At 36.8% G+C, this 144,179-nt stretch overlaps 7 protein-coding genes and 1 pseudogene across 15 annotated transcripts; 4 read left to right on the top strand and 4 right to left on the bottom strand.

Moving 5' to 3' along the window:
• Positions 1–37,089: 37,089 nt before the first annotated feature.
• On the top strand, positions 37,090–43,154 carry LOC127806777 (protein PHOX1-like). 4 transcript variants are annotated; one of them, XM_052344289.1, is made up of 4 exons: positions 37,090–38,863; positions 39,080–40,502; positions 40,658–40,899; positions 42,822–43,154. In XM_052344289.1, the coding sequence occupies exons 1-3, from the start codon at positions 37,919–37,921 to the stop codon at positions 40,804–40,806; spliced, it is 2,517 nt and encodes an 838-aa protein (XP_052200249.1). In that variant the 5' UTR covers positions 37,090–37,918; the 3' UTR covers positions 40,807–40,899; positions 42,822–43,154. The 4 variants fall into 4 exon arrangements, with proteins under 4 accessions (XP_052200249.1, XP_052200250.1, XP_052200247.1 ...); XM_052344290.1 differs by having other exon boundaries at positions 37,090–38,809; XM_052344287.1 differs by having other exon boundaries at positions 37,091–38,809; positions 38,864–40,502.
• A 1,365-nt stretch (positions 43,155–44,519) lies between these two features.
• LOC127806778 (uncharacterized) lies at positions 44,520–70,483 on the bottom strand. Of its 3 annotated transcripts, none has more exons than XM_052344292.1 (16): positions 70,370–70,483; positions 63,901–64,193; positions 63,685–63,813; positions 63,373–63,580; positions 61,737–61,883; positions 60,897–60,971; positions 58,965–59,036; positions 57,617–57,688; positions 56,934–57,005; positions 56,673–56,744; positions 55,569–55,640; positions 54,413–54,484; positions 50,973–51,116; positions 48,082–48,153; positions 46,288–46,434; positions 44,520–45,304 (listed from the first exon to the last, which is right to left on the bottom strand). In XM_052344292.1, exons 2-16 carry the CDS (start codon positions 64,129–64,131, stop codon positions 45,120–45,122), a joined length of 1,770 nt encoding a protein of 589 aa, XP_052200252.1. In that variant the 5' UTR covers positions 64,132–64,193; positions 70,370–70,483; the 3' UTR covers positions 44,520–45,119. The 3 variants fall into 3 exon arrangements, with proteins under 3 accessions (XP_052200252.1, XP_052200251.1, XP_052200253.1); XM_052344291.1 differs by having other exon boundaries at positions 63,901–64,197; XM_052344293.1 differs by lacking the exon at positions 70,370–70,483 and having other exon boundaries at positions 63,373–63,599; positions 63,901–64,197.
• Positions 70,484–71,894: 1,411 nt separating this feature from the next.
• Positions 71,895–91,522, bottom strand: LOC127806306 (protein S-acyltransferase 24). 2 transcript variants are annotated; one of them, XM_052343511.1, is made up of 13 exons: positions 91,013–91,522; positions 90,296–90,436; positions 77,805–77,917; positions 76,519–76,598; positions 76,213–76,376; positions 75,821–75,959; positions 75,620–75,719; positions 75,256–75,313; positions 75,047–75,124; positions 74,863–74,961; positions 74,115–74,193; positions 73,818–73,966; positions 71,895–72,598 (listed from the first exon to the last, which is right to left on the bottom strand). In XM_052343511.1, exons 1-13 carry the CDS (start codon positions 91,295–91,297, stop codon positions 72,176–72,178), a joined length of 1,908 nt encoding a protein of 635 aa, XP_052199471.1. In that variant the 5' UTR covers positions 91,298–91,522; the 3' UTR covers positions 71,895–72,175. The 2 variants fall into 2 exon arrangements, with proteins under 2 accessions (XP_052199471.1, XP_052199473.1); XM_052343513.1 differs by having other exon boundaries at positions 90,920–91,067.
• A 4,559-nt stretch (positions 91,523–96,081) lies between these two features.
• LOC127807014 (uncharacterized) lies at positions 96,082–98,965 on the top strand. 2 transcript variants are annotated; one of them, XM_052344675.1, is made up of 4 exons: positions 96,082–96,381; positions 96,493–96,651; positions 98,249–98,307; positions 98,410–98,965. In XM_052344675.1, the coding sequence occupies exons 2-4, from the start codon at positions 96,517–96,519 to the stop codon at positions 98,738–98,740; spliced, it is 525 nt and encodes a 174-aa protein (XP_052200635.1). In that variant the 5' UTR covers positions 96,082–96,381; positions 96,493–96,516; the 3' UTR covers positions 98,741–98,965. The 2 variants fall into 2 exon arrangements, with proteins under 2 accessions (XP_052200635.1, XP_052200636.1); XM_052344676.1 differs by lacking the exon at positions 96,082–96,381 and having other exon boundaries at positions 96,388–96,651.
• A 1,700-nt stretch (positions 98,966–100,665) lies between these two features.
• On the bottom strand, positions 100,666–103,309 carry LOC127806981 (triphosphate tunnel metalloenzyme 3). Of its 2 annotated transcripts, XM_052344631.1 has the most exons (2): positions 102,565–103,309; positions 100,666–100,914 (listed from the first exon to the last, which is right to left on the bottom strand). In XM_052344631.1, coding segments are annotated over exons 1-2 (603 nt in total). In that variant the 5' UTR covers positions 103,167–103,309; the 3' UTR covers positions 100,666–100,913. The 2 variants fall into 2 exon arrangements, with proteins under 2 accessions (XP_052200591.1, XP_052200592.1); XM_052344632.1 differs by lacking the exon at positions 100,666–100,914 and having other exon boundaries at positions 102,564–103,309.
• A 10,559-nt stretch (positions 103,310–113,868) lies between these two features.
• Positions 113,869–117,727, top strand: LOC127806237 (heparanase-like protein 3). Its single transcript, XM_052343388.1, has 9 exons — positions 113,869–114,314; positions 114,765–114,801; positions 114,894–115,077; positions 115,163–115,311; positions 115,478–115,708; positions 115,798–115,987; positions 116,073–116,198; positions 116,920–117,019; positions 117,195–117,727. Exons 1-9 carry the CDS (start codon positions 114,090–114,092, stop codon positions 117,561–117,563), a joined length of 1,611 nt encoding a protein of 536 aa, XP_052199348.1. The 5' UTR covers positions 113,869–114,089; the 3' UTR covers positions 117,564–117,727.
• Positions 117,728–117,820: 93 nt separating this feature from the next.
• LOC127806238 (probable anion transporter 6, chloroplastic) lies at positions 117,821–133,222 on the bottom strand. Its single transcript, XM_052343389.1, has 15 exons — positions 132,642–133,222; positions 132,008–132,153; positions 127,180–127,279; positions 126,945–126,997; positions 126,648–126,722; positions 124,655–124,735; positions 124,381–124,442; positions 123,329–123,396; positions 122,441–122,556; positions 121,053–121,089; positions 120,609–120,704; positions 119,526–119,667; positions 119,384–119,436; positions 118,308–118,394; positions 117,821–118,210 (listed from the first exon to the last, which is right to left on the bottom strand). Exons 1-15 carry the CDS (start codon positions 133,017–133,019, stop codon positions 118,109–118,111), a joined length of 1,596 nt encoding a protein of 531 aa, XP_052199349.1. The 5' UTR covers positions 133,020–133,222; the 3' UTR covers positions 117,821–118,108.
• A 2,046-nt stretch (positions 133,223–135,268) lies between these two features.
• Positions 135,269–144,179, top strand: part of LOC127806442 (protein SRG1-like) — a 48,234-nt pseudogene continuing 39,323 nt past the window's right edge.

The following is a 144,179-nucleotide window of genomic DNA, read 5'->3' on the forward strand; positions in this document are numbered from 1 at the left end:
ATGTTTATTAAACGAGTTATACGACACAACATGCATAACTCGTTTAACAAACAAGTTAAACAGATCACACACGACACGACGTGGTAACCCACTTATTAAACAAACACAACACGACACGTTAACACGAATAAAAACCTATTAACACGAATAAAACACGTTTAACTTGTTAAAATAGGAATATCCTCAACAATCAACACATAATAAAAGGCATCTAACATACAAAATAAAATACAGTCAACCAAAAAGAAAATAAAATACAATCATCCCAACAACCCTTTTAATTAAAAAATGTCATTTCGTATATAATCATGTTAACGTGTTCGGGTCAACCCGTTAACCCGTGTAATTAAACGGATTATTACGTATCTAAACGGGTTAGATGGGTTAACCCGCCTAAGACACGAAAATAATCGTGTCATAAATGAGTTGACCCGTTTATGACCTGAACCCATTAGCCCCAACCCTAACCCGCTTAACTCCGTGTCGTTTCGTGTTGTGTAATCGGGTCGTGTCAAAAATTGTCAGCCCTATTCAGCCCTGCCCACTCGGATGAAATTGTGGCCACCGAAGAGTGGCCACAACCGAGATCCACTCGGTCCTTAGACCCCGTGCTTCTTCAAACCCCTTGAGTCGAATATGTTGTGAAATATGTCAGGAATATTTCAAAAATATGATATCCAAGAAGTTCTAGATGGTTGCCACGTGTCCCCTAGGAAATTTGGGATGACTGTCACGTGTCCTTCACTCCCTCCTCTGTAAATAGGCAGTTTGTCTCTTCATTAAGGGGAATCGTTTTAGGGGATAAGAACTCTATTTTGCTCTCAAGCATTCAAATGGTCAGTTGGTTCTTCAAGGCCAATCGTTACTTAAGGGTCAGACAGTTGTTTCAATAGTACTATTCATGAAGGAGTTATTATTCACGAGCAACTATTCATCAATATAAATATGAGCATTTATGCACATATCGATAATGTCATGCATATTATTTGCAACATGCATTGGATGTATTTCTCATAACGTTGTTTGACTTGGCCGTCAGAAGGCCTATGTGGGGGACTCCCCTACGTGGCCTTCTAACTATTGTTTTGCCCCCGCAGGTTAAATCCTAGGCTGCTTACTCTTAACTTTAGAAGACTAACCTATTGAAGACCCCCTCAGGGTCCTACACTGCTTGTCATCGGAAAACCCTTCTAAACACCTCACATAAGAGATTCTAAAAACTATTTCAAACCCGTGCCTTGTTGAGTTCCAATTTCAACTCGATCCAAAACCGTTAAAAGTCTTGCTGATGATATCCTAAACCCTTGACAGTAATGGATACTTCTGCTCACGCCGATTCCTGTATAAATAAATTTTATTATTATAACTCGGCAACAACAAAAACAAATCAAACAAGAACATATGAAATTAATTGCACCAAGTGGAGTCAATTATATAAATTTTATATAGTTATAAACTTTTTTTTTTTTTTTTTTGCAAAGTAATCTTAAAATTTCAAGACTAGATGCAACCGTTCTAACATGGCACTGTCGTGATGCCTTGAAGATTCAAAATGGGTGGAGCTACCAATTGATGGAAGAGAGAGAGAGAGAGAGAGAGATTGAGATTTTACACCTTTAAGTGGGAGGCAAAAGAGAGTACTAACCCACAGAAGGGCTGCTAGTGGTAGCCACTGGGAGGAGCATCCTTCTTTGTTAGATTCAACGAGGTTGAATCTATATACCCATGGAACAGTCGGAACCACTCTGAAACGCATTGATTAAATTAAGGTTAAATTCTAAATATTTATTGATCATCGTAATAATGAGATAATAAGAAATTAATAAAGTATGAGAAAAGAATCTAGATATACATTATGCTACCAAAGCAATTATGGAAATGCAATCTTTAAGGAGACAATCAGCAACTGCCGTGTCACTAGGAAAGGCCTTTCCTTCGGGGTAGCACTCCCTAATCACCTAGAAGTCAGAAAGGCCTTCGTCTTGGCAACTAGGAAGGGCAAGGGGTGTGCTCCGTGTCCTACACCTACGGTTTCAATGGCTAAATTTATTTTTAAAAAATCAAACTTCAACTCCAAACTGCTTTTCAACGAGAGAAAAATTAAGGGGAATTATGTTCAGCCTGACTGAAACTAAACATCATGGGTCAAATGAGGGTCCTAAAAAATCATTATTCAAATTTAATTCTAAACCCATCCACATAAATTTCAGGAACTTGGTTCAAAAATTGCTATTTAACTCCTGTTGAACTAGTCTCAATTTTTTCCCAAACATATTATTAAAATTTATTTTCAATCAAAAACATATCACACACACGATAATTTAATGCCTTAAATATCACTTCCTTTGGGGCTACAAACCCTTGGTCCAAGCCCACTTCATAACACATTTTATGCCTTAAATATCACACACGCAATAATTTATTTTCAAGCAAAAAAATCTTAACCAAAAACATTATTATTTATTTAATTGCAACTAACAATTAAGGCCCACATGACATGCTCTACATCATAATGTAAATATCATCTAAGACCCATTAAACGGGTCATTACAAATATTATTTTCTCCTAATCATATTATAAAGGGTTTAAGTCTAAAAGTCATCTCTTCCATGCATTAAAAGAAAAAAAGAAATCAAGTCTTCTGTGACCACTTTGCAAATGAAATATTCATTCAATGGCCTCAAATGGGTGCTCAATCTCTTTCATTAATGTATTTCTACCCCCTATCAAATTGTTAATTATTTTCCAAACTGCTTTGTCAATGACATGTTCCTTTCATAATTAAATTCTCCATCAAATATAACTTTAGCTTTCCGACTCAGTCATGGAAAAACAAAATAGATAACAATGGAAAAAAACAAAATAGATGAAATTATTAGTATTTTTGTGCTATAGTGTTACATTCTAGAATATGAAAATCCTCTTTCATGAGTTATACAATAGATCTCCACTTATATGAAGTTGAACACATGTACAAATTTTAAAAATTTTGATAGTTATGGATATCAAATCACATTCAATTATGAACATAAATATTTATATTTAAGAAAGCGTGATTATTTTGTGTTTTTCCAATTCAAATGATTTTTATAGAAGATTAAACTTTGTTCATGTATAGTTCAAAGTGAGATTCCAACATCTTCACAAGAATGACTTAGGTGATGATAGATCATTCGTAAGAAAACATAACATTATAAGTTTGAATCTTTTCATGTTTCTTAAAATGAACATTATAGTTTTTTTTTCATGTAAAAGTAGAAGAAAATATTCTAGCAATATATATATATATATACTTAAAAGTTTTGAGTTACACTTACTAATTATATAAAAAAACACAAGTCATTCTTGTGAATCTTTTCATGTGGAACTTCTAGTATTTATGATAATGCACGTTTTTAACATAAAAATCAACCCTACCATTTCCAAATGTGTGGAATAAGTTGTAAGGCATGCCATATTTCCAAGTCAATACAAGTCTCCTCCTCTTGTCTCTTTATATAATTTTGCAAGTGTTGGTTATGTGCATCAGGATCAGCAACTCACTCTACTGTCCACGTATTATCTTTTTAATCAGTCAAGTTTATGTTCCTAGTTTATAGGATTTGGTTATTTTGTTATATCTAGTAGTGCCGTATGATTCTCGGTTATTTGTGTTAAATTTTGACTTAGTAGCTGCTGATGTGGTTTGAAGAAGTCAAAAATAAAATAGGATTATCCATAACTAATAAATTAGCAAATATCTGATATTGTTTGTTAGTTGTTTTAGATAGATATTATGTCATATTATTCTCCTCTTTATGCTCATTTCAATTTACATTTTAGTTGTATAAATTGGAGTCTACAATTGAATAAAAAATACGCCTTTCGCTTTGATATTTTTTCATTCCCTTTTCTTTTTTCTTCATAAAATACCAACAAATGGTATCAGAGCCCTTTTTCTTGAGGGACCTGTGAGTTGAGAGAAACAAAAAAACCATATTCACAAACACTCAAACTCAAGCCGACAATCTACAAAGATGGAAGCAGAATCAAGTCACGGAATGCCGGCAACACCGATATTTGGTGGCGACAACTATTAAGTATGGGTTATTAAAATGAAAATCCATCTCAAGGCACTAGATCTTTGGGAAACAATTGAGGAAGATTACATAATCGCTGATTTGCCGGCCAATCCAACTGTGAACCAAATAAAGATTCACAAGGAGAGGAATACAAGGAAGGCTAAAGCCATGGCCTACTTGTATGCTGCAGTTTCTCCTAATATTTTCACAAAAATCATGAACCTGTCTTCAGCAAAAGCCATTTGGGATCATCTCAAAGAAGAATACCAAGGCAATGAACGAGTGAAGAATATGCAAGTGTTAAACTTGATTAGAGAGTTTGAAATGCAAAGAATAAAGGAATCAGAAACTGTGAAGGAGTACACTGACATGTTGCTTAGCCTTGCTAACAAAGTGAGTTTGTTAGGTAAGGATTTTCCTGATCAAAGAATCATTAAAAAAATACTTGTTACACTTCCAGAGAGGTATGAAGTCACCATCTCTTCTTTAGAAAATGCAAAAGATCTGTCAAGCATTTCCTTGGCAGAGTTACTTAATGCTTTACAGGCTCAAGAACAAAGAAGGCTTGTGAGAATAGGAGTCGTTGAAGGAGCTTTCCAGGCACAAACAAGGCCCATCGGTGAAAAAAAGGTTTGGAATCACAACAAGAAGCTTGCAAATGCTGGAAACAACAATAGTGGAAATTATCCACCTTGCCCTTACTGCAAAAAAAACAATCATCCACAACACAAGTGTTAGTGGAGGCCCGATGTAAAGTGCAACAAATGTGATCAATTAGGTCACATCACAATTGTGTGCAGATCACAACAACAAGAAGGCGAAGCTAGAGCTGTTGCTGACCAACATGAGGAGAAGGAGGAGGAGTTATTTTAACTCTACTAAAAAAAAAACCATATCCATGCCTATGCCCAAAAAAATGCCTATACCAAAAAAAAAATGCCTATGCCCCAAAACCCATAACCATACCTATGCCTCATAACTATAAAATCATAAATCCCCCATATGCTATATCCAAGTCATACCAAAATTAAAATGCTTTGCATTTGCAGCCTCAAAGTCAAGTAGGAGTGTTGAATTTTGACTTAGTAGCTGCTGATATAGTTTGAAGAAGTCAAAAATAAAATAGGATTATCCATAACCAATAAATTAGCAAATATCTGATATTATTTGTTAGTTGTTTTGGATAGATATTATGTCATATTATTCTCCTCTTTATGCTCATTTCAATTTAATTTTAGTTGTATAAATTGGAGTCTACGATTAAATAAAAAATACGTCTTTCGCTTTGATATTTTTTCATTCCCTTTTCTTTTTTCTTCATAAAATACCAACAATTTGGTTAATTTCCCAGTCTTTATATTCTGTGCAAACTTTTACTTTTGTAGTGGTATTGAATTCCCGTATATCTCTCCCTTCTTATCAGAAGAAATCTCAGTCTACAGAATTGTTCTTTCAGCTTTTAAACTAACAATTGGTATCAAAGCTTTCTTCTTAAGGGATCTGTGTGATAGTTTTACGCATCATGGAAGCCCAAGCCAGTTTCTCCTCAATTGCTCCACTAGTATTCGACGGAGACAACTACCAGATTTGGGTTGTACGCATGGAGACATACTTGGATGCTTTGGATCTTTGGGAAGCAGTGGAAGTAGACTATGAAGTCCCTGCACTTTCGAACAATCCCACCATGGCACAGATCAAAGCTTAGAAGGAAAAGAAGACAAAGAAATCAAAGGCAAAGGCCTGCCTGTTTGCTGCCGTTTCATCCGCCATCTTTACTCGTATCATGTCTCTAAAGTCTACAAAGGAGATATGGGACTATCTCAAGACCGAATATGAAGGAGATGAAAGAATCAAAGGGATGAAAGTCCTGAACTTGATCAGGGAATTTGAACTTCAAAGAATGAAGGACTCATAAACGATTAAAGACTACTTAGATAGGCTTCTTAGCATTGCAAACAAGGTTAGGCTTCTTGGATCTGAGTTTACTGATTCAAGAATTGTAGAAAAAATTCTTGTTACAGTACCGGAAAGATATATATGAAGCTACCATCACTACCTTGGAGAATACGAAGGATTTGTCAAAAATTTCCTTAGTAGAATTGCTTAATCCATTGCAAGCACAAGAGCAAAGAAGATTAATGAGGGAGGATAAAACAATCGAGGGAGCGTTGGCAACCAAGCATCAGAACAATTTTGAAGGAAGCGGAGCAAGTACAACAAAAGGAAAGAATGTGAATCAGAAGAAATCCTATCCACCTTTCAAGCACTGTGGAAAGAAGGGTCATCCTCCATTTAGATGTTGGAGAAGACTTGATGCTAAGTGTTCAAAGTGCAACCAACTTGGACATGAAGCAGTAATTTGCAAAGAAAAGGTGCGCGCAGCAGCAGGAAGTTGATGCCCAAGTAGCAGACCAAGAGGATGAAGATCAGTTGTTTGTGGCATCTTGCTTTGCAAGCAGTAGTTCGACTAAGAGTTGGCTAATTGACAACGACTGCACCAACCACATGACCAATGACAAGGAACTCTTCAAAGATTTGAGACAAACTAACATTACTAAAGTAAGAATTGGTAATGGTGATTATATCTCTATCAAAGGGAAAGGGACAATCACCATATCCAGCAGTGCAGGCCCAAAGAAAATTTTTGATGTTCTCTATGTACCAGAAATTGACCAAAACTTGTTGAGTGTAGGTCAATTGATTAAAAAAGGTTTTAAAGTGATTTTTGAAGACAGCTTCTGTTATATTTTTTATGTCACTAGTCAGGAAATTCTCAGAGTGAAAATGAAAGGCAAAAGTTTTTCTTTTGATCCCATCAAAGAAAAACTTGTTGCATTTCCCACCGAAACCAGCAATACTAAGATATGGCACAAAAGACTTGGCCATTGTCACTTGCAAAGCATGCAGCTCTTGAAAAGAAATGAGCTCACAGCTGGGTTACCAGCCTTTGGAGATCACTTACCAAACTGTAGTGCTTGTCAATATGGTAAACAAAACAAAAAACCATTTCCAAAATCAACCTGGAGAGCCACTCAAAAGTTGCAGCTAATACACACAGACGTATCCGGTCCTCAAATAACTCTTTCATTAGCTGGAAGTAGGTATTACATTACTTTCATAGATGATTTTACAAGATTGTGCTGGATTTTTTTTCTTAAAATTCAAATCAAAAGTGGCTAGTGTATTTTGGAAGTTCAAGAAAATGGTGGAAAACCAAAGTGGCTACAGAATTCAAATTCTAAGATTAGATAATGGAAAGGAATACACCTCAGAAGAATTTAATTCGTTTTGTGAGGAAGTAGCATTGAACATCAGCTCACTGCTCCATATAGTCTGCAACAAAATGGAGTGAGTGAAAGGAGAAATAGATACATAATGGAGATGACCAGATGCATGCTTCATGACAAAGAGTTTCCAAAGAAATTTTGGGCTAAGGCGGCAAGTACTACAGTTTTCTTACAGAATAGATTGTCTACCAAGGCATTGAAAAATAAAACTCCATTTGAGGCATGGTATGGCTATAAACCTTCACTCAATTTCCTTAGAGTGTTTGGTTGTGTTTGTTTTTCTCATGTTCCACCAATCAAGAGTGAAAAACTTGACAAAAGATCAGAATCAGGTATCTTTGTGGGTTACAGTACTTCTTCTAAAGCCTACAAGGTGTATCAACCTGAAATAGGAAAGTTAATTATCAGTATAGATGTGTCCTTCAATGAGGATGAGAAGTGGAATTGGGACCAGATACAAGAGACATCCAAAATCAAGCAAAAATCAAGCTCTCATTTCCAAACAGCAAATGAGCACGCTCCTGAATAGTTGCAAGAAGAATTGGAAGAAGATCTACCAATCCGTGGCACAAGACCACTCCATGACATCTATCAAAGATTCAATGTGGCTATTTGTGAACCTGCAAGTTATGAAGAAGCCATTAAAGATCAGAAATGGAAGAAGGTAATGGAGGAAGAGTTGTCAATGATCAAAAAGCACAAGACTTGGGAGCTAATTGACAGACCAAAGGATAGAAAAATTATTGGAGTAAAATGAGTGTTTAGAACCAAGCTAAATGCTGATGGTTCCATCAATAAACACAAAGCAAGGCTTGTTGTCAAGGGGTATGCTCAAGTTTTTGGAATTGACTACTCAGATACGTTTGCTCCAGTTGCTAGATTGGACACCATTCGACTGGTACTAGATATGGCAGCCCAAAATGATTGGAAAGTGTTCCAATTAGATGTAAAATTTGCCTTCTTAAATGGTCTACTGCAAGAGGAGATCTTTGTTGAGGAACCAGAAGGATTAATTGAAGAATTCCATGAAGACAAAGTTTACCTACTAAAAGAGGCTTTCTATGGCTTAAAACAAGCACCTAGAGCCTAGTATAGTAGGATAGATGAACACTTATTGAGCTTGGGTTTTACAAGAAGTCTATCAGAAGTTACTCTTTATGTTAAGAAAAAAGAGAATGACTTCCTTATTGTGTCATTGTGTGTGGATGATTTGTTGGTAACAGATAACAATGCCAAGACTGTTGATGAATTCAAGCAAGAGAGATGCTGGTTTTTAACATGACAGATCTTGGTTTAATCACATATTTCCTTGTCATAGAGATTAAACAAGATGAAGGGGAAGTTTTCATTTGTCAAAAAAAGTATGCGAAGGAGATACTTAAAAAATTCTGCATGGGGGATTCCAAAGCAATGACTACACCAATGAGTCAGAAGGAAAGTTTGTGTAAGAAGGATGGCATTGACAAAATCGATGAAGGCTATTTTAGAAGCATGGTTGGATGTTTAATGTATCTAATTGCAACCAGGCCAGATATTCTCTTTGCTATAAGCATTCTCTCTCGTTTTATGCATTGTGCTAGTGAAATGCATCTTAAAGCAGCAAAAAGGGTCATTAGATACATCAAAGGGACTGTTAACTTTGGTATAAAATTTAAGAAGTGTCAAAACTTCAAGTTAATGGGATTTTCTGACAGTGATTAGGGTGGATCCGTGGATGATATGAAGAGTACATCTGGGTACTGCTTTAGTCTAGGATTAGGTGTGTTTTCTTGGTGTTCCAAGAAGCAAGAAACCATGGCATAGTCTACCACAGAAGCTGAATTTGTTGCTACTACAGCAGTAGTAAATCAAGCATTGTGGCTGAGGAAGCTGTTATGTGATTTACATATGAAGCAATTGAATGATACAGAGGTATTTGTGAACAATCAAGCTGCAATTGCAATATCTTATAATCTAGTTTTTCATGGAAAAACTAAACATTTTAAGATTAAGCTATATTCTTTTTAAGAGAAGTGCAGAAAGAAATGGATGTGAGTTTGGTTTATTGCAGTTCAGAAGAGCAGCTTGCGAACATTTTCACAAAGTCGTTACCAGAAAACAAATTTGAGCTTCTTAGGCAAAGACTTGGAGTTTGCAACTCCTAATGCAAGGAGGAGTGTTGGTTATGTGCATCAGGATCAACAACTCACTCTACTGTCCACGTATGATTTTTTAATCAGTCAAGTTTATGTTCCTAGTTTATAGGATTTGGTTATTTTGTTATATCTAGTAGTGCCGCATGATTCTCGGTTATTTGGTTACTTTCTCAGTCTTTATATTGTATGCAAACTTTTACTTTTGTAGTGGTATTGAATTCCCGTATATCTCTCCCTTCTTATCAGAAGAAATCTCAATCTACAGAATTGTTCTTTCAGCTTTTAAACTAACAATAAGAAATGCCATATTTCCAAGTCTTTTCTTACATGTCCCAAATGCAAGTCTCCTCCACTATAAAGCCATTTATATACAAAATTGGTCTCAATCCTCATCATATAAAGAGACAAGTGGAAGAGACTTGCATTGACTAGCATATGTGAAAAGAAAATCGAACCTTTATAAAAATTTGGTAGGTTGATTGTGCTTGATTATTGAGATTATTGCAGCTATATATTTATCAAAGAATTAAATGCTAAAGTTATTTTAAAAACAACTAATTTGATAAAAATTATTTTAAAGCTTAATTAAAGGACCCATTTTAAATTACTTTTTTGAGCAACATCTCTTTATTTATTTACTAAATGGACTACTGTTTTATTCAGTTGAACTAACTAATTCTATCTAATTCTTCAACAATGACATAACGTGTGGAATAAAGCAGCTTTAAAAGACTAATTTGAATGATGGGCAGGCTTGTTGAAGGGCAATAATAATAATCACTATTTTTAACTTTATTTAAATTCAAGTCCCTAGTTATCCTTAATAATTACTAATAATTTTTTTTATGTCTAGTTCTCTTTAAAGAGAGTGAAAGAGGGTCGTATAGTTTTTACAACAATATTGTTTTTTTGTGATCATATTATAAAGGGTTTAAGTCTAAAAGTCGAGTCTTCCATCCATTAAAAAAAAAAAAATCAAGTCTTCAGCGACCACTTTGCAAATGAAATATTCAGTCAATGGCCTCAAATGGGTGCTCAATCTCTTTCATTAATGTATTTCTACCCTATTATCAAACTGTTAATTATTTTCCAAACTGCTTTGTCAATTACATGTTCCTTTCATAATTAATTAAATTTTCCATCAAATATAACTTTAGCTTTCCAGCTCAGCCATAGAAAACCAAAATAGAAAACAATGGAAAAAAAAAAAAACATAATAGATGAAATTATTAGTATTTTTATGCTAAAGTGTTGCATTCTAGAATATGAAAAATGAAAATCCTCCTTCATGAGTTATACAATAGATCTCCACTTATGTATGAAGTTGAACACGAGCTGAAAGCGTTGTTATATTTCATCGTTATGGATATCAAATCACATTCAATTATGAACATAAATATTTATATTTAAGAAAGCGTGGTTATTTTGTGTTTTTTTCAATTCAAATGATTTTTATAGAATATTAAACTTTGTTCATGTATAGTTCAAAGTGTGGTACCATCATATTTACAACAATGACTTAGGGGATGATAGATCCCGCCTAAGAAAACAACATTATAAGTTTGAATCTTTTCATGTTTCTCAATGTGAACATTATATATATATATATATATTTTTTATATTAATTGTGACCCGAAGTTTAAATTTGTCTGTGATTGAACTTTTTAATTTTATCGTGATTAATATTTTAAATTTGACTGTAATTTGGTTAATATTTGATAAAATTATCATACTTCATGGTTTGTCTCCAAAAAATTCTAAGCTTACAGGTTAGCAGAGTTCTGACATTCTGGTGGAGTTTAAAATTGATAATAGCCACACATCTGAGTGCTTGTCTCATATTAAGTTAAGCCATAAGTCAAGCCCAAAAAAAAATATCGATCCATCATAGTATTGTATTGTAAAAGATAGACTCAAAAGAAATATCAAATAGTACTCTAAGATATGCCGAGATCCATCATAGTATTGTATTGTAAAAGATAGACTCAAAAGAAATATCAAATAGTACTCTAAGATATGCCGAGTCTGATCTTGTTAATTATGCTTTGATTGTGCCTGAATATATCCACTACAGTGAGTGTTGTGTGGATTTGATTAGTATTTATTAGGGAGATTAGTCCTCTATGATTTTGCTTGAAATTAAAAAGAATTATAAATAATTTCATATATATTTGAATTTTGTATCAAGATGGAAATTGTGATAATTATGACCCAAAATTTAAATTCATCTCTAATTGGAACTTCTAATTTGATTGTAATTAAGACTTCAAATTTGATTAGGATTAAGACATCAAATTTGACTTTGATTAGGATACATCTACAAATAAAGATTTATCTTTTTCGTGACTCATCTTTTTATTAAAATATAGATTTGCTTAAGTCTTTTTTAATATACATCAATAAATAAGTTATAGATTTATAAATGTGTTCCCAAAATGTTAGAATTATTAGCAGTCATATCATATAACTATTATGGTAGCAATATTATCTTAGTGATATTTTCTCCTTTCTACCCATAGTTTTTCCCGATTAGGTTTTTCAAATTAAAATTATGCGTTCATTTGTGTAATTGATGGTTTGATAGTGATTTGTTTTTATTCTGAATCCTAGCATTTTTTTCATATAAAAGTAGAAAAAAATATTCTAGAAATATGTATACTTAAAAGTTTTGAGTTACACTTACTAGTTATATATAAAAACACAAGTAAATAAAAAGAAAAATCCCTCCAAATTTTAATCAGGAACTTCTAGTATTTATAACGCACGTCTTTAACAGAAAAATCAACCCTACCATTATGTATGGAATAAGTTGTAAGGCATGACATATTTCCAAGTCTTCTCTTACATATCCTAGTCAATGCAAGCCTCCCACCTATCTGTTTATATAATTTTGTGAGTCATGCCATATTTCCAAGTCTTCTCTTACATATCCTAGTCAATGGAAGTCTCATCCACCTATCTCTTTATATAATTTTGTAAGGCATGCCGTATTTCCAGTCATGCCATATTTCCAATCTTCTCTTACATATCCTAGTCAATGCAAGTCTCCTCCACTTATCTCTTTATATAATTTTGTAAGGCATGCCATATTTCCTAGTCTTCCCTTAATGCAAGTCTCCAGCACTTAGTTTCTTTATATAATGAAGATTGAGACCAATTTTATATATAAATGGCTTTCCAATAGAGATACATGTAATACCCCTCTTTGTACTAGATTTTCACCTAATTTTAATAAGTTTAGAATATTAAAAAATTGAATTGATAGTAATTATATATAAGTACTGAATCAACTACAGGAAATATCTCGAAGTAAAATTATTTAAGAAAAATGATATGATCTCGATAAGCGTTCCAAGATAAGATTTATGGTATCGAAAGAAATTACATCGGGAACTATTTTTGATACAGCTAAAATACAGCTACCATTTAGACTGCAAAATCGAATCATCGTAAGGGACTCCCGAAAAATTAACGGAAACTTGAGAAGGCTCTGTTTTTTTGTAATGAGCAACCCTTCCTTGGTTTCGGGATGAAACAACAGCCCGGTGAGGATACTGGGGTGAAATTGTCCTTTTAACTAAGCTCTGAAGTTATTAATTTTGTATTTTTTGTATTAAAATACAAATTAATTTGAGGTTTAAGGGCATAGTTGCAATAAAGAAATTGCTCAAGAGAAATTAAGAAGGAAATTAGGGTTTAATGTATAAATACCCTTAGTTTAAAGTGTAATATATGATTATCTATATATATATATATGTAATTGAATGGAGTAGTGGCCAAGGCAGTGGAGGCTATAAATTGGCAACAGCTTTGGCTGATTGAGAGGCATCGAAGCAACGAGAGAGAGAAAGAGAGAGAGAAGGAGAGAGATCGTGAGGGAGAGGTGGAGGCCAATCAGTGGCTGGTCAGAGGAGGAAGCCGCAAGCTCCCAAGGTTGCAGGCAGCCATGCCCGCAGGAGCAACAAGCTGGGCGGAGCTGGGGCAGCCGCAAGGAGTTCGGTGGCAGCCCTGGCAATGGCCGACAAGGCCGATGACAGCGATGGAGGTCCGAGAGGCAGCCGAAAATGGCAAACTCGCGGCCTTGGCCGCGAGCTCACCTAGCTGGGCTCAAGGCAAGGGCGACCGGCGGTGCTGCACAAGTAGTTCCAGCAAGGCCGGATGCCGATACTCGGCCCGTGGGAGGCGCCAACAGTCAGCGAGGGCGGTGGCAAGGCCAGCTGGCGCGCAGGTGGCAGCGGGCGGTGCTGGTTCGACCTCTGGAAGAGAGAGCAGAAAGAAAAAGGAAAATGAGAAAGAAGATAAGAAAAGAAATGAAAAAAATAGAGAAAAATAGCAGAAAAATCTCAAAAAATAGGAAATTATGTTTTGGTAATATCCCATAGATTTTGGTGAGAAAAATAGTTCGGGCACGCGTTTCGAGGATATGGCACGCATACCGAGGAAGCCAGAGAGTCTAAGTTAAGAATATTATTTTATGAATTTTCGTAATGAAATATTTGAAAAAATATTTTAGAAATATTTAGTTTGAATTTATTGAGGAAAAATAGGAAGAAATATAAGGAAAAATAAAGAAAATGCAAGAAATTATAGAAAAATAGGTTTAAATGCTTATTTAAATAAATATGGTGATTAGAATACTTTGAGGGTAAAGTTGAAGTGACTTGTCCGAATTTTGAGGTTGACACACAAATTAAGGCATGGCGCGAATATCGAGGTAGCTCGATAAGCTTAAAAAGGTAAGTAGTACTTCTCAAATGGACTTAGTTTTATGGAAAATGCTTGATTTATAAGTGATTTATGTTTAAAAACCTGATTATCGAGAATATTTTCATCATATTGACATGTTTTGATATGTATCCATCACGTAGACTGCATACATGACATACTATGAAATGCATATGTACATGTTGATATCATTGATCACGCCCATTATGGTCGTAAAGAGTAAGAATTGGCACCGCTACTTTACCAAGGGTGAACTCATACACCCCGGCTTCAAAAAAGGTGGCCGCAAAAATGGTGAGTAGTATGAAAGGTGTAGTTGACCCTTACGATGAATAAGACATTGCATTCATGCATAAAATATGTTTTCTGTACCCTTAATGTATCGTATTTAAAAATCAAATACAAGATAAATCTTTATTATCAAATTTATCTAAAAATTTAAGTTTCAAAAAATAGTAGTTTAATAATTTTGCTTCTTAGGCTTTGTTCGGTTACATGTTTTTCAATGTTTGGAAGATAAAAACTAGGTAAAATATTTTTATAGCTAAAATGTTTTACATCCATATAAACAACCCCCATAGTGAAATAAAGGCTTGATATGTTATTTGTAAAAATATTTTACATCAAAAAAGTAAAAATGACTTACCAAAAGAATTTTGGTAAATCATCCTTCTTTTCCACACAAAAACTTACAAATTCTCCTCCATTCTAAAGACCACCTTTAGACAAATGTATATGTGTATAAATTAATACATAAATATGTATATATATATTATAGCTTATTTTTGAAATATATTTTCTTTACATGCAAACCAATACTATAAAACAAAATAAAAAAAAATTATGGAAAATATTTTCATGGGTGAATTACTTTTTAATGTCAAATATTTTATGCCGAAACACATGAAGCCATTGTGTAAAAGTTTAAATAATTGTATATTAAAAATTAATATTCAAGTAGAGGTGTCAAATAGGCTAACTGCTTCTAGGCCCGAGCCACGTGGCACACAGGCCACATCTTAAGCTGCTTAGGTTATTTTTGAGCAATAAACCTCTAAAAAAAACTCTAATTTTTTATCTATAAAAAAAGATTAGTTATTTATCTCACTATGCGAGTAACAACATATCAAACATTTATCATGTGGGGTTAGCTAACACTGACACTAAGTAAAGTATTTTAAATAATTTCAGAACTGAACATTAAATAAATTAACAAAATTAACAGAAAAACTAGTCATTGTTAATTCATGATCCACTAAAACCTAGCAAAGTAATGAATTGACTTCATGATCCATCAGAAAAAAACCAAGAGGAGTACTGGGTATGGTTTTGCCATATTTTTCGTCCTGTTTGTGGGGAGTGCTAGGAGATTACATGGATCGACTAGTGAATGTTAAATTACAGAAAGGTTGAGATTTTTCATTCATTAAAAATAAAAGAAGACTAGGGGAAATTGCTGAATAGGGAATAGTTCTCCCTAAGAAATAGCATCACATGGCACATGTTCAAATATAAGGGCGTCCCCAAAAAAAAAAAAAAAAAAATCGTATTTAAATGCAGTCTTTACCTTGGGTTTTGCTAATTGATTAATAATATGATAATCTGTCTATTACATTAACATGAACAGACCTAAAGTTGTGAAGAACCAGAATCTATGCTATTGATCAATTGAAATGGCCACGAATTCATGCTTCCAAATGTTTATCATTTCAAGGGCCTATAGTGTGCTCCATGGCCCATGCGATGCATGTCCTAGTCCTCGGAAGGTGATTGATGCATTATGGAATAAAAAGGAGAAAATCGAAATATTTAAGAAATGAAGGTCTATTTGTATTATTTACTTGATGATTACAAATGAGCCAAGCTAACCCTTTATATAGTGGTTGTACGTGACCCTTCAAAGAGATACAACTTGTAAATGAAAAGACAAGACTGCTGGAAATGAAAATATGCAACCATTGGCCTTGGTAGTTATTGGCAGTTATAGGTGGTTGCTGGCTTTGGGTGCCCAAGCTGACTAGCAGTGGGCGTGCTTCTGTGCCCGTGCGCCTGTCATGGGCCTTGCTGGCCCTGCACGGTGCTGCATGGCGCAGATAGCCTGTCTTCGAGTACCCCCTGCTAGCACCTGCGTCTTTGTCGTGCGGATTGCATCAAGAGAAGTGGCATTGGCCAGCCCTGCATGCGGCATTAAGGCATGGCCTGTGGCAGGCGCTTCTGGTGCTGGCTTGGCTTGGGCACCAGATTGCAGCAAGCCTCGGGCTGTGACAGTCGTTTGTGGCAAACTGTGGTCAATTACTGGCACGGTGGGAATCTTGACTATAGTGGCTGCAACTTGTGAGTTCAACACCATGGCCCATGCGATATACCAGATTTTTAGAGAATGTAATCTCCTGGTTTGCAGAATTATCCAAAAGAATTGAAATCAAAATTAATACAAGACCAATATGGATGAATCATATTATCAGATTCATGATTCCAGCATGAAAATAAAGGAACAACTATAACAAGGATTCAAATAGAAATAGTCAAATGACAAACCAGCCGCCAGTCAAATGTTCAGTTGTGCACGAGGTGAACAAGCTTATAGTTTTCAACTTTGTAATGATAACCTTGATATGTTCAAGCTGTATTAACTTCCAAAACTCTCATGAGATTATGCTTTTCCACATATGTTGGAAAAGATAATGTTTAAATCAAGCAAAGAGGGGGAATGGAGAGGAAATGAGAGAGTAGAAAAGGTGAGGAGATAAGAGCAAATAACAAAGAGAATTAAATTCTTAGGCTATGTTTGGGAGAAGAACAAAACAAATTAACAATAAGAACATATATATCAAATTAGTTGCACTAGTCGGAGTCCGATACATAAATTTTATATTTATTGAACCTCGAGATAGGAAATTAACAAAGTATGAGAAAAGAATCTGTTATGTATAAAATAAAAGCAGAGTAAATGCTGAAGAAATCGGGTTAAGAGAGCACCACGTGGCCACCCAGGGGCTGCCACCCCCGAGTGAGGTCACTCGGGGGTGGCAGGCGCGGCCCCCATGGGCAGCCGCATGCGCTGCCAGGCAGCACGCAGTTGCCTGGTGGGGGCCGCGCCCCTGTGCTGGGGGGAGCGCCCCCCTCCCCCGAGTGGGCGTCACTCGGGGGAACAGTACCCCCGAGTGACCCCACTCAGGGGAAGGCAGCCGCGCGCGCAGCTGCTCGCGCAAGGCCTCGCGCACAGCTAGTCGCGCGCGCGGCTGGTAGCACATGGCTGCCCGCGTAAGGCCGCGACCGCGCACCTGACTACCAACATGAGGCCGCCCGTGCACACCCTTGTGCGCGACCTCCCACACACGTAATCACTTCGCACCCGACCCCGTGCACCCACGCGCACGGCCCCTCGTGCTCTTTTTCCCATGCTCACAGATACCCCCGAGTAAGGGTCACCCAGGGATCCGCACTCGCCTCCGCGGGCCTCCTATTCTTGCGCCACCGCCTCCAAGAAAGTCAGCCTAAGGCTATTCCCGCGAGACTCGGTCAAAGCCTCTCCGAGATTCTTGCCACAAAACTCGGAACACGCGACACATGGATGCCCCTCTTGTTGCTATAAATAGGAGGTCACTTTCTCTCATTCGGTATGCAATCTCTGGCTCTCGCATTTACTCTCTTACTTTTGAATACTCAATTTCTACGGTGATCTAACTTAAGCATCGGAGGGTCCGCGCGGGGACTTTCGCCCGCGCTCCTAACCGATTCTTTCTCTAATAGGTCATCCATCGCTCGGAAACACCTCCGGAGACTCATCCATCGCTCGGAAACGCCTTATGAGACTTACCCATCGCTGCCACATTACCCCGGGAGACTCACTCATCGCTCAGATACGCCATACGAGGGTCATCCATCGGTGGTTTCCCATTTTATAAATTTATTGTTGTAATCGCGTAACAACAATTGGCGCCGTCTGTGGGAAACGCAAACAAAAAACTGTAACACTCTTCCCTCATCATGGCTCAAACTCGAAGCAATCGCCAGACCCTCTCCCGTGAGGCCCAATCGCCTCGACGAGAAACCCTCCCTCGAGCGGAAGATCAGCATCAGTCTACTCGCGAGGGCCCGTTACCCCTCATCCATGGGGGTCATCCGCCCCTCACCCATGAGGGACAGCTTCCCCTCACCCATGGTGGCCAACCGTCCCTCACCCATGGTGGCCAACCGTCCCTCACCCATCAATCCCCTCGTGAGGGTCACCCATCCCTCACACACCAACAGCCGCCCCTTCCAGAGCCCTCTCACCCACTGGGGGCCCAACTTCATGTGCCTCCTCTTACTGCCCCACATATTCTCTCGGGACCCTACTCAGGTATGCAGATCCCATCCGTTGTACCTTGGGCTGAGTACGAGGCCCTGCGACAGCAACACGCTGAAGGAATACAAGCTCTGAGGGAAATGGCTGGTATTTTGCAAAGTTTGGTCCCCCACGGAACAATCCCAGCTGCATTGAGAAAGTTCATCCCAGAAATAGTTCCATCTCACAGGGCTCGTCAGGAGGTACCAGGGAACGACTCCTATCGAGATGCAAGCCTTGAAACCCACGTTCAACCTGTCCCAACTCGAAACAATCAACCAAGGTCTCCTTTAAGGGAAGATCACAGCCAAACATCTCCCCATCGAGGAAATCATGGAGGAACTGACCTTCGAAAGACAGAAAGGCGAAGCCCACAACGAGGAAGATATTCGGAAACAGTAGCCAGCACTCCGATGGAAAGAGGCCGGGATGCGAAACCCATAACCAAGCAAAATGATGGGCCTGAGGATAACCCTACTACATTTAGTGCACGAGAGGCCGCCGATATGAAAAAGATGATTGAGCGGGTCCTACAACAAAATAAGTTATTACCTACTTCTGAGGAACAATCTAGAGGAAAGCTACCATTCGTGGTCGAAGTAATGGAGAAACCTTTGCCGAGGAAGTTCAAGATGCCTCAAATAAATCCTTATTCAGGAAAGGACGACCCTTACGATCACGTGCAAAACTATGAATCTTTAATGATGCTTCATGGATGGGACGACGAGATAATGTGCAGGGCATTTCCTTTAACCCTAACTGGGCATGCTCGAGCCTGGTTTAACGGCTTACCCGAGGCATCTATCTCTTCATTCGGGCAGTTAAAAACAGAATTTATCAAAGCATTCATTATTAACAGTCAGAGAAAGAAGGATGCGACATATCTGCTTAGCATTCGACAAGGGAGTAAAGAGACCCTACGACACTACGTGGATAGATTTCGAAATGCCACACTTGAGATCTGTAATTTACCGATTGAAATGGCAGTGTCTGCCATGTTCCAAGGGACACGACTAACCCCTTTGCAAGAATCATTATCCCTGGACCCTCCGAAATCTCTGGCAGACTTGTTCGTTAGGGCTAACAGGTACATACTCCATACGAAGATGATGAGAACAGTAGGGGGAAGTGAAGACGGAGAGAGAAAGAGGAAAGAGCGAGATATTGAAGAAGGATCAAACTAGCGAAAAGAACGGATCAGGAGGTCGGATACAGTGGGGCCACAATTCCATCATTACACTAGGCTCAATCAACCCTGATCAACTATATTGGCAATAGTAGAGGGGTCTAGTCTCCTCCAGCTTCCGAAAAAGGCAGATCGCCCCATGGGGAGAAATCAAAAAGAGTACTGCAGGTATCACCGAACTCGGGGACACTCTACTGATCAGTGTAGGGAGCTAAAAAATCAGATTGAAGCACTCATTCGTGAAGGACACTTGCAAAGATATGTAAGGACTGGAGGTAGAAATGACAGAGACCGTCAAAGAAGGGAAGAAAGACCCGAATGTCAAGATAGACGAAATTTATGGCAGAATGAAGGGATAAGGGATGACAGAATGGTGGCCCCCCCTGACAATGAGCCAACTCATCAAGCTATTCATGTTATCTCTGGGGGCGAGACTTTAGCTGGGAATACTTCTTCTTCTCGAAAGGCCTATACCCGTCAGGCCTTCCAAGTCAATTCCGTGATGGAGGTGAGAGAGGACGAGGAGCCAATCACGTTCAACCCTGCTGATAGAGGTGATATAATACTCTCACATGACGATCCAATGGTAATTTCTGCAGTTATCGCCAAACACCCCATCAGTAGAATTTTGGTGGATAGCGGCAGCTCTGTTAATCTAATCTATTGGAATTGTTTCGAACAAATGCACATATCCCAAGACCGGTTGAGAAAAGTGTCCTCTCCCCTGTACAGCTTCACTGGAGAAGCTGTCTCGGTGGCAGGATCTGTTCAACTACCTGTCACATTGGGCGCCGACCCTCAAAGTGTGACTCGACAGGCGAATTTCATGGTGGTCAAAGCCCCTTCTGCAGCATACAACATGATTTTAGGCCGACCGCTCCTCAATGATATGAGGGCTGTAGTGTCCTCTTGCTACTTATTAATGAAATTCCCCACGCTCTCAGGAGTAGGGCAAGTTCGTGGAGATTAAAGGAAGGCAAGGTCCTGTTATGTATCGTCCACAAAAGGAAAAAGAGCAGAAGAGACTTTATCTATCGCTGAAAAAGCCATACACAAATCCCTAGCAGAAGAGACTGCTCGCAAGCCCCAACCAGTGGAAGAGTTAGAAGCAATACGCTTAAGTGACACAGATCCCGAGAAGTTGGTGTATGTGGGCACGAAGCTTCCAAAACCAGTAAAAGAAGAAATCATGAGGTGCCTTAGAGAAAATTTGGATGTCTTTGCTTGGACACCAAGGGATATGCCAGGGATTAGTCCAGACGTGATATGTCACCATTTGAACGTGGATCCTCAGTTCAAGCCTGTTCGACAGAAAAAAAGGAATATCGCCCCTGATAGACTACCAGCGTTAGAAGAAGAAATTGATAAGTTACTAAAGGCAGGTTTCATTCGAGAGGTGTTATATCTAGAGTGGTTGGCCAATGTGGTTATGGTTAAAAAACCCAACGGAAAATGGCGCCTGTGTATAGACTTCACTGGCCTCAACAAGGCATGTCCTAAGGATTCCTACCCATTACCTCAGATTGATCGTCTGGTGGATGAAACATCTGGGTATCATCTATTGAGCTTCTTAGATGCCTTCTCAGGGTATCATCAGATAATGATGTATCCTCCAGATCAGGAGAAAACATCATGCATTACAGAAAAATGGACATATTGTTACCAAGTTATGCCATTCGGGCTCAAGAACGCAGGGGCCACTTATCAACGCATGGTGAATAAAGTCTTTAAGGAATTATTGGGTGATACAATGGAAGCATATGTCGATGATATGATCGTGAAAAGTCGGGAGAAGGAATCGCATGTTAAAAAGCTGGCACGAGTGCTTGAAGTCTTTAAGCACTACAAAATGCACCTAAACCCAAGAAAATGTGCATTTGGAGTTCAGTCTGGAAAATTCTTAGGGTATATGATCACACAAAGGGGCATCGAGGCGAACCCCGAAAAGATTCAAGCTATATTGGATATGGAACCCCCAACATCAATTAAGGAGATGCAGCGGCTGACAGGTCGAATGGCGGCTCTTGGGCGTTTCCTCTCCAAATCGGCCGAAAATGAACTCCCGTTTCTTCAGACGTTAAGGATAGGGAAAAAGTTTGAGTGAACGGAGTAATGCCAAAAGTCATTTGAGGCATTAAAAGAGTACTTGAAAGAAGTCCATTTATTGACTCGGCCTGAAACTAGGGAAATGTTATATCTGTACTTGGGCGTAAGTGACAAAGCAGTAAGTGCAGTACTGATTAAAAAGGAAGGACAGGTGGATCGACCAGTGTACTACGTCAGTAAGGTTCTACAAGGGCCGGAAACACGTTATCCCTTCACAGAAAAGGTGGCACTGGCCCTATTGAACGCCTCCAGAAAGTTGAGGCCATATTTCCAAGCTCACTCCATTAGCGTACTGACAGACCAACCATTACGGAGCATTTTGCAAAAGCCTGAGTGTTCCGGTCGTCTCACCAAATGGTCCATTGAGTTGAGTGAGTATGACATACAATATCATCCTAGGCAGGCTATAAAAGGGCAAGCATTGGCGGACTTTATTGTCGAATGTACACCCTCTAAGGAGGCCAAGGAAAAAAGCATAACATAGTGGTTACTGTTTGTTGATGGGGCTGCCAGTTCCCAAGGGAGTGGAGCGGGAATAGTGCTTATCCCACCAGAAGGAGAATCCCTTGAATACTCTCTAAGATTCGCTTTTCTAAGCTCAAATAATGTGGCCGAGTATGAGGCACTAATCGCCGGTCTGAGGTTAGCCCGAAAACTTGAGGTAGCACAATTGATAGCCCACAGTGATTCTCAACTGATCGTTCAGCAATACTACGGGCAGTACGAGACTAGAGAGCCGGCCATGGGACAGTATCTCCAGAAAGTCAGGGCACTTGCACAGTTGTTCAAAAGTTTCCAGCTAGTATAGATCAACAGATCCCTTAATGGCCATGCAGACGTTTTATCCAAATTAGCATCCACTAAAGAAACTACTGGGAGAACAGTGTATGTGGAAGTCCTTCAACGACCAAGTATAGAAGAACCTGAAGTAGCATGTATTGAGAATAGTAACGACTGGAGAACCCCTTTCTACAAATATTTGACCACGGGAGAATTACCGGCAGACCCAAAAGAGGCTAAGAAAATTAAATTTAGAGGAGCTCGTTTCACAATAATAGATGGGATGCTATACAAGCAAGCGCACACTATGCCACTCCTCAAATGCTTAGGCCCTCGGGAAACCAATTATGCTTTGACTGAGGTTCAAAATGGAGTATGCGGTGAGCATCTGGGAGGAAGGGCCCTCGTGGCCAAAATCCTAAGGGCAGGCTTTTTCTGACCCACATTACAACATGACGCTCAAGCAAAGGTCAAAGAGTGTGATAAATGTCAGAGGCACGCCCCGATTCATTCTGCTCCGATATCGCAACTACAACCCACATTCCAGCCCATTCCCTTCGCTCAATGGGGCTTGGATATTCTCGGCCCATTTCCGCAAGCTACAGGGCAAAGGAAATTCCTTTTGGTGGCAACGGATTATTTTACCAATTAGATTGAAGCCGAAGCCCTAGCCACCATCAGTGCGAGGAAAGTAGAGGCCATGGTATGGAAAGACATTGTATGTCGATTTGGAATCCCACGAATCATTAACACCGATCATGGAAAGCAGTTTGACTGTGATTCTTTCCGAAATTTTTGCAAAGGCTTGGACATTCAGCTAAGGATTTCTTCAGTAGCATATCCCCAAGCTAACGAGCAAGCAGAAGTCAGCAATAGAACAATCTTACATGGTTTGAAAACTCGGCTAGAAGGCGCAAAGGGAGCATGGGTGGATGAATTACCTACCGTCTTGTGGGCCTACCGAACAACCAGTCGGGTCTCAACGGGTGAAACACCCTTTAACCTGGTGTACGGAACAGAAGCTTTGATTCCTGTGGAAATCTCGTGCAAGTCACCCCAATTGGATGCTTTTGATAAATGTGACGGTTCGAAAAACTCTGATTCATTAAAAGAGAGTCTTGATCTCATCGAGGAACAGAGAGACAGGGAGGCGGTATGAATCGCTGCCTATCATAAAAGGGTTGCCAACTATTACAACTCTCGTGTAAGGAGCCGACCTCTCAAGGAGGGAGATTTGATCCTCAGAAAATCAGCCATCACCAATGCACTCCGAGAGGATGGAAAATTTCGAGCAAATTGGGAAGGGCCGTACCACATCCAAGAAATGATAGGCCCTAGTACCTGTATCCTCCAAACGCTCCAGGGTGAAACCATGGGTAAGACTTGGAGCACAAACCACCTGAAATTGTACTCCCCTCCAGACATATAACGCAATAATAATATGAACCCGAAGAGGGACCGTGGACGTAGGCACATTTTGTCGAACCACGTAAAATGCTTGTGTTTTCCCTTTCTTCATTATTCAAGGCAAATGAAAGAGAACGACCCGCTATGGGTCCCTTCTCGCACTAAAAAAAAAAAAAAAAAGAGAGAGAAGAAAGATAATAATAAAGCCTTTTTTGCTTCCCCGCAGAGTAGTAAGGCAAGTCTTGCCCGGAAGTGAAAAAATCAAATGGCATTAGCAAGCAAATTAATGTCCCGCTAGTAGGATACTCTACTAAGCCCGATAATAATGCAAAAGGCCCTGCCACATAATACGCTATGAGAAAAGCACGACTCAATAGGCTCGACGACTGTGATAGTTGTCCTGCCTCAAAGCCAAGTGGCCCGGTCTAGTGAAATGAAAAATATGTCCACCACAACCCGTCAACATTGAAATCAAAAGGTTATCCCGCTAGCCTACTTAATTGGCCTGGCTTGATGACAGGGACAAGGAATTGCCAAAGGACCATTACGGGCTGAAACGCCCATAGTCCACCTTGTGGCATGAAGAGTCTAAAATCCTAAGGTCGGAACCAAACTTTCGATGGGAGATAATAGTAAAAAATCAGCAAGCTGTTTAAGAAAAAAGACAAATCTTATTTAAGCAAATAAAAGCAACTACACTAAAAAAAAAAAAAAAAATCTACTGCACTAAAAGGGGGAAAAATCTCCTTCAAGTCTGCTTCCTACTGCCAGAGCTTGGAGCACTGCTACTCGGGGTGGATGGGGGCTCACCTTCCTCCAAGCCCGAAGCTGGGATAATGGTATCAGCAGGGACAACTGTATCATCAGTCAAAGAGAGGGCGTCAGTCATCTCCACTTCCGCTGAGGCAAAGGCGTACGGCTCCCATGGGCCCGACAAGTTCTCCAGATCATCAGCTAAGTTGGCATTCAAATAAGTCTTAGGGCTTGTGGGGTCAAGATCATTATATCTTCGCCAGTCGGGGACATCAGACTCCTCTACCTCATCCGTATAAACCAGCTCAGGAAACTGTTCTCCTGGGCGTTTGGATTCCAGGTGTGAACGTGCAAGATAGAATCCATACTTGGTAAAGCAACCCCCATAACGGATCTTCCTTTCTTGGCAATCCGACGATAGACGATATTCTTTCACAGCCTCCTTCTGTGCCGCTGAAATCTCTTCATTCCTTCGATCCTTGAGCGACCTATTTTGTTTCCTTTGACGAGCAAGGTTATCTACCCTCAAGGAATGCTCTTGTAGCAAATTCTCATGAGCATTCCGAGCTTCTACGAGTTCTCTCGTCAGCGATTCTTTATTCTTCCAGAGCTCCTCTAACTCCCCCTTCATGCTTGAAGACTCACCGCAAGCCTCTGCCAGCTTGGACCACATGTCTTCTCCCTCTCGAGTCAACTTTCTGATATCGGCGTGTAGCGAGCGTTCATGATCCCGCCACTTTACCATATTCTCTCTCGCCTCCGCCTTCTCTTATTCTGCCTGGTGATGACAGGCTCTCCCGATGGCGTTGGATATCACCAACCCTTGGACCCCCTAGGCGCAAACAATGCATTAGAAGACTAACAACCAAGTCACACAACAAGCACGACATGCAGGCAAAACAAAGATAACTTACCTCAATAATCTTCTGCTCAGGAGAGTTGGCAACGCTAGGCCAAATGCCGAAAAAATTTTGCTCATCCTGAGGGAGCACAGTAGCGTATATCATCCTGGCACCGACCCCTGGGTCTCTTATAGAGTCTGTATCGATTAGCCCAGGTTGCACAGTGAAGTGGTCGCCCCTCACCTGGGTGCTGTTGAGAATTGGCACAGGATTTCGCCTAGGCTCAGCAATGGGAGGAAGAATTGGTCGAAAATCTGGGAGCTCGGCTTTCAACTTCCGCCGGTCCCTGCGAAAGGGAACAAAAGGTTGACGACTCTCTTCCCTGATTCGGTCAAGCTCACCGCTAAAAGAAGAACGAGAGCTGCCAAACCCCTTTTTTCGCGAGCCAGACACGTCAGTGGGATTTGGTTCCACAAGAGCGCCTTCGAGGGACGGTGGGTCTAACATAGATACATCCGACGTGGGGGCCAAGGTCTCAAGGCAGGGAAGACTGGATGAGGTACCTGCTTCAGATCTTTTCATTTTCAAGCACCGTCGAGACGAGTTAGGAACTGGAGGAGGAAGATGGCTGGGATCAGGTACGTTAGATGAAAGCCCCTGTAGCAAGCCTGGAGGCGCTTGAGGACGAGGCTGTGGGTCTTGCTCGCCGGACTGTCGTGAATCCCTACCACGACGTCTGAGCGTCTGTTCCTTGAATATATTCATATCGTCTGCAAAACAAGGGATGAAAAGCAAGAGTCAGCCGCATAAATTAATATTTAAAAGGCAATCTCTACGATTCTGGGAGTCTACCCTCAGGGGAAGAACAACCAGGAAAGACCATACTCCATAGGGAATTCCCCCCTTCTTCTTCTTCTTCCTCGGGGCCCTCGTCCTCTTCCTCGCTGCCCTCTTCCTCCTCAACTTGCAAGGTGTCCTTGGGCATGGCCGATGAAGGCACAAAAGCAAGGGTGGAGGGCCCGGGCATGTCTTCTAGCCGAATGCCCCACCCCGCGGCGGCAATATTTTCTGAGGTAAGCAGGTCGGGCAGATTACAAGTGCCAAGGGCACATAATCTCTCAATTACTCGGCGATAGACAGCCCGGGAAATCCTGATATCATCGAGCTTTTTCAACCAAAAGTCCCACTCATTATCCCAACACCAACGAACCGGCGCTTTCCAGCTAGAAGGAGGCTCGATCACAATCCATCGGGACTCGAAGTCCACCTTATTTTGGAGCTTTTGAAAAAGAGGGGGACAGACCTACAATTCTTTGAAGCGTGAAAAAGACGCCCCTCCGTTCGACCCTTCTTAACCTATAAAAGCAACCAAACAACTCTACAGAATGAGGCACTTGGATCATATGACAGAGAATAGTGAAACCAACTAACTGAGCCCAACCGTTAGGATGAAGCTGGCCTGGGACAATACAATGGTAATCAAGCCACTCCATCCCAAAGTTGGACAAGGGAAAACGAAGACCTAATCTTAAAGAGGCCAAGTATACTCCAAAGCCACGTCCTACCATGGCAGTACTTGTCTCCTCAGGTGTAGGAAGCCTAATATGGTGGTCGATGGGAATTTGGAAACGAGATTGGATCTCGGCTAATTCTCTCCCCTTCACTGAAGATCGTCGTCCCAAAGATATATATACATTGGGAGCCGAAGGAGGAGGTGGTAAAGCATTCTTAAAGCGGCCCATGCTGAGCACTAAAACCCTAAAAAGAAGACCAAGCACATGCCCTTCAGTCAGACTAGGATTCCTATGGATGAGGGTCACGAAAATACGAAGACGAGACCCATGGATGAGGGTCACACAAACGCCAAGACGAGACCCATGGATGAGGGTCACTCAAACGCCAAGATAAGACCCATGGATGAGGGTTACGACAAGAAAGGAATGAGACCCACCAATGGTCTCACGCAAGGATGAGGCTAATGACTAGTCCCATGGGTGAGGGTCAAAGAAGGTAGCCACTGACAATAATTAGACCCATGGATGAGGGTCACTCGGGGGAGAACATGCCTAAAGGTCCCCATGGGTGAGGCTCTCTTAGGGGAGATACAAAACCATGGGTGAAGGGGTATACCGTGTCGAAGTCTGGAATGCTGAGAGAATTCTCACGGAAGAGTGGTTGAGTAATGAAGAAATGAAAAGCCAAGTCTCCCTTTTTATAACGGTCATGGGAGACATTGAGGAAAGGATAAAGCACGGGAGATCTGAAGATGAAGGAGATAGATACAGAAAAAATCCTTTCAGAATGAAAACGGCCTCAAGAAAATGGAGTTACAGCATAAACAAAATACTCTTCCTCCCGGTACTCCCGACAGAAAGAGTAGGGAGCAATTGTTATGTATAAAATAAAAGCAGAGTAAATGCTGAAGAAATCGGGTCAAGAGAGCGCCACGTGGCAGCCCCTGGGTGGCCAAAGAAGGCCACCCAGGGGGTACCACCCCCGAGTGAGGTCACTCGGGGGTGGCAGGCGCGACCCCCATGGGCAGTCGCGTGCGCTGCCAGGCAGCACACGGCTGCCTGGTGGGGGCTGCGCCCCTGTACTTGGGGGAGCGCCCCCCTCCCCCGAGTGGGCGTCACTCGGGGGAACAGTACCCCCGAGTGACCCCACTCGGGGGAAGGCAGCCACGCGCGCAGCTGCTCGCGCGCGGCTACCCGCGCAAGGCCGCGCGCGCGGCTGGCAGCACATGGCTGCCCGCGTAAGGCCGCGATCGCGCGCCTGACTGCCAACATGCGGCCGCCCGTGCACACCCTTGTGCGCGACCCCCTGCACACGCAATCACTTCGCACCCAACCCCGTGCACCCATGCGCACGGCCCCTCGTGCTCTTTTTCCCATGCTCACAGATACCCCCGAGTGAGGGTCACCCAGGGATCCGCACTCGCCTCCACGGGCCTCCTATTCTTGCGCCACCGCCTCTAAGAAAGTCGGCCTAAGGCTACTCCCACGAGACTCGGTCAAAGTCTCTCCGAGATTCTTGCCACAAAACTCGGAACACGCGACACATGGATGCCCCTCTTGTTGCTATAAATAGGAGGTCACTTTCTCTCATTCAGTATGCAATCTCTGGCTCTCGCATTTACTCTCTTACTTTCGAATACTCAATTTCTACGGTGATCTAACTTAAGCATCGGAGGGTCCGCGCGGGGACTTTCGCTCGCACTCCTAACCGATTCTTTCTCTAATAGGTCATCCATCGCTCGGAAACACCTCCAGAGACTCATCCATCGCTCAGAAACGCCTTATGAGACTCACTCATCACTGCCACATTACCCCGGGAGACTCACTCATCGCTCAGATACGCCATACGAGGGTCATCCATCGGTGGTTTCCCATTTTATAAATTTATTGTTGTAATCGCGTAACAACAGAATCAATATTTGCATTCCGTTACCAAAGCAATTATGGAAATGCAATCTTTAAGCAAACAATCATCAACTCCCGTGTCACTGAGAAAGGCCTTTCCTTTGGGACAGCAGCACTCGCTAATCACCTAGAAGTCGGAAAGGCCTTCGTTTTGGCAACTAGGAAGGGCAGGGAGTGTGTTCCCTGTCCCACGCCTGCAGTTCCAACTCCTAATTTTAATTGTTCCCTGTGCTACGCCTGCAGTCACTAAGAAATGCCTTTCCTTTGTGATCAAATATCTTAATTTTAATTGTTCCAATGATAACAATTTTACAAGAAGAATTATTTTTCATCAATATATCACCAGAAATCAGAATTTTATATGTCGAAAATCAATCCGTATTAAGAGACATGAAACGTATATGCTCAGAGTCGGCCCAAGGCATAGGCCACTAAAGCCTATGCCCCCCAAAAATTTGGGGCCCCAAACAGCCCCCCCCCCCCCCCCCCCAACACACACAGAGAATTTGGGGCCCCCAAAAAAAAAATCCCCCCCCCCACGGAGACAGAGAGAACAAACCACCTCCTCTCCTAAAAAAAAAAAAAATAAATTAGAAGCCTCCAAAAATACAATGCCCCACCCTCTCAAAAAAAAAATTATTTTCGCCTAAGGCCCCACTGGGCCTTGGGCCGGCCCTGTACATGCTATGTTGAAAATTCAATCTTCGCTTGCTTTGGTGATCTCATTAATTACCACCATAAGTTTTTCATCACTAATGTTATTTTCAACAATATTAGTTTTGTCAAAAGTTTCAAGTTGTTTCCCTTTCTGGTTAGATTTCTATCTCTTAAGTTTGTTTCGCAGTTTATAACACCCATTCTTTATGTATAATTTCTTCTTACAATAGTTATAGATTTCTTCTTTTTTTTCTAGACTTGAATCTACTTTTCTCTCTATCACCAAAATTTCTATCATCTGTTATTTCTCTAATCAATAGACTTTCCCCATGATTTTCAAAATTCTTCAATAACTGCTTATTAATTTTTTCTTTCAAAAATAAAGTATTTAAACTTCATATAGGGTAAAAGTATCATGACTACAGAATATAATGTCTCTAAAAATTGAATACAAAACCAGCAGACAACATAACAAAATTATTCTCAAATCCTCAGCATTATGCTTAATCTCCATACTTTTCAAATTATAAACAATTACTTTAAAAATTGTTAAATAGCTTTCAATCGACATATTTTCTGTCATTCGACGAAAATATAGTTTTTGCTTGAAATGCAACTTACTGGTTAAGTTTTTCGTCATATATAGCTATTACAGTTTCAGCTATAGAGTGGCAATGATTTTTTCTTTTAAAATATTTTATAAAATTTGATTGAATAAATATAAATATATTTAAGACAAGGTCTTATGATTCTTACATTATTTTTTTCTCAATACTCCAAGATTATGACATTTTCCAAAGCCCAACTATAGTGCATCATCTAAATTCATTTATATCAAAATTATATGCATCTTAATTTGTTATAACGAAAATTTAATATTCGGCTTTAATAAAGGAATATCGTACCTCAAAATATCCTAGTTTGAAAAAAAGATATCTGAATCTAGGCTGGCAGTCTGTTAGATCTAGAGTGGGTCGCGGTCCAGTAGGGTCGGGTCCAACCAGATCTGGTCCTTGGCCAAAACAATGGCTTTCTGCAATGAGGGAACCCAATCAGCGATGGAGGTGATCGACGGCGAGGGGCAAACGGCCGACGAGGAGGCTGCTACAACGACGGCCAGCGAGGATGCTGATGGCCGGTGGCGAAGAAGAAGACCAGCTGAGGCAACAACGAGTGGGGGAAGGAGCTGGCAGATCTGCTGCGAAGCAAGTCGAAGCCGTCGATGGTCAGCCTAGATGAGAAGCAGAGGCAGGCGACGGGGAAGGAGGTTGTCGGCGGCAGTGTTTGAGGCAACGGCGACATCATCTGACGATGATGAGAAGCTCACGGTCGCAATCGATTATGAAGGCAAAAACGGCTATTAATGGCGGATGGCGAGGAAGAACACTGAAACGACCGCGATTCAGTTTAAAAACGCAGACTGGGAACTGGGCTCTCGGTGGGAACGGCATAGGCAGGGGCGGTTAACAGTGGCGACAACTAGACGACGACGACGACGGTCAGTGGGCAGGCGGCTGTGGCAGAAGCTGGGCAACTTGAAAATCCAGCTGAAAGATGATGATGATGTACAAATCCAATGGTTTGAGATCTATCAAACGTTAATGGTGTAATTTAACGACTCAGATATTAGTTTGTCACAATTTTAGATCAAATACAAGACACAATCAAATCATTAGTCACACAACTGAACATAAAATTTAATGAATAAAACTTAAATTAAAAAAAAATTATGAATAAAAATAAGAAAATATCACCATGATAAAATTTATACAATAATAGTGATATAATTATAATTAATTTTAGGATATTAACCACCTATTTATAAACTTAAACTCATTTGTAGATATATTTAAAAAATTATATCATAATCAAAAAAATAATTTAAGAAAATATTTTTTTAAATGAAATAAATTTTAATTAAAATTAAATTTAATATTCTAATGATAGTTAAATTCAAAATCCTATCAAATTAAAAATTCTAATAACAATCAAATCTAAATTCTCATTCACAATTATAACACTCAAGCTACCTGGCACAAAGGCTACACCCTAGGCTACTCTCTACGTCTTGCAGCTTAGGTTATTTTTTAAAAATACACCCCAAAAAAACTCTCATTTTTTATTTATAAAAAAAAGTTAGTTATGTATCCCACTATACAGGTAAAGCAAATCAAGTATTTATCTCACTGCGTGCGTTTAGCTAACACTGACACACCAAGCAAAAATATTTTAAATAATTCCAGAATGAAACATTAAAAATTAATAAAATTAACAGAAAACCCGGAGATTCTCATCTTGAATCAAGAAGTCATGATCCACCAGATACAACAAGAAAATAAATTAATAATTGTGCTACTCAATTCAAGTTTTCCAAGCCAACTAGTCATTGTTAATTCATGGTCCACTAAAACCTAGCAAAGCAATGAATTGACTTCATTATCCATCACACAAAAAAAGAGGAATCCTGGGTATGGTTTTGCCATATTTTTCGTCTGTTTGTTGGGGGGGGGGGGGGGGGGGGGGGGGGTGGAGTGCGGGGAGATTACATGGATGGACCAGTGAACGTTAAATTACAGAAAGGTTCAGATTTTTCATTTATTTAATATAAAAATAAACTAGGAGAAATTACTTAATAAGGGATAGTTCTTCCTAAACAAAAGTATCCCATGACATGTATTCAAATACAAAGGTGTGTCAAGAAAAAATCATATCTGAACCCGAGGTGGATTTGGGGGGGGGGGGGGGGGGAGAGGGGAAGGCACCAGCTGCAGCCCTCCTCCCCCCGCGCTCAGCTTCAGCTCAAATCTGTCCTATTTGGGAGAGGAGAGTTGAAATGGTTTATGAATTTGAGGTCAGTCCTCTCCAAATCTTCTTCTAGATTCACCCTTGATCTGAACAGTCTTTACCTTACGTTTTGTTTATTGATTGGTAATATGTGCATGGTCATAATCTGTCTATTATATTAAAATGAAATAGGTTTAAAGTTGTGAAGAATCAAAATCTATATTATTCATTAGAAAAGGCCACGAATTCAAGCTTCCAAATACCAGTGTGCTCCATGGTCCATGCAAGATACCAGATTTTAAGAATCAGCCGCCAGTCAAATGTTCAAATGTGCATGAGGTCAACAAGCTTATAGTTCTCAATTTTGTAATGATACCCTAATTGACATATTCAAGTTGTAATAATTTAGAACTATATATCATGAGATTATGTTCTTTCACACATGTTGGAAAAGATCATGTTTAAATCAAGTAAGGAGAGGAAATGGACAGGAAATGAGAGAGTAAAAATGTGAGATAAGAGCAAATAAAAAAAGAATAAATTAAGGTTAAATATTAAAAAAGCAAAGAGATATACCCATGCACAGTCAGAATTAGGGTTGGCAATCGTTCAATTTAATTTTGGTTTTTATCAAAATTATCAGCAAATCAAATTTAAATTATTAAAATCAAAATCAAACTATTAATCATTGATTTTAAAAATTAAAAATCATAATCAAATCACTTGGTTTCAGTTCGATTTCAATTTTAACCATAGTTTTTTTAATTTTTTTATTTGAATTTAGTAAAATCTATAATCAAATCATATCTATTGAAACAGTATTTGATTTTTTTCCAAACCAAACTATTAACCAATCAAACAATTTTTAACCGCGTTGACCGGTTTGGTTTTGATTTTGATTTCCCACGATTTCGATTGCAATTGTTATCCTTAGTCAGAACCATCCCGAAACACATTGATTAAATTAAGGTTAAATACTAAATATTTATTGAATCTCCCTATGAGATAATAGAAAATTAACAAATTATGAGAAAATAATCAAGATGTACAAGGGCGGAGACATAATTTTTAAGTAGTAGAGAAACAAACAACAATAATAAAAAATATAAAACTTAAAATTATACAATAATTATCTATATTAATAAAAAAATATTATAATATAATATCAAAATATCATATCAAATATTTATGGTGTTTCTACATAAATTCTAACACATGTTTTTTTCAAAAATAAATTCTAGGGGTGTTCACGTTTCGATTTGATCGGTTTTTGACATTTTTAATACGCCAAACCGCTTGTGCGATTTTTTATCAAACCAAACCGCACGGTCTGGTTTGGTGAGCAAAAACCGCACCGAACCGCACCATATTTGCGGTGCGATTCAGTGCGGTTTCCGCAATTTGTTCAAAATATTCAAAATATTAATCCACTCATTTTTGTAGTGTGATGTTCATGGTTTAATAAATTATTTCATCAACTATTTAATTTATAAATTAAAATAAATAAAATAATCTTTTATTTATACAATTTGTAAACAGATTGTTTTTACAAACTGTGTGTATAAAGAATCTGTTTGTAAACAGATTGTATAAGATTGTTTGTAAAAACAGAATCTATTTGTAAACAGATTGTATAAAATTGTTTTTACAAACTGTATAAGATTATTTGTAAAAACAAACTATATAACAAATAGTTTGTAAAACAGAACAGATTGTTTACAATCTGTTTACGAGATCTATTTTTTTGGTTTTGAGAGTAAATTGTTTTATAAATTATTTTATAATTTTTTATTATTACATTATATTCGGACGGTTCGATTTTAAATTAAACCAAGAAATCCTCAAACTGAAAACTGCACGGTTTGAAGATTTCTCAAACCGTGTCGGACTGCTCATCTTAAAAAATCACGCGATGCGGTGCGGTGCGGTTCGGTCGGTTTTCACAGTTTGTCGATTTTTTTGAACACCCCTAATAAATTATTTAATTTTAAAAATAAAAATATTACACATACATTTAAATCATCACAAAATCATAATTGGGGGCAACATTTTTTTAATTAAAGATTAGTTGAGGATAAGAATGTAAACTCAAAATAAATATAATAAATCTTCAAAAAAAAAAATTATCTGCACTGCCCCCACAGTGGATCCACCACTGCTCCTGTCCTACACCTACAGTTCTGACTCCTAAAATTATTTTCAAAAAAATCAAACTTCAACTCCAAACAGCTTCTCAATGAGAGAGAAAAAATTAGGGGCAATTATGTTCAGCCTGACTGAAACTAAACATCATGGGTCAAATGAGGGTTCTAAAATTTTTAGTTTGTCTCGGACTGTCATTATTCAAAATTAATTCTAAACCCATCCAAATAAATTTCAAGAAATTGGTTCAAAAATTCCTATTTAACTCCTGTTAAACTAGTCTCAAATTTTTCCCAAACATATTATTAAAATTAAAATAAGTAAAATTATAATATCTTAATTAAGATATATAATTAAGAATAAAACATCCAACAAAAATTAAGATCACAAGAATTAAAATATTATTTTGAATATATGTTAATTCTTTACAAACTTATTAACTTATGAGTTGAAATATAAATATTAATACAACTTCATAAATCAATGTGAAATGTAATTTATTTAAAAAAAATTATAAGAAAATTAACTTGCGTTGTAAGGGAGGGAACTTGCGATAGCAATATTCTTATCTCGAGGACAGCAAATGCAATGAGGTGATGGGAAGCCCCCACATCCCTTTATTCACATCACATGCTCTCTGAGAGAGAGCTTTTTAAGGGTACCCTATCATGTGGTGGACAAAAAGGCAGTGCCCGGCAGAAGGAGAAGGATGGGTTGGCCACAAATTTTCCTTTCTTTATTTATCCTTTCACAAAGTTTGCAGTTTGCACAGTGGTAGTGGTGGTGGTGGTGGGGATTGTCGCTATTGTTGAGTACTAAGTAAGTAAGATGGGAACAACAACACTGGTCTGTCTTCTAACAATAATATTTTTAGCCTGTCTTCATTTCTACTCCAACCACATCCTTATTTTTAGGGATTATGACTGTTTTATTTTCCTAAAATTAAACATTTTGTAAAATCCATCAATATCCTTTAAGATTTTATATAAATGCAGGCAGTACTTTTCAATTTTCAAATATTACATTGAATATTTTTATTATTTAAAAGCTATGTTATGAGATTGATGTTAGGCCGCCCTTAAAATTTTATACAGTTACACTATGGACCATACCAACCCAAATCAACCCTGCCCATGACTCAATCTTGGCTACATCTTGGCCCATGACTTGACCCTATGCTAGTCTACAACAGCATATTATTGCATATTGAATACTTTTGTGTCCGTTCAAGATCTCATTCTTATTAATAGCATATCTCATACACATTAATAAGGATTTTATCGACACCATGCCATCATCAAGAAGTCCTGTCAGTCCCAGATATTTAGTTCCATCACTCTGTAAATGCACGATGCACGCATGCAGGAGGATCTATAATTCTTCTATATAAACCAGACTCTTTAAAGTCAATGTATATTCTTTCTAAATTACTTATACTCTGTCAATTTGTTCTTTTACTAATTTGAATATTGAAGTACTTGCAGGTGTTATTCACCCCCAACAGATCGATCCCCCAAACCCATTCTTTGCTGTTGCAAGCATGTCTCTAACCTTCCTTTCAGGTCGGAAGGAACACACTATTTTGTTAACAATTATAATTTTTTGACTAATGAAAAATTAGTGTAATTATATTTTTTAGAATATAAGAATTATCCATTATAATTTACTAAGGTTTCAGCAATACTAAATGTAATTTACATACAGTAACGAGTTTATTGTTGGTGACAATTAATAAAGAAATTTAACTAAGATTTGGATAATACAGATTTAGTGAATTTTATGTAAATAATTATTTATGAATAATTTCAACAGGAGTCTTCGAATACCATAACGTGCACGTTACAATCACTTCTATTAATTAATAAAATATTTTAAAATATCATATATTTATTTTTATTAAAAATATATAAAAATTAAAATAGAACACAATAAATATGCATTATTAAAGATAAGGGTACCTTAATCAACACCCATTACCATGGTGCCCTTTACCCATTATTTATATGTTTTGTTTTAAGAAATCTAAGTTATCCATCTTTGAGGACTGCGCAAAGTATAAACGGGCCTGGAAATAGACAAAGCCGACGCGACGACCGTTTGCCGTTACCCTTTCGTATCAAAAACGTCTCCCAGCATCTTGGACTGCACGAAATGCGGGACCCACCACTTTGTGTTTGTTCGGTAGGCATTTTTTATTTTATACCTATAATAAATGATAAACCCGAAATTATTTATTTTATTTATTTACAATTATTTCATATTTAAATATAGACAAAATAAAATTAATTTATATATTATTATTTTTGGGGGGGATAATAATTAATACAAGTAAAATGAAGATTCTTTATCTTCAGAGAGTTTCTTTTGTTTTGGCGTTTGCGTTAAGCTGAAAAATTGCGTCTTTTTTTGTTTTTGGGTTTTCGTTTTTGTTTATTGGAGAAACTAAAAAAAGAAATCACACCAACAAACAAAACGAAGATTGGTTGGCTTTCCTTCCATTTCTGCAACACCCAAGCCATACATGCGATATACATACGTGTATCTAATTCCCATAAAAGCAACCATTTTCCTCTTCATTTTCCCGGAAAATCTCCTGCAGATTTGAAGGTTATCGAAGACCACTTCGCCAACCAGATAAGTTCATTCTGTTTTCCTCCCACGCTCTCTTGTTTGTGTTCGTTCTGTTATCCTGTCAAGACACAGATATTGAATCTTGGGTCTATAGATTAGGTCTTTGTAGCTGAATAGTCAGAGCCAGTTTCTCTCTTTCTTCTCTCTCTCCATCTCTCCCTCTCTGAATTGGGGTTTGTGCAGAATTATCAGCAACGAATCCTAATTTGGAGGGAGGATTTTTTTTTTTTTTGGGTCATTTCTAGTTTTCTGGTGTTTTTTGTGCATATTGATGCAATACTGTGAGAACCCAATTTGAGTTTGGACCAAAATTGGGGGTTTCTGTTCTCTTTCATCATTGTTGGGCCAGATTTGAGGCTTTATACATCTTTACTAAGACCTTGGCTTGGGAAAGCAAGTTTTAAGGGAAATTTGTCTGTGAGGAGAAGAAAAGGTTTAGAGGTATAAATTTATGAGACTTGTTTGTTGAAGCCTTGATTTACAGTTATTCCAGGGTCTTCTGCTGCATTCGTATTTGAGTTATGGTGTTTTTAGATTTAAGATCTTTGTTCGAGTTTGCAGCTTTTCCATGATGTTATTATAGTTGGACTCATTGGGGTTTCAATTTGTAATGAAGTTATTATAGTTGGGTGAATCTGGGTCTATAGTTTCTGAGATTTGATTGTGGGGTTCATGATGGGGAAGCAAAATGGGAATAAGAAGAAGCAGGTGGGAGAAAAATCGGGTGTTTCAGGTGTGAAGGAAAGTAAGTTTAGGGCTAACAGCTCGAAAGCCTATGATGAAGATACAGCAGTGTTTGTTTTGATGGCACAGGAATTGAAAGATGATGGGAATAAGTTTTTCCAGAAGAGGGACTATGAAGGAGCCATGCTAAAATATGAGAAAGCTATCAAGTTGCTTCCCAGAAACCACATAGACGTCTCCTATCTGAGGAGTAACATGGCAGCCTGCTATATGCAGATGGGTCTCAGTGAGTATCCGAGGGCAATTCATGAATGTAATTTGGCTCTTGAAGTCACACCTAAGTATAGTAAAGCACTCTTAAAGAGAGCTAGATGTTACGAGGCTTTGAATAGGCTGGATTTGGCACTGAGAGATGTAAAAATAGTGCTGGGTATGGAACCAAATAATATCATGGCTACAGAGATTGAAGAAAGAGTGAGAACAACAATTGAGAAAAAGTGCATTACAGCTAATGAAATACCGATTGATTTGGTTCCAGAATATGTTGACCCAGTTCTTCCTAAATTATCAAAAGACAAAACACGAAAGAAGAAGAGCAAGAAATTGGAGGGGATGGCAACTGATGGTGAAACTGTGGACAAGGTTGAGGACAAAGCTGAAGAGAAGACTGATGGTGAAATTGTGGACAAGGTTGAGGACAAAGTTAAAGAGAAGAAGGCAGAAGAAAAGACTAATAATCATAGGGTTAAGGATGAATTTGAAGAGAAGAAGGCAGAAGAAAATACTAACAAGAAGGTGGTTAAGGATGAATTTGAAGAGCAGGCGGCAGAAGAAAAGGCTAACAAGGAGGTGGTTAAGGATGAATTTGAAGAGAAGAAGGCAGAAGAAAAGACTAATAAGAATGTGGTTAAGGATGAATTTGAAGAGAAGAAGGCAGAAGAAAAGACTAATAAGAATGTGGTTAAGGATGAATTTGAAGAGAAGAAGGCAGAAGAAACGACTAACAGGAAGACGGTTAAGGATGAATTTGAAGAGAAGAAGGCAGAAGGAACGACTAACAGGAAGACGGTTAAGGATGAACTTGAAGAGAAGAAGGCAACGGAAAAGACTAATAAAAAGAAGGTAAAGGATGAATTTGAAGAGACGAAGACAAAAGAAAAAACTAGTAAAAAGAAAGCTGAGAAAACCGTTGAGGGGATGAGGGTAGAAGTTGAGAAGAATGCTGAAGATAAAGCTGAGAAAACCGTTGAGGGGATGAGGGCAGAAGTTGAGGAGAAGAAGGCTGAAGATAAATTGGTTGTGGAGGAAAAAATAAGTAATGTTGTAGAAGAAGAGCCTAAAAGGAATATTAAACTGGTGTTTGGGGATGATATACGATGGGCTCAGCTGCCTTTCAATTGCAGTATTTTAATACTGAGGGAGGTTATACGTGACCGCTTTCCAGCCTCAAAAGCTGTTCTCATAAAATACAGGGACCAAGAAGGTGATTTGGTCACAATCACCAGTAATGAAGAACTGAGGTGGGCTGAAGCATCTGCTGATCAAGGTTCTTTGAGGCTCCATATATTTGAAGTTAAACCGGAGCAAGACCCATTCTATGGTAAAGTTAAAAGGGAGGAGGAGCTCCACAAGCCTAATTCCAAACACAGTAACTCTAGCAAGAATGGAAGTTTGGGGAAAGGTTATAAAACAGAGATGGGACCATCTTGCATCGATGACTGGATTGTCCAGTTTGCGCAGCTTTTCAAGAACTATGTTGGATTTAATTCTGATGCATATTTGGATCTTCACGAGCTTGGAATGAAGCTCTATTCTGAGGCTATGGAAGAAACGGTTACAAGTGAAGAAGCCCAAGACCTTTTCAACATAGCAGCAGAGAAGTTCCAGGAGATGGCAGCTTTGGCCTTGTTCAATTGGGGAAATGTTCACATGTCCAGGGCAAGGAGGAGAGTGTACTTTACAGAAGATGCTTCAAAAGAATCTGTACTCACACAAATTCAAACTGGATATGATTGGGCACAGAAGGAATACTTGAAAGCTGGAGAGAGATATGAAGAAGCTGTGAGAATTAAACCAGATTTCTATGAAGGCATTCTAGCTCTGGGCCAACAGAAGTTTGAGCAGGCAAAACTCTCATGGTATTATGCAGTTAGTACCAATGTTGATTTGGAAACTTGGCCATCTACAGAGGTTCTTCAGCTGTACAATGTTGCCGAGGACAATATGGAAAAGGGTATGCAGATGTGGGAGGAAGCAGAAGAGCAGCGTCTGAATGAACTGTCTAAGCCAAACAAAGTTAAAAACCTGATGCAACAGATGGGTATAGATGGATTATATAAAGACATATCTGCAGAAGAAGCTGCTGACCAGGGTGCAAACATGAGGTCGCAGATTAACCTTTTGTGGGGAACCATGCTCTATGAACGATCAATTATGGAATTCAAGCTAGAGCTTCCTGTCTGGCACGAATGTTTGGAGGTTGCAATTGAAAAGTTCGAACTTGCTGGAGCCTCTGCCACAGATATAGCTGTTATGATGAAGAACCACTGTTCCAACGATACTGCACTTGATGGTAACATATAAATGATATTCCTGAACAGCTTGCAGCATTTTTCTTTGTTTTTCTTTCCTTCCCATTTTTCCTTCCTTTCCTTCTATGTTTTCTTTTTTTATTCTTCCCTTTATCATTTGAATGCTAATGTCTCTGACCATGTGATATGGTTCCAGGCTTAGGATTCAATATTGATGAGATAATACAGGCATGGAATGAGATGTATGAAGCTAAAAGGTGGCAGAGTGATGTTCCTTCTTTCCGGTTGGAACCAGTGCTTCGGCGACGAGTTTCAAAACTTTATCATGTCCTGGAGCATGCATGAGTTTATTTTGATCATTCCAACTTCTGAAGAAGCTGGAAGATCGCTTATTGGTAGTGTGCATTGGCTTTTATCTGCATCCCACATACTACATAGGTAAGACCTCCTATAGTTCATTCAATCCAATTCATTTTGTGTACTTAGGTCCTCTAACTTCCATGTTTGTGATGCTGAAAGTTTTAGTATAAGAGTCCTCACCAGATGCGGAAATAATGTTCATGCAATACTTGAAAAATGTCATCCTAGAACTGTTGAGCACCTTGCTTTAGGAGAGTGCAATCACCAGCTAATGAGCCACTTTTGATTAAATGGTGCTTTACGACCTGTTACCTTGTGACCTTGAATAATATGTCATCACTCTATCAAGTCGGCTAGGTTGTTTCTCAATCATTTTAGGTGGGGAGCATAAATTTTAGTCCAGTATCCTAAAAAGTGATAAAAGCATGTGTGGATCCTCTCATGGTATTGGTTTCTCCAATTTGTTTAGCATAGCTGTTAAATGCAAAAGTCATCATCTTGAGGTATTCAGAAATTGGAATGGTGACCACATAAGATGATAATCATTCTTTGAAAACATTACACAAGTAATACCAAGTCATTCATCTAGGGGGAAAAAAAAAAAGAAAAAGAAAAAACAAGTCATTCATGAAACAGCAGTAAGGATATTACTTTCATACCAAATACATTTTAACTTGCCCTTGGCTAGTGTTACTTTCTTTAGTTTGTTTTTATATGGTGTCATATTTGCTTATATAATGTTTCATTTATGTCATTTTTCCTTTCACTTTAAGAGCTTGAGTTCTCACATGACCAACAACTATTATGATACTATAACTGGCCATTTGCACCATAATTTCTAGCATTAGTTAGACATTTTGCAGTTTCACTTATTTCTATTCATAAATGTAGCACATGCTCCAGTGAGTAATTGCTTTGGTAGAGCATAGAATGTGATAGGTGCTAGCAACTGAAAATGGGGAAAAGTATGCTAAATTTGAGGATTGTCTAACATATCATTGGATGCTAAGCGCAACGCTCTGTAGTGTCTTGTGATATTTGTTTGTGGAAGCATCCTTGACCATTATGATCATAATAAAGCTGAAGTCCTTGAAGAATGAATGTCTCATCGACAATCATACTAAGTGCTGGAATAAGTTCAATAGAGTGGCAAAATCAGTAACTGAAAGATTTTGGCTGAAATAAAGTTATGTGAACTGTATTGAGTTACTGGAAGAGGGTGAGCCTTGGTAGCTACGCTAAGGGTTCTCCTTTTTGACTGGAGGGTGATGTGTTCAAGTTGTGAAAAAGTAAGGGAAAGGCTTTGTACAAATTCAACCCTTCCCCAGCCCTCAAAAAGCAGGGAGCAGGGAACAGGGAAAGGCTTTTTACAAATTCAACCCTCCCCCTGCCCTCAGAAAGCAGGGAGCCTTGTGCACAACAAAGGATGGCCTTTTTGTACAGAGTTGGTTGAAGTGCTATCTTCTGATGGTAATAAATCTGAGAGGCATCACTGCATTCTTAATGATCATTTGCTCTAGAATTTCATGGGATTTCTGATGTTTTATATGAGAACTTCTGTGGCTCTCTTAACATCTGTTTATAGCCTGCATTAGCGCATAAGTATTACTGATATTTCTTTTGATTTTCTTAATTAGCACAATTACAGCACTGTTTCCTGAGGTGTCAAGTTTTCAAATGTTAAATGCAGTTGTCAAATTACAACTTGCACTTCTGTTTCATTCTTCTAGTCCTACTCAATCTATTTATTCTTTGGAGTTTACAGTACCCTTCCGTTCCAATTATTGTGCTGGCACCAGATAAACTCATCAGCTCCATAACATTCAACTGTTGAATCAGTAGTCCAGTTATAGAACATTAGACCGGATTATGGACTCAAGTTCATGTTGATTATCTTGCTCGGAGCTGCTTGATCTTGTGATATTTGATATATCCTGTTAGAAGTATCAATTCCAATTCTGTGTTTATAGCTAGTTGAGATGACTGCTTATCTGATGCAGGTTTTCATCCTACACAAGCACAAAGGTCTGGCTTCAACTTTGATCTTGTAGAAGGAAAAATCAATTCAACAGTTTCGTTGTTGTTTTTTTGTCAGTAAACAGCTTACCGACACCTCTTCTGAAGTAGCAGAAATTTCTTTTTCCTGGTTTCTGCCTTCCCCTGCATCGGTCTGCATTTATCTATGTCAGAGAACATGCAGAAGATTGCTTTTGTAGTCTGATTTCTTATTTATTTTTTGTTACGTGCTTTTGTAAACAGCCTTAGCATCTCATGCAGTTATTTTGTATTGAACCATCGAACTTAAATAAACTCCTTGCATATTATGGTCTTCACTCTTCCCTTGAATCTTCTTGTTGGAGATTTGTATATTTAATGCGGATATCCCTGAATGCAACCTCCGTTTCAATTTAAATCTTTTGGTGGCTAATTTAGCAATCCATTTTGGGTTCTGAAAAACCATGTTGGCACAATCATTCAAAGGCACACTGGCATCAGACACATGGGGTTATGATGCAACTAAGCTGTTTAGTGACCTTTACTTTTCCAGAATGGCTACGGAACTGCTTGGTTTAGGCATAGTAGGTGTAAAGCCTGTTGTGGTGCTTATTATCATTGCTAGAAAATCACAGTGACAGGTCTGCATTATTTCAAAGATACTTACGTTTCACCCCTATAGTTTGAATAGAATACACACGATTCACCACAATCATATAGTAGCAGTAGTTAGTAGTTTAGTTTAGTTTAGTAGGAGGAGGGTTGGGAGGCATGGTTTGATTCTTAACCTAACTAATTAGTTTCTTGTCTCTTTTTATTTAAAAAAAAGGGGAGAAAATATAAATTCGCATGGAAGCCACATTAATTTATTATCTATACAAGTAGATAAAATTGTGTATTCTAGAGTTAAAATAAAAGATCTAAGATTATTGTTCCAGTGAATGACAAAATTTTTTATTTAACTAACATTGTAAAAAGTCATAACTGTATAATTGAGAGAACCTAAGGAATAAAAATAGACAAAAATAATCTGTTACTCAACGCTGATGTAGCACTATCATGTTAGGGCAACAATAAGGAAGTGGGCTACACCACTGCCATGTCTTGTTGTTGCCCTAACATGACAGCGTCATGTCAGCGTCGACCAAGAGATCATTTCTCTAAGATTAGATTCAAATATTCTTGAATTAGTAACTCTTATGAAATGATTCTAAAAATTCCAAACAACTTGAATTTCAAAACACAATAGCATGATATGTTCCGAATATGAGAAATTCATTTGAATAGAAAAATAAACATTTCAAAAAATACAAAAGAAAGAAAGAAAGAAACAAGATCATAATAAAGTAACAGTGAAACCTAATATGGATAAAAGTGAAACCTAGTATACATAAATTCTCATTTCATATTAAGATGGTTAAAAATGTGAAAAAACAAAGACTGATAAAAATACATTCCCACGAATCCCATGAATAAAATGAAAGAAAGCTTGTAAACATAACATAATATAATAAACTTATAAAATATATAACCATAGGAAAAAAAAAACATAACCATGAACAAAAATAGGCGCAAGCAACTCAGCTTAGTGAAATTGAGATTTGTGATTATTACTGTGTTGCAAAAGTAAGGATTCTTGAATTTTCATTTCATTGTGTTTGAATCCAATAACAGAAAGATTGTAAGAAAACAGGCCCCAAGCCTTCACAAATTCCAGCTTTTCCACAAACTTAATAAATTCTCGAGGAAGCAGTGAAACATGTTTTCGAGATATTCTAATCCATTACTATAGTTCATGCATGAAGAAGGCTGCATTAACATACAGAAACCACACCTGAAAGATTATACTCACAGAAATTCCTGTTGCTCTAGAACACATGAAACGACAAAATAGAACACCAATACAGAGACTCGCTCATTGTTCCAGACTAGAGAAATGCGAATTCACTTTATGCAATCAAATCCAACAGTATAATTTCTTTCTGTTTTGTGACACTTTGTAATCAAAATGCTGCTAGACAAATTTATTTATTTTACGTAAATGTTAGCGCTTCCACCCGTCGTTCCAAAGTGGTAGCAACCGGCTGCGGACAGTATTTACATGAAGCCATACTTGGGCCATGCAGATTCACATGTATGATATGTACCAGTTTTGTGGTTTCCCATTTTTTCGTCCTCTTTCATACTGGGAGGAACGAGGTAGAAACTTCTAAGTTCGATACACATTGAAAGTTGAAACTGTACACCAAGACGTAGCATAATGAAGCAGGCTATTTACAGAATATCCAGAAGATCCTTCGAGACTATTCAGGCCGAAAGGTCACAAGATTTGGAAGAGCAGTTGACTGGAGCTTCCTGATCTCAGATGGGGTCACCTTGCAAGACTCTAGTGATAGCGAGCATAGATTCTTTAGAGGCTTCAGATATTGCAAACCATCATTTGTAATGCGGGAGTTGGAAACATTCAGAGACACCAGCAGTGTCAACCCTACATTTTGATGATCATAATTCAACAATGTGAAAATACTAACGAGAGAAAGAGCATGAGACGAAAGAGCTGAGTATAGATCAGACACATAAATTTGTCAAGGTCAGGACCCCCAAGATCACTCATCCAACTGAAAGTCCATTTGGGACCAATTTTCTTCCAAATAATCCGACTTAAACAAGCAGTAAAACAAGGATTATTCAAGGAAAAAAAAATACTACAATAGTATTATTTGTAACTTCTTCATTTTGTAGTAATATTTAGAAATGGATAATAGTACTATTACAATAAGGTGAATATTGCATTTTATTAAAAGTTCTTGAAGATTGTGAAAAATTTTCTCCTGTCTATCACTAGTGGGAAAAAAAAATCCAAGATCATGTTTTTTTGCTTTTAGAGATTTCAGCACTTTTTGTTCCAACGACCTTTCTTTTTAAACCAAAAGGCTAGGTTCCAATCCAAGCACATTTAGTTTCTATTTTTTAAGCCAATAAACTGCTCCGATTTCAAACAGAGATACAGAAGAATGATACGGATTACACTAGTGTTTTCTTAATGCCACTCATAATAATCTTCACCTGAAAGGTGAGCAAGAACCCAAGTAATCAACCCCACTTAGTAGGATTAAGGCTTGGTGGTATAGTAGGGGGTGGGGGTGCAGTGTTGGTACAACATGAAAGGAAGGAGAACAACAATAAAAATGAAATTCTAGTCACAAATAAAATGATATCCCAAAATCCAATGAGGATCAAATCAGATGACCCTCTAAAATCCAAAGATGTGACAGATCTGAACATCCTAGCTGAGCTATGGTGTGAAGGGCCTCTAAGTTGAAGCACAGAATAGGTAGTCCCAGTGCTGCAAATTAATTTTTTGGGAGCTAAAATGCTATATTAACAATTCAAATACTACTAAATTTATCATCCCGAGTTATAGAAGAAAGACAAAAGAGGAACACAATCCATTAAGGGGGTTAGAGATACCAGAAATCAATTCCAAAGTTCTATCTGTGAGACTCAGGTTTTGTGACAAGTTCAGCAATGTCAGAGAAGCAAGATCTTTGATATGCTTCACACCGGCATCTGTCAATCCTCCACCACATATTTCAAGGGATCGGAGTTTTTTGAAGTCTGGTTCACCACAGAACAAAACTTGTAAGAGCAATATTACTTCGTAACTAGAGTTTCCAGAAGTGTAAGTGCAGTTAAATCAAAAATATTGACACTTTCTGTTGCCCATTTCTTTCTCTTGTTGGTATTTAAACAAACACTACCAATAGATGGAATTGTGATTAAACCAAAAATGAGACATGTCATTTTAAGGTGGTGCTGTGTAGTGCGGGAAACTGAAATTCATTCGAGTCCTGCAAATACATGTCAGATATTCATTTAAACCAGTCTTTTATTATTACTATTACTTTCTTTTTTCATAACCAAATATAAGTGTCCAACACTTAAAAAATAAAATAAACCTCGTAAAACTTTAAAAGATTAAGCTGAAAATAAAATACAACAGCTGCAAACACCAATTACAAGCCTTAATTGTGGTTGGAAAAGTTTTCTAAATAGGTATCATGAATATCTGTTTAAATTTCCTCAATATGTACATGTGAAATGAGAATTTTAGCAATCTGATAAATGCTCTGATATGATAGACAATAAGGTATAAATACATCTGCACTGAAGGAATAGATTATTAAGTACAATTATAAAATGTATACTGATTTATTGACGTATTAACACAGCATCATGTCCTATTTCTTTTTCCGAAATTACTGTATTGACAAGTACTTCTCCTGTCATGCCATCTAAGTCTCATATCTGTACCAGTGCTTCTTAGATTCAACGAGTAATGCATTAGTCATCTATAGTTGGAGGTGTATGACATGAGTCACCACAGTCACAGCAAATGAAATGTAAAACTTTGGAATTTCATTTCCTGGAACATGATTCCCCTGAATTTTATACAAGTATACACAAGTGTCCAGCATATAAGAGGGATCACTACAAGCACCGAGCAACCCATGCAGATAATAGTTAATACTTTGAAATAGTGGAAAATATGCACTTTCAAATTCAACCAGTATTAGAAAAGCTCCAGCTTCATTTCCTTCAACATTGCATTCTTCACGAAAAATTTAGTAAGTTAATATGCAATATAGAAGAAGATATAACTGTTCACTTTTACGAGTTAACAAAGATGCCCCTCCATTCTCAACATATTGCAAACACACAAGTATCGTACCATGAGCATGTGTAAACACATGCACCACCATAAGTAAATAAAGAACCAAAGCATTTACAATGATGACATAAAAAGAGAAAACACTAAAATGAAGTGAAATTTTGAACACTTATCAAGCAAACATTAAACATTGATATTTTATGGTTACACAATCTGAGTAGGAATTTGCAGGAAAAAGAATGAAGCTCATGAACGCTGATTATATTTTAGTGCTTGTAATGACAGACAGAATCCAGTTCAAATCAAATGATTAGAAATGGAAATTTTACAGATGAATGTAGATGTCATCACTAATCCTTGAATGATGTAACTACAGGAATAAAGATCAACCTCATTCATGAACATCTGAGCATATAGCAAAATTTTCCTTAATAGATAGTAGCATAAACATTGGCCAAAGGGGTCTAAAGCAAAAGTACTAAAGGGATAAAATTCCCATCATTTTGTGCAGCCATATGTTCAGAAGTACATTATCAGACAGGAAAGCTGGTACTGTAAAATGCTTGATCAATAGGGAGAATACAATCACATACATTGCATACAGTTCATCCCAGAGTCTGTAATACGAGCTCCAAAAAGATCCAAATGAGTCAATCCAGACAAATCTGCACCAAGAAAAGAAGAGGGTAAATAATTTGATCAATCTCTTAATAAACATAAAAAGAAGAATGCCGTAACAAGCAAAAAAAAAAGAGAAGAATCTTCTTGTGGAAACAATGATGAAAGAAGAATCCAGTTACTACACATGCCATTATAAACCACCATGTATTCTTCTAAGCTGGCCAAAAAATAAGTACAAGTAACATATCTGCAGTAACATTTAAGTGGCAAAGTAAAGCATATAGAACAGGTGGGACCCAAGACACAAGCAACAAGCTTAATATCTTGAACAGATTCTTGAAGAACTACTTGAGATTCTATAAGTAATCCATTATTCAATTAGAAACAACTGAAGCACACAACTTTTTGTTGGTCATGCTTATTAAAAAAATATATATAAAAAATCCTTTTAGTTAGTCACTGGTATAGAAGAGAGAACCACAAAACACTATAATAGAATCATTTGGAAAACCGAAAATTAGGGTGGCTCTATAGCTTGTCTAGAGCTTCTTTGTGTACGATATACCCTAATGTCGAGGAAATATTCATGATAACAGTAATACCACATCATTTTTCCGACATGGTATCACCAACTAATGTATCATGCCACTCCCTGCCATTGTTTAAATTATTCATATAAAATATGACCTGTCTCTAATATTTATAAACAAAATAAATCTAGGACAACATTTTTGGAGTTAAAGTTAGACATTACAGACTCCAATTGGATTGTTATACATTATCACTTATCATTGTTACAACGAATATTTTCTCCACCTCAAGCCTTAAATTTGGGATCACTTCATAACAGAGCCAACTTTGAGCAGAGATTCAATTTCAAACTGTAAAGCTTGCAAACAAGGGCAGTGGCTGAAATCAGAATAGCAAGGAAATTCTTATCCCTACTTATGCCATATCAGCTGTACACTGTGGTTCTGGATGTATATGAGAATACACGGTTCATGTTAGGTATTACCATGTCACTAGCTCAGTTTAATTTTTATAATATTTTTTGAATATTTAACACTCTAAAAGCCACATGTCAAGAGGATACTCAGAAATGTTTGAAATGTTTAGAAATTCTTATCAAGTCAATTAGCAACTCTAATGAGTTAGAGAAATAGCTACTGATCTAAGCTTGGGAGAGATTCTCTGGCTTGCTTCAACCTTGAGCTATCTCATATTATAACAAGATGAGCTAAAATACGTCAAGGCTTTGCTGAGCCCAACTAATATACTAGTAAATAATGAGAAAATAGAAGCATACAGCTTCCTTCATAAGTAGAAGCTAGTCAATTTTTGGTTGGTACTGTTGAAAGAGATTACACATGCATTACAATAAAAACATTTTTCTTGCATCGAACCACAATATCCTGCAAACTTGTTTTTTTTTTCCTTGAAGACAGATCAACTCTTATTCCTACTCATGGAACTGAGATTAAGTTTACATTATCTTGCAAGCTTAGCAACGCAAACAGATATTGAAGTTTAAATCTCCTTCAAAGAGAACGAAGAATGTTGAGCTTTCTACCCTCTGCCTTACACCAAAAGTTGAGGAAAATCATCTTTTTTATTTTAATTTATGGTCTTCCAGATCAATAGATATGCCTTCTCCAAGTGGTTTAAAGATTGGACTTAAATGTAAACTCATATTAACTTGGAATTTTATATAATTATATCTCTAAATTAGATTCATCTTTGTAAGGGAAATTCACATCTTTAACTTAAATGAGATAGCATACACATTTGTAATCCATAGAGGCATTATTGTGCACTATTATGCTCCACACATGCATGTATCAACAGAAATGTGATTACCTTTACCGAATCTATACAACAACATATCCAGCCTTTATCCCACTATGTGGGGTCGGCTACATGAATTCTAGACTTTCATGTATTTCTGTCTTTTGTCATATTTTCATTTAAATCTATATATTTCATATCAAACTTTAATGTCTCTCTCAAAGTCTTCTTGGGTCTACCTCTACCCCTTTTTTTGACTAATTATTCCATTTCATCCTTTACTGAATCTATAAGCTGATTTTTTTTTTTTTTTTTTTTTGGTATAAGCCAATAAGCAAGGCATTCGACAACAGGAGGGTGCAAACTTCAGTATGGTGGATGTTCAGGAGACCTTTGACAGACTCTCCATAAAACAAACAAATCCAGGGTAGAACACCATGAAGTCATTTTTGAACACAATAAAAAGCAACTAAAAGGAATATAATTCAAGAAGGCTGGAAAGAATAATCCCATTTGTTGTCCAAAGTCAAAGACAGTTCTAACACTGTAAATGGCTGGCCAATGCAACCGTGACATTAAGAGCTTAGCACCTTGACAGAGAAGGAAAAAGTACAAATATATTGTCAGATACTAAACAATATTCAAAAGTTTAACCAGAATCAGGTGTCATACTAAAGAACTGGAAGACAGACACAGTACTATACTTAAAGGTAGCAAACGCCTAAACCAAGAAATAAACTCAGGAATGAACTTAAAAAGAGCCATCAAGCATATTGATATAATTAGTACAATACATGCTGCACACATATAGCTTAGACAAAAGAAGTATGAATATGATAAACATACTCTCACATTAATAAAGCTAAGAATTAGCACCCAAATTACTAAAGGATCCATGGAGATATAGGATCCATGTAGCCGACCCCACCTATGTAATTGTTATTATTGCAATTAGAAAATATAAAGGAAAGGTAATACAGAACATAATTAAGTACAAAAGGATTCAATATATAACATGCACCCAAGAAAAACAAATACGTCACAAGCCTAGTAGCAGGTAAGAACTAGAAATGCTTACTTGTAAGAAGTGAAAGTCCAGTATCAGTAATTTGGCGAGCATCCAGATTAAGAGACTTCAGAGACGTCAATCCAGATAATTTTCTTAAACCATGGTCAGTTACTAAGGTGAATGACAGATTTATGTCCTCCAGACTGGTCAAACCTATTGAGGGTGAGACAGAGGAATACAATTAGGCCATTCAAAAATGTGTAAATAGAAAATTTCTAACCGTAATACATAAGAATATTACATATAAAGAATACAAACACAAACACATCTCATTTTTATATCTGCAGAATCAGCAATAGAAATTGCCAAAATAATTTGACAGAATATCACTAAGTCACACAACTGTGCAATTAAAGAAGAATGAAGCAACAGGAATCGAGAAAAAGAGCAAGTAGATAAGTATAACTCATATAGAAGAACATTTCTCTAATATTTTTGAACAGTATAATAATAATCTACCACTTGCATGAAATGATCAGAAATTGCTCCAGCAGCAAATAAATGGTCTTATCCTCACAGATGTAAATTCATTGAATCTAAAGCCAATTCTAAGGAATTCAAGCTAAAACTCAAGAACTAGAACATACTTCAGTTTATATTCCTGAAGTATAAAGAATGCAAACTGAAACTCAAGAAGATGAAGAATAAAACTAATAGGAATCTCTTTTACAACTTTTTTAATAAGTAATTGGGATCACCCATATACTATCATAAGCACATAGGAAACAAACTTCTAACCATTTTGACTATAAATTTATTATATTGACCAAAAATCTCTTAATACTGATCATTAAACATCCACTAAGCTTCCAAACAGTGTTCAGCAAATTTCTTGCTATTAATCCACTTCTTTGGAAATTTTCATGGTTACCCAAAATGTTTTTACATTCAACGAAATAAGACATGGAAAAGCATCTCTTATGAGCATCCAAAGTGTTTCCTAAGGATTTCAGAAAAATACTTTGTTGGTGTTCCATTGTAACTATGCTTAAGTAGAGGAGTAATGTGCATAGAATGTAGAAATCATTTAAGCATCGCTTTCTAATAGTAACCTTAATTGTGTGCAGAGATTGTAAAAATCATTTAAGCATCACTTGCTAACAGTAACCCTAATTGTTAGCACCAGCTTAGGCATGATTCCTCTATGCTCATAAAAGCAAGCACGTGGCCACTGGCCATCTGCATCTTTTACCCTTACAATTATATTCCTCATTTAGGGTTAAAGCATGGTTAGTTAAACATAAGCATGTAACACATTAGAGTAGCAATAATGCTCTAACTTGGAAAGTGATGCATATTAAATTGGGCACTTTCAGCTTTGAAGCTAATCAAAATTATCTATTCCTCATTTTAGATAAGATACAAGATATCCATGAGACTTTGCAGATACATCATTGTTTAATTCTTACATATATGCATGTATTGCCACATCTTCATGCTTGTGTCCTACTGCCAGGATTAAATTTTGCATAATGACCATTTTCCATGTCTGTGCATATGTCATGTCATGGTTGTTACCAAAATTCAAGATGCTAGAAATAATGACTTTTAGGGAAATATAATAAAAATCACGAAGTTTTCCAAATTTATAACATCAACATGGCATGTAGGTATAAAGACATCCATATAGATGGGACTTTTTTCATATAGGACTGTCCAGCACGCATGAGTTCAACCAACTTTTCTTTTTTACTTTTTGGTGAGTGTGGGAGGGGGAGGGAGATGATAGAGATTGTACAAAGTACAGGAATGCTAAAATACACACCTGAGCCCTAACATGGACCTATGGGCTCATACTTAGAAATTGATTGCTTGCATAAATATATAAAAGGGAAGAAAATTTCCAATGTCTCTTGTTAATATTTTCATATTTCCCATTTAGTGCTTTAATATTTTTTCCATCCCTGCTATAATAATTGTCTGGTTTGCTGGAATAGGAGTAGAGGAAAAGGAATAGGAATTGAATGGAATGACCATTCCATTCTATTGTCATGTTTGGTATGATCAATAAGAGAATAACCATTCCATTCCATTGTTATATTTGATATGATCTATAATAGAATAATCATTCCATTCTATTGTTATATTTGATACGTTAGAAACCTAGATGAAATAGAAAGAAACAATAGCTCTATGACAAAAATGCCCTCAGACTAAGAAATAATAAAATATTATATTTATGTTTTTGGGGTGTTAATAATTTTTTGGATGATAATAAAATATTTATTTTTGGGTATTAATAAAATATTCTTTTCATTTTGTCGGGCAATAATAAAATATTATTCTTATTTTTGGTTGTTAATAAAATATTATTTTTATTTATTGGTGCTGATAAGATATTATGTTTAGTTTTTGGGTGCTAATAAAATATTAATTTTATTTTTGGATGTTAATAAAATATTTTTTTTATTTTTTTTGTCTTAAGGATATTTCATAATTTTCAAAACAAGGAAGGGTAAAAATGTAATTACAACAATCTTTGATGGAATAAAATGAGGATTCTATCCACATTTGGGGGAAATGCCCATTGCCATGTATGACAGAATGGGCATTCCCTGGGGAATGGTCATTTCCTTTCCAAAGTTGCAACCTACTTTTTTTCTTATTCCCATTACCATTCCTGCCACCCCATTCCATTTCTGGTGAACCAAACATTACCTTAATACTGAAACATGTAAAGTATAAATTAACCATCAATCTTTACAGGACTCAAATAGCTAAAAGAATCCACTTTTCTAGAATCATTGAATTTTCTGCATTAACAACAAACTTAAAAGTTCCATATACCAATATCCTCCTAGGAAAATTCAATGAAGGCACTTCGATCAGAAATAAGAAAAATGCTGAGTTCTTTTATCTGAAGAAGCATGTACTCGCTACATACACTGGTTAGATGTAAACCCCTTAAAATTGGGAAAAGTAAACCATACAAATGGCTGGTCATGAACAGAGCACGGGACAACAGCTTAGGTTGACCAACAGAAAGTACAATAAAACCATTTTTTCTTTTTCTTCTTTTCAATTTTCCCTGGGAGTGGCTAGAGGGCAGAATAAGAAAGAGTACAAATTAGATGCCACACATAGAACAGAATCTGTACCATTAGCACCCCAGAAAATCAGGAAGAGTAAACTATACCAATTACTAACCATGAACAGAGCAATAGGATTGACTTAGGTTAACTGACAGAGAGTAAAATAAAACCATTTTTCCTTTTTCCATCTTCCCTTGGGAGGGAGGAACAAGCAATAGTAGAAATTAGATGCCAGTGCCACACACACAACTAAAACTGTACATGAACCACCCCAGCATTGGTTATAATTTTCCCAAAAAGCAGTAAAATTCAGAATAATGCACTACATCATTGGCTTGCGGTCCATACAGACAGGATTTTTTCTGTTCGTTTTTCTTTTTCTTGTTTTTTGGGGGTAAATAGAGGTAAAAGCCTAACCAGAGAGATGACGAAGCCCATTGCTCCCAACTTCAGTGTCAGATAACTCCAAAGTTTTCAAGTGAGGAAGGCCTGCACACAAAAACCAAAACAGTTACAAAACATCATGATTATCTCAGTGCAGAAAACTCACAAGCTAAACTTGATGATTCATTACTCCTCCATTTGGCACTTACATTGTAGGCAGTTCCTAGGTCATCCAAGACAAGACAAATAAAGTACATTATGCAGACTTCCAAAGGCCATTTTTTATAATGCTAAAGTTATCTAAGATTTCTGATCAAAAGATGACATCATGACTAATAAACCTTGATAAGAATAAAAAATGAAAGCCATTTTCTCATCCCAAGCTGCCATATGAATCCTGCCATTGCCATCCTTCTTCCCTTCTTTTTGTCCATAAAAGTAGGATTTCTATTAACATGATGAGGGCCAGGATCAAAGGAAATCTCCTTATCAGTAAGAGAGATGAGAAAATGAAAATAAGAGATGAGGAAAGCCTGTCCAAGGCCAAAAACATGATCTTCTAAAAACTGAGAGGACAAGATAGAAGAATATTCTTCCTCTCGTTCAAAAAATGACCACTCACTGTTTCACATCTCAATGCCTGTTTACTATATCATTAAAAAAAGTAAAGTTGTAAAATAATATCCTACATATTCTTGTTCTCCACCTTTCTCCTCCACCCACCCAACGAAACTTTTTTAACAGATCCAATAATCTGTTCCTACTTTCTCCCCCATCTTCCTTCATTCTCTCTTCCCCCCAGCCACCAAACATAGCATTACATAATTCAGAGCTTGTCTTCACTTATAACTAGCCAGCGCCATTTCATTTTTTACTGCATTTCATAAGCTAAAAAGACCAGTATCAAGAGAGAAAGCGATGGAAGAAGAAAGGAAAGGGTAATAAGATTCAGAAATTGACTATGATGCTTAGTCTTCCCCATTTCCATTTACTTCTTGAAGATAGAAAACATCCAGACCCTGAACCAAATAACCAATGCATGAATGGGGAATTCTTATTGCATGGTTAAGATTGTAAAAGATAGTTATTCTCATTTCTAAATTTACACAAGCAGATCACATATAATTTATATTGTGCATATCCAATATGATAAAAACAAGTGCTGAACTGGAAATCTGGAATTGTGAACCTGTCAAGTTAGCTAGCCCTTCATCACCAATCTTACAGGAGTCCAAGTTCAAGCTCTCCAAAGTTGTTAAACCTGCAAGGTAGCTCAACCCAAACACAGTTACTACTTCATTTGAATAGGATCCATCTAGATCTATACCTTCCCAAGATTCTTTGAAGTCAATAAAACAACAGTACATTTGGGCCTGAGAAATACAACACTCATAATGATTGATCATTTTTTCCCAAAAGGGTAATATGTGGTTTGATCAACAATTATTTGATAGCATATGAAGGTCCAAGGGTAAAAATGAGGGAGACATTCAACTTATATATTCTATTCTAAGACTGAAAAGTTTGCAGCTATTACATAATCAACAATAAGAATACAAGCGTGGCATTTTAAAGAAAAATCAAAATATTTATAAACACTGAAACAACTAAACTCAGCAGAAGTTAGATGGGCAGTATTTCAGTTTGAACAAAGTATCTAGAAAGTGCCTAATTTCTTCACATTTGAAAGTTACAAACACCAAATCATCTCAGGAATCTTTAATAAATTTACCAGTAAATGCTTTTACGTTAGAAAAAACATGAAATGTCTAAAACATTTTGTCCCAGGCCGACAATTAATCCATCACAAAAGACCAAGAACAACAGAAAACAAACTTGTAAGCCATCTGGAAAGGATTAATGAAAGTATATAAGGACCGTGACTGAATACAGTGAATACCTATAAACTTTTATTATTCTATAATAACTATTTCTAACATATAGCAGTTGACACAGAGAGCAAACAAGATCTCCTTTTAGGATAGCCTTTAACACAGAAGTCTGAATGCCACTCCAAAACCCCTGCTTAATCGAAGGGAGTTTTATGTCTTAAATGTTTTACAGAAAAGAGCACTGCATTTTTAAGGTGTCATTTGTACTAATTTACAAATGGAAAGCCACTAAGCCAGAAGTATTTTTGATATGTTACAAAAGAAACACAAAATAGAAAGATGAACATACTGTGATTACATTTATAAGAACATCTCAGGCACAATATGCATATGGTAATGCATGCACAACACAATAATATGTATGCTATAGCACACACAGACACAGAAAGGGGAGAGAGCACCTTTTAAATGCAATAAGCATGCATCTGTAATATAATTGAACCCCAAGTTCAAGACCTTTAAATTTTTTAGCCCTGCAGAATTGTGAATGATGCAGTAAGCCCCAAAATACCAAGATTCTTGTACTTGAACAGATAAAAAGAATAATAGTCTGCCATCAGAATGATTGAATTATATTGCACAGGTTCATGGCTGTGTGTGTGTGTGTGTGGTGTCAAGGATCAAACCACATTAAATGTTGTCAACAATTTGGTGTCACTTACCAGAAAACTTATCCCATCCATCATCAGATAGACTGCATCTGTTAAGATTTAAATATGACAATGCAACAAGAGCTGCAAAAATATAACTCAATCAAAAATCAGTTGCAGAAGCAGATCTGGATGTTAAAGTTTGATAGCAATCTGATCAAATATTCCCGCCCACCATGAAGCAACCGTTGATGAGTACACCACTATTTGTTGCTTCAATAGTATCAATTTCTGATAAAATCAAACATACTATTTCCAACTGCTATTCCAAAGATCCCAATAAAACTGACAGAATCTCCAAATTTTAATTTTTTAAAGATAAGGAACTAGACATTGACTATATTACAAAGGCAATACTCCAGAATAAGTTGTCCAAACAATTGGTCATTTACATAAATTTAGTACTCTGCACAGTTTCAACAAGAGAAAGAAAAATACCTTTACATTTCAATTACAAGTTCCAAAAGGCAACAATTTATATAAGGCTTCTTATAGCCTCTATTTCAATTTATCAAATCTTTCTGTCCAACCACGTAAGTAGAGAAACAAAGATTTAAGAGAAAAATGTATGGCATGACTAAAACTAGAACAGCTAAAATTACCATGTACTGCTGGAGAAACTAGAATACCTGTTGCTATTGTAGCATACAACAGATTTTAAGGATTCCAAGAAAATTCAAGCACTTAAAACAAACCTGAAATAGAATCAAGACATGCAGCAGTAACAAGGCAACCCTCCATGTTCAACAAAATAAGCTTGTGCAAACCTGTAAGAACAAAGTATAAGTGCAACATAATGGGAAAAATGTATGACATGACTAGCAGAAAAATATCACGAAACAATGAGGCAAAGCATCTTAACATTATGTTAGAAGTTCCTGAACTAAAATGGATAAGAGCATAAATAGGAAGTTAGATAACCAAATGCAAGTGCATTAAATAACCACTAACTATTGAGATGCTACAACAACGGAAAATATTACTATTTTTTTGTTTATATCGTAGGAATCAAAGGAAGCCCCAGTACATAAGCCTTTGACAGAGACCGTCACCTTCTCCCCTATAACCTACGGGTTCCGACCGACCGAGCAACAGCCAGAGACCAGGTAAGCCTGGGTCAAAGACCCATGCCCGTGGCCCCTGTGTAGCAGCAGCTGATACGAACCGCACTGCCCAAAATTCGAACACATAACCTTGGCATATCTAGCATCTGAATCCTGTGCGCTCGACCACTTGAACTACCCCAAGGGGTTTGAAAATATTACTATTGTAGTATGAAGAAACAAAATGTACCCCCAGAGACTTAAATATTTAAGTCAACATACTCAAAACAATAGTAAAATCACAAGGACATATTGAGAAGTCTTAATGCATGCATCATATTTCTTTTCCTTTATGAGCATCCAAATCCTTCACACCATTCAACTCAAAATCCTAATGTTGTTTTATGTAACCATCCACCTCAAAATACTAACATTGCTTCATGCACACATGCACCTCAAAAAGACAAATAATCCATGAAATAATTGGGATTTAATTCATGGGATGAATACACATCATCCAGATGAACAGAAAGTGAATGGTTGAAAATCAACAAGACATGATGTAAGCTAACAGTTGTGATCAAATGTAAGCCCTATAGTTGCCATAGCCCACTATGGATATAGGCATTCTCAAAAGTCAGAATACCATCAATCCATTGCAATAAACAGCATGATTGGTTCACATACAAATAATGAAAATTCTTATGTTTTTAACCAAACGACCCAGGGTGGATCACTTCTCTTAAAATATCCTGATTCAGTAACTCCAGGTAAGATTTCTGCCTAAGCAACAGATTACCATGCTGTTTGAACATGTGGGTTTCAGTGTATGTCTCAGAGAGAGAAAGAAAGGGGAGGGAGCACATTTAGGAACAAGTATCAAGAATAAAGTTCAAGATCATTTAACAACTATATGGTAAAATTAGCAAAGTATATAATATTGTAATATTTGTCAATATTGCAGATAAATTTTGCAACAAAAAACAAACACAAGCAACACCTTTCAAGTATGAGATTCCAATATCTGTGATGTTACAGCAGGAAATTTGTAATTCCTTCAAGTTAGTAAGCCCTGGAACATAAAAAAGCAGAATTAGCATGACCACAAACCAAAATTCAGGATCATTGGAAAGATCAAAACAAATTTCATGAAATAAAGATTCAACATAGCCTCAGTGACATACCCAAATCTAACAAGATGAGTAAGAGCCAAACAAATATAGCCAACAAAAACTGATCAATGTTCAAAGGTCCAAAAATCATAGACTTTTATCAGAGGAGATTGCACAACGATAACTAATATACAAAAATCATAGCCTTTAATCACAGGAGATTGCACATTTGTAACTAATATTTCAAGTTTAATGGAAAACAACAATAAAACATAAGAAAACTGAAAAGAAATTTCATGTAAATAATAAGCAGAAATTGTGCATGACGAAAGAGAAAATATGACCAAGGGGGAAAAGGTAGCACTTCCAATCACGAGGCTTACAGGAAGAAATTATATGATTGCGCCACACGTGAACTAGACGTCATTAGATAAAAATTAAAAGTTTAAGACATGAGAAATATGAAAATATGACATAACTTAACAAGATCAAATAGAAGTAGATGACATTGCGCTACATGATGAGTGTATTTGTGGTAGCATAATTGAAGATGTCATAATTATGAGACTAAATACTAAAGAAGTATATCAAAATTTGAGCAAACTGACTCCTGTGTGAGAGAAGAGCCAAAAATTTGGACTCCAGGGCAAAATCATAGTGATCAAGAAGTGGTCAACTAAATGTGCCAGTTAATGTTTAACAGCGCATACATAATATAGATAGTTCCAACTTTACATGGATTTTGTGTTAGACCTGGATATGACAATGGTAAGGGTATGGAATATATATCAAACTCCTCTACTCTTAATTGGAGACTTGGAACCTCCATAAGTCTTCATTTTTAATAATGCCAGAGGAAAAGAAGTTTGCATTTGAAATCAAGGAATATTTTGAATCCTTGCACGTGGATTGGAAGAGAGAACTAGAAATTTTGTTAAAATTTTACCTAAAAAATAATACTTTATTTTGCACATTTGAATAATCACTTATCCACATCTGTATTCACCTTCTTGGAGATGTATATTAATATTCCTAAGGTCAAAATTTTTAGAAGGTCCACCTACCAATACTCATACCAGATATCATGCTGCACAAAATATATCAAAGCAATATGGAGGATGAATGATGACCAGAAACAGTCACTGTGTAACCAAGACACCAGCCTCAGAGCTTTTGGTACCAAGCCCGGCAGGCTTACAGCCAACACACAATCTACAGACAATTTGATATTGAGACCTCAATGTGGCTGAGTAAAAGACCTGTACCAGCCATAGCAATTACCAGTGTTGTCTTCATAGAATAAATACCACCATAATTGGCCCATTACTACCTCATAATTCTATACCAAGAAACTTCCTTTAGTGAATTAGATAAATAGTGTCCATTCACTCTTCACACGGCAAACATATTGTATCTTTTAATGTTATGCTTTCAGCAAGAGTAGGATTGCAGCATAAAGATATTAATATGCTGATAATGGCACATTAAGTGGACAGATACCCAGTACATGTGCCATGTCTGCAGGGCTACAGCAAATCCAGGCTGGACATGGTTTATCATACCTATTGTTTCCAACCAAAATCCAATAAAATCAGAAACAAAAAAAGTGATGAGCATTGAGCACCACAGAATTGCAGACCTTCAGAGTCATGAACTCTATTGGATTTAGTAATAACAAAACTAGCATTTTAAGTTAAATATGTAGAAGAAAAATACTAGCAGAATTTTGACATTTTTATTGACAGCCAGCATCCCCAACCATTCTTTAGCAGGTAAATAAATAGCCTAGCACTCAGTACAGCATGAGCAAGAAAAATTACCTTCAAGAGACTTTAAGTCTGAATCTGTGACGCATTTACAACATCTGATATTAAGAGACTCGAGTTTTATCAAACCTGTAAGCAGAAAAAAATTATTACAATGCACAAGTCCAAACAAAGAATGAGAGGAAATAAATAGGAGTATGATATCCTAACAGCATTATATTAACAGCTAATATAGCAGCTATGAGGAAAAGTAGAGCATAAAATAGAAAGAGGTCTGCCTCCTAGTCCTTCTCACTCGACAATGAATTCATGGTTTAAAGTTAAATTTAGAGGCCTCAGGCATGTGCTCATCCACATACCACAACCAGAGACTGCTGTGGTTTCAAAAATGATAAGGGATGCTAATTCAGAAAGGTGCATATGCAATGCCATCCATGCCCACTTACAGTGGTGCAGACAACAGGGTGCAGTTTAGATTCCCTCATAAAGCCATATTTTTTCCCAGAAGCAAAGAAAACCATTTGCCAGGTTAAAAGGATCAAAAGAGGAAGGGGAAAAAAAATAAAACTGATGGATTTATATCACTAAGAAAGAACCAAGATGTCAGATAAGAAAACTTTAATTTGCAAGCAAGAGTTCAATTACACAGTTTGAAGATCCCTCTTGGGGAAGGACGCTTCTTTTTCTTGTGTTCCTTCATGCAGTGCTTAGTCATCTCTTTAATACTTCTAGACATATGAGAACCACTGGTTTCTTGTCTATTCCTTTTTGTATAGGACACCCTGCCTCTAAGTCAGTTCTAGTTATTGGCTTTTTTATCGAAAAACTTAAAACAAAGGCGGGTGCGCATGTGTGTGTGTGTGAGAGAGAGAGAGAGAGATGAAAAGAATAAACCTTTCAGATGAACAAGGCCCCCATGAATTCCTGAACACCTTTCCAGATCCAAGTTTACCAAGTTAACTAAGCTAGAAATGGCACGAATTCCTTCAGGAGTCACAGTATCACTCCTTTTTAAGCTCAAAGATGTCAAATTCAAAAGTCCTGTGGGGTACAATAAAAATTATCAACCATAGGACTTTTAGTTTTAGAACAAATATAATACAGAGAATGAGCGAGATTAAATGTATGAATCATAATACACGCATCGTTTCTAAATCAGGTATCAGACAACTGAATCAAATCATAACCAAATTATGGCAGCATTTATTATCCATAAAAATACTTCCATCACATCATGAAGGTTCTTAAGAGGGTGACCCTTAGTAACAACAGTAGGATTTATCCTATATGGCTGAAGTTCACAAGTTAGATTGAAGTTGTGGAGCCTGCCCCTTTGCAAAGAAAGAGTAAGGTTGTGTACAAAAATAACCCTCCCCAACCCTCGCAAGGTGGGGAGTCTTGTGATCTAGGAACACCCTTTTATATCATGGAGATTCTTATACGACACAGGTCTACAGCATGAACTAATTGTTGCATCTAAAAATTAGCTTCCATACTTCTAATGTATGGTTGTCTGGCTAAAGACATAACATCATCAACTCTCTTCCAGATGCAAAATTGTGATTGACTCCTTAATAAGCCCTTGTACCCTATAATGTAATGCAATTGTCACTAAAGAAAATTGTTATTTTGGGAGCACTGGAAACAGATTCTTTAGACGGATATGATACCTCTCTATCACACTCACTCACAGATCAATTGGAAATTAAAGAATAAATTTAAATGCAGTAGAATAGAATTGAAAGATTGACAGAAACATAAACCAAACCACAAGAATAACACGGGAATTATCCTGGTTTAGATTGCCTCTTAGGACAACCCTACATCCAGCCTTAGAACCCTCCAAGAGCAGCCTTCTTTGATTGATTAGAACGAGATCAGTACAGCCTTAGCGCCCCATGATTACAAGCATACAAGGTTACAAAGAGCTATCGTTCACAGACTTTTCTCTTAAGCTTTCTCGTGAATATCATGCATACTAAACGCCTAGCACTCTGCCCTATTCATAGAAATTAGGGCGTTAACTCATAGGCAATTACATAACCGGGTATTGACATTACCAGTTTACCCCCCAACTTAAATTCTAATTACAGTTGGCCACCGCCTATCTATACCCTCTGAGATAATGATACAGACTCACTACCAAAGCCAACATCATCCTTACTCGAGACAAAAACTCTTAACAAAAATATATAATCTTCAAATCTTGTTTGCTGAGACTCTCAAAGAAAAAACCGATTTTTTTTAGGAAAAGTACGCCAGGTCAGAAAGCATTCATTGTTGTTTAAGTCAATTATGTCCATCCTAATGAAGAAACAATGAAAACAGGAAAATTTTAACAATATCACTAAACAATCCTGATAAAAGTTACTAGCCAAACCTAACTACAATCGAAAGCAAAGCTGAGAGGCAAGAATCTTATACCCTCAAATCCAGTTCTCCCTGGAAACCTAAATCTGGAAGATAGCAAAGTATTGGACAAATATGTTTAGCAGGAACATAGCCAACATAAATAAGTAGGAAGGATTACCACTAATGCGTTTTAACCCAAGATCTGAAATTTGGGAGCAATAATTTAATGATAAGGCTTGGAGGCTTAAGCAATCTTTCAAGAGACTTAATCCAGAATCAGTGACATCAGAACTAGAAAGGTCAACTGAAAGTAGAGATGACCCCTGAGAGGAGATGGCATCCATCCAATCATCTGTTACTCCATGATATTCTCCTAAATGGATATCCTGCCAACATGAGGACAACCTTGAAATAGGAATCTGTTACTAAGAATTAATAGTGAAAGAAAAAATATCTGCTCCATCTATTTTTTGAATCACCTATAAATTACCTGAAGAGCACAATCTCGAAAAGCATTAAGAGAAACATCATTTAGACACTGGGAGAAAACCAGTTCATTAAATATCTGTTGACTTATGTCCCTTGGAAGCATACTAAATGAACTATATTTGTCAATCTCCTGTTGCATTCAAGAAACTTAATGTCACTCAAATGTCGGGTCACAAAACCATGAAAGTAAAGCAAATATGCAGTTTGGAGAAAATACCTGCCGTATTTTATTAATGCATAGTTCCATAAGAGATGAGTAGCTGGCTTCTCCAGGACAATTTTCTGTAGGACGGGAAAATGATGTTCCAAGCCATTTTGAACTCCCAATTTTACAGTACCTCCGAGAGACTGTCCTGCAGACACCATCCTCAGTATCCTGTCGGCCTCTTCTCCTTGAGCAGATTCCACCCATAGAGGAATGACCTCGGTAGTAATCACTTGGTATCATGGAAGGCACTATCAAACATCATCATCACTGAACTCCTTTGTGGAATAGTCTGTCTAAGCACTCTACCTGGCCCCAAATTTAAAACACACACAAAAACATGCAAAAAGAAGGGAAAACAGAAAGTGAGATAATTGGAATTAATTCATAATACCTGTGTCCTTGGTCCAGCAATTTCAAAAATGCTGCCCGCTTCTATTGTCCCTTCCCCCAACCCGCCAAAAAATAAAAATAAAAGAAAGGAAAAAACATACACACACAACAATTTAAAGAATACATATAGAACATATCATCATGACACAACCACTTGCACTTGGCATCTTCCCCTATCAAAGAAAATGAAATAAAAAAAAAAAATACAAGACTATTACCAAATACAAAGAAATTAGAGCTACAAACAAGCACACACAAAATAGAAAAAAATAAAAAAAGAATAATCTGGATAAAATTGCATTTATACACAGGCAATAAAAGCTAGCAGCAAGAAAAATAACACAGCAGGAAAATTAGAATTAAAGATAGAAGTTCAAGTGAAATGCTAAAAAATAGAGTGGACAATCATCATCTTGCTACTTACTATGTTGAATGTAAACATCAACAAATTGCTGTTACCATATCTATGTCGCGGCTTGGCCTAACAATACGCCTTCTCCCAATTCCAATGTGAATTAGAAGAGCTTGATACACGAACAAGAAGCAGTAACAACGAGAGGAGAGAGTGGTAGCAATCCAGAAAGAAGAACAGAAAGAGAGTAAGAAAGAGAGAGAGGGAGAGAATTTTAGAGAAGGGAACAATAAGAATTCTTATTTTCCATTCATGCCTTCCTCTCGTTGAGGGTGGGCAGATATATTCTAGCACCTGGCAGGCCCGAACCTATAGTGTGGCCCAAGAGACGGTTGTCTCAGGGCCCAAAAATTCTATCAATTTAGGGCCCATAAATTTGGGGATAAATTGATCATTTTGCCCCTATTTTAAAATGATAGTTTTGCCCATGTATAAAGTCTCTTCTTCTCCAAAATTTGCAGAATGCCTAACATTTCTCTCTTTCTCTCTCTCTTGCAATCTCCCTCTCTCTCTCTCAAAAACACCTATGTAAATCACTACTTTTTCTTATTATAGTTAAGGCTGAATAATTATTTTTTATTTTAACACTTTTATAATGCCACAACCAATTGGATTTGGTTCCTGCTCAACCCTAAACTCGTTATATATATATATATATATATATGGATATGTATGTGTGTGTGTGTGTGTGTGTATATATATATTTGCTGATGTTATTGATTTAGTGTTTACTAAAAGTTAAGATTAATTACAATACATAAATAAATTAAAATGTAGTATTAGTTGATCAGACAATAGGCTAAGACATGCGCGTAATAGCTGACCCTTTGGGGTATACTATGTGATAAGACATATTGAATGAATAGACTATGTCATCTATTAAAAAAAAAATTATCGAACAATTTGATTATGTTAATTTGATTGATATTTTTACCTTCAAAATTGTAAAAAGAGTAGTTTTTAATTGATCATTGTGAAAAAAATTTATTTCATTCTTTGATATGGTATGAATATTTATTTATTTTTTTGATATTTTATTATAAAAAAATAAATTTTGAATGTACACTACGATTTAGGGGCCCACTTTTATATTTCTAACTCAGGGCTCCAAAATCTCAGGTACGACACTGGCACCTAGGGGGAAGATTCCCTGCCAGGTGGGGCCTACTCTCATAACAAACTTGAGATTCTCTACCCCTTTCTACACATGGCAAAACCGACTCCTAGAATACATAACAGAAAATAAAGGCTATTCTACATAAGGAATTACAGCAATAAGTAGTAACTAGCAACAATAATAGCAAAGCAGAAAATTTAAATTTTAGGCTCGAAAGCTTCTTCTCGTGACATTTCCCCCGCCTTAACAATTTTCTTGTCCTCAAGAAATACTAAAGAGATTAGTTGCTCTTGGAAATTGCTTGAGAAGATCCGGTAGGTACTCCAGGTGTTGTCTTGCAAGGGTCTTCCCTGCCACCTGACCAACACCTGCATAAGGGGAACGCCATGTTTGTACATCACTCTTCGCTCCAGAATAACCTCGGGTTCCACTGCTTGCCTAGCCTCCATGGGAATTGTGGGTAGAGCCGCACTTACGAGCTGCTCTCCCACTGCCTTCTTAAGAAGAGACACATGGAATACAGGGTGAATGAGCGACCCTGCCGGTAACTTTAGTCGGTATACCACCTTTCCCACCATGGCTTCTATAGGAAATGGCCCGTAGTACTTAGGACTAAGCTTGGTCACCTTTCCCCGAGTGATGGACTTGAGGTGAGGATACTTCAACCTCAAGTATACTTCGTTTCCCACTTCGAACTCTCATTCGCTCCTTTTCCTGTCCGCGAACTGCTTCATGCGGTTTTGAGCTGAAGCCAATTCCTGCTCCAGCTGCTGTGTCACCTCTTTTCTCTTTCGCAAGTAGTCATCTACCGAAGCTACCCTGGATTCTTCTCCCGTTGCAAGTAGAACTGGCGGTTGGTATCCAAACAAGGCCTCAAATAGGGTCATCTTAATGGAGGAATGGTGGGAAGTATTGTACCACCATTAAGCCAAGGCCAGCCACTTGTGCCATTCCTTAGGCTGCATTAGGCAGATGCACCTCAAATAGGTCTCAAGACTTTGGTTCAACCTCTCGGTTTGGCCATCCGTTTGAGGGTGATGAGCAGTCAACATGCTCAGCTTCGTTCCCAGTGATCTCATTAATTCCTGCCACATTGTGCTAGTGAAAATTCAATCTCTATCTGAAATTATGGTCTTAGAAGTTCCATGCAATTTAACCACCCTATCTAAGAAGGCTCTAGCCACCTCTTGAGTTGTGTAGGGGTGGGTTAATCCGATGAAGTGTGCAAACTTGGTCAACCTATCCACCACTACTAGGATGTTGTCCTTACCTTCCGACTTTGGCAACCCCTCCACAAAGTCCATTGATGCACTTGACCAAGCCTACTCGGGAATAGGCAAGGGCTGTAGTAACCCCGGGTAGGCTACTGTCTCTGATTTGCATCTTTTACAAGTATCACAGGCTTGCACCAATCCCTTAATCTCTGACTTCATTCTTGGCCAATAAAAAACCCGCTTCACCCTTAAATACGTGTTTTGTTCTCCTATGTGACCCCCCATGGGTGATTCATGTAAGGCCTAAAATATCTTCTTCTTCAAATCTAATTTATCTCCGATTACTACCTTTCCTTGATATCTCAGCATTCCCTTGTTTAAGGTATACCCCTTTCCCACGTCGGCCCCCAACATTAACCCTTCCAACAAAAGCTTAAGCTTTGCATCCCCTTCATAACTGTCAATCACCTCGTGGTACCACTGGGGAACCACCTCGGTCATGGCTGTCGAACTACCTTCTTCATGGAACCTTGAAAGTGCATCAGCCGCAATGTTTTCTTTCCCTTTTTGGTACTGGATAAGATAGTCTAGCCCCATGAGCTTGGTCATTCATTTCCTCTGCAGCTGTGTTTTAACTCTTTGTTGCAACAAAAACTTCAAACTCTCATGATCAGTCTTGATTATAAATCTTCCTCCCTCTAAGTAGTGCCTCCATTTTTCAACAGCCATCAAAATTGCTAGGAACTCCTTCTCATATATGTTGAGTCCCGAGTGTTTAGGACCTAGCACTTGGCTTAGGAACGCTAGAGGTCTTCCCTCCTTCTCATACTATAGAATCGATTCAAGTAGGCATTGGGGTCCTTCCTCGGATTTCTTACTTACAAGAAGCTAAGGAACATCCTGAATTGGATGCCAAGAAAGGAGTGGCAGTTGCAGAAAAAATCACTACAACACCATTGGAAGAGATATCGGTTGAAGATGGACCCTTGGGGTACATCAGCAAGCAGGCAGCAAAAGATGTTGTGCCATTGGAGAAGGTTATGATTACATCAACTCCGAATCTTGAAGATTTTAAGCCTGCTATTCTTGACATTTGCTATAAGAGCAGTGGTTTCTTGGCTGTGATTTAGGGTTCCTACTAGTTGATTTCAATTAGAACAAGGTGGTTATTACATCAGTGATATGCAGTCAATTTTGAAGAATTTCGATTGACAGATGGCCGAAGGAACTCTTGAGAGACTACAGTCGCTGGAGGAAGTACTCAAGGAAGAAATCAATAAAGAGTTGGACGAACTCATGATCTTGATAGCCAAAAGGTAACAGGGTTAGTCTTCCAGCGGAATTACTTTCTAGCGAGTATTCTGATTTTAATTTTCAGCAAAATAGTCCAGTTCCTGTCATTATTGGGGAACACTACTGCCAGGAAATGACTTGATTCCTAGAACTCCAAAAGTCAACTTGCAGGAGGATTCTCTGTTAGAGGAGAAGGATGAACAAATTCTAGAAGGCAATGAGTGTCCATTGGAAGAGGATGAACAACCAGCCAAAGCAGTACAAGAAAGCTGGAAATCAGCAGGGTACAGGGCATGTGTAGGCTGCAACACTGAGATAGGCTATGAAAGCTTGAATCGCTTGGGAGCAGTTGGGCATCGAGAATGTTTCAGATGCTATGCCTGCAATCAACCAATTTTCAAGGAGGAGTTTTCTATGCTGGGGACTGATTCCTATCATAAGATCTGCTATATGGAGCTCTATCACCCAAAATATGATGTCTGCAAGCATTTCTTACCAACAAATGCTGCAGGGTTAATTGAATATAGAGAGCATCCTATTAGGGTCCAGAAGTATTGCCCTTTTCATGAATTCGATGGGAAACCCCGTTGTTGCAGCTGTGAGCAAATGGAACCTTGTTTTCCTAGAAGATGATCGGAAGTTCTGCTTAGAGTGTATTGACTTGGCCATAATGGAAACTCATGAAAGTAAGCCCCTTCATTCTGATTTGCAAGAAATTCATGAAGAAATTGAAGTGGCAGAAAGGATCCTAGGAGAAAAAGATGCTGCAGGTTGGATGAAGGTGTAGCCAATGATCATGATTTCTTGGGGACAATAAATCTTTTAAGGGGGACAGAATGTCATGACCAGCTTGCTATTTTTATTTCTATTTTTACTTATTTTGCTGAAGTAGTGAGTTATTGCTTTTATTATTTGATTATTCTTAGTTATGGAATAGTGGGAAGGTAGTGGAGTAATTAAAGGAGTAGTTACTAGTAGTGGAGGAGTGGTAACTGTTCCATAGAATTGTGGGCTGCTTATATATAACAGCCATAACCCTCATGGCTGGATGTCAATGTTACGAGTTATGAAGAATTTATTGAATTCTCTCATTTTCCCCTATTATTCTCTCTGATTTCCCCCTTAATTCTGACAGATTTCTCCCCCATTTCTCCAGGTTTCCCCCCTACTTTCTATCAGTCTCCCTCACTTCCGTCTGTTCTCTGTGATATGCTGTTTGTTCGCTCTCAATTCTTGCTATTTCTCCCTCAATTTCCAGTTCTATCTCCAAAGAAAACATCAGTTAGGACTAGGGACTTGACACATGATTACCAGCTAGTCACTCCACTAGGATGCCCTGTAACAAAACAACTAAACTACTCAAAACAAAAGCTAAGTTGAGAATCGTAGCAGTATATATCAATAGTAAGTAGGCATGCTGCCACCCATCATAATAGTGTAGCAGATGCCCAAAGAGTCAAAGAGATATTGAACACAGTATTATCTCGTGATTATAACGCACTAAATATGAAAAAATTAGTTTGAACAACAGGCAGGGGCCAGAACATATCTTCATTCAATTTAAAAATGAAACCATCTTCTCTTAACCGCCAATGGTAATACTACACCAACACAACATTGTACATACTTTTTAATAAGAATGATATGTGGCGCACTTGGACTAAATAATTCATCAAGTTCATTTATATCCTCAAAAATGCCATGGCCACACCATTATTCTGTATAACTCTTAAAGAATAGCACTTTCCAGTTAATAATTCATTTGGAACTAGTAAGGGAAGTCTCACAGGCGAATAATAAAAAATAAAAAGAACAAACACATATACATAACGACAAACGGACATGGAGAACATGAAACATACGAGTCCAGCCACTTATCAATCCACGGAAATTGCAGACCATCAGTGTTAAACATTCAACAAAACCTAAGAAAAGCCTCATAAAGAAAGAGCTAACTACAAAGGACATAGAGAAACCATGAAGACACGAGCACACAACAGTAAACATATTTATACAAAAATATAATACATGGGTAGATACACAAACACGGACCTGAAGCAGGATTAAGCACAGAAGATCATCATCCGATCGGAGAATGATTTAGATAATTCATCAGTTCGAACTGAAAATCGAAGAGAGAGAGAGAGAGAGAGAGGGGGGGGGGGAGGGGGGGAGAGAAACCGGAAAGAGCACGAAAGCGGGGGGTATGGAGTAGAGGGAGAGAGAAAGGTGTAGAAGGAGCAGGTGGGACCGAGCAGAGTCCCAGACCGTTGATCCTCGCCACGTGGCGCTAAGGAGTTGGTATGCGGCGATGAGATAAGAGGGCTTGGCCCAACTCGGTGGTCGTTCGGTTCCGTGGGCCCGGCGGGAAAAGCGATACTTTTGTACCCGATAATGCTAAACTTACACATCAAACAACGCCGTTTTGACCCTTTGGTACCTGAAATACGATGCCGTTTTAACCTCCACTGCTGAGGCGTGGCCCAATTCGGTCCGCTAGGCCGGTATTCATTACATGCTTAGACCATGTTGAAATTCTTGACCAAACAGGACCTTATTAGAATGCCCTAAGTAAAAATTTGTTGATTTCTAGTGAGATAACTTCACAATGGCGAGGGAACAAATTTAAAATTGAGTAAATTTACCTAGTACCCTAAAGTTTTATTAAATTGTAACAAAATGTCCATTTTATAAAAATTATGTTGGCCCCCGCTATCATACAAATACTAACAAATTCAAGTAAGTATATATAATATCACAAATACTCCTAATAACATAAATCTTACAATATGATATAATTTTTAAATACTAAACATAATTGATGTAATTTTTAAAATGTAAAAATTACTCTGTTAAGTGTACCAAATCTCAAGGGGATCAAAATTTACCCTTAAAAAGTTTGTTTCAACGAGAACAGTTTAAACAAGAGGCTAAACACACAAAATCCAAACCCAAAGTTATTCTATTTTCCATAAGTGAGAATCATCATACTTTAAATAAAACATATCTCCAAGTGGGGGGGGGGTGAATCCTATAATATTTAAGGATATCAAAATTTTACACAACATAAAAGGGTGAAATTTACCTTAATATATAATGTGAAAAGTATTTTATTTATTACCATTTCTATTGTATTGTGTATTATCATGAAACACTTTCCATATTGTATAATAAAATACTTTTTCGCATGGTATAAAATTCCAACAACCTTGGATATCATATCACAACATATTCCTTTCTTTTGGCCATTTCTTGGAAGACTAATGATTTTTTAGCCAAGTTTGGGCACCGAATTTTGTGCCCATAGGGGTAAATTTTCAGTTTCCTCTATTGAATTTTCACTCATTAAAAACAGTGATAAAATTAAAATTTCAGCCTTATCGGCACAAAAGTCAACCCCCAAACTCGACCGCATGATCAGCGTCCAATGTCCATTCTCTAAATTAGAGGTTCAGCCACTAAAAAGCAAAGTAATTCATGTAGAACTTTCAGCCAATCCAGATGAATCCATCCATAAGCATTTTAAGTCATTTACACAGTTCTACCTCAATGATCGCTTCAAATATGATAGAAATACTTTACCAATAAAAATTGAACATGTATTTCTACACCGAGTACCACGTTGGTCAACTTCCCACACAATATGAAAGCGAGTTCTACATTCACAGTCCTTGAACTTTCTTCTCATTCCATGGGGAACAACATACAGTCTCTTTGGCCACAAAATTTGACAATCTCCTCCACTATCATCTAAATAAGTGGCATCCGAAAGGCCAAAAAAGCCCCAGATTAATTGAATTTGACTATAAACAGCAACAGCACATGACAAATTTTAACTACAATGGCGCGGTCCTTTTATCATGAAGCTACTACAGATCGAGCATTGTTTCGTCCCAAGCCAATGCCCAGACCTACTGGAACGGATTCACTTGTGTTGGGGTTACTATGACTACAGTGGGAAGAATGAACGTGGCCTTGATGGGATTTCGAGTTCTTATTCACATTTATAACATGGTGGCTATTTCCGTTGGCTTGATGATGAGAATGGCTGACCCCGTTTTGAAGGGTTGAATTCCGAGACATTTGCACCATTCCGATTCCCTCAGATTGTCCTGACTCTTCAGTGTTCTCAATGTCTTCGTTGTAGCCATTGATTAAGAAATCCGAACAGTTTTTCTTGCATCCATGATCATATGGGTTCCTAAAGTGGCCACCTGGTCCTCGAAGGTAGCTGTAGCGCATTGAATTTAAAACTTCATTTGTTGTAATATTGCGCGATATCTGCAGAAAGGGGTGATTGAAAGGTGAAAAATAAATTTACAGAAAACAGAAAGGTGAAAAACAAAACAAAACCAAACCTTCAAAAGAAAGGAGCAGAAAAGGCGGGGAAACAGAACATTTGATCCCTTTACCAACGAGACATGATGCGCTACAATCCATGTTGCCAATCTTGGTGATATTAAAACTATCAGGCTTATGATAGAAAATATAGACATGGATAGATGATTGACAAGCGAAGTACAAGCAAAAGATTATGGTTGGAGAATCAGGTTCCTCAAAATTAAAAATAGGTAGTTGGTGGCAAAATTCAATCAAAGGCTTCTGGATTAGTGATCTAGGGTTCCTGCATGGTGGCTATAATGCATTACAGAGAGAGAGAGAGCAATGCAACATTATGTTTCTGACTTAAGGATAGGCACACCCACAACAATTATGTTTCTGAGTCAAGGATAGGAACATAGCCACACAATTTTGCTCTTGACAAGCAGGAAGATGTTCACTGTTTTTCGTTTAATAATTGCATTCTGTAGAAAGGCACAAAGTAGGGGCCAATTGGATGATTTTCATTATTTTCAAGACATTACAACAATCAGTTTTTTATTTCAAATGGGTCCCGTCCATTATGGAAAAGTAGAATTCTTTAACCATTTCCTCTCGTCTCCAAAAGGTAAATTTTAATTGCACCACTTGTAGAATTCACTCACAGCTGCAGAACGAAGCTCTAAAGTTCATATGCTGTAGCATTCCAAAATTCAAGAAGGGTCCATTAAAATGGAGATAATGATGTAGAGAAGGGAAGCAAAAAACAAAAAAGAGGACAACTTCAAGTTTCACAAGAAGTAGGTGTTAGGCACTAAAAGCACTTATTCTCAGGGTTGATCTAAATTCAAACTTTGTGATGCTTGTAAGTTAGGAAACCAGTGACCCAGTTTAATGTGCTTCATTAGGCTTTAGGTGTTATAGTTATCACAATGTCATAGTCCTATTTGCAAGTACAGTAAAATTATGAGTCTGGAAACCATGTAAGCACATAAGAGCGCTCCTACCAAACTTAATTAGCAAATGTGCAAATAGCTCTGCCTTGCTTCTGAACTAACAGGTGAAACTTGGTAAATAAGAATAAAACAAAAAGAAATGAAGAGCAAATAGAAGTAGAAGAAGAGAAAAAGAAAAAAAGAAATAAAATTAGAAGATGAAAAAGAAGAAACCATTGGCATACCTGAGAAGCTTGCATAACAGTTAAGGTTGCCACACCAGAGAAGAGGAAAAAATCCATCATCAGAAAGGAAACAGCACCAGTATGCTCAATACTAGCATGTTTTACCCATGCACCAAAAGAAGATGGCGCCACTGGATCAGTCAAAACTCCTGGCATCATACACAAAAGAAGAAAAAAATTCAAAATAATTCTTTCCAGCTGGAAAGTGACCTACTTATATGAGTCAGAAAAAATAGAAAAAAAATAAAAATGACCTCAAAGAATGGGCTGGACATCACAAGCAGAAAGGACACTTACTTATAAGAGAGACTGCACCAGTAATCAGCATTGCAGAAACTTCTAGAACAAGAAACAAGAAGAAATCCCTTTTGTTCTTCTGTATCACAAGTTAATAAACAAAACCACAGTGAGAAGGCAATTATTTTCTTTTAGAAATAAGAAACGTATAACTAATACTCTCATAGAACTAAGGGTTACAAAAGCAAAAATAACATGTGAAAAATCCAATTAATTAGTGAGATAGATGCATCATGAAAAATCTGAAAAACCAGCTGGGGCAAGGGACTAATTACTAAAACCAACAGATATTTAGTTAATCTATTAAGGTGTAAAATCTCACTAGAGCATAAGTGTGAGAGAGGCTTCAATATGTAAGAATGAGGAAAGAAATGTAACACTCTCATAGATATATCTTGAAAAGTAGGAAAGTAAGCTAGGGCTACGGAGAGTTTATTAAAGCACCAAGTAGACATTCTCTGACTTTCAGTATTGAGCCCATAACTAAGTACTGCTCATAAGAGTGTTACTGTCTGCCCATACACGCAGATGTTTAACAAATATATGCAGTTTTGTAGCCATTGACTTTTGTCTTAATGCATCTAGGTACAGATTCATCAAATCCGCAAACAAAGTTTTCAGAGGGATGTGTAAGATCATATAATCCTGTCTCATAATTCTTGATGCCCAGTAATTTAACATTTCTTTTTACATAAATTAAGGTGAAAAATGAATCATCCCAAGATGCAACTCATCAATATGAAAGCACCTTGCCAACGCAGTTGGATACCCAAGGACAATGATGGTCAAATTGTTCAACACAACGTTCACAAGTCGAGCAGTGCTTTGCTCGAAGTGGCCTGACAATCTGCAAGGAAAAGGGAGGTGATAACAGATTAGAAAGCAGTCCAAAAAACAATATAACATAAGAAACAAACAAAAGCTCAATGCACCTTGCATGTTGCACAGAGCTGAGACCAATTGCCAGCAAGCAAGACAGGATTGTTTATCTCAATCTTCAATAAAGGCTCCTACCAAGATAGAAATATATACAGATTTGAAATCATTTCTGAAGAAAAAATGTAGGGAAAGAAAATGAAGAAAGAATTAAGAAAGCTTGAAAAATGCATAGCCGATGAAACAAGTGGTAGGAAAAACTTACATCATCTTTCATATCATGCACATCATGCCCATTCATTCTGATGAAACCTGGATCATTGCTACAAACAGAAAGCAGGGAAAACTTCAGACAGTAAGGAAAGCAAGTATAGTCAGGCTTCTTTTTTCTTTTTGACAAGTCTCAAACATTCAAATATATTTGGTTATGAATTATAATAATGCAGGACAAGTTCAAAAAGAATCACTTTCTTTCATTAACCATGTCCGTCTTAGTTGCCACAAAAATATTAACATGAAGTGCCATAACCGCTATTATTAGACTAAGCATGACAAATATGACCAACAACAAGCCTTAACCCCACTATTTTAAAAAAGTTCTGCATTGCCCAAAGGTTCATAGCACACACCTGCTACACCTATAAAACATAACAAGTCCAATAGTAGCTAGTATAACACCCAACCAAGCAAGAAGGGCAAAGCCGGCCGGTAATTTCGGCAGATTTGAAGCTGCAAAGAAATTGGATTTAAAAAAAAAAAAAAGGAGCTTCAGTAAGTATTACAACAAAGTACTGGAATTTCAGATTGCATGAACAGATAACAGCAGATACCCATGATGACCGAATGAATATAGGTCACAAGTAGCAGAAAGATTATACACCAAAGAAGTGGTGCAAGTCCCAATTTTGAAAGGCGTCCAAGGCGGCTGTTACCATCACAGCGTTTATCAAGCAACCTCCTAGCATTTCCCTACAACATCAAATTTGTACAATACATCAAAAATTCTAAAAGATTAATCTCAGAAAATTGCACAAAAACAGACCATAATTTCTAAGCAAAGTAATAGCAATGATGATAGTGCACTAAGACATCTCCTTGAATTTCTTATCCAAGAATCAAAAAAACAAAATGGTATGGTGTTTGAAATCTGAATCCAGTATGAAAGCAGTTTAAACTCAAGAAGAAAAAGAAAATACATTACAACAGTTGAACGGATACCTACAAGGAAAAAAGCAACTTGTCTGTGATTTTTATCAGCAGCAAGCTGTGCTGGTGTAAGACCAGTGTTCTCAGTCACCATCAGGTCCTCCTTCTTCCCAGCCTGCACCAAAATAGTGCATGCTTCTAGATTCCCCTTGATAGCAGCCCAATGGAGTGGGGTACAACCTAAAATTATAAAGTGGAAATAAATGTAAAAAAAAATTATTGGGCAAGTTCATACACTACATCACCATAACCAGCTATTTCCACAATTCTAAAAATAAATATCTAAAATAGGATTAGTTTGAAACCAAGAATCAAAAGTTACCCTCTTTGTCCTGCCGTCCTCTATAAGCGTCCAGAAATAGCAGAAGTCGTATGCAATCGGCAAATCCCTTGTAAGCAGCCCTGCATTCTCCAAATATAACTATCATTTTCATTCAAGTACTAGATAAGCCAACAAATTAGAAAATTAATTTATCAAGCAGTTCTTTTTAATAACAATCAGAGTCAAACTAATTCTTCCAGACATTACTAGAATCGCCATTAAGATTCTGATGACAGGACCACAAGGATAGCAGGATAAATCTCCAAGAATATGTTCCATAGCAAAGAGAAACATGTAAGCAAATAAGAGAGCTAGTTATCACTAGCTCAAACTTGGAAATTTAAGGAAACTGATTTCTTTTATAAATGTGGAACATATTCTCCCTTTTACCTGATCTCTTCAGTGAAAGCATTTGATTTTTCATTAGTGCAATAAGTTAGTGGATAGCATTACTGAAAATGGCCCAGAGTTAGGTCTTTTTTCTTGCATGTAAAGCAAATTTGTGAAAATTTTGCCAGGGGACCACCATCAAAATAGAAAATAAAAATAAAATAGGAGAATCTCAACAACAGCTCACACTTTCAATGTTGATGAAATCAAATAAGGAACCAAAAGATCTTTTTGTCAACCTCAAACTCAGTTAGGTAACTTAGGTTTAGAGAAAGGATTATTTGATAGAGAATGAATTCCACATCAAGTATATGAAATTTTGCATTAAAGAAAAAGTCAGCAGAAAAAGTTGAAAATGGGAAATGCATTGTTTAGTATCACAACATCATCAGGAACTCCTCCCCGAAATCAGCGTTTGAAGCAAAACCAACAGATGTTAACCAAATGACTAGCATTTTTCCCATGTAATTTCAAGACAATATAATCCATAATTTACTGCTGACAAAATTACAAGTTACTTATATAGAAATTCCCCGAATTTAAGTAAATTGATGAAATTGAAAACATAAACTTATTCTTGTAATTAGTCCTGAAAAGAGTGAAATTGCATTTTTGTCTACATGAAAAATGTGGCTTTCACATGGACAAATAAAAGAAACTCATCACACAGTTAACTGATAAACGTAATTATGCAAACAAAAGACTCAAGTAAACTGATCTTCTTTAGAATAAACAAGAATGGCCATGTAAAGGGCCAATCAATATATAAACAGATTGTTTATCATAAGCATTAAAGAATAATGAATTTAGAATCAATTTCTACAAACCTGTACATAAACTAACATTCATTTCTTAATTATTAAAAACAATAAAAATAGAGCTAATTTCTCTGATACCAGTGCAAGGGGCTTCTTCCATCATTATCAGGAACATCGGGATCAGCATTCCATTTTGTGACAACATGGTACAGGAAGGCCGTCTGACCATATTGTGCTGCAACATGTGTTGTCTGCAACCAAACCAAATCAAATTGCACTACCAACATTAAACTTTCAAGGTTTAGCTAGCAGAATTCAGTGGAGTCAGAAATAAGTTACTTGTAAAAAGGGGCAGCCACCAAAACTCATGAATAGCACAGGGTTCAAGGCACAAGACAGATTAATTCACCCAAAATATGATGTAGAAGGTAGTAAAATTTCACAAGTGTTAGTTTTATTGTGTCGTACATAGTTATGCGTTTTCCTTAGTTGTATCTAATTATGTTTACTTTAGTTGGACCTTGTAGAACTGTGCATATATACCAGTTGTGAATAAAATATTCAATACTTTCTTTTCCTCAAAAACGTGGTATCAGAGCCATAATAACCCTAAACAGCAACTAAAACTTAACCCTAAACAGTAACTGCCACTACCAGTCACCTTCACCACTTTGTTGGCATTGCCACTGTCACAACCCTAGGGTTAGTTAAGGTTGTGACAGGAATTGGGGGGAAGAAATCAGAATTGTAGGAGGGGAAAAATCAGCAGAAAGAGGGAGAGATATTGAGAGAAAAGGGGGAGAACTTGAGGGAGATTGGAGAGAGAGACTTAGAGAGAAAATAGAGATTCCATATCAATTTCAGCATACCATCCCCTCCATTTACATCAGCCTTATATAGGCATATTTGTCCCCTAACAGCCTTGCACATGCAGCCATGTGCATCTAACTAATTGCTAGAATATCCCTAACAAACTATTCTACCCTATTACAATAATACCCTTTTATTACTCATAGGGTCATGACAATTTCCCCCTCCATAAGAGAGTTCTTGTCCCCAAGAACTTGCCGCAAGTAACCATTGCTCTTCATCCAATTCCAACCTTCTCTATGCGGATAATCCTCCTTTCTTTCTCTCTACTTCTAGGTCTCTTCTTCTTCATTCTTAGGTTTTCAAGATCAATTCCAAGTATGAATTGACCCAGAATTTCAATAGGAAAAACTTCATTACCATCCAAAACAAGTAAAAAGGGAAAATCTTCAGCCATTGTTGCTGTTACTCTATCCCCATTCAACCCACAGCCATGTTTTGCTGCAGAAATATCAACAGCAGCCTCAAAATGCAGCAATGGAGGTTTGTATTCTTTCCTTGAATACTCATACCAAGGCTGTTTGTGAGCATTAACATTAGGAGCTGTTGCAACTTCACTTCCAGCCAACGATTGCTCAATAATTGACACCTGGCCAAGTGTTTCAGCACTAGTAAGAGTGCTTGAGAGGCTGTCAATTGATTGAGTGTCATCCTCCAATCCCTTTTCCTCACTTTTTTCTTCCTCCTCCTCTTCCCCTTCTTCCTTAAAGTTGGACTGCTCTTGTTGTAGAATCCCAAAAACATCACCATCGAGAGCTTCTTTTCCAAAGGAATCGGTGTGTTCCTTTAATTCTCCTTTTGCCCACACACCTTGTACCGAACCCCTGCAAAATCTGCTATGGCTGCCAGCATTGTCATTATCGTCACCTTTCTTGTCCATTCCACCTAGACCAATATACTTCTTCCACTCCGTATTGGAGGTAGGCAGTGAATTTGCTTCTCGCCTCCTAAATTTCTCCTTCGGCTGCTGCATTTTAAGGAATTCATCTTTGTTAAAACTTCCGTGATAATCATTAAAGTATTCCACCGGAAAGTTGTAATGATACTTCTTAATTAGTATCATTGCAAACTCTTGCAGCTTCTCGCGGAACATTCGACCGAATTCCTTGCACTTTTCTTGTATTACACTTCTTGTTTCCTTGTCAACTTGGCTAATCTCGTTCTTCTTTTCCTTGTTGCTGCCCACTGAAATTGCAGCCTTCTTTGGCTGCCATTGAGACTCCATTCCAGCTGAAAATGAAGCTTTCTTCTGCTGCAATTGAAGGCTCATCTGCTCCATGTATGCACTGCCTCCCCTAGCTTCACGAGTAGGACACCCTACTGAAAATGCAGCACTGTTCCACTGCAATTGAGGCTGCTCTCTTGCATGAAAATTAACCATTGAACATGCAGCATCATTCAACTGCAATTGAGACCCCATTTCAACTGAAAATGAAGAATTTTTCTGCTGCAATTGAGGCTCCCAGGGTCTCCTACATGCACTGCGCCCCTTAGCTTACTAGCAGCCTAGGATTTGATTAGAATTACCACCTGAAATTACTGCTTCGTTAATGAAGTCGGACCGCAAAAGAGCGCTGGAATTCACAGCCCAGAATCACCCATCCAAATTCGCCTTCCACAATCCACTCCCAGTTGCTCCAAACTTTGCTGGAATCAGATACCAAAATTGCTGGGCTTCTTAGTCGAGATCCAAGACCTATTCCGCCACCTTCAGAACCATCAAGAACTGGTCAGAGGACTTGCCTAACCTACTTCACCTCCCAACGATAAACAAGAATTTTCAAACTTCCGTCGAGCCGGCTTGGATAACCCTCGAAGCCAATCGGACAGTGCCACTATGGGTTCTCTATCGCTGAATCGCTCCTGGGAGCGGTCGAGAATCACCGACTCTAAATCTTCAACCAAGATTGCTTAATCTTGGACAATTGCGATCGCTTTGGGTCTGCCCGCATCGCCTCGGACTTGGTCCACTTCACGCCTGTCACTTCTGGCCAGCTTCGTCCTCAATTCCGTCCCAAAATTGTCGGAAATTTGTTTGGATGTTAAATGCAACTAACACCCAAGAGTGCTGGAATTCAATTGCAACCAAAAAATCCCTCGTCTCAGCTATCAGCAGCGAAACAGCCTCTGGGTATTGCTGCTATCTATTTCAACAGCCGAAATTCCAGCTTCAAAGCTACCACCTACTTCCCTCTCAATATTCGAACAGGAGGGCCCAGATTCAAGGCGACAATCGCCTCACCTTAGCCGCCCAGGGAAGTCGCCAACCCAATCACCGTCCCCCCCTACTGGCCATGACTCCTATTTCCATGTCTGACCCAATCTCTATCACCTACCAATTTCGAGTCCGACAGTGCCTTTCTTGAGCGATTGTGCTGCAACTAGCGAAATTCTACAAAATCGAGAATCGATGGCTGCAGTTTCTTCAAAATTCTCCTGCAAACAGCTCTGAGGATGGGAAGGCCTTGCTCGTCTGGGAATTCCAATAAACTGCAACTCCCCTAGGAGTCGTCGTATCACGCCTACTCCAACTGCCCAATTGCGCCTCCAAAATATGAGCCCAACCGTTAAGAATTTGTCGGAGTCACAATCGGATCTATCTGGCCAAGTCGCCTACCAATTCTAACTCGTTCGGCCTGTTCGTTTGCAATTTCTAACCAATGCTCATTGAATTCACAACTGAGGGACACTGCCGGCTTAGCCTTCAAGACTCGATCGAGAATTGCTTGCTCACACGTATCTACCGGAATCGCCGAATTCTGCAACTCATCCGCTTCTACTAAGAGTCGCTTGAATTCGCTTTTAATGACCGTCTTGCTCCGCTTCAAATTTGGCTTGCTTACTTCAAATCTAATCGGACACTATTGATTTTCCAAAACCACAGCCAAGGAATGATTGCTCTGATAGCAATTTGTCACAACCCTAGGGTTAGTTAAGGTTGTGATAGGAATTGGGGGGAAGAAATCAGAATTGTAGGAGGGGAAAAATCAGCAGAAAGAGGGAGAGATATTGAGAGAAAAGGGGGAGAACTTGAGGGAGATTGGAGAGAGAGACTTAGAAAGAAAATAGAGATTTCATATCAATTTCAGCATACCATCCCCTCCATTTACATCAGCCTTATATAGGCATATTTGTCCCCTAACAGCCTTGCACATGCAGCCATGTACATCTAACTAATTGCTAGAATATCCCTAACAAACTATTATACCCTATTACAATAATACCCTTTTATTACTCATAGAGTCATGACAGCCACCTCCATCACCGTTAGGCCAGATCTCCAGATCCAGAGACATCTCAAGTGATTCTTCAGATCTGATGCCAGATCAGGACAAGTGATGCCTCCAGATCCAGCAACATTTCCTTGTGACACCTTCACATCTGATTTATCTGGTTCGCAACATCTCCTTGCTATTGCTGGTTTGGGTTTGGGTTTGATTCACGATTTAGGTGACATTCGGTGCCTTCCCAGCCTTTATTTTATCAGAAATCACATTCAAGGGAAAGTAAGACTCTTGTGTTTGATATGCATGGGAAAGTATGGATTAAAATCCTAGGAAAGTAACATTGTTGTATTTGGTGTTTTCAACACTTTACTTGGGAAGTACTTAAAAATCCAAGAAATACCCCTATGACTTAAAATGAAACCTTATGTTCTTGAGAGATATTTGTTAAGTATTGATAATCCAAAATAAGGCCAGATAAAATATATATTATATATTTTATTTTTGTAATCTATAATATACAATATCTTAAATATAATGATATAATATATCATATATGTGATTTAATTCCTATATTATAAACTTCTACATATAATATAATGTTATAGTATAATAACATATTAAATGTTTTGTATAAATAAAATATGATATATAATATAAGGAAATATATAAACTTATAAATCTAATATATCTTATAACACAATAATATATTATCTGTTATTTATAAATAAAATAAATAATATATGATATACTATAAATAAGATATGATATATAACTTATGTTACTTATCATATACACATTATGTTAAATACAGTAATAATAATATATTATATTATGTATGTATAATTATATATTTTATGCATTTTTATTTATTTTATATATAGATAATAAAATAATATATTCTATTCTATTATTCATATAAAATATACCCAGGAATGCCAAATGCCACCTTAGTTTGTGAGATATGACATCATCCAATCTTGGTGCGTCATATCCTAGAGTGGTGAGTTTGTCTTCTAGAGTGGTGAGTTTGTCTTCTCCTGTGAGTGTACCTATGACCATGCCATCCCCATTACGACTGAAAAATAGAATGGCAAGAATTATTTATCATGGTCAACCTATGTTTGCAAATAACTCCGTCTAAAGATGTTATCCACTACCGGTTCCAAATCCGGATAAAGGAGGAGAGTTGTGGTGGTAGTCGACAGCCAACGTAAAACTTAGTCGGATCCAAAACATGAACTCTAGACAAATTATGAAAAATCTTTGGGGCGTGGGCGTAACCCTTCATAGCGATGCGCTACACTCAAGGTTGTTAAAATCGGGATTTTAAGTGGGATCGACAAAGGGTCCATAAAATCGTATCGTAAAATCGAATCGTAAAATCGTAAGATTTTAGAGATAATTAAAAATACCCTTTAATTTTTGTAAATATATGTTTATAATAACATAATTTTGTAGAAAATGAATTAATATCATTTAATAACCTAATTATTCCTTATTATAATTCAAAAGATGATATTTCCAAAATATAGCTCAAAAACTAGCAGGTTGGTATAGGCAATTTAAAGGCAAAATATAGGTAATTTAGAGGTAAAATATAGCTTAAAATTCTTTAGAGGATGCTTCCAACGTCTTCCATTAGATTTAGATTGCAATTTTTTCTTGATTTAACATTGATTAAATCAAGTAATATCCCGATGTGGAGTTGGGTGGTCCATTAATTAATTACTTGTTTGTCTTGATTTACTTATGTAATCAATGTTAAATCAAGTAAAAATTATAATTTAAATCAAGTAAATTGGAACTTATGCAATTAATGTTAGATGCTATGTGACATTAGAACTTATGCAATCAATGTTAAATCAAGTTCCAATTTAGAGGCAAAATATAACAATTCATTGCATAAGTTCCAATGTCAGATGCTATGTGACATTGAGACGTTGGAAGCATCCTCTAAATTACAACTTAAATCAATGGAGGTCTTTGAATCGTAAAATCGTTTGGGGATCTCTGAAGCGTAAAATCGTAAAATCGTACATGTAAAATCGAGATTTTATAGGATTTTATTCCAAATTGGATTTTACATGGGATTTGAATCGTTTGGGGGTCTTCGAATCGTAAAATCGTAAAATCGTACGCATAAAATCGGGATTTTAACAACAATGGCTACACTGCCTGCGTGTAGTGTCAAGTGAGCTAGGGCCGCTGCATTGGCGCCCGGATGTAGTGACAAATGAGCAAGGGTCCCCGCATTTGCTTGAACGGATGTGGGTAAAGAAGTTAGTCCAAAATCAAAAACAAAATCAAATTCAAAGTCAAGGCCAAAAACAAAATCATAGATTAAGAATTGGGTCATGGAACATAGAAACATTAACAAACAAAGCTATAGAAGTGGTAGATGTGATGATTAGGAGAAAGATTAATATTATGTGCCTTCAAGAGACGAGATGGGTAGAGAAAAAAGCAAAAACTTTATCAGAAACTAGATATAAAAATATGGAAGAAATATTTCACAAAATTATTAAATGATGGTGGCGACACAAGAGTTAGGTTGGGACATCTTAGTAACTCCGAAGGAAACATGAGCTATACATTTTATCGATGCATAAGTTCAAATGAAATAAGGCAAGCATTAAAAAAGATGAAAAATCATAAGGCGATGGGACCGGATAATATACCAATAGAAACATGGAAATACATGGGAGAAGAGGGCATAACCTGGCTAACGAAATTATTTAACGCGATCCTTAAATCAAAAAAGATGCCAGATGAGTGGAGGAAGAGTACTTTGGTTCCTATATACAAGAACAAAGGAGATCTTCAAAATTGTGAAAATTACAGAAGAATTAAGTTAATGAGTCATACGATGAAACTCTGGGAGAGAGTAATAGAGCAGATGCTCAAAAAAGAAACAGAGGTCTCGGAAAATTAGTTTGGTTTCATGCCTGACAGGTCAACAATGAAAGCTTTATATCTACTGAGGCGCCTAATGGAAAGGTATCGGGATCATCAGAAGGACCTGCATATAGTATTTATAGATCTAAAAAATGCCCATGATAGGGTCTCTAGAGAAGTATTACGGAGGGTTTTAGAGAAGAAAAGAGTCTGAATAGCCTATATACAAGCCCTTAAGAACATGTATCACGGTGCAGAGACAAGGGTCAGGACATGCGGAAGGGATACTGAACCGTTTAAAATTACAATAGGATTGCACCAAGGTTCTACACTAAGTCCATATTTATTTGCTCTAGTAATGGATGAACTCACTAAAGATATTCAGACAGATGTGCCATGGTGTATGCTATTTGCAGACGACATAGTGTTGGTGGATGAAACAAAAGAATGAGTGAACACTAAGCTTGAGTTGTGGAGAAACAATTTAGAATCTAAGGGATTTAAATTAAGTAGAAAGAAAACAAAATATATGAAATGCAAATTTAGTAAGAATCCAAGAGTTGATGATGTTATAATAAAATTGGAAGACCAAATCTTACAAAGAAAAGACCATTTTCGATATTTGGGATCAGTGATTCAAAAAGATGGAGAAATTCACGAGGATGTCACACAGAATTAAGTGAGGTTGGCTAAAATGGAGAAATGCATCAAGGGTGTTATGTGATGGTAAAATCTCATTAAAACTGAAAAGAAAATTCTATAGGACAACTATAAGACCAGTCTTGTTGTATAGCTCAGAATGTTGGGCAGTCAAATATCAGTATGAGCAAAAGATGAGCGTAGCGAAGATGAGCATGTTAAGATAGATGTGTGGCCATACAAGAAAAGATAAAATTAGAAATGAAGTTATTCGTAATAAGGTAGGAGTAGTGCCCATCGAGGAGAAAATGAGAGAGACTAGACTAAGATGGTTTGGTCATGTGATAAGGAGACCAAGAGACGCTCCTGTGAGGAGAGTTGATGAAATGGAACAATTAGTCAAAAAAAAAGGTAGAGGCAGACCCAAGAAGACTTTGGGAGAGACATTAAAGTTTGATATGAAATATATAGACCCAAATGAAAATATGACAAAAGACAAAAATACATGGAAGTCTAGAATTCATGTAGCCAACCCTACATAGTGGAATAAAGGCTGGATATGTTGTTGTAACCTCTGTTTGCAAGTGATTTTCGAGGACACGGTATTAATGACCATTTGAGTATGAAGCTCTCTTAACATTCCTAGATATGATAAGACTGTATGGGATCGCATGGATGCACAGTTGGTTACATTATTGTGGCAATTGAAAGATACTGATACAATCCCTTTATTTCGTGTCTATGAAAACTATTTTGATATTTGGTCTCCTGCTCAGCAGTTGTATATTAATGATATTGTGCATTTATACAATATCATTAGTAATTTGTTCTATTTTCAAAAGAGAAATTTGGGTGTGGCTATTTGGGTCATATTCAGTCTGTTATGGCAAATTTTAATGCAACACTCCCTATTATAACCAATCTTACAAAAACAAAATAAACAAAGAGGCAAACTATTTATGGTGTTTACCCTAGCAAGTCTTGGGTGATATGGAGGGCGTTAGTACCCAAATTTTGAGTACTCCAGCTCTACCTACTGTGCGCCATGAGCCTAAGGGCATAATTGTAATAGCCGACAATAACGATAGCCTATGTGCTTGCATACTTAGCGATTACCGCTTATACCGATTGTACTTAGTCAATTACACTGAATAAGCTAGTGGTGATAGATAGCCTATAAAAGGCATTGTAACAGAGGATGGGAACTATCCATGAAAGCATTTAATTCTTTCCCTCTCAATATTCTTTTCCCTCTCTCTCTCTCTCTCTCTCTCTCTCTCTCTCTCTCAAATTCTCCCTCCAAATTCTCTCTGATCTATGGCCTTACTAGAATTGTCCAAGCCTCCGATCCAAGGCTTGACATTTTGATATCAGAGTCACTGTTCCTCGGCAACGTTTCTGTGACCGAAAGCGAGGTGAATTATGAGTGGACGATGGCAGAAGGAATGAGACTCAAGCAATTGGAGTCTAGGATGGACGCACTGGAATTTGGTATGACGCAAACACTCAAAGTTATCACTCAAAGCAAGGAGGACGTAGCTGCAATTAGAGATGGAATGCGGGAGGAATTGGCAACATCTCGAGAGGATATGCAACGAGAGTTGGAGAGACAAAGAGATGCAATGGATCAATTTGGGCAAAGGATCAACAGCATGTTCAACATATTGTCGTCCCTCCCATAATTCCGCCTACCTCCAAAATTCCCTCCTCAATCCGGGGTTGATCCGAATTCAGCCGGATCTGGCATACTTCCGAGACCTCTAGGGCGAATTGAGTCGGAGAAAGTGCAAGGATTTGGACCGAATGTCTAGGTAAGGGGTCTCAATCCTCAATCAGGTAACCATACACCAATGCAAGGCTAGAGATATCGTTGTTTGATGGATCAAGGCCAAGGTGGTGGATCCGGTGTTGTGAGCATTTCTTTCAATGCTACTGTGAAGTCATTTGTTTTTTAGATTAGTTTTTGTTCTTAGTATTTCCTTTGGGAAGTCTATTAGTATATTTTTTCATTTGTAATATGTATTAGTTAGTTTGTTTCCAAGCTGTCCGGAAATTGGTTAAATCCAGTCAGGATAAGGGCAGTTAGTTGTAACTGCCTTGCCCGCTTCTATGCTTTATAAATAGGGGCTGGGAAGGCTCGGTTGTGTGTGTGAGATCTCAGGATTATCTTGTAAGGGTTGTGCAGGTGAGCTAGGCTAAAAGATTCTATATTTCTCTTGGGATTTCTTCTCTTGGTAGTCTAGGGTTTTAGACTAAGGGAAAAGAGAAAGTTTCCTAGTTCATATAATTGCTGTAAAGTTGTCAAGATAGTGGAGATTTCATGGGCCTAAGGCAGTCTGGATGTAGGTCTCTTTTATGAGACTAAACCAGGATAAAATCTTGTGTCTCTTACTGTGTTTTATTGCTGTGTTCTATTCCTATTCTTGTTCTTCCTATCGAGTGATTGTGTGTATAGTATTTGGGGTATAATCAGTGAGTCTTAAAGGGATAGTTGCTGTGAGTGTGTGGCGGTCTTAAGGACTACAACTACAATGCGGCCGAGCCACAACGAATTATTTTGGCAACAGCCTATCTCAATGATACACTTGATTCTTGGTTATAGGGGTGGTCTAGATCCAGAGGGATCAGGGTAAGGTGGATTGACTTTGCTGAAGAGGTGTGCAAGAGATTTGGAGAGAAGAACATGGTGCATGTGATAGAAGAGTTCAATAAACTCAAACATGAGGGGACTGTCACGAAGTACCTAGAGAAGTTTGAAGAATTAGGGGCCTTAATGTGAAATGTTCAGCCAACACCCACTAAGTAATACTTCGCGTCTGGAGGTGGTCGTGGTAGGGGTGTTGGGTGTGATTGGGGTTGGGGTGGTAAGCAACCCTATTGTAACTACTGTCGTCGCCTTGCTCATTATAAGGATACTTGTTATGCACTCCATAGTCGGCCTTTAAAGGCCAATGTTACTATTCCTGAGGGTATAAAAGCACAGACAATGGTACCTAATGCTTCTTCTCACACTGACAGACCAACTCCTACATAAACAATCTCTACTGAGGAGTTAGCAGAGTATCGTTAGTTGTAGGCAACTCAACAGGCATCTTCTCCTATAGCTTCTGTTGCTCGGGCACTTTTTCCTTTTGCTCAATCGTCTACTGGTAATCCTCATATATACCTTTTCCTTTTGCTCAATCGTCTACTAGTAATCCTCATATATACCTTACCCATGCTCCCGTCAGTCCTTGGATTCTTGATTCTGCTACTTCAAAACATATTTCTAGTAACAAATCTTTATTTTTCTCATTTTGATTCATCTGCCTCTCTTCACTCCTATCATTGTTGTTGATGGTTCCAAAAGCATTCCCACAGGTATAGGTAGGGTTGATCCACTTCCATGTATTTCTCTTAACTTGTTTTACATGTTCCTAGTTGTTTGTATACTCTCATTTCCATTAGTCATCTCACTTAATCTTTGAATTGTCATGAAATCTTTGATTCTGGTTTTGATCTTGTGCAAGACCAGGGTACAAAATTGATGATTGGCACTGAACGTGAATTTGAGTGACTTTATCATCTTGCTTTGCCATCATCTATGGTTGGCTTATGCTACTACAGGGGCCACTCCTCTCCAAATTCATTCTTTGTTTGGTCATCCTCACGTCTCCATGTTTAGCAATATGGTTCATTCATTGTCCTCCTTGACCATTCTAGAACTCGAGTTTTATCAATTAGGCAAACATGTCCGTTCCTCCTATTCTAGCGCCCTAATAAACGAGTTGATGAATTACTATAAGCACACATACTTTTGTCTAGATATGTTTATCGAGTTCATGAATTGCCATGGCAAATAGGTAAGAGCTTAATGCAAATCCTTGATGTAATCTAATTAAAATTATAAAAGTCTCAATATCTCTTATTCCATGATACATGTCTTTAGTAACATGGATATAAGAATTCAAACTCCTTTCTTCTCTAAAACCACCCAAAACACTTCCTAGAACTTTGTTAAATGCTTTTTAGATCTACAATCACCATATGTAAATCTTTTTGTTCATCTGTATGTTTTTCTATTAGATGCCTCAGCAAATATATAGCTTTCATTATTGACCAACCAAGCATGAACCCAAATTGATGTGGCTCATTAGCTCAAAGCCTTTATAATTTCCACAATGTTGAGCATCTCATTTATTCTTGAAAATAGGGGCATTAAAGAATCCATTAAATCAAGCATTTTTATGTAATTAAAGTCGCATGTATCCTGGACTTGATTATTTTGGTTGATTGAACATAATAGGTTGGAATTCACATTTCAAAATGCTACAAAGATAGTCAACTATGCTCTGTAAAATAAGTTGCCTCAAGAAAAGAGAATTTAAAGCCCAGACATACAGAAAAACAGTTAAGAGAGTATAAATGGGATTGACATAAAGGGATTTATACAAATCCACAATGTGGTTGTATGCCAAAGTCACAATATGTACCAAATTGAATTCCACATAATCACTTATAAATCACTGCCAGTAGGCTACTAAAGCAAGTGGTGCACCAATAATTATAAGGTGTGAACTAGTGAATAAACACTCAATAAAACACATACCGTGATGCATTTATCTTATTGGTTGATTAAATATATCAAAACATGATGCATTTATCACAAACCAATATGATTTTTTGGAAATTGAAAAAAAAAAAAGTGTAATTTCACCTTGTCTGAAAACACTGTGCACCTATTACAACGTAACCATTGCCCTGACAAAATGCACTTAGCAGCAATCATGTTTAAATTTTATAACCATTTACCAAGAGACCACGTGTTTGAAAGCAATATCATTGCACTTAGCATGAATCATGTTCACATTTTTATAACCATTTACCAAGAGACCACGTGTTTGAAAACAAAATCATATAGGTGGTTAGTAGCTTTCAAAATGTAAGCCTAGAAACTTGCCATCCTTTCATAAAACTATTAGTAGAATATTGCAAAGATTGACCAAGTTGACTACTAACCTGAAACCCATGCAAATCCACAGCATTCACCCGAGCACCTTCTTGGAGTAAAAGTTCAGCAACCTGGATTGCACCCCGTACTGCACTCCAGTGTAATGCTGTTTGCCCAATATGATCTGCAGCATTCACATCACCGCCATGCTGCCAAATGTATAGCATCCAGTGAAAATCAGAAAATAGGAGTAATTATTTTCCGCTGATTAAAGCCAATTGCTTTCAATCAACATTAGGCAAGAAAAGAGAGATAAGAAGGCAGAAAGGGAAAATCTAATCCTAGCCATGCCAAACCTACAACTGAAAATACATATTTCATAGATTTTTTGTTTTCTTTATATGGCAGCCATTTTGTTTTTTGGTTGAGAGAGGCCATGTTTCTACATCCACGGAATCTGTTGGCTTATTTGAATGTCCTGATCAAACACAATTTCTCAAAACAGATTTTTCTTTGTGTCCCTGAAGTACTTAACTAGCAAGTTTACTCATTAAATACACATGCATGTAGCTCATACGACTAAATTCATAAGCAGTAGAATCCCAGGTACCTAACTAAATAGAAACAGCAGAATACTCCAAAACAAAAGGTAAACGCGTACAGCTTAAAAGCAATCTCAGAGACCTACTCGCCTGGGGAAATGAAAATCTGGCAACAAGTGCATTGAGACCGAGAAATTTCATATATATATACACATATAGCGAGAGAGACATAATTCAGGGAACCTCGAGGATGTACTGAGCAGCAGCAGTGCGATTATTAAGAGCAGCCCACTGCAAGGCGTAGTAGCCAAGGCCATCGGGCTCGGACACTGAGCAGCCCTCGCTCTCCACCAATCTCTGCAGCTTGTCCAAATCCCCATACGCCGCCGCCGTGTACACGTCGTTCCGCAGGCTCTCATCCTCCCCTCCGACAGCCGCCTCTACTCCACCGTCTCCGCCGCCAGCCGTCGACGCCGATTCCCGATCTCTCGACTCGACCTCCTCAACGACCTCGATCTCCGACGCCATCCGACAAATCAATCCACCGCAACCTCACCGATTCGCGTGCGACGTGATTGAAAATGGGAGGGCTTTTCCAGGAAGGAGGTGCAGAGAGAGAGAGGGAGAGAGAGACGTGTTGACTGGAATTTGGAAGAGACGCTTAGGAGGATCCGAAGAAACGATCAGACAGGAGAGAAGAGGAGACTTTGAGAGAGGATATGGAGAATTGAGGGTTGGGCTGGGGAAGAGAAGGGTATGGTGTCCCCATTTGGGAGATTTTTATATAATTAATTTTTGTGGGGTCAAGTCAATTAACTCTATTATTATGAGTGGCTAATTCAAATGAATTTTTTTCATGCGATCAAGGGTAGTGGGAACTGGATTCCGGATTCGGCAAAACAGTTGACTGCCCGAAACGATGCCGTTTCCAAGTTGAAATGAAATATCAAAAATCAAAATAATTTGGCTTTTATTATTCACTAAACATTACTTTCGTGAATTTATACACTTTACTTAATTTTATACGTGATTTTTTTGTGATCAAAGAAATACATGAATTTGCCATTATATAACATAAACTCATTTCATTATTAATATCTCGTTATAAAAGTACAAAAACGTTTATGATTGGCTAATGAAAAAATTATTTATGAGTAAATTTGTACAAAAAGTTTTTGTAACTTCATATATATGTAAAAAGAAAGAAGAAGAATAAGGGACGTAATATATGAATTTCAAAAGAGTGGTGAGAAAATAAGGGAGTTGAAAAGGTGTGTGTGATTTGTAATTAATTAAAGTTAAAAAAGAAAGAAGAAAAGTTAATGAAAAGTTAATGTAAATAAGATCGCAAATGAGTTGAGCAATTCGTGGGTGGTTTAGTGTTCGACTTGACAAAAGATCGTTCGAGTTTATTCGTTAAGGTAAACGAGTCAAATTTGAATTTAATTTTGAAACCTAATTTGTAAACAAATAGAAATTGAGGTCAACAAATCTCGACTCGTTAAAATTCATTAATACGTTCAATTAGAGATTTGTGAATACTAATAATCTTGATTATAAGTTCGTAAATATACTCAATTAGAAGTTTGCAAATAATTTGCTGACAAACTTGTTTATAAATACATTAATATATTTATTTATAAATTTATAAATATATATTTAATATAAAGTTATCAAACTTTAAATTATTACAATAATATAATTAAATTGAATATATTTAATTATTATGTATATTAATTTAATAATTTCACATAATATATTTTTTGTATATCTAATAAAACAAAATAGCAAATTAGGTTTAGACAAACTCCATATAAATAGTTATTTAAATTACAAATTTTAAAAAGTAAAAAAAATTAAAAACTAAATAAAAAAGAAACAAGAGTGAGAGGCAAGCTCGGACATTATCCACAACCTACCAATGTTGCAAGCCTTCATCTAAGAACCACCACCAAGTGCTGCCTTGCACCTTTATTGCATGCCATTGCACACCATTTTTTGCTACTCTATTGTCACTTAGAGTGTGTTTGATTGCACATATTTTCTATAGAAAACAATCAAACACTCTTAATTTTTTTATGAAAAAATATGTATGGTACAACCATTTAAAGATTTTTTCCATGGAATTTATTTTTCAAATGGGTGAGATGGTTTTTGTTTTCTAAGTAATATTATATAAAATTAAATTATAGGTAATGCAATCAAACATATATTTACTATTCGTTGTTTTCATTTAAGGTGTGTTTGATAGCATGAAAAATGCATAGAAAATATCTCATCTAAAAAATTGAATTCCATCTTTGATGTTTGACACATTATATTTTATATAAAATTCAATTCCATAGTACAATCATTAAAGTATATTTTTAACTATTTTTCATGAAAAAATATATCTAGGGGGAGATGGTTTTTATTTTTCATGTAAGTTGAAAAATATTTTTTTTTCACCTAAATGCTATCAAACACACCCTTATTGTCATTGCACACGCCTATGGTGTGTTGCTATTGCTAACTAGTGCACCCCTCTCCCCATTTGCTATCATTGCTTACCTCCGTACACCATCTATTTTTGCTCTTCATCTCATGCTTTTTTTTTTTTCAACCATGGTCATCACATAATCTCCTTGTTGTGGAGCTCGAGTTTGCAAATAGTCACTTGAACTCGATTCGATTGCAACCCTATATGCAAATAAAGGCTCACACATTTATTTATTTGTTTTATATATTTTTTTGGTTATCTTTCTCTATAATTTTGCTCATTCAAAAGAACAAATTATTTTAGAATAATGGTTTACGTGTAATAAATATAATTTATTTTTAGTATATATTTATTACATATTATTTTTAAATATAAAATAATTTATTAATTTATGATAATTGATTTGTGTTTTGTAATATTTTATAACTACAAAAATATATAACAAATACATCTTATTTAAAAATAATGTACATTAATTACAATTTACCCTCAAGGAATATATGAAAAAGTTTGCTAGGCCGAAAGGTTGGCCCATACTTGTGCTTGGTTTGCACTCGATTCAACATAAGACATTTCTATCTTAAAATATTTTTTATATATGTTTTAATTTAGAAGAATGATATTTATTTTTATAAATTAATTTAAATTAAAAATCTTATTATATAAGATGTCTAATATATTATTACATTCATTAATTAATGAATTTATAAAGTTTTAATAATAGCTTGTGTAATATCAATTTGAGTCATACTTGTCAATGTAATTAGGTTCGCTAAAATAACTTAATTTTTCATCAAAATTAGATCACGTAACACTTTAGACTTTGAAAAATAATTAATTAGTGAGTTTAATATGATTTGTGTGTGATTATCGGTTAATTGTGAGGTTGGAATGAATTATTTGAGATTTATTAAAGAATTGTGAATGTGAGGATTTAATTATGATTTATCGAAAAGTTGTGGAGCGGAATTTTTTTATATAAAGAATGTGTATTTTGGTAGAGGAAGGCAAGGGTTGCTTTAAAACTTAATTTGGGCACTTTGATTGTTAGAGAGGGTGGCCAGCCTAGCTGGTCGCGCGATTGAATGACCAGCTGGGAGGCCAGGGATCGAGTAGGAGGGAGAGCACGCAAGGAAAGAAAAGCTAGTTGGAATTTTTCCCAACCACCTGGGCGCCGTTTTGGGGGGGCGCCCATCCGCGCGGCCATGCGGGCCAGCCGTGCCGCGTGGGTGGCGCATGGCAGCGTGTGGGAGGCCCCTGGCAGCCAATTTCTTCACCCCTCGGATGATTTCTCCCCCCTCTCTATCGTTGTAGTTTTTAACGCGCAGAAACTCTGTACGTTTGTATATGTGAAATATAAAATATTTTTAAATTTATTTAATAATATTATTTATAAATTAGTGGTATGTTTAGCTAAATTAATTAGCCATGTAACATCAATAATTAAAATTAACTATACATTTAATTGAATTATATTTATTTTATAATTGTATAAAAAATTGAAACATGAAGCCGACACAAAGTAAGTGGTTAGCGCGTGGTAAAGTTTATTATGATTTGCGAGTAAATTTATTTTGGCATAGCTTGTATTAGACTGTGGGATAAGTGTCTAGATATGAGGCTATAGATTTGGATCATGTGAGTCTCGAGATGGGAGCCTAAATAAAATCAGTGGGGCCACTAAAATCTGGGTCAGGGTGAGGTAGACGGGCTTGCATGCATGATACACTTCACATTAATCCATAATTGTCATACATCTTAATTTACTGCAACTCATATTGCCCTTACTGAGTCTTCGGATCACCCTTATATTTTCCCACTGACCCAACAGGTGGCTCGGGATCCGAGAAAGGAAAGGCGGTGCTGATAGATGAGTCGCCAGTTGGCAGCGATCGTTAACTGTGGGGATGTGGATTGACCCCAAATATTAATAATGTAATATATTTATTGTGTGTTAATCACGAGTCGTGGTTATGGTTTAACCCGAAGTAAACTGGAATCAAGTTATGGTTCCCAGTATGAGTAAACCCAGTAGGTGTAGGGAACTTGTACCGGTCGGCTACGGCCGAAATTTGGGATATGTTTAAATATGTTTGGTGATTAGAATAATTTATTGTGCATATTGCTATTTGTTTATTGAAAATTGGATTTATACTCCAATGGCCTAATTAGGTATGGGATTCAGGCTGAGTTTTCGTTGCCTAAGCATTTTATTCCCGAGGTCTCGATCGGTAGAAGGTGGCGAAGCCTGGACCCCACTCAGGGCGCCTATATTATTCTAATACTATATATTAATAGGGGCATAACCATCATTCATAACAAGCCGGGATTAAATTGTGTGTTATGGTGGCACTCGGTAGTGGGGTCGGGGCGTCACAGATCATGCATGCTTTTGTTTTACATTGACCAAAATTTTAGTCATTTTTTTTATTTACCTAAAGTATTTGAGTTTTGCTTGATTAATTTTCAAGAGCGAGTGATCTTTTTCCCTGATGTGTCATTCAGGTAAATTTAGATGCGAATATAATATATATATATATTCAGAATTAAATATTCAATATAGTCCATGCAAAATTTATCTTTCAACATTACTGTTACCTTTTAGTTAAATACTGTTTTTTAGTAATAAATATACCTTTTAAGTTACAACACTGATTCAAAACTCGATAATTTATGTAAAACTCTTAAGTGCTTTTATGATTGCACCATGTTTATGGAGGCACCAAATCTCGGCCATTTTGATTCATGCTAGATGAAATAGGCTGACGAAAATTCTAATCGAGATACTTGTTTCTCTTCGGATTGCCGGAACAGCAATGACAACCTTGATTCAAGTGGATGGCGAAGAGGTCAGGCTCGACTCTTGAACTGAAAAAATGAAAACTGAAAAAAGCACAGTGCTGGACTCGGAGCTAATTCAAACCCGGCCCGATCACACGGAGTGTTGGTAAAGCAAAGATCCCACAAAGAAGTGGAAATTGCAATTCATACCCAAAAACCCTAGAAACTGTTCAAACAAAAACCCTATTTCACCTTTTTTTATCCATTTTCGTCTGTCAACCGACCACCGTCCGGACACCGAGACAACCCCAACCAGAAAACTCCTCTCTTCTGTACTCTCACTCTGTCTCTGGTACTGGGCTTTCTTTTCTTCCTTTTCTGCTGGCTTAATTTTCTTCATACCTCTGCGTCTCTCTCTCTTGCTTCTCTCTCCCTCTCTCTATATATCTCTGTACTTTTACAGGGTGTTTGGGCACTCTTTGTTGCGATGGAGGTGGGTGAGTTCAGCTTGAACTCCGATGTGGTTGCTTTGGAGAGGCTGATGCTGTGCTCTATTCTGGAGGCCCTGGTTGCGGAGACGCTCTTCGCTGCTCAGAAGTCTCTTGCTTGGCTTCTCGTGACGGTATAATTTCCATTCCCTTTCGTTTCCAGCAAAAAGCTGATGTTTTATGATGCGAGTCTTGGATTTTCGGCTTCGTTTTCTGGCTTTGTAGAGCTAATTTTGATAATTGGGTCTTTGTTTTATGCCCCCCTTTTTCTGCTTTCGGGATTTCGCTTCTAGGGTTTTGAACCTTTTTTTGTCTTGTCTCCTTTCTTTCAGATACTTCACGCGAAGTTAAAGGAATTATCTTTGTTCCCTGGTCAGCTCAATTGTGTGTGTATAACGAGAATCTAGGGTTATGGTTTCACTGTGAGTTCACTTAAAGAGTTGAAGTCAGATTATGATGCTTTCTGACATTAATTTGAGAATTGGGGAGTCGGCCCTTTTGGGGTCTTCGGATCAAGTCAGGGAAGATTAGTGCGGTCCTTGTCCCAATGTGACAAACACAGATAGAGAAATGGTCAAAAGTTTTGTACTTGAAAAAACCAAAAACAAAAGAAAGAAGAATTGATGGAATCTAGGTTTAGATTCTGGGTCTTTCCCGAATTGGTTGTATACGGGACCTTGGGGTTGCCGAAGCTCTTTGTCTTTGCACCTCTCTGATAAGGTAGGTTTCCTTTTGAAGACAGAATACGATTCTGCTGTTTTTATTTTCAATTAAACAAACCCTTTCTGCCTTTATAATATGAACGGTGTTTGTGGCAGCCCTACTTTCTTTTGGTTCCCCAATTCGGTTTAGCTTAAAATAGGTCAATCTCCAGATGTCAATGCTTATTGATGTATATTCAGTGATTGTTCTCCAACTATTTGGCCTCCTTTCTGTTAATGGTTTCATTATCTTGCATGCTTCACTGGTATTGTCAATCTAGTATTTATTTTCAGGTTGTGCCTGGAGTAAATGAATTTGGATATATAATTTGTGGAAAATAGTTTTGAGGACCTTAGTTGGGGAAGTGGAATTTGGTTGTTTTTCTTTTATGGTCCTTGGATCTGCCACGCTACAAGAATAACCCTTCCGTTCCTGATATCTCATTCACCATTTTACTTCCAAATAGGTTTCGTCAATATTTAGTCATATATTTTTTTTTCTCTTATCAAACCCTCTTCTGGCAATTGCATTGGCCTTGAGTCTTGAGTTGATATTACATAACGTTGAGCCAATAAGATACGTGACATTCTGCATCAAATTTACTACTATCGAGAAAATTTATCAAGATTTGAACATCTTTGATCCGTGGTCATTGAAATATTTCACATTTTAGTTCTGAGAATTTTGGTCCTTTGTCTACAAAAAATTCTGAAGTTTGGGGTTCTGTTTTGCAATCTGTAAGGCCTGAAAATGGTTATGCCGTTATGTGACATCGAACTAGATTTTGACCCACTGAGACACTTAATTTAGACTTCTTGCTGTTGCCAGAGAGTCCTGGGGAATGTAGAGTGTCGATCCTGATTTTGTGTGTATCCTAGACTGTTTTTATACTATTTTTGTGTCCGATGCTTTTCTGACTACGTACTTGATTAACTGGAAAGAAAAAGATGGAATTGACCTTATCATTGCAAATTTAAATATCGCTACAGCACTTGTTTCAACTCCTAACCAATGTCTGGTGGGTGTCAGACTGGATCTTTGCTGAAGGATATTAATGTATTTCCAACGTTGATGGGGACTGATGGAAGGTGATTTATTTTCCCCTTCTATTTCCTCATAATTGTTGCCTACTTCATCTGGTTAAAAGGCAAAAGTTTGTACTAAGCATGGAGTTGTAATTTCATTTCCAGGTTTCCCATAGATGAGCTCCACAGAAGGAAACATACTGGTCCCGAAAACAAAGATGCTAGTGATACAGATGATGGTGACGAAGATGAAGATGATGGCGATGATGAAGACCGGGATGATGATGCAGGCGATGAAGATTTCTCTGGTGAGGAAGGTGGGGATGATGAAGATGACGGAGATCCTGAGGAGGATCCAGAGGCCAATGGTAATGGTGGCAGTGATGACGAGGACGGTGATGATGATGATGGCGACGAGGAGGATGAGGATGAGGAGGACGAGGAGGAGGAAGATGAGGACGATGAGGACCAACCACCTGCTAAGAAGAGGAAGTGAAAGTAGTTCTATCTTTTGTCAATCTCTCTGTGTCTCTTCTTGGTTGGGAGTATGTAGTAGGCAGTAGAAGGCCGAGGTTGTCCGGCTTCATAGAGTAGGAAAGTGGACATCTTTGTTTACAGTAACACCCCCCTCCACCCCGTCTGAAACTGCCGTGTTTATGATGTTCAAGATTTCGATAGATGTTTCATTTGGTGGAATTAAATGCCTATTCTGGATTATTTATTTGCGACTTCCTGTGGCATTATGGTTTTAAAGGATGTTCTTGGTTGCAATTTCCATTGCAAGGTTATTCTTTGATTGCTGTTTTCTGGAGAAGATCTTTAGCTCTGTACAGTAACACTCCATTCTTGTCCTTATCGCCTTTTTCTGCTTATCTACTCCCACTTAAGAAAGTTGTGCTGTGCAGTTGAATATGATGTGATTATAAAGATTATAAAGGATATAATTGTAAATAGAAATAATGGTGGGCTTGAGAGATAAAGCTTTTGACATGGTGTTATTATTGTTTAGCTGAACGCGATGTAGATTTCATGATTAAGATTTTGTATTTTAGCTGAAAATGATGTAATTTTGTTTGATAATGCAGTTCCCTGAAGGAAAAAGCAGGATATAAAGTTGATGTGTATGCATTTGGACTGGGGTAAAGGTAATGAAAGTTGAGTTATCGATTGCATGCAGACAATTATGACACCTGTTTCGATATGTTTATTACCCGTAATAATATATATGATAATGCCACATATATGTATTATTACAAAAAGACTTTATAAAAAAAATTTAAAGAATGTTTAAGTGTTGGAATATTGTAACCATTGATGAGTGGATAGAGGCAGAGGGTCAGAGACTGCTTAAAAATCAAGCAATCGGTGCACTTCTGAGATTCCCAGAACAGAAGCGCCTTACGAAAGTTTTTCTGATGCACCTGGCAATTCTTTGCACGTCTGAAAGCATAATTGTTTTGATTCTGGCCATCCGTTTTGTTTTTATTTTATTAAAAAACTAAATATTATATTTGATAGTGTAGTTATTTTAAAATAAGTAAAAACTAAAGATGACGTTTGATAAAAACACCATATATTTTATATATTTTATTAGATAATGAAATATATGTCAATTTTTTTTTTTTACATTCACAAAAATACCCATTCAAACCAACATATTTTTGGATTTTATTGTTCTTATTCCTGTCTTGGTCACCGATTGGGAAATTATTTCATAATTACAAAAATACCCATCCTCGGTGTCTGCAAGAAGGGGTAGTGATGTGGCCAAAAATTGTATACAACTAATATCCCAATAGGAGAAAGAAAAAGGACTACACCTCTAATATAGTCTCTGCAGATTATTGTCCTGTTACACTCATTGTATACTTCATATTTCAATAAATCTTTGGTGTTAAAGCATCTGAGAGCCTGTCCAGACACCTCTCATGATACTTTCTATTATGGTGGCTGCAAGTTTGACGACTGCCAGCGTGTTTCACTTCTAGAAAATGAACTACTTGTTAGGAGTCCCACGATCTAAATATAGCTATACCAAGGAGCAATATAGATGAACAGTTACCTATTCACTACATGCAGGAGTTTCTGTGGTAAAAACGGTTAAGACGTCAGAAAAAAACACTACAAGAAACGGCAATATAGAAGATATGAGTGGGAAATGATGATCATGTTTGAAGTAATAAAACCCAGCAGCTGGGTTCCTAAAGTCATCTAGTTCAGATTCAAATACAGGTATATGTAATTGCAGGTTAGCATGATGTATCTCAAGAAATCAGAAACTTGACACTATTTTGGTTAACGGATGACTTTCGATGGAGTGACTTCAATCGACTATGAAGAAATGTTTCTATGAAGGAAATGTGATCAGCCAGCGAATCCTGAATACCAATTAAGTAGCAAGTAGTTGTAAAACACGCTATAAGATATCCAATTCTTCACTTCATTAATAGAAAAATAGAATAGATGTGCAATGGTAGCAAGAAAATATAGTAAATTTGGCCTGTCAAGCCCACACAATGGAGAGAAACATCACACAATGTTGCAATCAGCTGTAGATGCATGCCTGGGACGGGAGCATCTGGGTCAAGCAACAAGCTGTGCTTTGATAATAGAAGACTCTCTTCCACTCTAGAGTCTTGAATGGCTGTTATATAATTTTTAGCAGGAAACCTACATATAACAATAGAACACCTTAATTAATGTAAGTTTGACATTATAGTAGAGAACTATAGGCTTGTTATATCAGGCAGGAAAAACATCAAGTTTTCCGATCTCATTTGCATGAACTTAAGTAAATAATAAAAAATTTGTCTACTTTCTATCCTGCTTATCACCTTCCAAACACATATTAACAAGGCAATGAGAAATCTAAGCCAACAATATAGCAGGTATTGCCTTTTCCCAAGAGAAGTAAATCCACTGATAAGTAAGCACATCATCTAAAGGAAAGCATGGAAAGAAAGAAGAATCTGAAATCAAACTGAAGCCAAGAGCCAGTACGTGGTCTTCACATATAAAAGCAAGTGATGCCCTTGCTTAAAGAGGATAAATACTTAGTAGATGACTCTAATTTGGTCACAAAATTGGAAGGTCATAAGGATGTTGGAGACGTTGGAGTTGTTAGTACTGAAAACTGGATGAGATATTGCTATTAAGCCAAAGTAAAAATTGGCAGCTTGGGAAATACTTAAATATTTCTCAGTAATTAACATTATTTATTGGTAAGAACTAGAGGGAAAATTTATAAATTTCAGGGATGTCTTACACAAAGGTTTACTGCATCTAACACTGCACAGGTCACGGTACTTGGAAAAACAGCTGTCAAATTGGTATCATGCCAACTCTATCAGCCACTATATATAATGTTATTCATGTGAGCAAGCACTAAGACAGGAGATTGCATCTGTTGGTGGAAGTAATTTATAGATACAGTTACTGGTAAGGGCAAGAATGCTTGCTCAAGTTGGGTAATTTTTTACCTGAAGCAGACGTGCAAATGCATAGAAGTTAAGGCATTGTAGAAAATTTGCATTCATATGGCTGGTGGTAGTTGAATGCTTTATAGCTTGAGACAATAGTGAGTTAAGACAAGTCACCCATTAGGCCATTACCAATTGCTGTAATGAGTTAACTGTACTATGCAGTCGACAGAGCAAGCAATTCAGACTAAAATGGCAATTCCATCCTTACTCCTTAGTTTTTCATCTAACCACCACAAATTCTAGCTCAATTAAATCCTCCTCTCACCTATTGCCTACCATATTGCAGCCTCAACATGATGACAAAGGATTTCTAAAATTTAGTTTCAGTAATTAGATACAAATGTCAACATCCATAAAGGCACCTTATTGTTGTAATTTGTCATACAAAAATGTGGACTCAACCAGAAAATTAAATAGCTTGCTGCGGATTCCACCAGATACACATAACAGTGAATTCAAAACATTCTATAACGGCACCAAACACCTAGATCTAATGCACCTACACTGAAAAGAAATTAACACAAACATAATAAACACATTATCATGATGATCCATCAGTTTGAATACCATATGAAAGATCAAACAATCCCAGAAATCCCAACTAATCCAAAAGAACAAAACCAGGACAACCATAATTTGATCCCATGACCACAAATTCCCCAACTCAAACAAGAACAACACTGAATAAATGGTTAAAAACCCACAATAGTACCTTCTGGACAGAAAATATCCAAATTTGACTCAATAACAAAATTAAATAAGAATGAACATTAAAGCATACGATCAAAAACCCCAATATAATTTCAGCAAAAAGAAAAGCCCCAATACGATCACTTACTATGGCAACTTCCCGGATCGGAAAATTGCAAACTTTGAAGCTTCCGAGTAAGAATAAGCAATCCCGTTCTCCTTGAGAAACGTCTCAATCAAGTTCTTCGCCTTCTCCGGCTCCGCAGTTTCGCATTCGATCTCGTAGCAAGTACCAAAATCATACATTGTCTCGTCCACCTCCAACTTCAATCCATTCCAATCATGCAATGCCCTCACATTCTTGAACCCACCCAAACACACAAACCCTCCATCACCGATCTCGAACTCGTTCTTAACCCTAGCCATAATCCTCGAGTCGACTGAGCCGAGCCGCGAGGGGTTCGCGACGCAGTCCCGGCCGACAAGGGGATCGATCTCCTCCTCGTCCTCCTCGACGCGGCTCACGCCGTCGACGAGCACAGCCTTGGCTTTGAGAGAGACGACGCACCTCGCGTCGTCGTCGTAGAAGCGGAGGCGGAGGACGGCACGTCGGGAGGAGAGCTCGGCGGCGGCGCCATCGAAGAAGGTGTTGTGTTGGCGGTGGGTGAGACGGTGGAAGGGGGCCAGGACGGAGAGCAGCTTCTGGTGGGCGGCGTTGTCCGGTAAACGGAGCTTCACTTCGACCTCCATTGAAAAATTAGGGATTTTAGTGGTGAAGGCCCGGAGACAACGTCGTGTAGAGGTGGGTTTGCTAGGAGGAGAGGCCGATGCGTTGGGACTTTGAGGAGGGATCTTTGGAGGAATGGTCGAAATGGTGGAGGAGAGAGGCGGCGCCCGTGGAGGCGGAGGTCACAGAGGCGGAGGCGGCGGCGGCGCGCTTGCGGGCTTCTTCGAGTTCTTCTTTGTCCTCGACCTTGACCTCGATTTTGCTGGGCTTCCTTCTCAGCATCTCTCCTCAACTCTCTGCTCTCTCCACATTTCTTCTTCAGTGCAAAGATGCCCTCTTCAAATATATATATATATATATATAATATAATTGTTGCAAATTATCCAAATAACATTTTTAAAAAAAATATTAATTTGTAATGCAACATAAATTTATTAATGGAAGATTAATTTGACTCAATTCTTAAATAACAGGAGTAATTGCTAATTAGTTCTGAAACAGAAAAAAGGTTACTTACTTGCATTTATATCAAACATCAATGATTTATCATATTATTATCAATATTTTTAAATTATTAATTGGTGTAATTAAATTTTTAGTATAAAGTTTTCAGATAAAAATTATAGAATTTATTTTTATTATTATGAGTGTCTATATATTCATTTCAACAAATGCATTTTTAGAATTACGGCTGTATTGGATATATTTTCCCCAATTAGCAGCCCATTTCATGAATCCGGGTGGGTTGCTAGGCTGCTGGGCCTTCAATTGTTCGAAGGCCCACCCCAATGGGAATGAAGCCCAGGTCTCCTAAAGCCGAAATTACCAAATAGACCTCGAGCGTTTCTCTAATATTTATTTATTTCTCCAAAGATCAATTACTAGTTCTAATTAAAGCAACAGTTTCAACTTTAACAATTCTCTCCCACTATTAAAAGACCAAACCCTTCGTCGAACACCTCGTCTGCAACATCCACCAAGAAGAACAGAACCAGTAAAACCAAGCAAAGCAAATCCAAAAATGTCGCCGGCCAAAGCCTTACATTCAGCCGCACTTCTCCTAGCCTGCCTTTCCCTAATGGCGTCTGGGCCCGCTCTCGCCGCCTTCTGGGGCGGCATAGGAGGCGGCTTCACCACCGGGCTCGGCGGCATCTGGGGGGGAGGATGGGGCGGGATACAGAACGACGACTGCTTCGCCGGCCCCCGAGGCGTCGACGGCTGCCTGTCGCAGATCCAGGATTCGTACCTGAGATCGCAGAGCCGCAATGTTAAAGTTTTCCACACGTTCAAGCATTCATGCTGCAGGGCGATCCTCCGGGTTGAAGATGAGAGTTGCTGGCAGAGGCTGTTCCCGTCCAGCCCTTCGTTTTCGGGGAGGATCAGGGGTCAGTGCAGGCTCCAAGAGGATCAGGATGAGGACTAGACTATTATATACTGGGGCTTTCATGTGGAATGGAAATGCCAAGAAAATTTTAATGGAAATTGGTGTCTTAACACGTTACCTAAGAAAAGATCAATAAAATGATGTGCCAATGGATTTCCTTTCTGATGCATGGGCAGCCCACGTCATTCTGTACATTAATGTTAATTTTATATCTTATTTTCTAAAATATATAACATATACTACCATTAAAGAGTGAGTGAAATTAATTAACAGAAATAATATATCATTTGTCTGACGTAAGCAAATTGTGGAAGTAGATGTGGGACTCAAATCATTTTTACAGGTCCCGTCAAGAAATATACTGTTGTAAGATACGGGCAACATATCAAGTTTGTAAGAGTGAGTACGCATAGAAAGTATTGTAATTTTGTACCTATTTAATTAGTTAATTGGGTCAGTTAATAGGTGCAAAATTATATTTTGGGAAATTCTATTGGTAGCCCAATAAATTGCTCTTCATAGTCCGGAATCCCATCAAATCTTACAATATTTTTAAAATATCTACTTTACCCCTGAGTTAATCGCCCAACTTCTCTTTCTCTCTTTCTCTCTCGCACTCTCTTTCTCTCTCTCTCTCTGTGCGAGGTGGGTCAGTAATGGCAGCCAACCCACATTCTCTCTCTCTCTCCCAAATACACAAACACACACAAATATATATATATATGTTGAGAAATCACATGTGTAAACCAACACACAATCATACGGCCAAGACCAAGAAAAGTACCAAGATTCACAAGTCGAAACAGAAAATAAAGAATATCTACAACATACACAGAGAACACTGCGTATACATGTTTGGATCGAAAGATTCTACTCACGGTAGGAATTTCGCCCCTAGTCAATCCACTATACGAATATACGATAGGTTTACAATTGATTACAATCAATTATAGAGGATTACACAGCTATCTACAAAAATCAGAAAAAATCATTTGCAGTATCAATAATCAGCGAATAACCGAGTACAAGAGCTTCAAAGACACAAGTCATTCACAGCACTCACAATATTCGTATTCCTCTCTCACACAACACAGTGACATCACAATGAAAGAGGCGATACAAGAAACTAGGATTATCTCTTACTAGATTGTTTCCTCTCACGCAATTATCTTATTTCTGTTGTGTATATTGTGAAGCAGAGCATCCCAATCTCTCAACCTCTCAAACTCTCCCCATTACAATGATACCCACAAGGAAAGAATCAAACTTGGGGTTTCAAGATTAAAGAATGCCTCTGCTCGTGAATCATCTGCACCATGATTTTCCCCAAATGCAACTTTATATATATGAGTGCCAAAGGACACAGCTGAGATTAATACAAAAGAACAATAAAACAAACACACACACACATGGCAACCGTGACCTATATATACACACACACACACAAACACACACACACACACATATATATATATATATATATTTACACACACACATCGCATGGCCGCGACCATGGATGTTCCCCGACTGTCGGGAGACTCTTGAGTTCCTTGACTGCGACTACCAGCAGTCGGGGAACGTTTATTTATTTATTTTTTAAATTTTAATTAAAATTTTTATTATAATAAATAAAAAATAAAAAAATAATATAAATAAATATTTTTTTAAATATATACATTTTAAGTAATTATAAATTAACTAATTTTAAATTTTAAATCAAGGTATTTGTAATATCCTCAAATTTTGAAAATACTAATAAAAGAATAAATTAAATTAATTTAAATTAATTAAATTAATATTTTAATTTGAGGCGGTGTGCGTGTGTTGTAGATAAAAAAAAAAAAAGAGAGAGATATTTCTCTCACATGGAAGGTTCTGGCCGAATAGAGAAATCAGAGGAGAGAAGCAGAGAGTGAGACACAGAGGGAGCGAGCAGAGAGAGAGCTCGCTAGAGATTGCGAAGGAGAGAGTTGATGCGAGAGAGGGAGAGAGAGACGAGGTGCAAGGCGGCCATGGAAGCTGCCGAGTGAATGGCAGTCGAGTGAACCAGTAGCAGCGGCAAGCTTCTTCCCCTTCTCCTCTACCTTGAATTGCTGTTATAGTGGGTAAGTAGGGTCCAAAGTGAGTGTCAATTACTGTTGCACAATGAAGCTAACTGTAACTATATATAATATATATATATATATATATATTGAGCACAGTGAGCACACAGTAGGTGGGTGTATTTGGCTTTTGGGCTGTGAGTGTAGCGTTGTATGCGTGTGTTCAGTGTGTTCAGAGCCAAAGCAGAGGTTCTTGGCCGAGAGTGAGCAGGTCCCTTTTTCCTTTTTTTATTGCTACTCCAATGTTTGTGAGTATATATATATATATATATTTATATATACATATATATATATATGTGCAGTGGGCGGCATCGATTTCATGGGTGAAAGAATTTATTGGTGAGCAGGTGTGTGATTACCCAAGTGTTTGAGGTTTGAGGTAGTGTAGCCATGTGTGTAAGGAGCTTTGTAAGTGTGTAAATGTGTAGGGGCAGAGAGTAGGAGCTTTGGTTGGGGGTAGAAGATGCTCCACCGTGAAGGTGTGTGAGTGTAATACCATGTGTGTTCACTGGGTGTGTTTTGTTTTATATTAATATTGTTATTGTTAAAGTTATTGTTATTGTTATTGTAAAGATAAGATTAATAGTAGTAAATAATAATTTTTATTGCTAGCTCCTGGTGATGCTCTCGCTGGAGATGGAAGGTAACCCATGTATAATTATTAGTGTATATTAAGTGTTTATATATAGATATAAACAATAGTAAATAATATATATGTTTGTATATTAAGTGAGCTTGTAGTGAATTCGTTGTGAGCTAATTAAGTGAGCTTGCTGTGTCAGTGTGTGTTTAGAACACTAATGGAAATGACCTTGGATCATGTGTGCAAGGGAAAAATAATAGAATTTTGAGAGTTTTCGACAAAGAAAGTGATCAGAAAATGATTTAATTTGCACTGGGAGTACCAGAGAGGCTAAAAGCAGCTAATTTCAGGTAAGCTCTTAATTTTCTCCTTGTGTTCTTCAATTCCCGTAAAAGATCCCGTGATTTCCTGTATTTTATCACCTTCCTTACTTTAATTCAACACCTAGCCTTATTTGTTGAATTATTATTCATTGGGTTTAATTTAAATTAAATCCAGGACTTATAGAGTTTTATTTGTTGTGAGTTTACGGGGGTTGTATCGCCCCCATTCCTTTGGGAATGATGCCGAACCAGCCTGAGAATTAGATTCCTAGACGGGCGGGTTTATTTATGATTTTATCGGGTTTATTTACAGTTTTTCTCGGATTTATTTATGATTCGGTTAGAGTTATCGAGCAGTAGGGTAGGGGTCGATTGTTGGTGACATTGGGGTAGACTATTGTACGGCCCTGATGTGGACCGTCGGGTGGACACCCCTAGTCACTGGCTGTTGACCGGTGCCACGCATTACTGACAAGCTCTGCCGGTATATGATTTACTGCATGATTAAATACATTATATTACTGTTCATGATTTGATATGCACATGGGTACGGGATGCATGTTGGGATATTCATCTATTGAGAATGCTTGGACACGGACATTCTAGCTTGGTTAGGTTGCATCCAGCGCGGCATATGCATGGCGTGTGGTTTACTATGTGGGCGGAGCATGGCCTGATACCTGGATGTATGGGCGCCTTGTATCACGTTGATGCTCACTACGCCATTGCATTTATGTGCATTGCATGGCTACTGGTAGTATTTAGTTCTCGGACGGGAGTACCGTTCTGAGGGAGCCTATGGCTCGGCTGTCGGGAGTACCGACAGGGATACGGGTGGCGGGAGTACCGACCCGGGATGGCGCGCGCAAGATGCTGGAGGTATTTGTTACCGTCCAGGGCAGCGACAGGTTGGTATGGGACCTGGGTGCCAAGTGTCTTATGTGGGCCCCAAGGACCGGTATGTGCTTTTATTTTGTTATGCTTTGAGCTATTGTGTTGTAGCGTCTCATGGCTTGTGTGTACTTGGGGGTTTATTCTGGGTAGAGATTTCTGGTTTCGTGTAGCCTGCAGCCTTTCTTTCCTTACGCTTGCTGAGTCTCTCGACTCACCTTACTTTCCATCATTCCAGGTAGTCACAGCGTGGGCCATAGCAAGGGAGTCAGCTTCTAGCGGCAGAATCGGTATGGTGTACAGGCAGTCTCGTCAGTCCCGGTCAACTCTGATAATTCAATAGGATTTACTTTATGATTTTTGACTGTGCCAGGTCATCCCTCGAGTCTCGTGTATGTTGGTACAGGAGTTTGTTTTATTTATTGATCTTATGACCGCTGTGCTAGCGGTGTTCCCGTAGTGCATGCTTGTGTTTAGCTTCGTTTTCGCTATTTTTATTTTTGTGTATGCATGCCAGGGTGGTTTTTGGTCGTGTGTTTCATTCTTTTTCTCTTCCGTAGGCGCTCCCGTTCGATATGTCCGGGCGGTTGGGGATATCCGGACGGGGGTGCTTACAGTATTAAATTAGTTAATGCGAAAATTTAAAATTAGTATTAATTATATACACACAAACACACCTATATATATAACTAGTTAATTTATATACACACCTAATTTTATACACACAAACACCTAATTTTTTATTTTAATTTTATATACACACCTAATTTTATACACACAAACACCTAATTTTAATTAATACTAATTTTAAATTTTCTTAAGCATTAACTAATTTAATACAATGATTTAAAATTTAAAATTAGTTAATTTATAATGACTTAAAATGTATAAATTTTAAAAAAATATTTATTTATATTATTTTTTATTTATTATAATAAAAAATTTTAATTAAAATTTATAAAAAAATAAAAAAATAAACATTCCCAGACTACCAGCAGTCAGGGGTTCCCCGATTGCTGGCAGTCGCAGTCAAGGAAGCCAACACTCCCCAATTGCTGGTAGTCGGGGAAACCAGCTTTCCTCGATTGCTAGTAGTCGGGGAAACCAACGTTTCCTGACTGTCAGTAGTCGGGGAGCGCCCATGGCCGCGATCATGCGATGTGTGTGTAAATATATATATATATATGTGTAAATAAATATATATATATATATATGGCGGTGTGTGTGTGCGTAAATATATATATAGCGGGCATCGCATAGAGAGCGAGTGTGTGTGCGAGAGAGAAAGAGGGAGATAAAGAGAGAATGGGCGATTAGCTTAGGGTAAAATAGATATTTTAAAAATATTGTAAGATTTGATGAGACTCCGGGCTATGAAGAGTAATTTATTGGGCTGCCAATAGAATTTCCCTTATATTTTTGTTTCTGATATAAAATGTCTAAAATACCATTGTTTTGAAGTAAGGCCAGAGTTACATAATTTTGCCTCTCTTGTTGAATACATTAGGTTTATGAAGCTTAATTAAGAAGCCCAATGGAAGAAATATACATGAGTCGCTCGAGGCCTCAGCCATAACCCATTTGTAGATCACTTGCTTTACATTAAACAAAAGCTTTTGGGCTGGACCTCAAAGCCATTGGAAGAGAAATTAACCATATTGAAAATTTAGGACTGAAGCCCTGAAACCCTGACAACATTTTTGTACAAAAGATGATAGTCTATAGAACAATTTAGTTGTTATGTTTTCAAATATACTTATAAACGATTCAAGATGAATATTTTTTATTTTTTCATAGATGTATGGTTAACAAAGTCGTATTATTTTAACTTGTATTTTTCATATCTTTTCAAGAGTCAAAAGTGTATTATTCGCTAAATTATTTTAGACATAAACTCATCAATATTGACTGATTTAGTTGGTATGCCTAATCTACCGATTATTGCATAAAGATAAACACACATTAAGGACAACAATGAAAGCAACAAGGATTACAATATTATGCAAGGATTCACCTGTCACGGGGGTCAAATTATTAAGAAGCCGATTGGCATCCAGTTATAGAAGCCCCAATTTGTCTTTCCCAGCGTCCATTTCTCATCGATCGGAAGACAAAATTAAGAAGGGGACTTGCAGCTAATGAATGGTACATTTCAACTGCTGCCATCACTTAAGACAAATTAAGGAAGGGAAGTCTGCCACCTTCTTTCTTACATGAAGAAAGATACCATAATGCCATGCAAACTGCTTTTATCTCTAAACCTTTGAAGACCTATATATCTAGATATGTTTGCAAATTACTCATATATATATACGTGAAAAATTATATACACATAACATATAAATTATATACATATATATGTATATATAGAATATAGTACCATCCTAAGGAAGTTGTGAAACCTAAAGTTTTGTTTGTGAGAGATGGGGTTAATTTGTGGGAAGGAACAAACTAAAATCGAATAAACCCTATATATATATGTACATATAAAAAAGTATATCAATAAGTAATTTAATTTTTGTTGTTTCTGTGTAGAGCCCACAAGCAAAAAAAAGAAAAAGAAAAGGTTTATTTTCTTTCAATTTTCGGGATTTCTATTGAAAAACTCTAGCTACAGGCATAATCTAAAAGATTTAATAGACTGGCAGTCTTATCTGTCCAGCTGTTTTATTTTTTATGTTGCTCTAGTCAATTATGTTCTGAAGGTTTATTTTTATCTTTAATATTTTAATAGGGGTTTTGTTTTAGAAAGCATTTTGATGAATATATTGTCCTCTTTTTTAGCTTGAGCCCTTGGATATGAAGCAAATTAGAAGACGACTGCTTGAAAGATTATATATGGCAGTACATCATGTAATTGAGACGGTACCATTGAAAACACCAAATTACCTAACAATTATTAGGATATATAAAAAAAAAAACCCCAAAGCATATATAGAACCCCCCCCCCCCCCCCCTATCTCTCACTCTCTCCCTATATATATAATATATGGTACATAATACATATTATGAAAATTTATTGCTAAATGTTGTTTACAGTTACATGAGTATTATTATTATTATTGATAATAAATTAACTGGTCAACATATATATTAATTTCTTATCATTTAGATTAATCAGATTGGGACTGGGTAAACTACAAGCCATTATTCTGCACATGAGATGTTAGGTTGGATAGAGCTGAACTCCACCAAAAAACACTGCCTGGTGAGCATTAATGGATATATATATATATATATGGTACATGTTATGAAAATTTGTTGCTAAATGTTGTTTATAATTAAATGAGTTCTCTTGGTTACTTTATAATAATAATAATAATAATAATAATAATAATAATAAATTAACTAGTCAACGTATATATTAATTTCTTATCATTTACATTAATTAGATTAAGACTAGGGCAAGGGTAGAGCTAAAATTTTGATTTAATGGGAGACGAACTTAAATATAAAAAATATAATTTTAAAATTAAGATAATAATGATGATATTAAAATATATATATATATTTTTATAATTGTTCCTTACTACTTTTTATATTTTGATAACACTGCATAATGATCTCATTATCAATTTTATTAAATATACCATTTTTAACGTACATAGTTAAACTATCATTCATCTATTAGTCTCCAATCTTATTACGTAATTGATTCTTTATAATATTTATTACAGAAAAAACTCTTTCAGCTATAGCAATAATAACTAAAAAAATTAATGCCAAAATTACAAGTTTGTAAATTAATAAGTATATTATATTTTTTTTCGTCACAATCAACTTCTAGGCAAGTTTATTGAGTTTCGTAATTCTTTAAATTTTTTTTAAAAAGACAATTTATGAAAAGTTATTTGAACGTTTGATTTATTAATTAAAATATTATTTTTTTAAATGCTTAAAAACCCAAAAAAAATTCTGGCCAGTGGAGGCAAGCAGTTGCCCCACTAGGCCTCATGTGCCTCCGCCCCTTGACTAGGGGTAATTAAACTACTAGAAGAAGCCATTATTCTGCACATGAGATGTTAGGTTGGATAGAGCTGAACTCCACCAAAAAACACTGCCTGGTGAGCATTAATGGATTAGGTTTGGTGGGTTCTCTTTCTGGTGAGTAGGCTCAACTGATCCCCTTCCATCAAGGCGAGGGAGATTGCTTGAAGTGTCAAACTAATGTACAAAATCTCTTGACCAAACCAAGTTATGTCAAGAGATTCTTATTTCACACTCAAGAACATGAAAGCCTGGACACAAAAGACACACGAATAGCCTTTTTATATATATATAGTAGCTAGCATGCAAAACAAAAATTTAGTGGGCTCCTGATGATTAATGTATATATAATTGACGATCTAAAAATAAAATGTCTATGCACAGTAACAGACTTCATCCGTTCAAAATGATATATTTAATTTCAAGCTAAGGTTTATTCGTTTCACCTTTCCTCGAGGTTGTTTGTTTCTTTGGGCCACTTGGTTGTGTTCTCAAAGGGGTTTGTGAGTATTTGGCAGCACATTTATTTCATTATTGCCATGTTTGTCTGGTGATTATACATGTAGTTTAATTTATCTAATTTATTTATTTTAGATCTTAGTTTATCTATTTCTCCTAATATAGTTACATTTTAAATTTTTTTCTTACTTTCTCTTTTTAATTTTCTCATATTCTAGAAATTCGAAATAATATTAACAACAAAACCATCATCATTTTTATATTATTTTTAGTCTTTGAAAACAAGTCTTGAACTAAAAGAGAAAGCAATTGAGGGGGCCCCGCGACCTGGGAATGGGGATGTAAATGGGTTCTGATTAATTTTATTTATATGTTTATTTTAATAAAATTTTAAATAAGTTTTATATTCATTTTTATTTTAAATGAGGTTAATTATAAGACATTGAAGAATGAAGACCCATTTATATCTATCTCTAACTGTAAGCCTTGGAGAGATATAACCTCCAAGAATAATGATTTAACCAAAGACAATATGGCTGATTAACATATTTCTTATATAAATTATTACGAGTACTTTTCTAAATCAATCTAATAAATATATTCATTTGAACCTTTTTATTTTATAAAACAATAATAAAGTTCCAAATAACTTCTGATTTCATTTTTTTTCACATATAATGCATAAACCTAATATTATCTAAACAATGAAATTCTATACAGGAGGAACTAGGAAGTGTTTTGTTGATATCTATGTAACAGCAAGGAAAATAATTGCTAGAATAGTTTGTTATTTTCATAACAATATCAAATTCTCAACATTATTTTGAAAAGTTTGTGTGAAAATAAAATTGCAAGGCATTTCTTGAGTTCTCAAGCTGGAGGACCCACTGAACATGACACTCATCCTTTTCCCCCTCTGTTCAGCAATCTTTTTTCAGTTCCTCGAAGCAAAGCACAATAATGGCCCACTGACAACAAACTTTGCAGTTTGCGCTGTTTAACATCTTTCTAATTTTCCTTTTTCAAGGCAAATTTCTCTTTACTTCCCAAGATCACAAATATATTCTATTCCCCCTCTTTCTCAAACCGTATGCATTCTCTTTAAAATAAAGTCCCTCTCTTTTTAGCTCCATGCCCTCCAATGGCCAATCCCGAAGCAACCCGTTTCCTATTTGAAGGGATAGCCACAGATCTTGAGCGTTAGTCTGGTTTTGCTAATGGGTTTTTGTATCTGGGCTTGTTTCTTCACTTTGAGCTTCATTTCTGTGAGCTCAGGGAGTGGGGGAAGGGCTGAAGCTGCTGAAGGCACTGTTTATATTGATGGGAACAGTCTCATTGGAAGAACAGACAGCGATTTCATCTGTGCCACCTTGGATTGGTGGCCTAGTGATAAGTGTGACTATGGGCATTGCAGCTGGGGCCATGCTTCCCTGCTCAATCTGGTAAAGCTTATTTCTGAAAACCCATTTTCCAGGAAAAACTGTGTTTGTTTCCCAGGAATTGCCGGGTTGTTTGCTGGTTCCAGCTTGTAAAGTAGGTGGTTTAAAGCCACCTACGAGCTGTGTTGCTTGGATTGTGTTTGCTGTTTTGCTTTCCCTTCTTGTTTCTTGATGCAAGGGTCATTGTTGGCTTGAGCTCTGCTCTGTTTCTGGGTGTGTCGTTTTTCTACTTATGCACTTGAGATTCATGTATGCATTTGCACGTGCAAATTCAGATCTGGGATTAAACCATTTTTCCATCTAAGATTTCAGGCTATTAAACCATTTGACCTATTTTTTCTAGCTCAAGTTCTGCCTGAATAGTTCATGTTAAAGAGAAAAAAAAAGGGCACTTCCTAGTTTTTTCCTTTTTGGTTAGTTGCTGATGTTTTGTTTGGTCTTTCTTTTGTGCAGGATCTCAGTAACAATATTTTGTTAAATGCTGTAAAAGGTTTGAATTGCTTTACAAAACATGTGAATAGCTTCACAGATGTCAGAATTTTTCTCGTCATAATAAATTCTTCTGTTCTAAAAATGGCACAGCTTTTTCACCATTGAAGATTAGATTGGGCGGTACTTTGCAAGATAAGGTCATCTATCAAACTGGGGATCATAAGCAACCATGCATTCCATTTTCTAAGAATACCTCCGCATTGTTTGGTTTCAGCGGAGGGTGCCTGCCCTTGTCGAGATGGGATGAACTCAACACCTTCTTCAATGAATCTGGGTAATTCAAATTCCAGCCATGTTCCATGTTTATCTTGAAATTTGAACATTCCATAGTTGATTAATGAATGGTTATGCATATCCAGGGCTCTAGTTATTTTTGGGCTAAATGCTCTCAATGGAAGAACCATAAAATCTGACAGTTCGGCTATAGGAGCTTGGGATCTTACAAATGCAAAATCTTTTATGGATTATACCGTCAAGAAGGGTTACACAATCTACGGATGGGAGCTTGGTGAGAATGCTCTTCCTTGTAATATAGGGTGCCTATAATGTTTTAGATACTCTTTTGAGAACGATTTGAAAATTTCGACTATTAACCAACTAGAAGCGATATGTGAAGTCATATGAATCAAGGTTTCTTCTTTTTCACGAGCTACTCGATTCTCCTTGTGTGACAGGAAACGAATTGAGTGGAAGCGGAGTTGGGGTCAGAGTGGCGGCAGATCAATATGCCTTTGACACTATAGCTCTCCAAAACATAGTGCAAGACATTTACAAGGACATTGAACCTAAGCCGAGAGTCATAGCACCGGGAGGGTTCTTTGATGCAACCTGGTTCAAAGAATTCATCAACAAAACAACCAACACTTTGGATGTTGTCACTCACCACATATATAATCTTGGCCCGGGTATTTTGCTTCTGCAAAGTATGATCCATTTCGGTTTCTGAAATTAAAACCGATTAGGTTTCTAACTGACTTGCCTTTTCCGTTTCTAGGAGTGGATGAGCACCTTGTTGAGAAGATTCTCGATCCATCCTATCTCGATGGAGAGGCCAACACATTTAGCCAACTTCAGAGCACCCTCAAGAGTTCTCCAACTTCAGCAGTTGCATGGGTAGGCGAGTCAGGAGGGGCTTATAACAGTGGCCGTGATACTGTAACCAACGCCTTTGTGTTCAGTTTCTGGTAATACGGCCTTCTCTTGTGATCAACTTCTCTCCTTTCATTTGTGTTCTTTTGCATTAGATGTAATCTTTGGCCTAACCAACAGGTATTTGGATCAACTTGGAATGGCATCGGCTTATGACACAAAAACATACTGCAGACAGACTTTGATTGGTGGAAACTATGGTCTACTCAATACTACCACCTTCGTGCCAAATCCCGATTATTACAGGTAACTCAAAATTTAAAGATGTTAAATGTTTATATAATGGGACTCAAGCTCATGGAAAATTCTGAAACAAATTTGCAATTACATGCACACAACTGCATGAATATATCTTCTTTCCCCCTTTTTCTTTTCATTGTAATATTTTCCGGGTAGAAAACTTGGCTGCGTTCTCTTTGCTTTTTAATTTTCAGTTTTGAGTTTTGAATTCATTTTCAGTTTTCTGTTTTGGTAGTCTGTTTTTAGAAAATTGAAAACGTGTTCTCTTTCTTATTTTGAAAAATTATTTCTCAAAACAGAAAATTAAAAAACGCGTTCTCTTTCAAATTTTGAAAATAATTTTTTAATAATATTTTATTTAATAAATTTGATTATTCAGTAAATTAAAAATATTTAATGTTTATAAATTATTAAAAAAATATCTACATTTTAAAGTTTGTGAATTTTATAATATTTTTTCCATTATACTAATAAATATATAAATAAATAAATAAATAAATGTGTTTTGAGTTTTGAATTTGTTTTGAACGAAAACACTCAAAATAACTTTTTGTTGTTTTGAGTTTTCTTTACAATTTATTTTTTTTTGTATTGAGAACGCGTTTTCATTATTTAAAAAAATTAAAAACTAAAAATGACTTAAAAACAACAAAGAGAACGCAACCTTCATGTTTCACGGCTATTAAGTCCTGTTAAGCCATTTTCCATACTGCTTTCTTGCTCGCAGTGCTCTTCTTTGGCACCGGTTAATGGGAAGGAAGGTTCTATCGACTAGCTTTTCCGGGACAAAGAAGATACGCGCATATGCTCATTGCGCTAAGTATTCTGTAAGTTAGAAAAAATCTAACTACTTGATTGTGCAAAACTAGCGACATTAGGTATTAAATTAGTTATAAAGGCATAGAAAGAAATGAATAATGAACTCTAGAATTCATGTATCTGATCTGACGTAACGGGATAAAGGCTTGTTATGTTATATCTGATTAGATCTTCACATTGCAGCCAGGAATTTCATTGCTGTTGATCAACCTGGACAACTCGACGACTGTTCAGGCTAAGGTTTCCTTTAATGGTACCCTGGCATTGCAGCACAGACACAAGTCTCATGGTCACCGGAAAAGGATGGCCCGGCTACCTCGAGTGAGTAAGAGAGGTGAAAGGACAAGAGAGGAATACCATCTCACAGCAAAGGATGGCAATTTGCACAGCCAGGTTATGCTGCTTAATGGGAACATTTTAAGTGTAAATTCATCTGGGCATATACCTCCATTGGAGCCTGCAAGTGTAAATTCAACAGAGCCCATAACCATTGCACCATTTTCCATAGTATTTGCTCACATTCCATATGTTGTTCTCCCTGCTTGTAGATAGGAGGGGATAGACGGGGCCAAAGTTGGCTCTGTTTAGTGATTGATTAAATAAGGAAATAGGATACCGTGCAATTTTCTTTTTTACTTTCTGGGTGAAACAATAAAATGCAATTTTTTAAGGGCCTCCATGCATATATGTGAATTTTAATGTTCTTTGATTTTCCATTTTGCCGTTTGATTTATACTTTCATGCTAAGGAAACAGAATAATGCCATGGCAATAGAAACAAAAGTTGCTATATATATATGTATGTCAAAAAGATTTAAGCTTTAAATGGGGCCAGAATAGGCTATTTAAATAGGTCTTGCATAGCTTTGGTGTCCAGACTAAATAAACAAGATATACAACTAATATAGATTTTTCTACAAATATACAACACAATTTTCCATGAAAATGCTTCAAAAACAAAACTGTGGTTAGTGGAAGAGACAGCTGCAGCTTGACAATTGTTGCAAGAAATCCAAGTTAGTGGTGCAGTTGATGAAATCTCCCCTTATATGATGCTTCAATCAGGATAATCAATGTAAATCTAGGCTACAAGGTCAATCAATCTTCCTCGGTAAAGTTTTGAGGCTTGCTGCTAGCGAATGCCAACCATACGATGGTGCCAGTAAGGTAGAAGACGATTGATGGTGCAAATAGCGACAACTACAGGAAGGGTAAATAATTAATAGCAAGAACTGTTGGGATAAGAATACCCAATAAGGCAACGGTGGTCCTTGGAGAGGCAACAGAGGGAACTTACACTCCAAGAATTAGTTGAATCAAGAAGATAGCCTGTAAGAGCAACACCTACAATTCCAGGTACAGCCCCCACAGTATTTGTTATACCCTGAGAAAAATTCAAGAAAATATCATAGGATCCACCCACTTTACAACAGTGAAGTGACACTTATTTCCCATAAGCAGCAACTTATTTCCATACTTTCAACACAAATATCATGTCTTAATTATATTATAAGCGAGATCGACTATATAAATTTTAGTTAGTTATCGACTGTCTAATGCAACCCACCTTTATTTATACCGCCTTAGGACTGGCTTTAAAGATACATGGTTCAATATTAAAACAAATGAGCCACTCCTAATCCTATTTATATACCAACATACAAAGCCTTTGTCCTAATATGTGAGGTTGATTATATACATTTTTTTGGTATTTTTATTTATGATTTTACCTTATGTAAGACTTGTATAATTAATATCCATTTTATTTTTTTCTTTTGAGGGCTATTCCCGAGGTCCAATGGCCTAGAAAGGAAGAGGCGCCAATGTAATCATGCAGTTGTGGCAGTTATTCTCATCCATACCACTGCAGGGTAGTCCGCCACTCTGCATTTAATAAATGCATGATGTAACGCACCTAAAGCTAGTAATAGCAAAACTAAAACCGAAACAGAAAATTAAAGCAAAATTGAAAATGCAAAAGCTTGACAGTTGACACTGTCTATCATGGTCCAAGTACCACAGACGACAGGCCATCCAGAAAACTGAAACTACACTGATGCAGAATATGGTTGCATTTAGAGACGAGCTTTAAATGTTGATGACAATATTTCCGGCTAAAGACCCAGTGGTTTGGATTTTTCTTTCTTTTTATCTTCATGGATATCTACGGGGCAAGTCTCTAACAATAACTTTAAAGTGTTGCAATTGGAGGATTACGATTTTGAGTTGTGGAGACAGTCTTTTAGCAAAATAGAGAAGAAAAGACTATATACAAATACAATCCTCTCTTGACTCACACAATATAGAGTCTCGTACACTTCTAACATCTTTTTTCTATGTAAAGAAATATTTGAATTTTTGAAGTTTACATACCAAAAGTATGCTTGCATATTCAGGTGAAATATCTTGATGAGTGCAGTATAGTCCTGCATCACCATTGGTGAGATTAGCAGCATTCGGAAGATGGAGAAAATATAAAATGTGTATTTGCACCAAAATTTCATTGGCTCAATACCTGACAAGGCAAAGCTTGATAGTGCTAAGCCACTAGTGAGGATCGCCACAACTTCCCATGGAGGCAATCCCAAATCCAAAGAGGAAAGGATCATGCAAGTTGCAGGAGACAAAAAGGCAACTGTCTGGCAAAGTTTCCTCACCTAAGAAGTTATCAATGAGAAAAATCATTAAATGGAAATGCAGGTCTCTTCCTAAAAGTTCATGCAGATTATTATTTAATGCTTAACTGGGAGAAGCTATGGAAGTTGACAGAATAAACTTGTTCTAGAAACGCAATGAAGATAGATGGTGTAACCATTTAAGGTACCCATGATTATCTTGCTAGTTTAACAAAGCTTATAACTAAATGAAACATTTGACCTTTCCGGATAGCAGTCATAATTATATGATCTTAGTTTTCACCAACTGGATTGCCCTCTGGCTTCCTTTAGATTATAAATTTTTTGTCGTGATAACAACGGCGATTACTAGTTTTAAATTAGGGTAGATTCACCCAGACATCTTGTGATTTGAGTTATTTTTACAAACACTCCTTGTAGTTTAATTTTCATATTTCGTGTCCTCATGGTTTGTTTCTTTCAACAAGTGTCGTAAGATAAACATATTTTTTACTTAATTGAAAGGGTTCTTTTAAAAAGACTTGTAAAAAAACCTGAAATACTTAAAAAAGCCATGCAATGTTTGTAAAAATGACTAAACCAAATGAGGTTGGAGTAAAATTTACCTTTTAAGTTATAATGTGAAATTCTAAACCTACATCCAGTAACAAGGTATGCCATATTTCATCAATCAGAAGACCTCAACATCAGCTTCTTTATTTTCTTTCTATTCAAGATTTCATCAATCTACACGGTTTGTTATATCAGAAGAGTGAAAGAAAAGAAAAGAAAAGAAAACAGTTGTCATCAAAGAGATAATTCATTCTTGTATTGACATTTAGATTTGACATAGAAACCAACATTTTGTTGAGAAGTCATCATTCTTTTAATATAAGAATCATATTTCAGGAAACAATGAGAGTAGCTTTCTTAATGTTTTTTTTTCTCTTCCTTTCCGCATTTAGAATACTCATCCTCCTTACCACAGTTGTTTCAACTCCTCTGGCAATCAAATTGTCTGCTAACTGTGATGCAATGCCGGTAACGAAAATAGAAGCCAATGGAGGAAGCACAGAGACCTAAAAACAATATGAAATAAATCAAAATAATTGATTAGATCACATCATGCTTTATATTGGAGCAATCTACTCAAACATCGGCAGTCAAAAGTTGAGGAATTCAAAGCAAAGAACACAAGCACACTACAATGGTGATCCCTTTTCCTTTCCCCCAATAAGAAAAGGTGCTTGGACATTGGAATTCCTTCATTTTTCTTTTTTTTACAGATTTTCCAAAAATACTAGCCTAGCGATCATTGTGATTTGTGAGCTCTTTATTCAAGTCAAAAGATGAGCCATGGAAGATTCATTCTTCCTCCGAATAAAGAATGAGATAAAGGATCAGAAAACGAGATATTATAAACTTACCCATGCAGCTTCCGTCAAATTAAGGTTCAGCTCCTCACTGTATGAGTAAATTGAAAAATCAATATTTTCCACTGTAAAAATATATAAGAAACATAGGGATGCAGACACTATGCTTAATTTTGTAAATTGAAAATCAAGGTGAGAAAAAAACAGAAAAGAGAAAACGCAAAGTAAACATTGGTTTGTCCAGGTAAGAGAGTATTTTTGGAATATATTAATTGGCAAATAGCCACCTGACTCTGACCGTGTTCAAGTGATAAGACATTGCAGAAATATATGCAGGTGCAGTCACAACCTTTTTGGACTCTGCTGCCTGCTTGCATTAACTCCATAAACACGAAATCATGTGAGAATTTTTGTTGATATCATCATCACAACCCTTAATAGGTGAGGTCAGCTATAGAGATAATAGCTCTTCAATTATCCATATCCATGACCATATCTTTTATAAGGGCATTCTATCCCCTATCATAACTATGAGTTTCCCACTAAGCTTGGTCTTCCTCTACCTTGTTGCTCTAATCTTGTTCCATTCCATCCACCCTCAGGTGTAATTTGGTCTTTTTCTCGTATATTTAAATCATGCTAATCATATGTAGTGAATATTAACTTTAATAAGAGCCACTACAGCCTTATTACATATAGGCACCACAAGCTGCTTGTCTGTTCTGTTGATATGAAATAAAAATTTTCAAAAGATTTTTCACTCCATTTAACTTGACTATGACTTGCAGCAGAACTAAGAGACCTTTGAAGTAAGATAATTTTGGGCCATTTTCACTACGGTTTTGGAAGATGACATACTTTACCTTTTAGTTCTTGATTATTGCATCTATTGTCTAGATCATCTAAATTTGGCAAGCATTTTAGAAGTAAGTTAATCTTTTCCTTCATCTTGTTTGACTATTAACTCAGACATATGCATTTTTTGTATTTGTTTCATATATAATTCATTTCTACAGAATAAAACTCACTGCCTCTCTTTAAATTATCTGAATGCTACGGGAAAGTAGCCAGCACATTCTGAACTCTATCAATTAATCCAAATATATGAGTTATAAACAATTCTAACATTAGATTAGAGAACTTGATAAATATAAATACCAAGTAGATTATCTCATGAAAACGTGAATAGAAACATAATATTAAGAAAAAGAACTAACATAAAATAATCTAAAAAAGATCAAAAGAAGTCCATGCATTATAAATGCGTAATTTAGTAGTGTCTTACGGAAGAGAAAGGAACTAATTCATTTACTATACAGCATTAAGACTTTCTGAAAGTGCTAACCTACAGTTGAATTACCAACTGGAAAAACTTAAATAGCTAATAGTGCAAAAGATACCTGAAATTGAATGTCCTTAGCCAAAAAAAATGAAAAAGATACCTAAAATAAGTAGGAAGCCAAGACAGACAAGTATAGTGACCCCAACTACCACAAAAATGAGTATATATCATCGCCCATACAGCTTCACTTTTGAAAAAAGCCTTCCACGGTACATCCTATGAATAAAAATAAGAGAGAACAAGAAGCGTCAATAAACTAAAACTTATCTCAATAATTTTTTATAACTTTCTAATTATGCAGCCAAATCTCACAAATTTTAGCACAAAGAAATCATTCAAGGACAAAGAAAAGAAACCCAACAGAAAGGGGGAAAAAAAAAAAAACAACTATCAATTGATGAACCATGTAAGATGATGGCAATGAAAAATGAAACAGAAACGTACTTCCATGATGAGGCAAAATAGATGGTTCGCTTGTTTCAGAACTAGTTTTCATCCATGTTAGATAAATTATCGTTCTCATATGTGAAGAATTTGTTTCAGGAAAACTTTCTGATCAAGTGCATGAGTCAGATAGATTTTCAATGTCCCCAGTTAAACAAGAAAGCTTACATAAGCAACAAAGTAAAAATAATAATAACAACAACCATGCATACAAGATATAACCACCTTGCACAGTTATCCAGTCTTTGCTTTATGATATTAAAATTACTTATGGAATTCTGTGTCAATTTTGGAAAGTATACTTTGGCCGTATCAAGACCTGCGTGTCATTCCAACTTTGCAGCTATGTTTCTACCAGACAGATTTTACACTGCTAGTTATTTGAGGCACTGCACAACTGTAGTCATTACTTCTGATGAATCATGCTGACTAGTCAAAAATTTGATTCTCTTTCAAAATCTGTCTAAACTGTTTGAGAAATAGATAATTGATAAACTATACTGTATATGAGAGATAAGAGATAAAATTAAAACAGGCAACATACATTGATTGAGACAGCCAACTCCTGAAAAGAAGTCTTCACTGGTTTCTTCCCAGAGATAGACTGAAACGCTGTGAAATTTGGAAATACATCTATGACTTTATGATAAAGAAGATCTAGTTCTACACTCCAGCTATTAAGTAATACCATGTAATGAAAATCATTTAGACACATGCCTGGGAAAGTTGATACATATAGCATAATATCTGTCATTTAATGCAGCAGCCTGATAAACGTTAACATGACAGTCTCAATTAAGGCTTCTACTAACATAAAAAATGTGCAAAAGAATTGACTTTTACATTCAATGAAAAATAGAAGCACTGCCCTTGCCAAGACAATGACATCAAATGATACATAACAAATTAGCTGCAATTCCCTTCTTGAATCACAATTAGCTGCTTTCAGATGGGAAATTAACAGTTTTTTCTAGTTCGCCATCAGATTACTGATGTTTGCATAACAATCTTAGCCATTAAATACTACAGAAAAATGCCGGGCCCAAATGAAAAAGTAAAGGTAGGAGCTAGCTGTCACCAGGCAAGATGTGCTTCAACAGAGATGTAAAATGATCTCTAAGAGTTATTCATAGCATCTCAAAGTACTTACTGGTTAAATTACATTAGAAGCAGGGTCTGAGCATCATGGTTAATAAAAAGAGTTAGATGCAGCAAAAAAGGGGTGATAACACTCCTTTCAGAAGGCTTCCACTCTACAAAGTGCATCATGGTTCATGATGCAGACTTAACATGCAGTAGATATTGAATAAACTCCTACATAAGTAATCAATGGGGCTGTGGGTTGTTCTGGTAGCTTTGTCTTAAAACAAAGAATGCTTAAAAAATGTGTCCATGGTGCAAGAGACTCCCTTCTTAGCAAGGGCTGGGGGAGGGTCATCCCTGTACACAACCTTACTGTTATTTTGCAGAGAGGCAGTTTCTACAACTTGAACCTGTGACCTTCTAGTAACAAAGGAGGTACTTTACTATTGCTATAAGGCCACCCTCAGACAAAGAATGCATAAATGAAAAAGAAAAATGAAAATGTGAGCTTACAGGACACAGGTGCTGCACCAAAGGAAGATCGCCCTTCTTTAACAAACTGAAATCCTGAAAACCTTCAAGATTTTCGGACAAGGGCATGAGTAAATAAGTCACAGAACAGTCAAACTTTCATATTGGCAATTCTAAGCTACTAGGTTTCAAATTGACAAGAATAATATAAGAAGAGGAAAAAACATATCAGTTTGAGGGATATCTGAAAGCAAGTTAAAATCTCAATTTGAAAAAGAATGTGCTGTGCTAAACATTTCTAGTAACAGCAACTCACCAGGTGATCCCCAAAAGTCCAAAAAAGTAGAATACAGATTCCCAACCAAAATTTTGGATGAGGGGTGGAGCCAAAAGAAGCCTGAAAATTTTGGAAGTTGTAAATGGTTAAAGAACAAATAAAGAGGCCACAAACAAATCTGTGATTAAATTTGCCAGGCATTACAAAGTCATAAAACTGCTGGTTACGTACATATCGGGATCAAAGAGAACAATTTTAGAGTGGAGTCCACAGATTAAATCAATTAAACAACAACAACATATCCAGCCTTTATCCCACTATGTGGGGTCGGCTACATGAATTCTAGACTTCCATGTATTTTTGTCTTTTGTCATATCCTCATTTAGATCCATATATTTCATATCAAATTTTAATGTCTCTCTCAAAGTCTTCTTGGGTCTACCTCTACCTCTTTTTGTGACTAATTGTTCCATTTTATCAACTCTCCTCACAGGAGCGTCTCTTAGTCTCCTTCTCACATGACCAAACCATCTTAGTCTAGTTTCTCTCAGCTTCTCCTCGATTAGCACTACTCCTACTTTATTACGAATAACTTCATTTCTAATTTTATCCTTTCTTGTATGTCCGCACATCCATCTTAACATCCTCATCTCCGCTACACTCGTCTTTTGCTCATGCTGGTATTTGACTGCCCAATATTCTGAACCATACAGCAAGATTGGTCTTATAGCTGTCCTATAAAATTTTCCTTTCAATTTTAATGGGATTTTACCATCACATAACACCCCCGATGCATTTCTCCATTTTAGCCAACCTGCCTTAATTCTATGTGCGACATCCTCGTGGATTTCTCCATCTTTTTGAATCACTGATCCCAAATATCGAAAATGGTCTTTTCTTTGTAAGATTTGGTCTTCTAATTTTATTATAACATCATCCACTCTTGCATTTTTACTAAATTTGCATTCCATATATTCTGTTTTCTTTCTACTTAATTTAAATCCCTTAGATTCTAAATTGTTTCTCCACAACTCAACCTTAGTGTTCACTCATTCTTTTGTTTCATCCACCAATACTATGTCGTCTGCAAATAGCATACACCATGGCACATCTGTCTGAATATCTTTAGTGAGTTCATCCATTACTAGGGCAAATAAGTATGGACTTAGTGCAGAACCTTGATGCAGTCCTATTGTAGTTGTAAATGGTTCAGTATCCCCTTCGCATGTTCTGACCCTTGTCTCTACACCATGATACATGTCCTTAAGGGCTTGTATATAGGCTATTTTGACTCCTTTCTTCTCTAAAACCCTCCATAATACTTCTCTAGGGACCCTATCATAGGCCTTTTCTAGATCTATAAACACCATATGTAGGTCCTTCTGATGATCTCGATACCTTTCCATTAGACGCCTCAGTAAATATATAGCTTCCATTGTTGACCTACCAGGCATGAAACCAAACTGATTTTCTGACACCTTTGTTTCCTTTCTGAGCCTCTGCTCTATTACTCTCTCCCAGAGTTTCATGGTATGACTCATTAACTTAATTCCTCTATAATTTTCACAGTTTTGAACATCTCATTTGTTCTTGTGTATAGGAACCAAAGTACTCTTCCTCCACTCATCTGGCATCTTTTTTGATTTAAGGATGACGTTAAATAGTTGCGTTAGCCAGGAGATGCCCTCTTCTCCCATGCATTTCCATGCTTCTATTGGTATATTATCTGGTCCCACAGCCTTATGATTTTTCATTTTTTTTAAAGCTTGCCTTATTTCATTTGAACTTATGCGCTGATAGAATGTGTAGCTCACATTCCCTTCGGAGTTACTAAGATGTCCCAACCTAACTCTTGTGTCACCACCATCATTGAATAATTTTGTGAAATACTCCTTCCATCTCTCCTTAATCGCTCCCTCATTTACTAAAACATTTTGATTGTCATCTTTTATGCATTTCACTTGATTAAATCAATTATAATGAAAAATTGGTCTGTTAGAAAAGAGGTTCCTTGTATTATGATAAAACATACCCTGTGACACTTCCAACGCTTAAACCACCAAAAACAAAGGACACTGCTCTTGATCGCTCGTTCAATGGTATTGACCTGCATACATGGTAGGCAACTCAAAACCATGATTTAAAAGCAATGGATAATAAAGGAATAAAAAAATGACCCCACTATAGTTCTAAAAACACATTTTACCATCAATTGATGATATGTAACTGAACCATATTATGCTAAGAATTAATTGATCATAACCAAATACAATTGAGCAGTATTGATAAAGAGATATGCTTCTGAAATAATTTTCAATGCCAAACATGCCTGGCAATCAAATCAGTTGCTGCTGATGGGGAAACACCTTCTCCAATTCCAACCTAAATTTAAAATACAAAATATTAAATAAGATGATTGGATTAACAACATATGATTTAGAGAGAGAGAGAGAGTTAAAAAAGCACTCAAATATACACATTTATGTGCAATAATATTAGTGCACAAGGTACATAGAACCAGAATACAGGTTGTTGATGAAAAGGGAATTTAAGAACCAAGATACCAATATCCTTGACAAAATTAGGCCAGGCAAAAATCCAGCAAGAACAGGAACAAGTGCTGTAGCCAGTGACCAAGTCAAGACACCAATCTCAAGAACTTTTCTGCAAGAAGAAGATACCAGTCAGCATAATGCCGGAATCATGCTAAAAGCTAATCCCAAACAAAGACCAAACACCTCAGATATGTTGCACCTGTAATGTTATCACAGTCTTTTTTGGCTCTAGACAAAATAGCATATATGAAGATCCTAAGTAATATCTCCCCCGCCCCACTAATCCCACACTAATATTTTGAAATTCAAAATTAATATAACTTGATTATCTTTCCAGTAACAGTTAAAACAATGTCTTGAGATTTCCCAGCGAACACAATATGGATGCCCCTGGATAGCAAAGTATACCCAATGCTATATGATAAAGACTTGTTGAGAGATAAGACCAGAATAAATATTTATGTATTCCTCGTCTTCATATCTAATATGATTATTATTTTCATCATTTTTTCTCACTAATTATCTTACTTTTTCACAATAAGTATATAACGGCAACGCATATACAGCATAATACAATTCATAAATACATATATCAGTTATTGATTTAGAAAAAGCTTATGAAAAAATCCCTAGAGAAATCTTATGAAGGGTCTTAGAGAAGAAAGGAGTATGAATAGCTTATACACAGGTTATTAATTATATGTATCATGGAGCAGAAACATGTCTCAAATTATTTGGAGGAGATACTAAGACTTTTCCAATTAAAATTTGGACATCAAGCATTTGCATTAAGCCCTTATCTCTTTTCCTTGTAATAGATGAATGCACTAAATATATCCAAGCAAAGGTGCCTTTGTGTTATGAGATAGTTAGATTCCATAAAATCTAAAGTAAAATTTTATAAGATGGCTAGTCCATCTTTGTTGTATGGCACAAAATGTAGAATAAAGCACCAACATGCACAAAATATGTGTGTAAAAGAGATGAGGAGACAATGGATGTGTGACCATATAAGGAAAAACAAGAATTAGAAATGATGTTATAATTTATAATAAAGTCCAAGTGGCCCCTATTGAATATAAGATGCTCGAGACACGATAAGATGGGTTGTTCATGTGAGAAGAAGCTCAATAGAGGCCCACATTGGGAGAGTGGATGTAATTAAACAATTCTTTAGTAAAAGTGGTAAACGAAGGCCAAGAAAATTTTGGTAGAGAACTCTTAGATATGATATAAACTAAAAGGATTTTATAGAAGATATAGAATGGATTGGCAAGTTAGAATTCATGTACCCCCCCACCTAGTGGGATTAAGGTTTGATAATATGTTGTATATCTACTTCTATGATGTTGCTTTTGGGCACAAACTAAAGAACTGCACATCAGGCACTCAACCATCAAGATTGACAACAACGATGATCATGCAATTAATGGAATCGAGAGATGGGAAGTGAATGTTAGACAATAGACTACTAGGTGAACAAGCATTCAATGTGCAATAAGAAAAAGTACCAGCACATAGGCATCAGATTTGTAAACAAGAAGACTTGAAGATTTTGACAGAGGTGATACAAAAGAGACTTTAGGTTAAAAAAAGGTCAAAATGCATGACATCAACAGCTATAAGTGATGGGTAGACTAAAAGACTCAAACACTATAAAACTCTTTTAAGGATAAAAAATTATCTTAGGTGTAAGACCCAAAAATTTCTAAAGGACTCAAGAGTAAAGTATTCTGGGGTAAAAATGGAATTTACAGATAAATTGAGGTTATAAGGTAATTTCTTACCGTTATGAATGACCGAATCGACTGCAGGGAGTGCCTTGGAGCCGAGATGTCCAAGGAAATCAATATGGTATTGACGAGCATTTCGAGGCATGATTTATGGTATTGAAAGAAATCAGATCAGAAACAGTTTTTAGGTACAACTAAAATATAGCTATGATTTAGGCTGAAAAACCGAATGATTGTAGGGGACTTCTGGGAAGTCAACGGAACCTTGAGGGGGCTCTGATTTTTCATAAGGAACAACCCTTAAGCGGTTTTGGGAGGAAACAAAAGGGTTTATGGTCAAAATAAACATTCGGGCCTAAGTGCAATTTCTCGAATTTGCCAGAGGGAAGTCAAAAGGACGTTATTCCCGAATCTTCAAGGATGAAATGGAAGGTTTAGGACTTGAGGGTCGTAATGGAACTATTGGGACGCTTAGAGGCTTCAAGGAAAGGACCAAAGTGCAAAATGGAAAAAAATAAGGGTCAAAGTACAATTTTGCAAACTTGAGGAGGGAGCAAGCCTGCCATGGTCGACCAGCCACTCCTGGTCGCCGACCACCGCCTTCCAACCATTGGGGTCTCGAGGAAACGGGTCAAGGATGCTCCAGGGTCAGGTCTGGGCCAACATTGACCACGAGAATGGTCTAATTTTGAAGATTTTCAACCAAGTTTCTTGGCCGAATTTTGGAAGCTATGCAACTGTGTTTTGTGGTCGGTTGTTGACGTGTTTAGGTTGATTCAAGGGAGGTAGAAGTCTCAGAGACGTCTGATTGAGCAGCCATAAGCATTTGGAAGTTCGGGGTTGCCTATAAATAGAGATGGCCGAAAGCTTTAAAAAATTAAACTCTCAGATCTGAGAGTTTGAGGAAAAATTGAGGGCAATGTATAAGGGGTTTTTGTTCCCCATGTCCAGAGGGTCATTTCTGGAGAGTTTGAGCCATTTTCGTCAAGAGTTGAGGGAGATACGAAGTTTCGTCGAAAAATTGGGCTTTGCCAGAAAATGGGTTTGAGTAGTCAAAAAATGGCTCAAATCGAGTGATTTGAAGCTATAATCTTGTAAAGGATGAAGAGATGAAGGCATAGGTTCAAACGGGAGGTGAAACGGAGCTCAAATGAAAGAGAAAAGTCGAAAAAACCAAAGTGGGTCGCAGCTGCCGGTGAGTTGGAGGAAGAAGACGACTGGCGCGTGTAAGACACGCGCCAACCAGTAGTGCGCATGGGAGGCGCATGGGCAGCCTTGCAACGGCGCGTGCGGGGCTAGAAAATTCGGGAAAAAATGTCAAAAAAATCCAGAAAAATAAAAGGAAGGGGTTGTGCAAAAAGATTTGGTGTTTACCTTTCGGGTTTCTTGGATTCCGCAACGACTAGCCTCATTATGCGTGCAAACAAAGCATCGGGGTAAGTTCTGGAATTTTCTTTTGAAGTTCTTAGAATATTATGAATTGCTGTGGAAAAATATTTGGAAAATTAGTCAAGAAAGTATTTATTTGGAATATTAGAGAGGAAAATGGAGGAAAATATGAAGAAATTGAGGTATTTATGCATTCCTTGTATAATCATGATGTATAGGATTGTTGTGCTCGAGATTAAGTGATTTGTGCAATTTTTGAGGCTTAGCACGAAAATCGAGGCGATGCATGTTTTTTGAGGTATTTTGAATTTAGTGCAAAAAGTGAGTGGTGTTTCCGCAAAAGCTTATATGTGACATGATTGGTTATATTATGCATGATATTTATGAAAGTTATGATTATTTTATCATATTTGTTCATATACTATTGCATGGAAAGTTGTAATTTTTACATGGCATGATATTATTGGCATATTGATACTCGTGCATGAGATTGGGATGTTGCCCTCATAGTGTAGACATAATTCCCCAAAGGTAATGATGGAACAACGTTTGGGAGTATCCCGAAAGTATGTCGGGGTTACTACCGAGGGTTCTATATCGGACAAGAGGGCCAGGGAAGTTACACTAGGGCATATGTTGTTCATATATTTGTATCATGCATTTATGTATCTGTTTTTAGACCCTCACTAGAAGATTCAGCTTCTAATTGGATTATGTCCCTGGAACATTCAACATTCCAGTTGAGACTTGCAGCTTAGGCAAGGAAGTGGTTGAGATATGACGGCATGGCGTAACGTGTCCGATGGATTTAACATGTTGTTCCAGTATTTTGTTTGTTCATGAAGATCTGGATATGTTTTAGTTGAGTTGAGTAATGACAATGTATAGTTGAGGTATCATTTGATTATACCTGAGGTCTTTAGTTGCTATCTCGAGCAATGAGTCTCCATGTATTTAAGTATTGAAGATATGATGTTAAACTATGATATGGATTCTTATGTTATGATTAAAGTGAATTTGATTACGTACCATATTAGGTTTCGATTATTGTTTCTGCATTTATAATGATATGTTGGGAGTTTCTCTTTGAAATACAGTACTTGAGGTTTAAGAAATGTATTTTGGAAAGAGAATGTGCATTTATATGTTGAGCCCCAGTATAGTGACACGCTTGAGAAAAGCGGGGTGTTACATTAGGCACTTTCAACAACTAAGTTACTAAGCCTTGTCCAATCAACTGGGATCCACTGCATGAAGCCCATTGGATGCTGAGAGCTTTCAGTTATTTATTTTTTATCTGCAAGTTCTATGTTTAAGACCAAACATTGGATGCTGAGAGCTTTCAGTTATTTATTTTTTATCTGCAAGTTCTATGTTTAAGACCAAACATTGTCAAAAACTGGCTCAGGGAAGTAGTTAGGGATTAATATTTACATGTGACCATGAACACCCATCTGTTAAAATAACTACAGGTCATATAGATTTAGAAAATTGCTGTGGTTTCTTAGCTGAACACTGCAAAAGTAAGAGAATCTGTCTTTGATTCCTGTTAGTAATTTGCATTTCACTGCATAGCATCCTGAGCTCTATTGAGTTACACCCAAATTGTGTAATATCAAGAACTAGGCCCTTGGCAAACAAAACTCACCCATGGTAGAGCTAGACATAAGTATATGTAATAAAATTGCCATTAACTTGGATCATGAAGAACTAACCTCCCGCCAAATACCTTTGCAAGCCATCCCCCGGGCAATTGACTTAATGCATAACCCCAAAAGAAAGATGACTGCACTAGCCCAGCCATTGATGGATTCCAACCGAACTGGTGTGACATTGGAATTATTGCAACACTCAAATTCACCTATTCAATAAAAACCAAATTATCTCAAGCTGCAATGCAAAAGATTTTATCTAACAAGCAATTCCAACCAAAACTAATCACTTTTGCCTTCAACTTTGAGACAGAATATCAATCACCCCATATTCAACCATCAGTAATACAGAGACCCTTTACAATTTACAGGAGCCTTCATCTTTCCATTACCTTTACCTTTTCCACTTCATTTTTTTTATATATTTCCCAAATACACCAACCTTTATAGCAATCCAATCAAAAAAGGAGAAATTTTTGAGAACCCAATTGTCCAAAGACTACAAACTGTTCAAATAAATGTCCAAGAGACACGAACAAATTACCTAATCCATGTTGCAAACAACATAGACAAGGGAAAGTTATACCAGTTGGCATATAATCAATCAAGGAAAGAGAAACTTTTCACAAGCTGTCCAACAGTGTCTAAAGACAACAAACTGTTCGAAGAAATTCCCAACAGAAATGAAAGGAATTACCTTATCCATGTTGCAAATAACAAAGGCCAGAGAGGTTGTGCCAATGAGTCTGTATCTTTCAGGAAGATTCTTCCATGGGGGCCAAGTCCAATTAGAACCCACTTCACCAGAGCTAGTTCCAGTTCCCAGTCGACCCTCGGATTTCTCCAATTCACCGGCCCGCAGCCGGGGAAGCACTGGCCTGGCGTCTCGATCCCTTTCTGCAACATTCTCCTTCTCTTTGATGCTGCTAGAAACCACGAATTTCAGACGTGAACTAGAAGGGAACGCGGGTAAACAACGGCGTTTGAGCAAAGAGTTGAAACTCGAGCTTTTAGAAGGCGGGTCGTGTGAAAGACAGGAGAAGTTGAGATCAGCTCTGAAGGTGAATTTGGCCATTCTTGTGCTGGTTTGCTCAGTTGTTGGGTTGAAGAAGACAAACGAGAAAACTGTCAGTGATCAATTGCGGCCATGTTTGCGTTTGGTTCCGGCAGTTTCCGTGCGAGAGAAGAGATGAAGAAGTAACGAGCAGAGAAGAAGAAAAGATGGAAAGAGGATCTGAGGGTGCCACGAAGGAAGGGAGTTCGTGGCTCCCATTCAACGGCGTTTGAGCAGAGAGTTAAAAAATTTAAAGGTCGAAAAACTAAGTATAATTAATAAATATATTTTATTTACAAAATATGTATATATTTTATCATGTGCCCAGCCCCAGCCCCAGCCCAGTGTTATAAAAAAAAAAAAAAAACTCCTTTGTTATTCTAAAATAGAACTTTTTAAAACAGTTTTAAGGATCAATTTACATGCCCTGTGAAAGTAAGATGATGACGAAGTGGGGAATTTTGATAAAAATTGAATTTTTTATGATATAATGATAAGAAAATATTAAAAAAATTGTTAAAAAATGGGGCAAATTAAGAAAATAATTCAAGTGTTTTGTGAATTTATAATTTTATCGAATTCTTTTAATTTTGATAATTTAATTTTGATAATTTGGTCCAAATTGACTTAATTGTGTAAAATCTTATCAACATGTAAAATTAATTTACTCAAAGTGTATTCAAAGCTAACTGTCAGATATTATGTACTAATAATATTCGTAAGATTTATATATGCACAAATAAAAAAAAAAAGAATAACAAAGATGAAACTATTCGTTATCGATGGTGGCTATGGCAAAGGGAAATTGATGGTAAAAAGGTGTCGATAGTGGCGGAGGGCAAAGAGGCAAAATAGTCATTGGTCGGGAAAAACGAATTGGTTGAACGGATGGTCAGTTTCAGTGATTGAAGAAGAAGATGGATGGTTAGAGGCACTGCCAACTAGGAAGACTATTATCGAAGAAGATGAAGCAAAAAGTCTCGATGATAGGAGAAGACTGATGATCAATTGCAATGATCAAAGAAGATACAAAAACAACCGTGATGATCAGAAATGGTGACTAATGTAATCAACAAGGACTACGAAGGGTTGACAATGACGACAACTGTGAAAGGGTTGATGATGACTGCAACGGCAACTATGAAGGGCTAACGACAATCAATGATGTTCAAGGATCGTAGAGAATGAAAGGATAATTTGAGAATTCAAGTTATATATATATTTTTTTTATACTTAAGTGTACATGTAAATTTTATAAATATTATTATTATATAACATTTGACATGTCAAGCCAACACAAACATATCTCATTTAAATTAATTTTATATGTTAAATAAAATTACATTTAATTGAGTCAGGATTTAATTATCAAAATTAAAAAAATTGAATAAAATTATAAATTCACAAAAATATTTGAATTATTTTCATAATTTGCCCTTACAAATATGACTTCATTTTTTATAAATTGCAATTAGTAGAGCAGTACCGCACATATATATATATATATATATATATACATTTGGTTCTACAAAGAAGTATTTATAATTTTTTAAATGGATAAAAATGCATATAAATTTTGTATACAAATATGAGAATATTAGACCAAACATCAAGGATGTGACTTTAATTTACTAAAAAATTTAGTGAATGATTCTTGGCCATAATTCAAGATAAAAAAATCATTGTTTTAAAAATCGGATCGGACCGGCTGATCGAACCGGTTTAACCGAGAATTGGTGGCCTATCTAGTCCGATTTGATTTAAAAAATTAAATTTCTTTCAACTCGATCAAAATTGATCAAAATTCGGACTAGTGAACCGGGAATCGGGTTGACCCTGATTTTTTTCACCATCTCACTTATTTTTAAATCTTTAATTATTAATTAATTCTTTAATAACATATATAACAATTATATATAAAATATTAATTATATATTAATTAATAATAACATTTCTCACAATAATATATAGAATATTAGTATATTAAATATATATTTAATATATATTATTTAATTATAAAATATATATATGACATTATACGATCGGACCATTTCGCTCTAACCGGTCAGACCAATTGACTTATGACTCAATTAATAGACCAATTTTTAAAATATTGATAAAAATGATGAATACGTTTTGATCACCTAATTTGGTATTAAAAAAAGGTAAAGGATATAAAACATATCTAATTTTGGCACATGTTGGCAGTACCTACAGCAGCTCCAACCAAGACGATAGCATGTCGACTACTGTAATGGCATTCCATCGGCACCGCGCCCTTAACCCGTGCCATTATACCAACGATGAGCTATGGGTTCGACAAGGAAAGGAAAAATGTTCGCACAAAATTGTGCTTATTTTAGTCTCTTTCTTTTGTGTATAAAGTTGGATGAAAGTAACTCCTTAGTCTCAACCCATCGTCTTCTTTCGAGTGACGACCAGCAGCATGGAAGGCAATGGAGTTCCCGGCCACAATCCGGCGATGGAGCCCGCTCCTCCAAAGAGTGTTCAAGAGATGTCCGCAGCCGGTGTTGAACCGCCGAAGGAATACATCGTTAGAGACAACAAGTTTGGCCAATTGGACAGTTCCCCGCCTTTGGCCCCAATTCCTGTGATTGATCTCAGTCTCTTCTCATCTGGTGGGGAAGAAGAAGGTGAGTTGGAAAAGCTGAGGTCGGCTCTGAGCTCTTGGGGCTGCTTCCAGGGTCGGATGATTGATTAATTGCTTTCATCTGGTCTTCTGTACTCTTTTTCCCTTTTTTCTCATTAGCTAGGGTTTACAATTGCTTTGAATCACAGGCGACGGACCACGGCATGCCTTCACAATTTCTGGACGAGGTGAGGGAAGTCATACAAGAATTCTTCAAGCTGCCAGGGGAAGAAAAGAGCAAGTACTCTCGGGCCGCCGGCGAGTCTGAAGGCTATGGACCGGACAAAGTCGTCTCGGAGAAGCAGGTTCTCGACTGGTGTGACCGGTTATCCCTCAGGATCTATCCGGAAGATAAGAGAAAACCAAAGCTCTGGCCGGAAAAACCAGAGGATTTCAGGTACTTCTATCTTCAATCGCATTTGATTTCTCTTTCGTAAAGGTCGAGAATGTGTTTTTGACAGCCACATAACAGTCTTAGAAGCATGGGCCAGTTATAGGGAGCAGTGATAGTTTCTAGTTTTGTTTGTGTCAAAACTGTACCGTGGGAAGGTTTTATACCAAAATTACGAATTTTGTGGATTATCCAATTGCTGCGGATTCGTGGACGTAGAGATTGAGATCTGACCACTTTAAAATTTTCGTGTTCTCTTTTCCTCTTGTTTTGCGTCTGATGTGTGCGATCCAAGTCCCAGATCAGATATTTGTATAATCAGTCATCTAAAGTAGTGAAGTGATGGATGATTTCAAATTTTGTGCTTGGAACAACTGTGCTGTGGGGGTCTTTTGTAGTTTCTCCACGAAAGTACAAATTTAGTGGGTTTTACTGTTTTGCAGGGAGAAAATTGTGGAATTCGCAGCAAATATCAAGTCTGTAATGGGTGTTATATTCAAAGCCATGGCAAGGTCACTGAAATTGGAGGTGGATAGCTTCTCAAAGCAGTTTGGGGAAAGAGCAATCATGCAAGGAAGGTTTATCCTCTACCCACCATGTCCAACACCGGACCAAGTATTTGGGCTTAAAGCTCATTCGGACAGATCAGGGATGACCATTCTGTTGCAAGACAGGGAAGTTCAAGGCCTGCAAGTTCTGAAAGATGATAAATGGCTCACTGTCCCCATAATTTCTTATGCCCTTTTCGTCAACCTTGGCGATCAAATGCAGGTACTCTCTTGCCCTCTGTTTGGTGAAGATTTTTGTTTTCAAGTGCCTTTCTCTGTTCTGCAGAATTATCATTCAGAAAGTGAAATTGTTATGACCCAATCCCTTGTGGGTAGTCTAGAGGAGAGGTGTTAGTTATATGAATTGATTTATGAACCCAATATAGTTAACTATAGCTCAATTCTTTTGGGTGAGCATTCATCATGTTATAAGTGGCATTAGAGTTACCCAGGATTGCTACTAAATGGGAGCCATGAAATTGTGTTTAAAACTGATTTGGGTTGCATTGAGAAATAGATTTATAGCCTAACAAGGATGTTGGTGGAATTTAAATGAAAGAGTTTGCTACTACCCAATCCCACATTAGTAATCTATTCTGAAAGTCTTTAGGACATATTATTTTTCTATGAATCCATAATTTGCCTTCAACTAACTCTTAGGATATTAAACAAGGTATTATAAGTGATATCAGAGCTAACCTAATCTACTAAAAGGACACCATGAATTATGAAAAGGGGAGTTTGTCATGACCAAATTCTATATGGATAGTCTAGAGGGCATGCCTTGAGTATATTATTTGATCCTATGAATCTAATAGTTACCAACAATAATATTTTTGGGTAAAAACCATGGTGGTATGATATGCCACTAACAAGAAAGGGGAAATGCATTTCAATGAACCATGTTCAGGGATCATTAAGATCTCTTTCAATTTGAACAAAACAAGATGTTACATTTGGTGGTTAAGAATGCATTTTTACTATTAAAATTGTTTGTTGAATGCATGCAGATAATGAGTAATGGAATATTCAAGAGCCCAATGCACAGGGTGGTGAATCGATAACAGAACAAATCAGACCTCATCAAGCCGCCTACAAAATTTGTCTTCATCTCCAATCAGATGTTGGCTTCTTCTACACAAAAACTAGTAGTACTTTGGACCTCATCAAGGATGTATGTTTCACTATTTTTCAACAAATTTGTTACCTTCCCTCACTTCATGCGTAAGTGATTGCGTTCACTTCATCGATCTTTGCCTATACATGTATATATACACAAATATATGAACTGATTTCTAATAATATTTTACTGATTTGTTGATTACGTAAGCAAATATGTATATAACTATACACACACACACACATATACATATATATATATCAACCAAATTGCTTGTTTTGTTTTGTTGGGTTAGCAAACCAATGCGAGGTTACAATTTGTGGGTCTATATAGCCTCAGTCTTGGGCTCTAATTTCCAATTTTAACCTTTATCCCCTCTAAGTTCATGTAAATTAACCCAATTTTGTGTTATTCATTCACAAAGAACAAAAATTGACTAGTCTCATGTTAACAGAAAATCATTCACTTGAATAATTACTAAAATAGAGGGGGGGGGGGGGGGGGGGGGGGGGGGGGGGGTTAGTAATTGTGCAATATAGAGGGTTTTTTTATTATTATTATAACAATGAGAATAAGCAATCATCTTCTATAAACACCAAGATAATAAATGTACATTAGTATTCATAGACACATACAAAAATTTACACTAGAAAGATTTTAATTTTAACTAACAAAGGCATCTATAACCGAAGCCAACACTTAGAAAGAGGATGGGTTATGATAATTTTATAATTCTTAATTACCTTATGATTAGTTACAAATTCAAGTTGTAAAAATATTTTAAGATGGATTAAAGTTTTATATACCCTTGCGTTGACTCCATCCGCTTAGGGCATAACAGTACTACTCTGGACCAGAAGATAGTATTGGTATTTGAAGTAATTTGAAAGTTGCTCTCAACCAAGGATTATATAATTTTTATCAAATTTTATTTTTAACTATAATATTTTGGATAATGAAATTGAAGGCTGTACAAGTACTGGGTGCAAAATGAATAACCCATCAAGCATTTGATATTCTAATAAAAACTCTAATTACTTTATCATTTTTATCATATTTTCTTTATAAAAGTTTTGACAAAATAATATTTGTTATAAAAAGAAGTAAATTTTTGTAAAAGTATGTGTAGATTAAATTTGAATATGTGTAGCTAGCTTAGATCCTTATTGTACTTTTTTTCTCCCAATTAGCTTAAAAATTTGAATATGAATGGAAATTGAGCAGGACAAGAGCGGATTTTGCTCACTTTTATCTCCAACTCTTTGTATCTGCTCTCATGTTTCAGTGGGAACAAATTTTTAACCATATTTTTTTTTCAAGGTAAAACAATAATTCTCAATCCACTTCTGATCAGTATTCTCAATCCACTTCAGATCAATTAAGAAAGAATAATAGACTGACCAGAAACTAACTGGTTTTTAGTTAAATTGGGGAATCAAATCATAAATAAAATGATTTGTTTTAGCTTAAACAACTGGGTGACTTGTTCTTTGAAGGCGTTTGGGTTAGATTAAATTATAGAAACTTGTAAACTCTAAAAACTTATTTAGTAATAAGCTATTTGAATAAAATATGTTTTGACATGTGAATTATTTACTTACATGGTAAAACAAAAGTTTATAAACTATCAAGACAGCTAAAATGACCAAATATATAAAAAAAAAAAACAACACAAATCATATAATTTAGCAATAAACCAATCTTAGAGCAATTTTTAGGTCAGAAAAGATTTCTTCAAGTATAATTCACCATTATCACCAGGTAGAAGAGAAAATAACAAGAGAAAGAGAATGAAAAAAACAAAAAATAAAAATTAATTATAAAAAATATATTTTCTAATCCTTATATATAAATTATATATATATTTTTCGTAGCTTTAGTATGTACTTCTAAAATTTATTTGATAATTCCAATTTTAGATTACCGTTTTGTTATAGTCATATTTTATCATAATTAAGTATTGATATTACAAACTATCTTAGATGATTTGACAAACCAATATTAACAAAATAGTACTCTCTTCTCCCCCTCCAGCTTTTTTCTTTCTCCTGCTCTTAATTTCCTTAAGGAGGCCCATTAGTTTTTATTTCAAATGCTCCACCTCTCATTCCTCATTTTTCCCTCAAAATCTGGGACTTCTTTGATTTTGAAACTCCAAATTTGGCACCAATATTGTTCTTTATCATCAACAATCCCACTGTACATCCTAAACGTGGAATAGTATGGCAATAACAAATCAACACTTCTTTAATTTTGATAATTTTATTAGGGCCTATTTCATACTCATGCAAAACAACAAAGTGCATTGATAACATTATTATAACAACAAACTCCTTAAGAAAGAAGTTTAGTAGGATATACATATAACAACATTAATTATTACTTCACTGGGGTGATTATCAATATCTACGAAGAAAACCGATTTTGATTCTCCACATATTATCCACAACAAAGTAGTAGCTATAAGTGATGAAAACCTCAATAACATGGAACCATGCTCGTCTCCAATGTGGATTTATATACAAAATTCCCGCAATAGCTAGTAAAATAGCTATGTAAGACCCCGCAAAGCTCATATAAAAAGTGTCCACATCAATAAAGTTGGATACCGCACTTGCATTATTATTGGCTGATGGAACTGATAGAGGTGAATCTATGCAATTATTTCGTAATGGTTCTCCACAAAGAAATGGATTCTCAATATAACTACTTGAGTCGAAAGTTCCAAATTGGTTTGTTGCTTGAGGTATCCTTCCACTCAAGTTGTTATAAGACACATTGAATATCACCAGTGAGCACAGCTCAGTAAGTTGAGAGGGGATATTTCCATTCAAGTAGTTGTGAGAAAGATCCAAACTCTCTATATTCTGTAACTTGGAAAATGTTGTGGGGATTCCTCCAATCAAGTTGTTGTGGGAGAGGTTCAGTGCTTTGATTTTGCTAAGGTTGCCAATTTCAGGTGGTATGTGGCCAACCAATTTGTTATTGGAGAAATCAATTGCTGAAAAAAGTAACATAGGCTCTCCTGTGTAGGGCAAGGTCATTCCTTTGGTTGTGAACTCCATTAATTGTGATGAGAAAAGTCCTCTCCCTATGAGCATGAGATCGTAGATGATATAAGTTGAGTAACCACGATGACTATAAATCTTTAAGTCAGGCTTTAGGGGTACTTCAATATACTCTGAACTATAAAAATAACTATTTTCTAGCTCAAATGTGAGGTTATTCAAGCAACGAGGAATGCTGCCCGACAACTTATTAAAAGAAAGATCAATCAAGGTTAATCTAGACAAGTGGCACATTTGATATGGGATATTACTTTCAAAGTGGTTATTTTTCAAGATAAGAATGTTTAACCAGGAAAGACTGTTGATCCAATTTGGAATGCTGCCATTAAAATGGTTATTTGAAAGATCTATCATGTTTATCCCACACGTTAATTGATGGAACACTTCCGGAAATGGTCCATTTAGCCTATTATTGGATAGTTGAATTTGATTTAGGTTTTTCACATTGAAGCAAGATGGTATTATCCCAGTGAAATTATTGTTAGAAAGATCTAATAGTCTTAGACTATCAAATTGACAAAACTCAATAGGAAACTCACCTTCAAGATGATTATGGCTAAGATTCAATAGTCCCAAGGCACTACTATTGGATAAGTTATGTGGGATTTTTGTGAACTTATTATCACCCAAATACAAGGCCTTTAAGTTTGGCAAGTTATTTTGAGGGGGTAGTATAGGGCCCGTCAAGCTGTTGCTTGATAGTTTTAGCACATTCAAGAAGCCACAACCCATTGCCAAATGTATAGGAATTTTACCGAATAATTGGTTATTTGACAAGTCTAGCATATATAGAGAGGTTAAGTCACCGAATGAAGATGGAATCTCGCCTTCAAAGTTATTTCTAGACATGTTTAGCAATTTTAACTTGGGGAAAGAACTACCAATCTTGTATGGGATGGCACCATAGAAATTATTGTTGGAGATATCTAATATTACAAGTTCTATCATTGGAGATGAGGGCAATTGGAAAGGTTCATAAAATGAATTATTTGTCAGGGTAAGTGTTAGTAGTCCGGTATTGTTCTCCAACAACGACCTTGGGGATGTTCCTCCAAAATCAAATCCAGAAAACTCAACAATTTTGAGTTGATTTTGATATAATAAAAAGTTGGGTAGAGACATGGGAGTGTTTCTCCCATGTTTAGAAGTAGAAAGATGGATTTGAAGCAATTGGAAATTTGGGATTGAGCCAAGAATGTCCTCTTCTTCCAAAAATTCGTTGTTGACACTTTCGAGTACTGTAAGTTTGGAGTGGTTGTAATATGATTTGAATGAGATTGGGACTAGAAAATTGTTATTTGAAAGCATAAGATATTCTAAGGATATGATATTGGCAAGAGGAGACAATGCAATATTCCCAATAAATTGGTTGTCAGAGATATCCAGAAACCTAAGAGATGTCAAGTTTCCCAAGCACCTAGGCAACTGACCCCCTAGTCCATTAGAGCTCAAATCAATCTCTTGAAGAGTCTTCAATTCACACAAACCTTGAAAAAAAAAGAAAAGCGAGTTAGATAGTTATCAAGAACAATATATAAACATCTCTCTCTATCTTTGAATTAAAATATAAAACTATATATTTATATCAAATTACTAATTTGTTAAGTAAAAAAAAATTATATTTTGTTTTCTTTACCTTGATGATTGGGCAGGGTCCCCGTGAGTCTTGAATTAGTCAATGACAAAACTTGAAGTGATGTCATGGCACCAATGCTTGAAAGAAAATCATTAGGTACGGTAGCACCGAGCAAGTACAATTCTTCCAAGTGGCTTACATTTTCTAAGTCTGTACAATGAGGAGGAAAACGTTGAACAAATGCGTGACTAGAATTTGATAAGAAAGATTTTATGTTTTAGCTAAAAGAGCTAAAACATGTGAAAAACACTGTTCAAAATTTTTAGTAATTAAAATTTTTGATTATTTTTATTAATGTATCAAATGTATGCTCATTTGTTTTGATCCCTATAATTGCGCCCAACAATTGTTGAAGGACAGTTTAACCAAGAGATGAATAGGAAAGTACTTTTATCATAAGCTCATTAAATAATGAAATTGAGAATAGTACACATTAGGTTTGGAGCATAACACATTGCAGGTGTAATTGCATTTTCATTATTTTAGCCACATGATATACAATAATAATGATTTTATTGTTAAATTTTAATAGAAAGTGTTTCATACCTTGAGTAGAAATACTTTCGTTCATGTAATTCTCAGATAAATCCAATATTTTCAACGAAGAAAATTCTTTTAAAGAAGACCATAGGATGTTGGTTATCGAATTACCAGATAAATCAAGAACTTCTAGATTCGTCAACTTTGATTCCTGATTCAAACCTGTTCAATTAATTATCAACTTTGAAATTAAAGTACAGAAATAACCTTAAAATCTTCGACTAAGAGGAAAGATGAAAATATAGTTTTAAACAATGCTAATTTCAAATAAACATATATATGTTTAGAAATCTTGTACATCATAGGCATAATTTATAAATTTAAAATTATTATGCATAAAAATTATAATTTGTAAAGCCTTATTTCACAAAAAAATATATATATTTTTGTGATATATTAATTAAATACAACAAAACATCTTTCTTTGCATAGTACACACATATATATGCACAGTTATACTTAGAGAAAGGAATATATGCCCCATCGAGTGGTTATATAGTGAAAAAATAGTTATTTTATACACTTTTTACTCAATATTTTATATTTATAACTCATAATATTTATCCTATTGTATATGTATTACAAAATATTTATATTTATTTTAAAATTAAATTATATTTTGTTGTGTTATAGGAAAAAGTTCATTAAAAAGCCTAAAAATCCAGAATAATTTTTTGAGCTAAAAGACATAAATTTTCCAAATGTGAGGATCCCACTTAAACGAGCAAACTAAATAATTTCGATATCCGAAAATCTTTTTAAATATAGCAAGTAATTATCTATAAAGAATTCTAATTTTAAAATAATTTCAGAATATTAGGATAATCATTATGTATAAGAAATTTTATCTCTGAAAAAAGCAAGATAAACATCATGCAAAAGCAAGATAAACATCATGCATAACAGTTCTAATCACAATCAGACTAGAAATAATCAAGATAGGCGCTATCTACACAGAATCTTAATTTTAGATTGATTAAGATTACTCTATATTCTTCTATAAATAAGTAGATATTCATTCGTAAAAATATAAATTTTTTATACTAGTTTCAATATATTTTTTATTACATTCAGTATTTAACTTAAATATTGGAGTACGCCATCTAATTGTTACTTTTTATAAATTTAGATGATTTGACAATAATATTTTTAATTAAATAAATATATTATTATATCTATGAAACATCAATTGGCGTTATTAGTAAAAAAACGCCCAAAAAAATCTAAG

The sequence above is a fragment of the Diospyros lotus genome, chromosome 7, assembly GCF_014633365.1.
Source record: "Diospyros lotus cultivar Yz01 chromosome 7, ASM1463336v1, whole genome shotgun sequence".
NCBI classification, from domain to species: Eukaryota; Viridiplantae; Streptophyta; class Magnoliopsida; order Ericales; family Ebenaceae; genus Diospyros; species Diospyros lotus.

Bases quoted from the DNA above. Each gene is read 5' to 3' on its own strand.
- LOC127806777 (XM_052344286.1), top strand. From the start codon at position 37,919: ATGATGGGGAAGCAAAATGGGAATAAGAAGAAGCAGGTGGGAGAAAAA. The intron at 40,503-40,657 runs GTAACATATAAA...ATATGGTTCCAG, and splicing joins CAACGATACTGCACTTGATG to GCTTAGGATTCAATATTGAT.
- LOC127806778 (XM_052344292.1), bottom strand. From the start codon at position 64,131: ATGATACCAAGTGATTACTACCGAGGTCATTCCTCTATGGGTGGAATC. The intron at 63,581-63,684 runs GTAATTTATAGG...TCATGTTGGCAG, and splicing joins TTCGAGATTGTGCTCTTCAG to GATATCCATTTAGGAGAATA. The intron at 48,154-50,972 runs GTAAGCATTTCT...TTCTTGGTGCAG, and splicing joins TGGACTTTCACTTCTTACAA to ATTTGTCTGGATTGACTCAT.
- LOC127806306 (XM_052343511.1), bottom strand. From the start codon at position 91,297: ATGGCGTCGGAGATCGAGGTCGTTGAGGAGGTCGAGTCGAGAGATCGG. The intron at 90,437-91,012 runs GTTCCCTGAATT...TACATTTGGCAG, and splicing joins CTGCTCAGTACATCCTCGAG to CATGGCGGTGATGTGAATGC. The intron at 76,599-77,804 runs GTATCAGAGAAA...TGGAGAATGCAG, and splicing joins GGAAGAAGCCCCTTGCACTG to GGCTGCTTACAAGGGATTTG.
- LOC127807014 (XM_052344675.1), top strand. From the start codon at position 96,517: ATGGAGGTGGGTGAGTTCAGCTTGAACTCCGATGTGGTTGCTTTGGAG. The intron at 96,652-98,248 runs GTATAATTTCCA...GGTGGGTGTCAG, and splicing joins TTGCTTGGCTTCTCGTGACG to ACTGGATCTTTGCTGAAGGA. The intron at 98,308-98,409 runs GTGATTTATTTT...TTTCATTTCCAG, and splicing joins TTGATGGGGACTGATGGAAG to GTTTCCCATAGATGAGCTCC.
- LOC127806981 (XM_052344631.1), bottom strand. From the start codon at position 103,166: ATGGAGGTCGAAGTGAAGCTCCGTTTACCGGACAACGCCGCCCACCAG.
- LOC127806237 (XM_052343388.1), top strand. From the start codon at position 114,090: ATGGGTTTTTGTATCTGGGCTTGTTTCTTCACTTTGAGCTTCATTTCT. The intron at 116,199-116,919 runs GTAACTCAAAAT...TCTTGCTCGCAG, and splicing joins CCAAATCCCGATTATTACAG to TGCTCTTCTTTGGCACCGGT. The intron at 117,020-117,194 runs GTAAGTTAGAAA...TTCACATTGCAG, and splicing joins CTCATTGCGCTAAGTATTCT to CCAGGAATTTCATTGCTGTT.
- LOC127806238 (XM_052343389.1), bottom strand. From the start codon at position 133,019: ATGGCCAAATTCACCTTCAGAGCTGATCTCAACTTCTCCTGTCTTTCA. The intron at 132,154-132,641 runs GTAATTCCTTTC...TTTATTGAATAG, and splicing joins TTATTTGCAACATGGATAAG to GTGAATTTGAGTGTTGCAAT. The intron at 126,723-126,944 runs GCATGTTTGGCA...CCATGTATGCAG, and splicing joins GCAACTGATTTGATTGCCAG to GTCAATACCATTGAACGAGC.